Source organism: Pangasianodon hypophthalmus, chromosome 4 (genome assembly GCF_027358585.1).
Source record: "Pangasianodon hypophthalmus isolate fPanHyp1 chromosome 4, fPanHyp1.pri, whole genome shotgun sequence".
Taxonomy (NCBI): domain Eukaryota; kingdom Metazoa; phylum Chordata; class Actinopteri; order Siluriformes; family Pangasiidae; genus Pangasianodon; species Pangasianodon hypophthalmus.
Window position 1 is genome coordinate 11,075,129 of NC_069713.1, and position 122,818 is coordinate 11,197,946.

The 122,818-nt window shown below is 45.2% G+C and overlaps 3 protein-coding genes and 61 non-coding genes across 68 annotated transcripts in view; 30 read left to right on the forward strand and 34 right to left on the reverse strand.

Annotated features, from left to right (window-relative positions):
• shtn2 (shootin 2) overlaps positions 1 to 5,706 on the reverse strand; it is a 10,795-nt gene extending 5,089 nt beyond the window's left edge. The window contains exons 1-9 of the mRNA XM_026936764.3: positions 5,632 to 5,706; positions 4,726 to 4,775; positions 4,580 to 4,640; positions 4,238 to 4,332; positions 3,606 to 3,786; positions 2,243 to 2,340; positions 2,036 to 2,117; positions 1,812 to 1,906; positions 128 to 274 (exon numbers count right to left, since the gene is read on the reverse strand). Of these exons, the coding sequence (XP_026792565.3) occupies positions 128 to 274; positions 1,812 to 1,906; positions 2,036 to 2,117; positions 2,243 to 2,340; positions 3,606 to 3,786; positions 4,238 to 4,332; positions 4,580 to 4,640; positions 4,726 to 4,775; positions 5,632 to 5,665 (843 nt within the window). The 5' untranslated portion in view covers positions 5,666 to 5,706. The remainder of the gene's footprint in view (positions 1 to 127; positions 275 to 1,811; positions 1,907 to 2,035; positions 2,118 to 2,242; positions 2,341 to 3,605; positions 3,787 to 4,237; positions 4,333 to 4,579; positions 4,641 to 4,725; positions 4,776 to 5,631) is intronic.
• A 13,579-nt stretch (positions 5,707 to 19,285) lies between these two features.
• On the reverse strand, positions 19,286 to 37,715 carry vax2 (ventral anterior homeobox 2). The gene is made up of 3 exons (XM_026936795.3): positions 36,685 to 37,715; positions 33,757 to 33,944; positions 19,286 to 22,865 (listed from the first exon to the last, which is right to left on the reverse strand). The coding sequence occupies exons 1-3, from the start codon at positions 36,923 to 36,925 to the stop codon at positions 22,371 to 22,373; spliced, it is 924 nt and encodes a 307-aa protein (XP_026792596.1). The 5' UTR covers positions 36,926 to 37,715; the 3' UTR covers positions 19,286 to 22,370.
• Positions 37,716 to 46,140: 8,425 nt separating this feature from the next.
• On the reverse strand, positions 46,141 to 63,214 carry LOC113540358 (adipose secreted signaling protein). Of its 5 annotated transcripts, none has more exons than XM_026936808.3 (7): positions 62,708 to 62,821; positions 62,398 to 62,480; positions 58,555 to 58,634; positions 56,572 to 56,711; positions 54,067 to 54,205; positions 52,700 to 52,825; positions 46,141 to 50,087 (listed from the first exon to the last, which is right to left on the reverse strand). In XM_026936808.3, exons 3-7 carry the CDS (start codon positions 58,571 to 58,573, stop codon positions 49,987 to 49,989), a joined length of 525 nt encoding a protein of 174 aa, XP_026792609.1. In that variant the 5' UTR covers positions 58,574 to 58,634; positions 62,398 to 62,480; positions 62,708 to 62,821; the 3' UTR covers positions 46,141 to 49,986. The 5 variants fall into 5 exon arrangements, with proteins under 5 accessions (XP_026792609.1, XP_026792610.1, XP_053089457.1 ...); XM_026936809.3 differs by lacking the exon at positions 62,708 to 62,821 and adding an exon at positions 62,583 to 62,702; XM_053233482.1 differs by lacking the exons at positions 62,398 to 62,480; positions 62,708 to 62,821 and adding an exon at positions 63,187 to 63,214.
• A 347-nt stretch (positions 63,215 to 63,561) lies between these two features.
• On the reverse strand, positions 63,562 to 63,635 carry trnan-guu (transfer RNA asparagine (anticodon GUU)). The gene has a single exon. It is a non-coding gene; the product is annotated as a tRNA-Asn (tRNA).
• A 159-nt stretch (positions 63,636 to 63,794) lies between these two features.
• Positions 63,795 to 63,867, forward strand: trnak-cuu (transfer RNA lysine (anticodon CUU)). The gene has a single exon. It is a non-coding gene; the product is annotated as a tRNA-Lys (tRNA).
• Positions 63,868 to 64,795: 928 nt separating this feature from the next.
• trnan-guu (transfer RNA asparagine (anticodon GUU)) lies at positions 64,796 to 64,869 on the reverse strand. Its single transcript has one exon. It is a non-coding gene; the product is annotated as a tRNA-Asn (tRNA).
• Positions 64,870 to 65,028: 159 nt separating this feature from the next.
• Positions 65,029 to 65,101, forward strand: trnak-cuu (transfer RNA lysine (anticodon CUU)). Its single transcript has one exon. It is a non-coding gene; the product is annotated as a tRNA-Lys (tRNA).
• Positions 65,102 to 66,029: 928 nt separating this feature from the next.
• Positions 66,030 to 66,103, reverse strand: trnan-guu (transfer RNA asparagine (anticodon GUU)). Its single transcript has one exon. It is a non-coding gene; the product is annotated as a tRNA-Asn (tRNA).
• Positions 66,104 to 66,262: 159 nt separating this feature from the next.
• Positions 66,263 to 66,335, forward strand: trnak-cuu (transfer RNA lysine (anticodon CUU)). The gene has a single exon. It is a non-coding gene; the product is annotated as a tRNA-Lys (tRNA).
• Positions 66,336 to 67,263: 928 nt separating this feature from the next.
• On the reverse strand, positions 67,264 to 67,337 carry trnan-guu (transfer RNA asparagine (anticodon GUU)). The gene has a single exon. It is a non-coding gene; the product is annotated as a tRNA-Asn (tRNA).
• A 159-nt stretch (positions 67,338 to 67,496) lies between these two features.
• Positions 67,497 to 67,569, forward strand: trnak-cuu (transfer RNA lysine (anticodon CUU)). The gene has a single exon. It is a non-coding gene; the product is annotated as a tRNA-Lys (tRNA).
• A 928-nt stretch (positions 67,570 to 68,497) lies between these two features.
• On the reverse strand, positions 68,498 to 68,571 carry trnan-guu (transfer RNA asparagine (anticodon GUU)). Its single transcript has one exon. It is a non-coding gene; the product is annotated as a tRNA-Asn (tRNA).
• Positions 68,572 to 68,730: 159 nt separating this feature from the next.
• Positions 68,731 to 68,803, forward strand: trnak-cuu (transfer RNA lysine (anticodon CUU)). Its single transcript has one exon. It is a non-coding gene; the product is annotated as a tRNA-Lys (tRNA).
• A 928-nt stretch (positions 68,804 to 69,731) lies between these two features.
• trnan-guu (transfer RNA asparagine (anticodon GUU)) lies at positions 69,732 to 69,805 on the reverse strand. The gene has a single exon. It is a non-coding gene; the product is annotated as a tRNA-Asn (tRNA).
• A 159-nt stretch (positions 69,806 to 69,964) lies between these two features.
• On the forward strand, positions 69,965 to 70,037 carry trnak-cuu (transfer RNA lysine (anticodon CUU)). The gene has a single exon. It is a non-coding gene; the product is annotated as a tRNA-Lys (tRNA).
• Positions 70,038 to 70,965: 928 nt separating this feature from the next.
• trnan-guu (transfer RNA asparagine (anticodon GUU)) lies at positions 70,966 to 71,039 on the reverse strand. Its single transcript has one exon. It is a non-coding gene; the product is annotated as a tRNA-Asn (tRNA).
• A 159-nt stretch (positions 71,040 to 71,198) lies between these two features.
• Positions 71,199 to 71,271, forward strand: trnak-cuu (transfer RNA lysine (anticodon CUU)). The gene has a single exon. It is a non-coding gene; the product is annotated as a tRNA-Lys (tRNA).
• Positions 71,272 to 72,199: 928 nt separating this feature from the next.
• On the reverse strand, positions 72,200 to 72,273 carry trnan-guu (transfer RNA asparagine (anticodon GUU)). Its single transcript has one exon. It is a non-coding gene; the product is annotated as a tRNA-Asn (tRNA).
• A 159-nt stretch (positions 72,274 to 72,432) lies between these two features.
• Positions 72,433 to 72,505, forward strand: trnak-cuu (transfer RNA lysine (anticodon CUU)). The gene has a single exon. It is a non-coding gene; the product is annotated as a tRNA-Lys (tRNA).
• A 928-nt stretch (positions 72,506 to 73,433) lies between these two features.
• Positions 73,434 to 73,507, reverse strand: trnan-guu (transfer RNA asparagine (anticodon GUU)). The gene has a single exon. It is a non-coding gene; the product is annotated as a tRNA-Asn (tRNA).
• A 159-nt stretch (positions 73,508 to 73,666) lies between these two features.
• trnak-cuu (transfer RNA lysine (anticodon CUU)) lies at positions 73,667 to 73,739 on the forward strand. Its single transcript has one exon. It is a non-coding gene; the product is annotated as a tRNA-Lys (tRNA).
• A 928-nt stretch (positions 73,740 to 74,667) lies between these two features.
• On the reverse strand, positions 74,668 to 74,741 carry trnan-guu (transfer RNA asparagine (anticodon GUU)). The gene has a single exon. It is a non-coding gene; the product is annotated as a tRNA-Asn (tRNA).
• A 159-nt stretch (positions 74,742 to 74,900) lies between these two features.
• On the forward strand, positions 74,901 to 74,973 carry trnak-cuu (transfer RNA lysine (anticodon CUU)). The gene has a single exon. It is a non-coding gene; the product is annotated as a tRNA-Lys (tRNA).
• An 840-nt stretch (positions 74,974 to 75,813) lies between these two features.
• Positions 75,814 to 75,887, reverse strand: trnan-guu (transfer RNA asparagine (anticodon GUU)). Its single transcript has one exon. It is a non-coding gene; the product is annotated as a tRNA-Asn (tRNA).
• Positions 75,888 to 76,046: 159 nt separating this feature from the next.
• trnak-cuu (transfer RNA lysine (anticodon CUU)) lies at positions 76,047 to 76,119 on the forward strand. Its single transcript has one exon. It is a non-coding gene; the product is annotated as a tRNA-Lys (tRNA).
• Positions 76,120 to 77,047: 928 nt separating this feature from the next.
• On the reverse strand, positions 77,048 to 77,121 carry trnan-guu (transfer RNA asparagine (anticodon GUU)). Its single transcript has one exon. It is a non-coding gene; the product is annotated as a tRNA-Asn (tRNA).
• Positions 77,122 to 77,280: 159 nt separating this feature from the next.
• Positions 77,281 to 77,353, forward strand: trnak-cuu (transfer RNA lysine (anticodon CUU)). Its single transcript has one exon. It is a non-coding gene; the product is annotated as a tRNA-Lys (tRNA).
• A 928-nt stretch (positions 77,354 to 78,281) lies between these two features.
• trnan-guu (transfer RNA asparagine (anticodon GUU)) lies at positions 78,282 to 78,355 on the reverse strand. Its single transcript has one exon. It is a non-coding gene; the product is annotated as a tRNA-Asn (tRNA).
• Positions 78,356 to 78,514: 159 nt separating this feature from the next.
• Positions 78,515 to 78,587, forward strand: trnak-cuu (transfer RNA lysine (anticodon CUU)). Its single transcript has one exon. It is a non-coding gene; the product is annotated as a tRNA-Lys (tRNA).
• Positions 78,588 to 79,515: 928 nt separating this feature from the next.
• Positions 79,516 to 79,589, reverse strand: trnan-guu (transfer RNA asparagine (anticodon GUU)). The gene has a single exon. It is a non-coding gene; the product is annotated as a tRNA-Asn (tRNA).
• A 159-nt stretch (positions 79,590 to 79,748) lies between these two features.
• trnak-cuu (transfer RNA lysine (anticodon CUU)) lies at positions 79,749 to 79,821 on the forward strand. The gene has a single exon. It is a non-coding gene; the product is annotated as a tRNA-Lys (tRNA).
• A 928-nt stretch (positions 79,822 to 80,749) lies between these two features.
• On the reverse strand, positions 80,750 to 80,823 carry trnan-guu (transfer RNA asparagine (anticodon GUU)). The gene has a single exon. It is a non-coding gene; the product is annotated as a tRNA-Asn (tRNA).
• Positions 80,824 to 80,982: 159 nt separating this feature from the next.
• On the forward strand, positions 80,983 to 81,055 carry trnak-cuu (transfer RNA lysine (anticodon CUU)). Its single transcript has one exon. It is a non-coding gene; the product is annotated as a tRNA-Lys (tRNA).
• Positions 81,056 to 81,983: 928 nt separating this feature from the next.
• Positions 81,984 to 82,057, reverse strand: trnan-guu (transfer RNA asparagine (anticodon GUU)). The gene has a single exon. It is a non-coding gene; the product is annotated as a tRNA-Asn (tRNA).
• Positions 82,058 to 82,216: 159 nt separating this feature from the next.
• trnak-cuu (transfer RNA lysine (anticodon CUU)) lies at positions 82,217 to 82,289 on the forward strand. Its single transcript has one exon. It is a non-coding gene; the product is annotated as a tRNA-Lys (tRNA).
• Positions 82,290 to 83,217: 928 nt separating this feature from the next.
• Positions 83,218 to 83,291, reverse strand: trnan-guu (transfer RNA asparagine (anticodon GUU)). The gene has a single exon. It is a non-coding gene; the product is annotated as a tRNA-Asn (tRNA).
• A 159-nt stretch (positions 83,292 to 83,450) lies between these two features.
• On the forward strand, positions 83,451 to 83,523 carry trnak-cuu (transfer RNA lysine (anticodon CUU)). The gene has a single exon. It is a non-coding gene; the product is annotated as a tRNA-Lys (tRNA).
• Positions 83,524 to 84,451: 928 nt separating this feature from the next.
• trnan-guu (transfer RNA asparagine (anticodon GUU)) lies at positions 84,452 to 84,525 on the reverse strand. The gene has a single exon. It is a non-coding gene; the product is annotated as a tRNA-Asn (tRNA).
• A 159-nt stretch (positions 84,526 to 84,684) lies between these two features.
• Positions 84,685 to 84,757, forward strand: trnak-cuu (transfer RNA lysine (anticodon CUU)). Its single transcript has one exon. It is a non-coding gene; the product is annotated as a tRNA-Lys (tRNA).
• A 909-nt stretch (positions 84,758 to 85,666) lies between these two features.
• trnan-guu (transfer RNA asparagine (anticodon GUU)) lies at positions 85,667 to 85,740 on the reverse strand. Its single transcript has one exon. It is a non-coding gene; the product is annotated as a tRNA-Asn (tRNA).
• Positions 85,741 to 85,899: 159 nt separating this feature from the next.
• On the forward strand, positions 85,900 to 85,972 carry trnak-cuu (transfer RNA lysine (anticodon CUU)). The gene has a single exon. It is a non-coding gene; the product is annotated as a tRNA-Lys (tRNA).
• Positions 85,973 to 86,900: 928 nt separating this feature from the next.
• Positions 86,901 to 86,974, reverse strand: trnan-guu (transfer RNA asparagine (anticodon GUU)). The gene has a single exon. It is a non-coding gene; the product is annotated as a tRNA-Asn (tRNA).
• Positions 86,975 to 87,133: 159 nt separating this feature from the next.
• trnak-cuu (transfer RNA lysine (anticodon CUU)) lies at positions 87,134 to 87,206 on the forward strand. Its single transcript has one exon. It is a non-coding gene; the product is annotated as a tRNA-Lys (tRNA).
• Positions 87,207 to 88,134: 928 nt separating this feature from the next.
• On the reverse strand, positions 88,135 to 88,208 carry trnan-guu (transfer RNA asparagine (anticodon GUU)). Its single transcript has one exon. It is a non-coding gene; the product is annotated as a tRNA-Asn (tRNA).
• Positions 88,209 to 88,367: 159 nt separating this feature from the next.
• trnak-cuu (transfer RNA lysine (anticodon CUU)) lies at positions 88,368 to 88,440 on the forward strand. Its single transcript has one exon. It is a non-coding gene; the product is annotated as a tRNA-Lys (tRNA).
• Positions 88,441 to 89,368: 928 nt separating this feature from the next.
• On the reverse strand, positions 89,369 to 89,442 carry trnan-guu (transfer RNA asparagine (anticodon GUU)). Its single transcript has one exon. It is a non-coding gene; the product is annotated as a tRNA-Asn (tRNA).
• Positions 89,443 to 89,601: 159 nt separating this feature from the next.
• On the forward strand, positions 89,602 to 89,674 carry trnak-cuu (transfer RNA lysine (anticodon CUU)). The gene has a single exon. It is a non-coding gene; the product is annotated as a tRNA-Lys (tRNA).
• Positions 89,675 to 90,602: 928 nt separating this feature from the next.
• Positions 90,603 to 90,676, reverse strand: trnan-guu (transfer RNA asparagine (anticodon GUU)). The gene has a single exon. It is a non-coding gene; the product is annotated as a tRNA-Asn (tRNA).
• Positions 90,677 to 90,835: 159 nt separating this feature from the next.
• On the forward strand, positions 90,836 to 90,908 carry trnak-cuu (transfer RNA lysine (anticodon CUU)). Its single transcript has one exon. It is a non-coding gene; the product is annotated as a tRNA-Lys (tRNA).
• A 928-nt stretch (positions 90,909 to 91,836) lies between these two features.
• trnan-guu (transfer RNA asparagine (anticodon GUU)) lies at positions 91,837 to 91,910 on the reverse strand. The gene has a single exon. It is a non-coding gene; the product is annotated as a tRNA-Asn (tRNA).
• Positions 91,911 to 92,069: 159 nt separating this feature from the next.
• Positions 92,070 to 92,142, forward strand: trnak-cuu (transfer RNA lysine (anticodon CUU)). The gene has a single exon. It is a non-coding gene; the product is annotated as a tRNA-Lys (tRNA).
• Positions 92,143 to 93,070: 928 nt separating this feature from the next.
• Positions 93,071 to 93,144, reverse strand: trnan-guu (transfer RNA asparagine (anticodon GUU)). The gene has a single exon. It is a non-coding gene; the product is annotated as a tRNA-Asn (tRNA).
• A 159-nt stretch (positions 93,145 to 93,303) lies between these two features.
• trnak-cuu (transfer RNA lysine (anticodon CUU)) lies at positions 93,304 to 93,376 on the forward strand. Its single transcript has one exon. It is a non-coding gene; the product is annotated as a tRNA-Lys (tRNA).
• A 928-nt stretch (positions 93,377 to 94,304) lies between these two features.
• On the reverse strand, positions 94,305 to 94,378 carry trnan-guu (transfer RNA asparagine (anticodon GUU)). Its single transcript has one exon. It is a non-coding gene; the product is annotated as a tRNA-Asn (tRNA).
• A 652-nt stretch (positions 94,379 to 95,030) lies between these two features.
• trnan-guu (transfer RNA asparagine (anticodon GUU)) lies at positions 95,031 to 95,104 on the reverse strand. Its single transcript has one exon. It is a non-coding gene; the product is annotated as a tRNA-Asn (tRNA).
• Positions 95,105 to 95,263: 159 nt separating this feature from the next.
• trnak-cuu (transfer RNA lysine (anticodon CUU)) lies at positions 95,264 to 95,336 on the forward strand. Its single transcript has one exon. It is a non-coding gene; the product is annotated as a tRNA-Lys (tRNA).
• Positions 95,337 to 96,176: 840 nt separating this feature from the next.
• Positions 96,177 to 96,250, reverse strand: trnan-guu (transfer RNA asparagine (anticodon GUU)). Its single transcript has one exon. It is a non-coding gene; the product is annotated as a tRNA-Asn (tRNA).
• Positions 96,251 to 96,409: 159 nt separating this feature from the next.
• On the forward strand, positions 96,410 to 96,482 carry trnak-cuu (transfer RNA lysine (anticodon CUU)). Its single transcript has one exon. It is a non-coding gene; the product is annotated as a tRNA-Lys (tRNA).
• A 928-nt stretch (positions 96,483 to 97,410) lies between these two features.
• On the reverse strand, positions 97,411 to 97,484 carry trnan-guu (transfer RNA asparagine (anticodon GUU)). Its single transcript has one exon. It is a non-coding gene; the product is annotated as a tRNA-Asn (tRNA).
• Positions 97,485 to 97,643: 159 nt separating this feature from the next.
• Positions 97,644 to 97,716, forward strand: trnak-cuu (transfer RNA lysine (anticodon CUU)). Its single transcript has one exon. It is a non-coding gene; the product is annotated as a tRNA-Lys (tRNA).
• A 928-nt stretch (positions 97,717 to 98,644) lies between these two features.
• trnan-guu (transfer RNA asparagine (anticodon GUU)) lies at positions 98,645 to 98,718 on the reverse strand. Its single transcript has one exon. It is a non-coding gene; the product is annotated as a tRNA-Asn (tRNA).
• Positions 98,719 to 98,877: 159 nt separating this feature from the next.
• trnak-cuu (transfer RNA lysine (anticodon CUU)) lies at positions 98,878 to 98,950 on the forward strand. Its single transcript has one exon. It is a non-coding gene; the product is annotated as a tRNA-Lys (tRNA).
• A 928-nt stretch (positions 98,951 to 99,878) lies between these two features.
• On the reverse strand, positions 99,879 to 99,952 carry trnan-guu (transfer RNA asparagine (anticodon GUU)). The gene has a single exon. It is a non-coding gene; the product is annotated as a tRNA-Asn (tRNA).
• Positions 99,953 to 100,111: 159 nt separating this feature from the next.
• trnak-cuu (transfer RNA lysine (anticodon CUU)) lies at positions 100,112 to 100,184 on the forward strand. The gene has a single exon. It is a non-coding gene; the product is annotated as a tRNA-Lys (tRNA).
• Positions 100,185 to 122,818: the final 22,634 nt, after the last annotated feature.

Here is a 122,818-nt window from a genome sequence, read left to right on the forward strand (position 1 = left end):
TTTGTGAATTTTTACTTTCATATTATAGTAAATTTAAGGCTTTACTTTTCTACTTTAATCTGAATAAATAATCTGATGCTGTACTTCACTGTACTTTTACCTGTCTCACACACACACATACACACACCTGGTGTTGATGATGCAGTCGTATCTCCTCCAGTGCTTTGCTGAGCTGAGCCACCTGCTGAAGGGCTTGTTGAAGCTGTACATCAACGTCTTCATTTTCTACCAGGGCCAAGCTCTGCCTCTGGCTTTCCTTCTGCTTCACCAGCACCTATACTCATCCGTTCCCAATTAAACAATCCATTAGCTCTTCTAATAATAAATCAAACGTCTCATTAGTATATATGTGCATTCTTCTGTCTATTTAATGTACCTTTTGATTTCAAGGCACAAAAGACTAACAAGAATAATTATTAGGTCAATATCAATCGTAAAAATTCAAAAGATGAATTATGAATAGTTGGTTTTCAGTAGATATCTTCTACCAATTTATGACCCCATCCACAGTCCAGTGTTCAAACCAACTATTGATTTATTGATTGTATGAATGAAGCCAGTAATTATATGGTTTATTTAAACAAAGGAAATTTATCAAAATAAAAAAGTCCCAAAGCATTGAAACATCCCTAGACTCCACCTTCAAAAATTGTATGTCCTTCAATGATTCCTGTCATACAGAGAAAAATAAGGAACCTGAAGAAGACTCTGGAAGTGAATCTGTTTTTGGTTTCAGAGCACAACTTTCACTTCCCTCATGTATGAAGTGCTCTTATTTCACTACATAACCACCAGAGATGCAGAGTTCAATCGGTGACTCTCACACCAACAGCGTCGCAATTAGACCAAAAAAAGCCTGGTTTTGACATGTGAATAGTTGCAGCTCTTTGTATGAAGACAAGCCTGCATTTACTTTCTGTTTGGGTTAGGCCTTCATTAGACTCTTTGTAACAGAAATTCAAATAAGGAAATGAATGTGTTTTGAAAACAGGGTAAAACACATAAATGGACAGGACTAGCAATAAAGAGTCTCATTCAAGCTGTTTAGTGTGTGGTGGGCCATTGAGAGTGAGACTGAGTGGGGTGTAAACAGTAGGGGTCCCTTTCACAGGTGAAATTCCCCCCTGCAAGGCCCTCATTATGCCATCTGCAAATGGTGAACAATGCGGACAAAGGCAACAATGATGGTGGCGGATATAAAGTGTCAGCCAAGGACAGGGGGCTAAAAAGCTTCAGTTTACAAACTGCCATCTTGATGGGTACTAATTATTGCGGAGGGGTGTGTGGGTGAACGCAAGGAAGCGTTCTGTGCTGAGATGCTCACTTAGAGAGAATAAATGCCAGAACAGCTGGCGTTAATAAAAACAAGGTGCAGCTCTCTCTCTCTCTCTCTCTGTGTGTGTGTGTGTGTGTATCCCATTATCCCAATATACACAAAACAAAAGGATTGTTGTTGAAATGGTGGGAAATAGACATCTTGCCTCTTGTCTACTCATACTTAACTGAATAACAGACAACATGCTTTCTGTTCCTAATATACATTTATTGACCAGGGGTACTAATGGTTGGTCTGACCTTTTCCCCCTGACCACCCTTGTGTTTGTCCTACAATAAGTAGAATAAGTAGAGGCAGGTGTAAATACATTTGCATTTCTAAGTGTAAAAAAATCTCACATTATCTCCTCTAAACCCTCTAAAAATGGTTCGTAATATGTATTAACATTTGCCTTAAGGAAAATCATTTCTAAGAGACAAAGAGCAAGCCAGAGATCCAGATATACCCTACTTTGGCAGAACAGGAATGCTACTACCTGGTGCGCAAATGCTTCAGCATGATGCCTAAGCCCTTGCTCCATTTCCAGCTTCTGTGACATCTCTGCAAACTCTTCTGTAACAAGCTGGGACACTACGTTCAGCATTCACACATAAGTACATACAGAGAGAGAGAAGAAGAAGAATTACATAAAAACTTTTATAGCTAAATAAAAAAAGGAAATAAATAAATAAATAAAAGGTGCTATTAGTTACCAATCACCTCTTTTTATTTTGTTCACTGTTCGACTCTGTTTAGTTAATTTCTTCAAAATGGCCTCTTTCTCCTGAACCTCCATTACAAGCTGTTGAGAGTGATGTTAAAAAATGTGGCAAAGTTCTCACGAAAGATTTCACATCCTCATAGAATATAATCCTCCCAAAAGAATAACGTTAGTAATACCACACACTTTCTCAGCATTTTCTGTACCTGTTCTTTCAGTTCTTCCTTTTCTTTTTTCAAGACTTCTACCTGTTCACATAGCTGCATCTTCTCCCCCAAGAGCTGGTCGATAGAGGACTGAAGCTCTGGCAACACAAAGGGTATATAAATATTAATGTATATATTTGTACACATATAAAAATGGTGCTTAAGTAATGAGACAAAAGTTCTACAAGGGATTTGAATTTGCAGCTAAAATGCAATTAATGTAGGAGTCAGTCATCATATCACACAGGTTCCCAACCCCCTGTCCTGCACATTTTAGTGTTTTCACTGCTCTAACACACCCACTTCAACTCAGGAAGGCCTGGTAATTAGCTGATTAGTTGGATCAGATATGTTGAGAGCTGGGAAAACAGTAATATCTGTAGCACAGTGTGTATAAATACATTTGCATTTCTAAGAGTAAGAAATCTCACATTATCTCCACTAAACCCTCTAAAAATGATTGATAATATGTATTAACTCAACATTTGCCTTAAGGAAAATCATTTCTAAGAGACAAAGAGCAAGCCAGAGCCCCAGATATACCCTACTTTGGCAGAACAGCCAAATATACATATATAAAATGCATATACATATATAAAACATACAAAATGAAAACATTTTATTTCATAGTGTTGTTTAATTCTCAAATCTGATTGCTCAGAAGGTTTAAATTATTCAGATTATTGTTGATTAATGTTTGACAGCAGCTCAGACAGTAGATCTGGCTGCAAGTCAAATCACAAGTTTGTATTAATGCACTTGTATTAATACTTTATTGTTTCTATAGTAGCAGCTAATTCACAGGGACTGTTATGGTGGGTGGTGATAATAATTAGACCTTGATTAATCATAAACAGATTGAAAAACATGCTGTTATTTAACAAAGAAAATGTACAATTGTTGATATAGTGAAACTTTCTGTAAGGAGATGTTTATCTAACATTTAAGGAAAGAGTCTATGTATAACTGCCTATACTTTAATAAATACAATTTAATCTTTGGAAAATTGCTGTGGTATAAGCAGTATAAAACATAGGATGTGCTGCTGTTGAAAAATAAACAACTCTGAGGTGGAAACATTATCTCCGCCTCCACTGGGAGACATTGTTGATATTTTCCTATAGCAGCATGCCTCCAAGTGTTTTATTCCTTACTTGAAATATAATATTACTGATATTTTAGAGCATCTTTGCTGGTTTTAAGAATACAAAATAAGTTAACTGTCATGTTTTCAGTGTCACTTTTTATTCTGATTGTTTGTAATTTTGTTAAATTTTGTAAATATCATTCATGCTACATAACCTTAATACACAGTATGTGTGTAACAGTTCTGTGGAGTGTGAATCTGAGGATGGAGGATTACCTCTGATCTGGGCCTGACTTTTGAGAAGAGGTTCTTCTGCCAAATCCACTGACGTGTTAAGGTCAGAAGCAGAGTCATCTTCTAGGTCCAAGTTCAGAGCAGCCAGGTTTTCAGGCAACTCTGGGATCAGGGGCAGGAGAGCCTGACTTTTTCTCTTTAAGGTCTTGTTCTCTTTTGTCACCTGTGAGTTCAAAGGTCATGTGTTTGACTAAGACAACAGTACAGCACTGCAATAGTACTACATTCATTCATAGTTTTTCACTATAATCCTAAATTATCCCATAATTAAATGTGTCAATACTCTGTATATAATAAAGTATATTTTCAATTATTCAATCATCTTCAGTAAGTGCTTACTCCTGGTCAGGGTAGTAGGGGATCCAGAGCCTACCCCAGGAACACTGGGTGTGAGGCAGAAATACACCCTGGATGGAACACCAGTCCACCACAGGACACCATGAGCACAGATTCTCACACCCATTTACACTTATGACAATTTAAATTCACGAGTCCACCTATTGGAATTTTTTGGGAGACCTACATGGGGAGAACATGTGAAACACCACACAGACAGTAACCCAAGCTCAGGATCAAAAGTCCTATCTTCTAACTGGACAGATTGGTGGACCCACCTTTAAGGCAAAGGCCTCAGCATTCTCTCTGCATGAGCGTTCAATCTGAAACTGAATCTCCAGCAAGTTTAGCTCCTTCAGCAGCTGAGCGGATGCTAATGGGAATCCATGCAGGAAAAAGAAGGATTAGTTAAGCAGAGTTAAGAATGTTGAAAGAAGATAGTGTGTCACTTAATGTTAAAAACAATAGCTTCTCTGCATACTATATTCACAAAAGAAGTGTATCAACCTCAGTTCTGGAATGTCAGTAAAAACATCATGCTCTTCATGATATGCCACTATTGTACTGGTATACATAAGGACTACTTGTGTCAAATAATAAGGCTGCCCCAGTCAGCTCACCTTCCTCCATTTGAGAAAGTCTCTGGTTGGCTTCATCTCGTTGCTTCTCCAAAATCTCACACTGCAAAAGTTATTAATAATAGGGTAAATATGACTAAACAAAATACCTAATAATGCAAAAATATGGCAATATTTTATCAAAGAACCTGGATGTCTTCTTCCTCCTCTGAAGAATGGACACTCTCATCCTCAGAGTCTTGGGCAAAATAAATGGTTAAAGGTTAAGGTACTTGGGGGCAGTGTGAGTATGATTAAATATAGATCCATTCAGTGATTGACATTATTATACAGTCAAGGCATGATGTGTACATGCATGGTATTGGACATGCTATCACAATCAATCTATAGCACAATTTCAACAATAACTCATGAGTTAAGGTTATGTGCCAGTTATTACATTGTTGTGAGTTCAAATTCCATGTTTAAGTCACTGTTGGACCTGTAGCAAGGTTGTTAAACTAGGAGTGAATTCTGCCTCACTAGTAAGTGTAAATGAGAAACAGACAACTCCTTCATTGCATGGAGGTTAAGGAAATGAAACCAAAATCCATTTAAATGATTATCTGCAGACCTTCACTGAAGCTTTTGCAACTTTCTTTGCTACAAAAAAAGAATGTTCTCCAATCTGAATCATGAAAATTATTGTGATACATTGTGTATTCATAACTGGTCAATTTTTTAACATCACATGTAGAGATATACGACTTGATCTGAATAAAAAAAGACCTTTGATTTAATTTTCCTGTAATTTAACCAAATGACCTAAGCCTAAGTTGCATTATATGTATCTCTCAAAGTATATACAGTACACACACACACACAAACACACACATACACGTATACATATACATGTGTGTGTGTGTGTGTGTGTGTAAGAAAAGTGTATCAGTGTAAGTCACTCGAGAAATGTGTGTGACAAATACTGTCTTACAGTAACTTACATTCTCACTGTAACTGCTTCTCACTTGTTTTTAATAAAGCATTTATTTACAGTCACATTAGAATCTAAGATATATACATACACATTGCAAAGTAAGATTTGTACATCTTACCTAAATTTTTTAAATCTGTTCCTGAACTCCACATCTTCTTAACAATCCAGAACAATATGAGAACTGATATTGAATTCTGAGTGCTGAACAGGAATTACTTAAAGAGAAAGTTCTAAGACAAAGGAGAATTGAAACTTTATTTCTCACGTACAATGGAGTTTCATCAGCTTATGTCCTTTACTGAAAAAGTGTTCATAGAGATTAGACCAAAGTTAGATTTATTTCCAATAATATAAATAAATAAAAATATATAAATAAAAATACAAAAATCAAAATATGTAAGAAATATAATACAGTTAGACATACAATACAGTTAGACATTTTCCCCTTCAGGATGGTTTGCTGCTAGAAACTTAAAATAAGAGATTCATGCTATATTGTGGTGTCTAGGCCTGCAATTATAACAATGTGAATTTTATTTAATTGTTTGTTTCAAAAACATACTAAAAAACAAATTTTTTTGTTTAGTTTTATACGTGTAGGGCATGGATTATATTAGGCTATATAGCACATCTGAAAGAGGAGATTTGACCTTGTGTGAAGTGTAAAATTTGACTGAGAATGCTATTGGTATCCTAACAGCAATGACATTGTCCTGTGACAGTGACCTGTGAGCAGAAGGCCAACAACTGGGAGGAGCAATGATCATAACTGAAAACTGATGAACACTGTCAGTGCTCAGGCAGAAATTCTTCTTATCAGAAAATGGGAATTGGGATTGAGTGGGTGGCATTTTGCCCCCAGTGTTAAGGCTGGATTAGACATAAGGGCCTCCTAGTGGCCATCGTTACCTCTAATCCATTTCAGCTGGTTGGAGTAGATTAGTTTTATAATAAGAAGAATATCAAATGAATAATCAGCAAAATGAAATGGGTTTGGACAGAGTGAGGAAACCAGAGAACCCCAGCAAAAACCTATGAAAACACAGGGAGAACATATGAAACTCTGAACAGGCAGGAACCCAAGCTCAGGATTGAAACAGGGACCTTGGAGCTGTGAGGCAGGAATGCTACCCACTGCACCACTGTGCCCACTGAGGAATTTGCTTCAAGTAAATAAAGGAAGGCTAATTTCTTATAGTAAGCACTTGTATTTTAGCCTGCCTGGGTAGTTTTCATGACACCTGTCATTAAATATGACCCCCAATATGGAGGTCAATGTAATAGAGCAACTACGGCTGGTCTGTATATTCCTAAATATGTTCTTATATATGTACCTATATAAGTAATTTTACCCTAACCCTAACCCTAACCCATTAGAACAATGCTTAACAGAATGTATCATTTAATGATGAAATAAAGTGTGGATTTTATCTTTACTATTTTCTGGTGCTCAGTGTCCCACGGATCCAATCCTCTGTAGCTGCTGTGAAACAAATAGAAAAAGTAGATAGTTTGTAGGCATTTAGCAAACTGTTAAAGCTGTGTAACCCCGTGGCATCCCCATCTCCCAGGACCACTTTAATGGATACCAGCTCATGGATTCCTGTATTATAGTCCTTACTGCTGTGACAGCTTCACTCCAGTGCCATTTTTGAGGCACCCAGTTTTTCAGTAAATACAGTCACAGGTCAAGCTGCCTAAGGACAAGGGTGCTCGTGAATCAGTCTTTTAAAAGTTTAAAAAGCTGTGTATGCAGGCTCACCCAACTTTTAGGTCTAAGCCTTTCCTTTTAAGAGAGAGGTGATGTGGTCTGCCAGAAAGCTAAAGCTGTGAGTAAATCAGTGTTGAAAAAATGCCCCCAAAATCCCCCAAATTACTGGAGTCATCTTTTAGAATTGTTTGGGCCAGTCAATTACACCCTTTTTCTCTTTGACTCCCTGCACTTCCTCTCTCACTGAGAATGCAACCAATACATAAAATTGTGGTTTTCTTTGGACAATTAGGTAGTTATACAGTACTCCAACCTTGTATGTTTTGGAAAGGCAAAATAGCATATGGAAAAGAAACTGTATAATGGATTATTGTGCTCCATGACTCTCCATAACTTTTTCCGAGAAAAGACCAACACCAAACCTTTGTGCGAGGTTTACTGAGTTTAGTAACAATGACCTCATACATTGCACAAAGAAGAATTGTAGCATCTGTTTCTTTACGCTGTTTATGTATAGTCACTTAGATCACATCATTTGGGTTTCATCTAATGCTCACTATTATTCATAGCTCCTATGGTTGTAATCACAATATTTATTCTGTGGTTATTATAGTTTTATTTCTATGTTCATTCAATTTATTTTATTCAAGTTTTCTCCACTTTTGTACTATTTTAGCTTGCCTCTATATAAATGACAGATACTCAGATCTAACATACAAACTCACATTCATTATTATAACAGTGATACTGTCAGAGCAGTAGTCAAGGTTTAGAATGACTCTCTGGTCTTAGAATGTCTCAGATCATAACTGTGATGTATTGAGATGCATTATAGTAGAAAGAGGAAGAGCAACATATAATGATTCATATAATGATAATGAACATATAATGATGTGAAAGTTTACATGAAAATAGCACGTGGGTTGAAAATTTGAGCAGAAACATTTTAAAATTCCAAAGTGGGTAAAAAAAAAAAGACAATTATTAAAATTAATGTTTTTTTTTTTTTACATTCTCACTTATTCACTTAAAACTAGAATATAAGTTTGTCAGACTTTTTAGACTTTTAAAAAGGTGTATTTTGGAATTTTTGTACTGGTTTTGTTTACAATAACATCATTAGCATCATTACAATAACATCACTAAGACAACATTAAGAAAAGAATTTTCACAAATGAGTGTACAATAAATTGCTTCTTTGAAACATATCTATTGTTCATTGTTTGTGTGTAACATTCAGTTCAAGAATTTTCTGAATGCACTTTTGTTGTAGTGTATGATTTCATAGCTGGATTAGGTAAAGTATGAGCAGGTAATGCAATCTTACTCTAGTCATAAGCATTGACTCATCAAAGTACTATGGATTATTGTGGGGAAATTCCAACTAATATTATTATATTGCATCCTTGTAAAAATTGAGTCAATAAATCACACAAGGTGAAATAAGAATCATGCAACCCAGAGGGCTGTAATGAAGATTAGCCTCATGGTGGCACCATGACTCTGTCAAAAACAACCTGTTGCTTCTGTTCATCACCTTAGACTGCACATATGCACACACTTTGCTTTAGACAGTATGCAGTGGATGTTTCTGTGTTCAGTCCCCTGTGGCAGTGCTATGTAGTAAAGCTGTTACTTTAAAGTTTAATATCATGAGAATAATCAGTGGAATGATTAGTTGCCATTAAAGTAGTAAACTTTCCTGGGCCAATAAGATAAAAAATAAAGATAAATAACTGTTCTTCGGCTTGCACACTGTGGTACAGACGGTCTTTTACTATCGCATATGGATACTGAAAGAGAGGAAGTGATCTAATCTGACACAAAGTGGCACAGACAGCTAGCACAGGAAACCCAGTCCTGCTGAGGACAAAGTGGTACAGTAAACAGACAGCTGTGTAAGAAGACAGATAGAAACTGATAGATATTGAGTTAGAGGATACTGAACAATAACATTCATGTATAATGTCTAACACGCATGTATAGTGTCTCATGTATAAGTCTAGATTTTTAATAGCAGGTCCTAGCAGTGATTTTTCCTGATAATTCCACAGATATCCTAAAAATATATGCCCCAGTACTGCATAGCTGTTTGAACCGAAGGTTCCCAGCTCTGTTTGCTGACCTCCACTCACTGTGCACCCATACACCTGGCCACTGAGGCTCTTTCCCCAATCAATCTGGGACAACCTCTTGCCCTTTTTAAAATCCCCTCTACCTCGCTCTCACTCTCTCTGTTGGGATCCGGAAGACCTGCATTAGTTCTGACATGCAGAAACACTGATTCTGTAAGGGTTGTGACCCCACACAGCAGGTCTTGGCAGGGTTTTAGTCCAACGCAATCACACATCTGCTTGCCCCAGTCCAACACTACCCACTGCGTTCTCTGCTTGCTCTGTTCTGCATTCAGCACCACCCCCCTCTTGCCCCTCTTCATTCCAACCCAGCCTCACCAAGCCAGTAACCAGTTTCAAGTGCTGCTTCAGATGTGCAAAGCAAAATCAGTCCTAATTGGACTACTGCAGGCTTGAAAGATGACCAACAAAATACACAGTCAGTGCATGTCTTTTTCTTTGAGGTTTACACTTTAACATCTGTTTCTTTTTTCCTGTGTTTTCTTAAGAGGACATATATGTTATTGTGTGTTATTCATTCGTGCCTATTTTGTTCATCTAATGAGTTTATTTTGTAGAGTGTAGCCTCCTTTTAGTAGGTGTGAGTTATTTAATGACCCTCTTGGTGACTAGTGAGTGTTTGAATGGTAAAATTTAGAGTAAATATAAAACTGATTCACAAAAACATCTGAAATAATTTAGTGCACCTCCTGACAGAATATGTCAGAGTGTTTGTTCTTTAGATTTGATAAGGAAACAGATCTCTCTCTCTCTCTCTCTCTCTCTCTCTCTCTCACACACACACACACACACACACACGCACATGCACACACCTTTGTCAGACTATCCTTATGAGGACCATAATTATTAATTAATGCCATGCACCTAAATCCAACCCTAACCTTCACCTCAGTTTTGTCTCCTTTAGTTTCTGTATACACACACACACACTCCGCCCCCCCCCCCCCCCCCCCCCATCCCCAAACACCCCCCCACCCCCATCTCAATCCTTTCTGTTTCCACTCTAGCCACCTGCGTTTTCGCAGATGTTGCCAAGTATGGATCATGTGATGTGTGTCCCACTGTCTACCAATCAGAGGACATTGTCGAAAGGTCTGTATGTGGTGTATTTGGAGGGATGTCCTAAAGGAGTTTCCATTGTGGGGTTTTTGTTGAAACAACTGAAATCAGTAATCAATTTACCAATTTTTGCAAAGCAATAGTTTTGACATTATAATCCATATCGTTCATAATCTATAATCAAAGGAAACTTTTGATACATCTGTTATAATCTAAATAATTCTAAATTGTAGTCATATAGTAGTTGGAAGAATGAATCATTATTGCAAGTCAGCATTTCTCTCAGCATTTTTGACACTCGAAACTTTCCCAAAACACCTGTACCTCTTTCCTATGCTCATGAGTAACGGTGCCCCTCCTCAAGGCTGTCATTGCCTGCCAGGCTGTTGCCTTCCTATTGTCCCCTGAACAAAAGGAGCTGCTGCCCTCTCACGGGCTATGTTACAGTCTGTCACATGAGGCAGACACTCTGGATCGGCCACTCTTTATCTTCTGTGGTACATCAGATTACTTCCAATGCCTCTGTCTGCTTGGCACATCCAATTCAATTAGGCCCTATTAGTCCTGCTCCAATCCTACTGCTCACTCTACTCCTCCTTTCTGTTTTCCGATCCATCCCCCTTTTGGCTTCCCCCTTCAACCACCCATTGACTTTACCCATACATCTCCTCTACTCGTCCACTAGGTCACTCCATCAGGCAGGATGGTGGTGCGCATCACTGCTCCCTGGCATAGATTTGGTCCTCATTGTGTGTTGTCCACTCCCTCTCTTCTAACACTATGCTCATTCTCTTTGCAAATGAGAGGCTTTGACAAGTGAGCAGAGAAAGAAGGGAAGAGGACAGAAGGGAGGGAGGGAGAAAGGTAGGGCGGGGCTGCTGGATTGGGTCTTGTTGCATTCCCATGGAGCAAAAAGTTAATGATGGCTCTTTTATGGTGCTGGCAGTTTGTGTGACAAAAAATCACCACAAGTGCCTGTGAGCAGCAACAAAAGAAATCTGGACTGATGAGGGCTTTTCATTATTCTTATTCACTATGAGAGGTTTGTCATTGTATGTTATGTTCACAGTCAACATTTCTGCAAATATCTGTTAAGTTAGTTACAAAAAAAAAATGGGAACAATGTCAGGGCTATTAAAAATGGCCTAATGCGATAAAACAAAAAATGCAATGGATTTTGAATCATTATTACATTTTATTACTGATACAAACATTGTTAGCATTTTTAATATTGGATTTTCTGTCTCTCACACCTTTTCCCTCTTCATTAATAATTATCTCTCATCTTTCATTAATAAAGGTTACTCATATGCCTGTCTTGCCCACTTGGCCTAATCTGGCCTGACAGCTTCATACCATAATTGGTGCTAACACCCAGATGGACGGGACCCTAATTTACTGTTCCTAATAAAGAGAGGTGGCTGAGGGGCGACAGAAAAGGGGAAGGCTTGATTTGTTGGTTATAGATACAGAAGCGGTAAACACCCTAGGCCTCAAGCCTGACAGGCTTGAGCAGGCTTTTGTTCACACATTTGCTCAAAAGAGAGGGTACCCCTACCCTCCCTTCCATTCTGGGCCTTAGTCATATCCATGCAGTCTGGCTCTCTCTCTTACACCACAGTCTCTCTCTCGCTCTCTCGCTCTTTCTCCATCCCTTGCTCTTTTCTCTCTCAGTCAGTTTTTCCACACGTATGTTTGATCTGAATGCTCACACTTATACATGGCTGTGTATAAGTGTTGATGAGCACATGTATCTCTGGAAGCTCATTTCAATTGTGCACATGTGTGTGTGTCTGTGTGTGTGTGTGTGTGTGTGTGTGTGTGCATTAGTGTGTATTAGTGTGCATTAGCGTGAGGCTGGGAGCTTGACCCTCTTGTTAATAATGAGGCTGCAGGTTATGACCCCTGCACTAAATGAGGGACAGGGAAGAAGTCTGAAGTTGAGGTGCTTAGTCATTATTCACATCTATGCACAAAACCGATTCATTTCTGTAAGGCAGTTGGTCCAAATTAGTCTCAGAAACTTAAAAACTTAATTAAAACTTAAAAGCTTAATGCTTAATGAAATAAATTAAGTTTAAATATGTCTGTCTATCCATCCAAATGTATTCAAGGACACCAGGACTAAGAATAAATCAGTGAATATTCGTTTGTTTTGTTTTTCATAAACATACTCATTGCTTTTTGCAGTTAAACAATATCATTGATAAAGGAGCAAGGAAAGATAAAGCATTCAAGGTATTTGAATGATTCAAGTAAAATCTCACTTTAGCTAGTATTGTTTAATTAAAGATATTTAATCACCAGGAACAGGTGAAGTTCCTTATAATCAGATAAAGTAGCTTTTCCTTAATCAAGAATCACATTATGTACATCCATCTAGCTGTATGTCCTAGGGTAATGTGCAATATAAAACATCACTCTGTTGAATGGAAAATCCTTTAACTTTTACACAGCTGAATACTGAGTGATAGCCTGTGTGTGTGTGTGTGTGTGTGTGTGTGTGCGTGTGTGTGTGTGTGTGTGCGCGTGTCCTTGAAAGTTAAGTCTTTCTATGATTGTAAACACTGTTTATATTTTACTGTTTGTGCACATACACACAAATCAACATTGGGTACAAGACACAAAGTCATCATGACCATAAGCTAGACCAGACCACAGAATAACATGCAAGGTACAAACCTCAAGATGATATTTCAGTGTCTATGAGTCACAAATACAGGAGCTCACAGTATTTCTTCCTAGAAAGGAGAAGCACTGGAGTCCACAGGGACATGGAGGCTAATTGATTCTGAACAGAGATGAGGAGAAACAAAACACATTCACAGTTAGTGTGTGGGAGTGCTGGTACATGGCAAAAAAGCAAAAGGCATAAAGACCAAGTTGTCCTTGGGCGGGGGAATGAAATTGGAAGTGAAAATTGGGGTCAATAGGTCTAGCAGTGAGGAGGTGGCTTTAGGTGGGAAATATGCTAGATTTTTATAGAGAATGTCTGGTTACACACTTCATTCAATTTCTCACATCAGAGTTACACTTAAAAGGAAGAGGCAGTCAACACAACATACTGTCATTATAGTAGTGCACAGGGGTCATGACTGAAAAGTTAAATGTTAAAATAAGAAATTAACTGTAAGACATATACAGAGACCACACTGAAGGATGAGGAAATGAAACAATTTAGTATCCTTTATTTCATGGTTTCACTGTTTCATGTTGACAACATTAACAAGGTGAATAAAAACGAAGACTTACTGAAAGACTCAGCCAAGGACATGTATTACCTATTAGATGAAAACATAGAAACAGTATTCTGACCTTCATGTGTAGTTTAAATAGTAATGTCAATAATACAAGGAGCTATAAAAAACATTAATAACAGACCCACAAAAGACTTAAGAAATTGTTCATGCTCCTTCCATATCAGCTGCTCTGTTAATTATATTGCTTTTATGTCACTGGATTTCCTCTTGAAGTCCCCCGAGACACTGGCAGACATGAAATTTATCCTTATTACTTGTGCTATTTAATCTAATCAGACATTTGCCTTTTTTATTCACACAGTGTTTCATATGAAACTTCTTCTAAAAGCATTTTGTATTACACTTGAAATGTATTGGCCATTTCAATTCTAAAACATCGTGGGAAACTGCAGTGAACAAAAGCAAGAGCATCATTAACTTGTGTCATGGTTATAATACAATAATAATATTCATTCTAATTAATTTTACCACATGTACCATAGCTAAAGTATTGCCTATGTAAACAAAGTAATGCTAACCGACAACTATCCTTAACTCTTTAATATTCACTTAAGTGATTTTGTCAAATATTAACAAATGTAGAATTTTTTTAACTGAAAGAAGCTGTTATACAAATAAAGTTAAATACTGCTTAGAAAAAACTATAATAGATCCCTGTTGAAGAAGCAGCATCATGGAATCTGTAGCCCAAAATGAGTGTCTCTGGTCACACTCGGATGATCTTTAACCATGTTGAATTAAAAGCTTCAAATTTATCTCCATAGAGCTTTTATCCAAATGTTGCTCCTGTCTATGCTAGCAAAATTTATGTAGCATAGTCTATGATGTATTGTTTTGTGTATAATAAAATATATTTTATGGTAAATTTTGTGTGTAGATTTATGTAAGAAATAATTATGTGTGTAAATGTATGTAGGAAATGAGTAATCAAAGGTTCTTTCAAATAACTCAACAGAAGAGAAACTTAGCTATTTAAGCTGTTTAGCTTGTTAGGTAATTCATGCATTTATATTGCACAGCTGTTCCCAAATTAACATTGAAGTGGTTCTTGACTGCTTTAAAGCTGCAGTGTTAAGATTGTTTCATAAAAATAATAACTTAGAGGAGAATAAATGCTATAAAACGTAATGTTGCTGAACTGCCCTGTCAAGTTACGCTGTCAAACCTTTATTGGGTATTTGTGTCCAGTGCTGTCAGGTCCAATTTGGAGGAAGTTTTTAACATGTCATCTCATCACAATATGAAAAAAGAATTCTAGCAATGAGCAGAGCCAAAGGTGGCAAACTAGATAGCTAATGCTAACTACATAGTTTAAAGACAAATCAAATTAGACAACAAAATGCACAGATCAAATAACAAATTACATAGAGAACACCAATTGGGTAAGAAAAACACACACACCAGAAGAGCACACAACCAGACATGTATATTGGGCTCCATACTACCTTTTAGTTAGAGAGTTAAAGTTGGCCAGCTTCGTGTACTATGGGCCTCAGAGCTGCACAAAGCACCCCTGAGAGTGAATAGAGTTACACCACAGCCCTGTAAGCATGAAACACTGAGGGAACACCCTGTTTGTCTACAACAAGAGCTTGTGTTTTAGATAGCTAGAAAACATTAGCTGGCAGTACAGTTACACCACAGTTTTTGGTATCAGGACAGTGATCCATAAACAGAGTGCTGCTTGAATAGTCCTCGTATGTGTACTGACTTGTACTGACTGGCAACCTAGATTAATACGGAGAAGTACACAGAAGGATGCAGTAGAATACATGCTATTAAAATATTCATTCATGAGTAATTTACAGTAGCATGTTTCTACCAGAGAGAGCTTCTAACCCCCAAAACCATACATCTTACATAAAGCAGCTTTAAAGCCTTTCTCTTCCACTAATTATTTGGCAAAAACTGAAACATACATTTGTGCATTTGGGATATAATTGTGGAAAGCTACAAAATTCGAGGTTGCACAAACTGTAAAATTGAAGAAGAAGAAGAAGTCTGAGGTAATTGAAGGAGTTGCATCCACAAGTGAATATTTGATATTTTATTCAGAGAATTGTGCAGTATATAGACTATGCAGCACTGTGCAAAAGTCTTAGGCACCCTATTTTTTTAGTACAAACTTTGCTATAGATTTTTCGCTTATGACTTTTACATTATTGAGTCAGTACGAAAACTTTTTAGATTTCCAAACATCCAGAAGAATGTTTGCATGTCAGTTAAGAAAGCAGCATATTACGTAAGGTACCACTTTTAATGGTAAAAAACATACTGAGGGCTGCTGGGTTTTGCTGCAAAATAAGAAGCGAGTGCGACAGTCAAAGTCTCCAGAAGAACTGTGTCTGGTTCTGCAAGATGCTCAGTAACACTTACAGCTCATTTCCTTATAAAACTGCACACACTGTACCTGAGAGTACTTTTTTTTTTTTTAAAACAAAGGGTCATTACACCAAATATTGACTTTGTTTCATTTATTACTGTTTACTGCTCTTTATAGTATTTTTTTAATGTAGAAACATTTAGTTTCATTATTTCTGAAGACATCTTTGCTCTACAGCATTTCTTCACATGTGCCTAAGACTTTTGCACAATGCTGTATATAGATCATAGATCCAAGATATCTTGATGGAGACTGTATCTTAATTACTGCTTAATACTTATAAAACAAAAAAAGGTTTTGATTGATTTTAAATTATTTTTGGAGGAATTATTTAACAAAAACCTATAAATTCCCATTTTTTATTTTAATTTTATTGGTCTCTTTGTCTTTGATTCCCTCTTTAAACTCATTCTGTGATACTTTTGAAAGAACAGTTGTCTAGTCCCCTGTAGAACTGTTTGTCTCTCATTCTCAACCCACACTTCTTTATTTTTCCTTTATGGAAGCCCCCCTAACTAAGAAGATCCTGAGAGGGCATAGAGAAAAAGGAAATAATGCTCTCAGCTTTGTGTGCTTTTCTCTTAAAGTAACACAACACATTTTCATCATCAGGACCTCATTCTACTGTATAAACATAGTGAAAGAGTAGTGAATAGTGAATCAGTGAAAGAGAGAGTGGAGGCTCTTTCTTCACCCTCTGCCTTACATATTCCTCCATGCAGAATGAAAAATTAGAATATAATACATTAATATGTACTGAGTTGGTCTAATAATTGTTACTTTTTTATTTATATACTTTATTACTTTTTTAATACCAAATTTCTAAATTGGTGAATTGTTTGGCTAAAATTGACATAGAAGTGAAACTTTTCTACTATCCCTCTTTTTCTCTCTTCTCTTTACCTTTTTTTGTAGGTATTCAGAGAGGCCTCATTGCTTTTCTACCAGGAATGTTGAATGGTTTCTTAATGGCCAAGTCAGCAGATTGTGTGAAGCATGTCAAAACAAGCAGGCTTAATCGCGCCCTGGCTGAGAAGAGTGGACCATGCTAGGAAGCCGATCAACCCTAGGGGTCAGCCTGCAATTAGTCCCCAAGGGGGCCAAATTTGAACTCAACCCACCAGACTTCCCCCTTGTCCTCTATGTCTCTCTTGCATTAATCCCGTTGGCCTCACAGCTGATCCAATTCCTCTCCCCATTCTGGCTGCCCCAGTGGATGATCTATGGCCCAATGCACCTCACAGTGGGTCACATGATTTGTGCAGGTGTGGAGGGGACCCCCAGCCCCATCACCCCCCCAATTAGCGACCCTAATTAGTGAAGAGGCCTCCTGCAGGGTCACTGAACAGGGACTAGGGAGAGCGGATGGATGAAGAAAAGAGAAGGAGGTAGAAAAAAGGGAGGGAGGGAAGCAGTACAGTGATGCATGGCAAAAGCTGTAGAGGCCAGAACCAGACCTAACACAACAGGCTTAACACTGATTACTTTAACTCAAACAAGCAAAAAGAGAAAATGGAGCATGCAAAAGTTTCTACCTCATTGAAGGTTTAGAATCTTTCTCCTTTCATTAGACTCTGAATATTTCCCTGCTTCAAGGAGTCATGGAAAGGGGAAAGGGTATAAAGGTTTACTCCATTTATTCTTAAAATTTGGGTCATAATTTTACTATAAAACTTAAAATTTAAACCTTGTATATACTATAGGACTTTTTTGTTCAATGATTAATTTCATATTGATTTATGACTGCACATTGTGTTGAAGAATTCCAGCATTTTCTCTCTTAATTTTATTGTAGTTACATGTACAATAAAACATTTCTTAAATAAAGGTGTTGCCCACCTTTATTTGTGGCACAGCTGTTGGGTCCTGCACCCCTATCCTCAGCTGCCCCACATAAATCACCAGGCCACCCATTTAGTGCTCAGTCTCCCCAGCCATCCACTCTGTTAAAGAAAAGACGCCAATCATTTTAATTGGCACCCTGGAGTTGATTGTCTCAGCAAGCTTCAGAAAGAGAGTGTAGCTCCAATAGGAAGGAGGGCACCAAACCATGTGGTTAAACATATTGTGGCCATTTGGACCTGCGCTTTCTTGAAGAATAACCCAGTCGCATTTACAAGGCATAAAAGAATTTTATGTTTCCGCTATAGATCTATCTATAGGCAACGATAGTCTGATAAATAGTTATGTGAATTAAAGTAAAGGTTTTTTCCACAAGTTGTGTTCCTACCTTAGCTGGAAAAGAAGTCTATGTTACATGAATTGTTTGCCCCAATCTGCTGTTAATTAACACATTTTCTGCCAGAAACTATTGCCTATTGCTAGTATTAAGCCTCAAGTTTCATGGAACTTATTATTATTATTATAAAAGTGAAGTTTCCTTCCTGAGACAACAACAATTCTTATTATTATTCTTATTAAATTTGATAGTTTGCTCTTTTTCCGTGGAACCTGACAGATGATGTAAAAAAGAGTTTATAAAAAGAGTGTATAAATTTTATAGCTTTATCAGTTTATAATTTTTTTTTTTTTACTGTTTCTGGGTAAAACATGATTGTACACATTACATATTTCACACATACACACACACACACACACACACACACACACACATACACACACACAGCTTCTCATACACTACTGAGGCCTGCTGCATGTAGTCATGCTGCATGAAACAAATTCTGCAAAAGAATTAAATGACTCTTTTTGCTGACTAGATGGAAGAAACTATAACATTCATGAATTGTGGTAACCTATTGATTTTCTCTTAACACACAAATGTTAAGTGATACTGTCTTATAGAGGACTGAAGAACTGTTCATGATCATATATTATCATATACAGGTAATACGTGGGAAGTGCTGTGGGTAAGTGATGGCTCGGTGGTTAGGATTCTGTGCTAGTAGTTAGAGATGGTGAGTTAAAATCCTAGCATTGCTGGAGAATCACTCTGAAATCACTCTGCCTTTTAGCAAGACACTGAACTGCTCAGCTGTGTCCTTGAGTTGTATGTTTTCTCACTTGTAGGTCATTTTCAGTAAAAATGTCTTTCAAATTAATACAGTGTAAAAAAAAATTAATGATTAACTGATGTCTACTGTATGTTAAATTTAAAGAATCGTAAGAAATGAGACATACTCGAAGATGAATTACATAGACATATATTTATATTCATATGAATAAAAATACATATACATATTATACAATATTTTGGCTTCCACAGCCTGAGCATCAAAATTGCTCCATCACCAAAAACACAAAAAACTTATTCCTTTTAAATAAGTGCAAACTGTTAATGTGACAAACAAATGTAAAGCATTTTATAAAGGCTTTTTTTTATCTTTACTTTTTTCTTTTTTAACTGTATGATGACACCACACCAACATGAAAATACTGTGCAAAGACTCATATGGTATATTTACATATGGTTTGTGTTAACATTTTTTTCAAATTTGTTTGAAAAAAGTTGGTGCCATTTATGTTTCAACATGATTACAGAAAGAATTACTGTCAAGAAATGGTTTATGGCTTGTGTAAGAACAAGAACACTGATTCACACAATCTCGTATCTCAAACATAAAACCAGAAAGAGTTTACATTACAATCAAACTAGTGTGAAAAGTTATATATAAGCCTCTCTTGTACCCCATTACTTTGTTCTTCGACTATACCATACATTTCACAGTGTATTCTTGTTTTAAAGAAATATATTCAAGGTTTAAAAGGAATAAGTAGATGGTTATAGGAGGGTTAGGTGAGGAATTTAGCACTTTACCACTAGTCTCACTTTGTTTCAAGCTCATAATGCTCCTCTCTCTTCCACATACACTTACTCACAACAAATACATGACAATACAAACATAGGAAACTGATTACTATACAATTAATTTTCTGCTTAAAATGCAATATGTTGGGGTATCTGAGTGTCAAATAGACAATCCTTTGCTTGGTAAAAATATTAAATTCAGTAAGACAATTTTGGTAAACATAATCTCCAAGCCTCTAAACTCCTCTGTCAGAGAGTTGTAAGCCAAGCAGAAAAAACAGCAGTACAAATTCGCTATCTGTTTGTGATAGGCATTAAAAAAATCCTAACACAGATTTAATAAAAATTTTATGTGAAATCAAAAAAAAAAGGGGGGGAAACTGCAGTGCTAAACTAAACTTCAAAATTGCGTTAAATATTTAACATGGGAGTCAGTAAATTATTAATACTGATTATTGAAAATAACACTGTTTCACAACAGTATGGAAACTCATATGGTGCACACAGGATAACAGTTGCAAAAAAGGCAATAGCCTCAATAGCTTTACCTCATTTAGGGTCAAAGGGTCAAAGGGTCTCAGACTAAGAGCTCTCATCTTAGAACCCTAAACAAATTATAGCATTTAAAAGGGAAATCCAGTAAAGATAAAAGGTCAACCAACACAGAGTCAGTGTTTGAATCAACAGCAACAATAAAGAAATAGGCTACTCTGGCCATGACAGTTTCTATGGCTCATGGTTGCAATAGTGTGACCATGAGCTTTTGAGAAAAAACAGAAAAAGATTGATTTTTGCCAGCTGTATATGTTCTGAGCCTGCAGCCCAATGAGACATTGCCTGTTTCTGACACTCAAAGATTTCTGATGTCTTAACCTCAGTGAAAGCTCTGGCTTTCCAGCCACACAATATAAGAGATACATGTGACAACTAACACTGAAAATGTCTGGATACTACTTCATTTTAGCCAAGAGTGCACAGAAAAATGTTAAGAAGTAAACATATATGAAAATAAAGTGCTTAGATTTCACGGCAATGAATGAGGTGCTACCTAAGGCATTAAAACCTTAAAGAATATGGAATAAATGGCAAACAGTTTGATGACTCTTCCTGAGGTCTATTCCACTGCTTTATCAGTCACTATAACAATCAGAGTCACGATGCAAGCTCCAGGTTCAGAAACCAATCAAAATGGTGTAAACATCTAAGAAAGCAGTTTCACAATATGTAGTGGAGATACAACAAAACCATGGCTAATCTTAGCCTTAGACTTTCACCGATTTAGGAGAACTGAAGAGACTGAACAGACAATTAAGAGTTGCATTTTGACCCATCAGATTTTACTACAAATGAATGAATAAACACTGCTACCATGCTTTCCATGTGCTTTGTTTATAAACAGATATTGTTTGAGGCTGTGTGCATATGTAAATAAAATGATTTAGATCCTATGTACGTTCAGATAATAAATTATCACTGCACATTACACAATAATGGACAACTAAGACATATAACTTGCAGCCTGATTAACAATCAGAAGTCCTAAGGAGCCCCTAGAGTTGCCTACATTTGGAAACAAGTTGCTAACTAGAACATTGGGAAATAACACTGATGAGACAGTTATCCTTGCAGTATCTAAGATGCTACACAATCATTTGTGTTCATGGTGCAATAATTTTAATATTGATCTTGATTGAACTTGAACTGCTTCCCCATGCTGTGAACATACATACAGAATATGACACCTAATTCATAATTTCCCATTTTCCCCATTTCTTACATTATTGAATTATCAATAATAATAAGCAGCTAATATTTACTAATATATGCTTGAGTGAAGCACTATTTTTAAAATATACAAAACTGGGAAAAGAACTACGCATATTAGAAAGCACAACAATTTGGCATTATTATTGTGTGTGTTTCTCACAAACCCACCCTTACATGCACATCCAATTAACAAGTAAAATAAACATTGATGATAAACTCACCCCTAATTACAATACCAGTTAAGAGCAGCATAAAGAGTACCACAAGGTCCACCATAGTGATATGATCATTCATTTTGTCATTTTTAACACCCATTTGGATACAATATCTGTTATAAAGCAGTATTTGCCTTTCACAATTACATTAGCAATGTTGAATCTTTTATATTACAGACAAAGACTAAGCCTGAGGCTGTCTGTAATGTACACACACACACACACAGGAGAGAATTCAGAAATGAAACAAAACAATGAGCATCTGTAAACAAGATGCCACTTAAACACAGAATGCAGAGGTGGTAAATTAAATTGAGCTCACTCTTCCTGGAAAGCAGAGGCTGCAGCCTTTTTTTCATTATCTTAGTGTGGCAGTAAGGATCAGCACGGCTTGGCAATTTAGGAGTGGAAAGAATCTAAAATGGAGGTGAAAGCTCTCCATATTTGTTTAATTTTGAAAATCAACTCCTTCCTCCTTCACCTTAGCTGAAAAAGAGAGCAGATCGCACCCTTTGGTAAACCTGGGGCATTCCTTAGTGGTCCAGAATGTGATTCAAGTCTTTAGGAAACTGTCTTCTTCCCACCCAAGTCCCCATCTTTCCTCTCTGTCCTTGTATAGGGCTCAAAAGCTGATGATCCACACCCATAGCTAGACGTGAGTTCATGATGAGCACCACTCATCAGTGGAATGGAGAAAAGGGATGGGGGTGCTACCCCAAGCCTTGGTGAGGGCGGCGTAGCACCGAGTGAGGACAAAGATAGGCCAAACGTTCCACCACCGCTGGCCACAATCGCTGGAGGAGTGCCCGTACTGCTTACCCCAGGAGAGGAGGAGGACACAGATGGGCCTCCAAGGAGCGAACCATTGGCCGCATGTGGTGGTGCCAGCAGTGGGTTGGGAGGAGGTGCAGGCACTGACAGCAAGCGCCCCTGCTCAAGCAGACGCAGGATGTTACATGTGGCCAGTGACTCGGAGGTGGATGACGATCGCTTGTCTGAGTCCTTGGACTGATCCTTCTTCTGCTTGGTACGTCGGTTCTGAAACCAGACTTTCACCTGGGGAATATACAAAAAATGATTGAACTCATATAATTAAATAGAAAGCATTCTATGCACATTCAAATGTGCTTAGCAGTTAGTCTAAACCCAGATTTAGCATATAGACCCTTTTATCATAAATCAAGATATATCCAGAGATCTGAGAGTTACCCTGTTTAAAATACTTACATTATTTTGTTGGAATTATTCCCTGTTATTCACAGTATGTCCACCCTAATGTTAAATCTTAAAATTTCAATTCCTTACACTTAATTACACTTAATTCCTTACACAAAATAAATTGATCCTCCTTTGGACAGAGTGTGAAACATTTACAGATGCTCCATCATGCACCCAGTGACTAATTGTATGTGTATCTGAATACATGAGACAGGAAGATCATTAGAAGTGCTAAACTCCTTCCTGCTATTGTTCTCTGTTAATTAATGCTCTGTTGCTTTAATGCATAGTATGTTGCTGCAGCCAACCTTTAAAAGTAGAGAAAAAAATCGGGACAAGTGAAAAATGCATTCAGGCTAGAATGAATTTCAATTTTGCCTCACCCTATTACATCCAGACTTAAAGGAAATGGAGAGAAGGAAGAGCCAGGGGAGTCATGCTATGTTGCATTGACCTCTAATTAAAAATACATTCTGGAGGGAAGTAAAATAAGAATGCTGAATCACGCATATAAATCACTGAACAATTCTAGTCTGAAGAGAAAAGGAACAGCAGACTTCACCACTTGAAAATAAGATCCTTATATACACATAATTAACATGGGAAACAACACAGCAGCATGTGAATCATCATATGTGTGCATTTGTGAGCATGAGTCATGACAAAGGCAACACACACATAATTACATATCTAATATATTTTTTCAGAGGAGCCTGCATTTACGCAGAAGAGTCCAATAAGTCCAGTAAGCCCCTGTGTGCAGAATAAGAAGCTGATCAGACAGCACAGTGGGGATCCACAGAAAAACAAGCAGGCAGGAGAAGTGAGATCATGGCCTCAGCTCAGCCATTAGTGCCTGGATAATGAGATTGCTAGTGATCCCACGGGCATGCTGATGCCACAGTCTTAATCTAAACACAAACATATTCAGTGGGTCTGGAATAGAGGGTATACTGCAGCTCAGAATCTTAAGAGGGGTCTGTGAGAATAAATATATAGACCATTTTCAATTTTGGTGCATACTATGTCCACAGCAAGTCAAACACAAATACTAATCCTGCTCAATAACTCTGTCTGGCCACTCCCCCTGCCTGCCATTCATCTCTAGCAGACTTTGAAGTGGGTGGAACTTAGCCCACATTTGATATCATAGAGCCAGACACAAGAGGAACCATCAGGAAAATGATGAGAGAGACAGCAAGTCTACTCCATCGTACATTTACACTATTGGAATGAAATCCTTTTTAATGAGATCCAGGGTTCAGCCCTGGGGCAGAGATTACAAAAGTGAGATCTGCATGACCTGGATTTCATCTATCACCAGAAACAAACCAGTCTGCTCAGCTCTACGTTTTTGCTATGATGCAGGGTGCATAACCATGAATTCTGTTTGAGCAAGCTATTTAAGTATATTCCAGTAGTATGTACTCCTGTATACCATGATGCAGTTCTAAATACACAAATGCTCTTTAAACTTAGCAACAGCATTGTGTTTTGTATGAAAAGATGAAACAGAACAAAAGTATTAACAGTAAATACAGTAAAAAGAGTGGAACTAAATTCAAACTTTTAGAGTATAATGTTACAGGTCATAAATCATATCTGTCATGCTGTGTGTGTTATGACACATATGTGATGCACAAAATAAGCACTGAATGTATAAACCTGGAGCATTAATCTTTTAGAGTGAAGGGTGAAAATCCACACATTCTGCTGACCGTTCTGTGACCCCATGTAGAGGCCCCTCAACACCTTGCTGTTGTGTGAAACAATGTGATGCATTCTGGTTTTTAGGTGGCTGCTTCCTGACCTTGCAATTGTGTAGAAAATGTAGGTCAGGGAAACACAATACACTGTACTCAAGAACAGGGTACTTCAGATTTTCTACCGTCACTTCACTTAGGTCCCATGACACAGTTGCAAAAATTGTTGCTATATACTAATGATTCAAAAATATTTTTCTTCCAGTACCCATATGCCCATATTTCATGAAGTGCCTGATTCTAAACTCTCTCTCTCTCTCTCTCTCTCTCTCTCTCTCTCTGTCTCTCTTTCCACATATATGCAAATAATAAAGTATGCAAATAAAAGTGAAGATTTTCTGTGGTTAGTCTTAAACTCTGGAACCCTCTCTCCTTTCACGAGAGGTCCACTCCGTCTTTAGCCATTTTTAAATCTTCTCTTAAAACTTATTTTTATTCTTTTTCTAATGATGTAGCACTATTGTTGTCTTTAAATGTGGTTTATAAATAATATTTTAATTGACTTTACTTGAATAAACTCATATACATTTCTATATTACTCTTATGTCACAGAAACTTGCCATTAAACTGTCAAGGATCTTCATCATGCATCCTCACCCCTCTCCTACCCTGCTCAACTTCTCAACCTGATCATGGCCTGATCCTTAGCCCCAGCCCCTGGTATTACTGAGAGGCATGTTAAAGCAGGTTCAGCCAAGGGTCAACTCTGTCTTAACGAAGGGCTGGTAGATATGGCTCGATAAGCTGCCTAAATGCAAAAGCACTTGGACTATTATTAGTGCTGTGCCCCCACACTTACTGATACGGCTTGGCTCTTCAGCTCTGTGGCTTGAGGTGTTGATGTTTAGATAAAGTAATTAGGCTTACAGTGTATGGGCTGTGACTGAGAAGATACCTTTTATGCACTATATGATAAAGTTTGAGACATGCCAATTGAGCCACAGCAACTCCACTGTGCTTCAATAATACAATCTGGTTTAAAATGGCATCAATAGGAGAAAGACCCTAATCTGAAATTAGAGTTCAGTTTAACTGTTCATCTTAAAACAAATGGTTATCATTTTCTAAATGTACACCTTTTTTATTTATCTAAAATGATCTATTTACAACTTAACACTATTTCCAACCACTGAGCCACCACTGCCCAAATGTGGTTATATATGTTGGTGCCCATGAAGCAGGTGAAGATTAAGGTCTTTGCTGTTTGGCAATCCAGGGATTTGAATTCACAGAACTCCAGTTATCAACATTAATCTTTTACTACTGAGATGTCACCAAAAGAGAAAGCCAAATTAACAGCAAAGCGATCTGTAGACACTACCGAAACAGTATAATAGGCAAGTTTATAACGTGCAAAGAGGTCAGTGTGAGTCAGTGTGTCAATCCTGTGTGCTTGGTCTGAATGTAACATGTAAAACACATTCTCAGACATTCCATTGGTGAATGTATCTCCTGGATTAGCAGGTTTCTTTTCTGTCTGATCCAATCAGGTAATGGAATTACACACTGCCTAGAGAGTGACACGACAGGCCTGTACACATGTACTGTGTGAGTACTTTTACTCTGATCCAAGACACGTTTCCTGTAGGATTGGGTATTTCCAGTACAAGGATAAGCATGCCAGGATGAGCCAGAGACTGGGTACACACACCATGTGCACAGCACACTTGAATCTTTGGTTAAAAAAAACCTCATGAATTTGTGCCAGCAATTACATATAACAATTCATTAAACAATGCAATTATATACATATGTTAAATATTAAAAACATAATAGTATGACTTGAAAGCAACTTGGTGGATATCCAGTACTTAAAGGTTTGGAGAATCTACCACATAATAGGGATGTAACCAAATACGAATAACTTATTTGTAATGAATACATAATATGTTCAGAGCAACTACAAGTGCATAAACATAAATGAGGCACACTTTTTTTTTTTTTGTCTGAATGGTTCACAGGGAAAATGGTTGACTCTAGAAATGTGCTTCGGGATTTACTTTCATGTGGGTGCAAGTAATAGATATGAACATGAACATACAGCGTTCATTTGTATATCCTCAGTAACTGCCAGGCTGGGTTCATGATGGTTTAGATTATGCTACTAGTTTGTTTATATTTTGGGAAATAGAGCCAACTAAATTCATTAGAAAATATAGTGTGTAGCTACAAACAAAAAGAATATCTGTGCAAGCAGCATTTAAAAAAAAAGTCCTGCATAGTCCATTTGGGTTTAAATATAAATACAAATACAGATAAGGATATTTGGAGCCTTTAACAGATACAGATATGCATACAGATGCACCTATATACATTGTTACAAAATTCAGGTTTGAATCTCACCCGCATTTGTTGTCTGGAGGTAAAATGACAACATAGAAGACATTTTTATGCACTAACACAGAGGAAATATTAGCATGAAAATCTAAATGATGCTTATTATCCAGATATTTGCTTTAAGAATCACACAATTGCCAAGCATCACCCTTTAAGCCAATTTATCGTTGTATTGCACTAAACTTTGTCCACTTTTTGAATTACAGTGAATTCTAATATATCTCACACAATCTCTCTTTTTAGTTCTCTTTTTGTCTCTAAATTACAAACTGAGCTCTCTTCTCCTTTCCAGACATTACAGCTATATTAGACACTGTCTGGACTGGATAAAGTGAACAAAAGCACACAGCAGAGGCATTCACTCACCAGTTGGATGACGTGTATGGCTAGAGTCTGAGACATGATAAATCATTATATTTGTTCCTTTACATGCAAGGTATTACAACATGATAAGCTTTTATAATATTTACAATTATCATGCCAACAAAATGCCTCCCATAGCATCACAGAACCACTGGTGCTTCTTTTGTCATCTATCTGTATATATCCAATATTTCTCCTTAAGCTAACCAAACAGCAGCCAGGAAATCATTCATTAACTCATTAAATTGCAAAATTACACAAACATGTAGCAATAAAATATCAAGTCAGTCTGTTGAAAAGCCTTGCACCACCGGTACCACCAAGTTAAGTGCTGTAAATTTGCCTTTAACTTTTTTCTAGAATCACCAGTGGTACTCTGACAATTACTCTGAAACAGGAAGAAGGCTTTAGGCTCATAGAGAAAGTGATGTTGTCATCAAGGTGGTTGTGATGGATAAATTCAGAGTTACTGGCCAACCTGTGGTGATGCTATAAACTTTGTCGGACCAGAACACATGCATTCCAGAACCTACAGCTAGTCTCATTATAAAATTTTTATGTAAAGAGCTGTGTGAAGTAGCAAATAACTGTAACAGTGTTAATTCTGACAATGTTTGGGCTATGAGCTTTATTCTGCGTCTATTCTTCACAGCAGTTCTGTTCAACGAATTGACTAATAGACACTCCAATGCTCCTAGTACTCTGTGCCCATGAAGTTGGACGCACATGCAAAGCAAAGGTCAAGCTTCCTCAAATGAGCTTCAAAATATATGCAACTAACAGTAATACATAAATTATTTAAAAATTTAAAATATTGCAGATGGAAAGCACCAACATTTTATCCAAAGCATTCTGTCAAGAACTACAGAAGCAGCAACTGAAGGCAAATAATCTAATAATTGAAATTTACAGGGCCATTGAAGAGTAAAATATATTCTGATCTAAATATTCCAAAAGAGCTGGTAAAAGGTATTGCAGAACCTAATATGATCCCATGATGGCTTCCAATTTCCTGTTTCTATTTGCTCTTGGATCAAACCAGTATCAAACCAGCAATCCTTCAGCACTGGAATCAGCCATGGCTTTATCAAAGCATTCAACAATAAAGACCATGCTTACTTCCATATCTAATAAGTATACACTCATAATATAACAAGGTCCTAAAACTGTTAATAATCCTTTAATATAAATGATAAATATTTTATATATTATAAATATAAATATTTTATAATTTTATATATTATTATATTATCTTTCATATTATATAATTAGATAATCGATTAAGCTGAATCATCAACATTTTTAATCTTACTCTTTAATTAAAGTATTCTTAACTGAACAATGGGAACTTTTACCTATGACAATCACAAGGCTTGCTCCTGAGATGAAATATAAACTACTTGAAACACTCATACCTCACTTACTTGTATGAATCTTATTTAGTTTTGCAACTCCCTATGTCCTACATACCTTATTACAAAATGGAAAATCCGAAGGAAAATAGCAGAGTGTTGAATTCTAGCCCAGAAATTCTGTTATTCCATTGATGAAAAACAGAGAGACATTATCACTGACTGTTACACCCCAACTTTAGATATGCCCATTCTGTGCTACCTGACCATTTAAGCACAGCTCAATTACTGTCAGCATAATAAAATAGCAAATAAATTAGTTTTTTTCAGCATAAAACGCACTTCCTCATAACCTATAATATATTTGCATGTGAAAGGCAGCACAGCTCATAGCCAGCAATAAGATTATTAATGCTCTATGTCTGTTCCACAATATATCCCCAGTACAGCACTGTTGCCTGCTGATCCGGGTTCCCCACTATGTTACACTGGAGCGGGGAGCCACCTGCTGGGGGTGGCAACCCAGGAGTACCCATGTTCTTGAACAGTACCAGGATATTCACTCATCTCTCTCCAGCACAAGTATGTGTGCTGTGCATGTATGATGAGTTGCTTGGGTGGATGGATGAATTCAATGACCTGAATTCAATGAAAACAAACCATGAAAGTACCCTACACAGAATCAGTTTAGCAAAAAAATTGCTTTTCTATTTTGATACCAGCCGTCCAGCGGGAGAAATAAGTACAGAAATAAGATCTTATCACAGTTGTTTCTCTTTTATTGATCATAGATGATACTGATAGCTATGTCTGAGGACGAATTATATTGCTGAATATAAACATACCAATACAGACGTCTATGCTTCATTTTGGTACCGTACTATGCGGTTTTTGTTGGTCTCTGGTATTTCTTTCTTGAGTTTTATACAAGCTTATGAGTGTCAACCTCATTACACAGTTTAGACATTTAGACAATTACATAAAAGTTTTAAGCAAATTTTGCCATACGCCTCTATTACAAGGCACAAAATTCGAGCTCAGTAATGCTCAAGGGCAATGACCGGGCAAAGCCTGGCACATACTCACAGACACCAAGCCAAAACATCGGAGAAAACAGTGACAAAGTTTGACACGTTTTCTTTAGCTAAAGTTTTGGAAAGAAATATATATTGGTGATAGAGAATGCTGATGTGGCAAGTAACGTATTTACCTAAGATCGTGAAATTGAACAAACAAGAGAGAACGAATGTAAATGAAAATGCACTTTGTTCCCTTCAACAAAAATGCGTGTTTACTTTCCGAATCAAATAATCAAAATGAGTGGCACACCCACAGTGTTCACAAATAAAGAGGATTGGTGATGAGGAACAGTTTATGCCACGCGTACATAAATTATTTTTTTATTTAGAAATACTAAATTTATTGGGCCATATCTGTAAAGCATTCTTAAAAAAAAAAAAAAAAAAACTACTCAGAACTCAGTCCCTTCTAGGTTTTTAAGCAACTGATATTTTTCTCTACACTGAGTTGTTGGAAGTGTGCCATGACTAATGAATATAAATTAGGAGGATATTAGCACTTACAGTCTGTCTAAAAACGCACGTATATTTTTAAAAGCCATTTTGATAAAGCTAAAGTGTAATTGCTCTCTACATTTCCTCTGGGCTCATGCTGAGCATTTAAGCAAAAGTAAAAATGTTGGACCACTTTACGAATTTCAAGTGAATTTACAGGAAATGACTTGTAGGAATGCTTCAAGAGAGATTTAAGAGAAAGGAAATATTTCGGGAAAGTGAAGCATAAATTCTACCAAATTATTATACCATAATTTCAGACCAAATTATTTACTAATATTAATAAAGTATGAGTTGGACGCTCCTGATCATTAAGTTCTCATTAAGTTTATGTAGACCTAATTATCTAATATTTAATGTGTAATATTTAGGATTTCATGAATGATTTATTATTATTATTATTATTATTATTATTATTATTAAACGTTTAAAATGTTAAATACATTTAGGCTATTCATATTTAATCCGCGGCGCCTATTTGGAGCGAAGGGCGAGAGTTTTCCCCGAGGCCAGTTCACGTTTCGTGGAGTAATTTTGCATGGCTATAAGTGGAGATGTTTTAAGCTTTTAATTTCCAAGTAGAAATAAGAAACTCTTTTCAAATAGGCTGCTGGGGGAGAATACATTTTGGGCTGTTTTTTGTGTGGTTGGTTGTTTTTTTGTTTGCTTGTTTGTTTGTTTTTTGTTTTGTTTTGTTTTTTGTTTTGTTTGGTTTGGTTTTTTAAGGTTTGAATACGATGCTAAAATTGTTCATGGTGCACTGTCCATTGATGAAAAATATTCTCGTCAACAGTGGAAATAAACTAATAATTTAAAAATCTTTTCAAAACACAAGTAAGACCACCCAGAAAGTATTAAGCCTATTTCAATAACGCCTTTATTGATCATCATTGATAATATTGAGATATTATCTTAAAGCATAAAATTTGGATTTTGCTTTTAGCTTACTTTATAAAAAGAACTATTTTATCCTATGGTCTTTTACCCTAAAAGTGACTCATTTTATGTAGGTGTTTATTTGACTACAATCAGTTGGAGTAGTTAAGGCCTTTTATTTCATTTTTGTATTCAAGGTTATATGGTCCTGTTTTAAATTTCATGTAACATGTCACATATAACTTATTTGAGCCATAAATAACATTTAAACGTCAGCAATCTGTTTCAGCACCGAGGACAGCGACAGTAGCAATTAACGTACGAAACATTCACGAAAAAAGAAAATACAATTCAAGAGTAAGTAATATGTATCTAGATATGAAGAAGTTTGTCTTGAATTGTCTTGTTTCTCTCTAAATATACTTTATTTATTTGTTTGTTTGTTTGTTTACTTGTTTACTTATTTATTTATTTATTTAATGCCGGTCTTTAACAGCGCCATCAGGTGGTAAAGAATTGCATATAGTCGTTATTTCTGCAAATGTACAAATATAAGAGATGTATTTATATTTTTAAACATTGATGTTTATTCTCCTAAATCTTAAGAAGTTGTAAAGCCGCTCAAAAATTGAATGCGCAGTGTGAATGCCTCAATACATATTTATGTGATTTTAGCAAGAATGTGATGCTTCTTTTACTGTGTTACAATCACAATCAGTTATTTGCAGTGAGTCTGACAAAACACATAAAATGTTGACTGTTTATCCATTACACCTCTCATTCTCCTAAAATAACAGGGTCTTTTTGGATATATAAGTTATTTTTACATAAACCGGCGAAGTTACTTTCGATTAGAGTTAGACTGAGTGGGCGGAGTTAACTATCGTATATTTTTAAATTTTACATCAAATCTAGCTTCATCGTTCTCGTACAAATTCATCGTAATCCTACAAATTTGACTTTACAGCTTAAATTTGGTAAGAAATAAAAATAAAATGCGTTTTGACGCAAGGCAAGAAGGGCGTGGACGGCGCCCGGTTACCAAAGACTATTCTGTGTGTGTGTGTGTGTGTGTGTGTGTGTGTGTGTGTGTGTGTTTGCTTGTGTGTTTGTTTTGTTTTGCTGATTGAATGATAAATGTCCTCCACATAACGCCCACTGTGCGAACGCACATTATGAGTATTGTGTAAACGCCAATACCACTCGATGCTGCATTTCCGGACACTCTCACGTACAGCCAGCAGCTCATTCATTAAGACATTATGTTTTGATTACTTTCATTTTTCGTCCTGAACGTTGCTAAAAGGTTGTAATAAAAATCTACAGTTTAAGTCCCGTTTTGGATTTGGCTATATAAGGATCTCTTTGCATGCTTTTGCATATACTGGTGGAAATCCCAAGCTTTATTTTATATGAAGCGATTTTCGACTGAGCTAATTCTAACTATCAGTTACTTTAAATACTATTTACTCAGGTTTCGTGCTTCACGTCTTCCTCTATGTAGTTAAATATTTATATGGATAGTGTCTGCTATTTTTATTTACTGATGCATTGAAAGTACGTCAGTGATCATAAGGCGTGTGTGCTGTCAAATAATAGAGTGCTCCATTTACACTCTCAAAAGTGATTATGGCCTTATATAGCTTTTACATATTGATATAATGTCCATGTTACTACAATAAATTAAGTTCGTTAATCTAGCCTATGTGTTTCTATTTAATGAGTTTAACATAAACATGCCATTATTTACCTATTTACTTTCTGTTGAAAATATTTTACTTGAAAATTCTGCCCTTAATATAAATACATTGCTCTAAGAAATATATTTTTTTTAGTGTATTATGTGATTGATTTCATCATCTATTCAAAACTGATCTTCATGACTGAGATTATATTATTCCAAATAATTAGGTTGTAGTCTAAATCACCAGCACTGATTAAGGCCAATCATGCAAAGGAAAAAGTGGATGGGTGAAAATGTGAATTTTCCTATTCTAATTTTACCGTTTTTTATTTGACTTGCAGAAAATATATGTGAAATTATATATGATCCCTAAGCGCACGAGGTATAACAGGTACAAAAAATAAACAAACACAAAATATGAGATAGCACCCATGGGCTTTAACTGAATCTAGACTTTAATGGGGTGAAACATTATGAGTCATTAGGGCGACATAATTCTATTTTTGTTTTGCCTGTGGTCATTTTTATTTCACTGATTCTTCAATTCATTAAGTTTGAAGAAGAAGAAGAAGAAGAACAACAACAACAACAACAACAACAACAAAGACGAATTAGCAATTATAAAGGCCTACAAGAAGACCATAATCCTCAAACATTTCTTTTATGGCAGTTGAACTGAAACTGTTTTATTTTATTAATACTCTGCAGTCTAATGACGTTTGAAATTTGTAGTTCCTACAGTTTTTGGGATTAAACGGTCGGCTTTGTTTTCTGTCCTACCTGAGTTTCGGAGAGGTTCAGCTGGCGGGCGAGCTCCGTGCGCTCGCGCCCCACCACGTACTGACAGCGCTGGAACTCAAGCTCGAGCCGGTAAAGCTGCTCGGCCGTGAAGGAGGTGCGCGTGCGCTTCGGCCGGTCCAAGTCCAGGCCTTTCGGCAAAACGATCTCACGAATAGTGCCTTTAGCATCTGCGGAGTCAAAATAATACATTTACAGACCATCAGTAATGTGCAGACTAATTTTTCTAACTATTCGTTATAATACTAAAAATAGATTTTAAAAAAACAGAGGGACTGTAAAAGTCAACTCGGAATGATTATTCAGACTATAGGCTAGATTAAAGAACAACTACTACAATTTATTATAATAATAATAATAATAATAATAATAATAATAATAATAATGTGGACGCGTATCTCAAAAGCATATTTCAAATATAGGCTACTCATACGGTATTCGTTTTTTTTTTTGTTTGTTTGTTTGGGGGGTTTTTTTGGCTGCCGATCGACTTCAGAACAAATTTTAGTTGGGTCTACTCTTAATAATAAGGATTGTTTAATAATAATAATAATAATAATAATAATAATAATAATAATAATAATAATAATAATAATGATAATTATTATTATTATCATTATTATTATTATTATTATTATTATTTAAAAAACCAATTAAATATTTAAGATTTATTTACTTAAAGTGTGAATAGAAAATATAAATCACATAACCGGAGTCATCTGTTTTTCAATACACAGAGAAAGATATTAGATTTTTACTTTAACTATTACGGTTTTAGGGTTAGGCTCATAAGTAGCCTTGCCAAACAGTAGAATGTTCTTATCTATTATTTCACTATAGGCATCAATAATATAAGATGGTAAACAAAATGTAAACTATATATTATAATATAAACAATATATGTGTAGTTTCAATTGGGTGCTATATGTTGACCTTAATTTAAAAAAGGCTATATAAATATAGGTAGGATGGATACGAGGAAGATTTTATATGTAAATATATTAACTATTGTATACTGTATATGCATACTTAATCACAAACACACACAAACACACAGAGAGAGAGAGAGAGAGAGAGAGAGAGAATGAAAACATATGTGAAAAAGAAATCTAGGCCCTTGTGCGGTAAAATTGGAATCTGTGGTTCATCAAAATTTCACAATAGAAAAATAATAAATATTAAACCAAAACCAATAACCTATCGTAAACGACACTGTGATGCTTGGGGCTGAAGCTCCACCTCGTTTAACTGTCTCCATGGCAACCACATCAAAATACGCATTTACAATTATTCTGATATCAAAACCACTTCCACCATTTATTGACACATTCGGCAAATTCGGCGTATTGTTCAGTGAGAATTTTTTTAAATTCTATTTGGGGCATTTCAAACACCCAAAATGTTCCTCCTCCCATTAGCACCGGACCTGCTGACCTTTCTGTGACCCTGGCTCTCACGCGCTCGATCTGCAGCTTTAAAAGAGACAGACAGGCAGACAGACAGAGAGAGAGAGAGAGAGAGAGAGAGAGAAAGAGAGAGAGACTAGGGATGGCGGGCATAAAGTTCCTTGTTTTAGAGGAGACTAGACCTAAAAGCTTCCATTTATTTCTGTAAAGCTGCTTTGTGACAATGTCCATTGTTAAAAGCGCTATACAAATAAAATTGAATTGAATTGAATTGAATTGAATTCTATTTTCCGCAGCAATAAGTATAAATAAGCAAGCATCCAGTCGGATCAATCACTACTTCCATTATTGTGTTTAATCTCCCATTGCGTATTAAAGGTGCATTACACTAACCTGTGTTAACTTTCGGTGATAGCCCCAGCAGACATAATAATAATAATAATAATAATAATAATAATAATAATAATAATAATATCCTTAGAAATTTGCAAATAAAACTAACTGGCTTAAAAACCTATATCAGGACTTAGTATTGATACTTTGATTTCATTCATTCACTCAGTCAGTCAGTCAGTCAGTCATGTATATTCTAAGCTAAGGTATATTGAGATGACCTTAAAACGTGGTTAAAAATAAGCCTGAAAACTCGACACAGCGTATTTAGGAGAACATACTAAAGCTAAAATTTCATTAAATTCGTATTTTCTTTTATTTATAAATGTATTGCATATGAATACAATTGTACGTTACTGCTTGTTTGTGCCTGGTAATAGGCTTGCAAATGGAATATTAGTAGCCTATTATTAGCTGTGAGCCTTTGTAAATAAGCCAGTAATAAAAAGCTACCAGTACTGTGGCTTTAGACAGTAATGCTCTAATACTCTATTCTAATATTTTAAATAAATAATAATAATAATAATAATAATAATAATAACTGAGATATTTTTATGTGAAATATAGGGTATCAAACAATTTACAAATTTATCATATGAATAATAGAAAAGAAAAACCCTACATTTTATAAGATGCTAAGTATAGGAATAATAATTTTAAAAAAATTAAAAAGTATAGCCATACATTTCATAAAAAATAATAGCTGCAATTTTAGAAGGCACATTGTGCCATGGCGTTTTATACCTTCCAGACATGCAGAACGAAAAGATTCGTATATTTTTTATCTTATACTTCATTCCACACTTATTTCAATTTACAATTGAACCACATGCCCTAAGTAGGCTAGTTAAAAAAGAACCTACAATATCCTGCTTTAATAGCCTAATAATATAACACTGCTAATAATATTGTTGGTAAAAAAAATATACATTTTCAGAGCAGTGATCATTATCAGCGGTAATGCAGCACTATATCTAGAGAGGCTACTCCTCTGGCTATGGACTATACGGGTGAATTTTTTTTACTGTTTAGCTTCAGATTTTTGGCTCTAAACAATCTTTTTCATTATGCAGTGCGTCTTACTCCTGTCACTGTAACACTGACCCCTCACCTCGGACTAAAATCCTGCGGCAGTAATCAGGGTCCACTCCTAACAGTTTGTCGTGTCCGTCCTCGCTGGAGGAGCTCGTGGTGGACGCAGATGTCCCCGCAGGAGCGTCGCCGGAACTGCGGCTTTCCACTTCCGCCAGAGTTTTAGCGTCTCCACCGCGCTCGCGACGCAGCGAATTGAGTCCACAGTGGTTTCGGTCCTCGGCGACTCCATCGCCCATACTCTTGCCTTGGTCAAACATGTAACAGAGGTGCAGTAGTCTTATTCAAGCTTATTTGTCCGCCGAATCCTGTTACTTCAGCGTGCGATCAGTAATCTCGACTTTCGCTCTCCTTCACTACTTGGTCTAAAATGGGGGAATCCGTCCCCGAAACACATCCAATCAGATTCCAGACAGGGAAAGACAGGTCCTACTGGATCCGTTCGGCATGTTCAGTGTAGGCCAGCCTTCATGGAGTTAAGTGTGGGTCATGAGGAATGAGGGTCATGAGGCGGAGGAAGCCCTATGGACACACCAAAGGACCTTCAGTTATAGGGCAGCTTTCAGCCCCCTAAAAAGTGCATAGCCTGGTGTGTATATATGCAGAGAGTTGGCTAGGTCTGTGACAGAGCCACTGGGAGGTGCTTCGCTGCTTAACCACGGAAGAGTATAGTGAAAAGACGAAGTGCAGACAGCGGTGGTAAATTCCACAAAACACACACAAACTTTCACCTTTTTGCCCGTGGATGTCGTCTGTGCTCCAGTTAATTTACCCTGTTCACCTCTCTCAGCAGTGATGAATTTGGTCTCAGCACAGCCTCTTCGATGTGGGAAAAGATTTCAGCTGAATGAGCGACAGTGAGGAGAATATTTTTATATTAGACTAGATAACTTTTTGCTCTTAATTATAATTGCAACGAATATTAGCCGAATAAAATAATTTCTGAAATAACTTAAAATGTTCCTGGCAGCCATCCACCTGTACGCAGACCATTTGGATATATGTGTCAGGATACATTTTTAAATTGACCATGAGCCGCTACGCAACTTCCTGTCTGTGCAAGAACGAGCCGTTGATTGGTAAACAAAGTGTAGTAGGAGCACGTTTTGGAGGAGAGGGAGGAGTAAACGCGACGGAGATTACCGGTGTTAGCGAGAGGGAAAACCCGGATTAAGCGGTTTGTATAATCCTGTGTCTTTGTGCGATGGTTGTACCAAGATGTTCTGAAAGACTCACAGTTGCATAACCATGTTTTTGAAACGCGTAGTATAGTTGGTTATTTATTTGCTATAATCACTAAAATCTCTGACCGATAGTTTAGGATATTTACGTAGTGGCCTATATGTTGTTCAAAAAGGCAGTGAACGGTACATTTATTTCCACTCACAAATTAAGTGATCCAAAATGAGTTTGAAAGTTAACCCGGTTTAATGGAAGGTGGACATCAATCTGAGTTTAGAAATTGTCTGAAAAGTGTGATTTTGCAATGGACTTCAGACTAAATAATAAAGTTTATATAATTTGTTGAAGAGTTTTTAATCATTTGTACCCCATACTTAATATTTAATGTTTCCCTGACATGTATTTGACGAAATCATATAATAAGTTTACTAGGATATTTTGTCAGACACCTCTGATATCATTTAGTATCATAACGCAGCGCCGCACAAATTATGCTGTTTTTAGTTGCCACGGGTTGATTATTGTTCAGTATTGTGATGTTTTGATGTATAGCTATACACAACCACAGATATAGCAGTATTATACCAAGAGAAAAGTTCATACCAATTCACTATTCTTCTTTATGCGCCATCACAGCACCAGTACAGACCGAGCGCAATGACATAATTACAGTTTTCCCACTTTGCGCGGTGTTTACCACTGAGAGCCGAATTGGCTTATTATTCAATTCAGCTGCTGTGCACAGATTAAACTGTGAATGTAATGAATGGAGCTGTCAGTCAGAAAGCCACAGAGGACTTCCATCAAAGTGACAACACAGTCAAGAGAGGTCTAATTGGCTTCCACTACTCCAACTGGTTCACACAGTCAATCACGCAGTCGCTGTCTATCCCTCTCTCTCATCACTGCCATGAACCAGCTGACATTCAGTTTATACAAACCAGGAACGTAGTTTATCGGCTTGCGCTTTTCTTTACTGGTTCATGCAGCCTACTAGGCACATTAATATATTTCCAGTAAACTGCATAATCTGTCACATTTCTTGTATAGCGCCCACATGCTAAGCTCATCCACATGGCAACCTCATCCTCACTCATCAATGAGTTAGGCTGCGATTCACAGTTTTAAGTGTGTCATGCCTGGAATAGGTCAATAGGTCCATAGCAGAAAGGGATATTATTTTTTTTTATATTAAATCTGTTTGATTTGCATCAGTCAGGAACATTTACATCCCATTCTCCAGCTGTGAGAAAAATCTTGAATCTTTTGTAGCTGCACACTGAAGAATAAGGGAAGTGGTTTTATTATAATATATATTAAAACGAATGGCACACAGGAAATTAAGAGTAGCCTAGGCTACGGCTATCTGAAATTGATACATTTATCGTTACAGTATTACAGCATGCAATAATAAACTTTTCAGAAAGTTTATTCAGACTATTTTAAGGCCTTTTATTCTCTTTTAAAACAAAATACAGCTAATGCGCAGTAATAAATCTTACTTACAAGTCAATAAGTATTCACCTTCGTTCAGTATTGTGCTCTTTGGTTATCACACTGCTAGAATTCAAATATATTAAAACACACCATTCACATCACAGCTTTTATATGTGTATTATTACCAAATTGTGTTGCTAAAAGAAAATAATTAAAACTATGATATAATCTTGGAACTGACATCCACAGCAAGACCTAAATGAAGTTTCATGCAAAATTGGTGTTAATTGTACATTTTAATGAAACTTTACATGTAGTTGTTGTTAAACATTCCTCGGAATAGGAAAGTGCTTCTTAAATAACAATAAATAAATAAATAAATAAATAAATAAATAAATAAATCCTTGAAAAGGCACAAATCAATGTTAGGCACAAAATCCAAGGCACAAAATCCAATTTATTCACTAATCTGTCCTACGAAAGTTATCAGAAGATGTATGAATTCTCCATTCTTACACCATGTCTACAGAAATACCCTCAGATAGTCCAAAGTTACAATTTCCTCATAAAGATAAACTTTACTGCTAATCGAACAGTTATTATTATTATTATTATTATTATTATTATTATTATTATTATTATTATTATTATTATCATTATTAAAGAGGAATAGGCAGCCTACATGGTAAACTGTAGGAAATGAATATTTTGCGAGCATATTCAGGCCCAAAAGGAGGGAATATGGGAGGGAAAGTCAGTTTTCTCTATATTACAATATTATATATGAAGATAATTTTACAACATCACGCCTCAATTATAAAGACAATAGCAGAAAAGAAAAACTTTTAAACACATTAAAAAAGGATATTAAGATGCAAATTCAGTTCAATTCGGCGAGTGGGAGGTTTTTGGTAGGAGTGGGGAGCTAGGTGCTAACCACTGTGCTTCATGCTGTAGCGTGTTTCGCTGTGCACCCTCTGCCGAGATTATTGTCCAAGAGCAGAGTACCCCTTACGCACACGGTCACTTCTGTGTGTATACACTTGTATTTGATCTCTGTGTGTGTGTGTGTGTGTGTATGTATATGTATATATATATATATATACAGTATTTCACATTTCAGGAAATATGCAGTGTTAGCTGAAGTGGTTGAAATGTGAGAGTTTCCCAAAGCAAAACATCACAATGGTTTTGACCTGGCGAATAAATTTACTTTAGGTTGCTAGAGAGTATTACAGCGACAGTTTGTGCCACCACTTTTGTCAGTTTACACCCTTATAAAAATGAGATTACAAAATTAAAGAATTACAAGAATTAAAGTTAGAGAAAACCTAGAGACTGGGGTGTGATAACGATTAACCGATAACGATTAATCTTAGTGAATAACGAGCGTGAAGGACGTACGAGCCGGTTTTGCCAGAAGCCTTCATCATGAGATGAAGTTGTAGGTGTTGTTTTTTTGACTCCGCCCAGCCCGCGTCTGGAGAAAAGCAACACGACTCGATAGTCAAACAATCGGGGGTTAATTTAATATATCAGTGTCAGTGATTTAAACTGCAAAGATAGACGCAGATAGACAGGATTTATTAACGTCGAACGATAGACGTAAGCATAAACAAGAATTTACAATAGAAATTTTAACTGGTTGAAGTTTGTTTGGAAGAAATAGAAAAAAGTTATAGGAATTTTAGGGCACGCAAAAATAGAACACAGCGAGAGAGGAAAATATTATGGGAAATTAGTATTACTATTATAAGCGTTCTTGGAGAAATCCTTGGTTGTTTTTAGAGGTAGGTATAACATGACAGACCTTCAATACCAGTACCAACTGTCTTGCCCAATAAACAAAGAGTGTCAAATGTTATACAACCAAATAAACACTGGGTTACCTATTTTGACCAAAATTTCATAAACTAGGATTTCCTTTACTTTGGTTACACATTTTGTTTTTTACTTTTTTTATTACCATGGTATAATAGTGTGTTTATTATCCAAAACATTTAAAAAGAGAAAAGAAAAAGAAACAAAACAAAATGTCTAACCATTAAATTACATTTCATAATCTCAGTTGTGCTCCCAAGTCCGTGTAAGTCAGAAAATTCTGCCCCTGCCATTTGCCCTTGTCCTCCTGGTCTTCCTCATTAGTAGGTGTGTTATTTTCCCCTCTCTGTTATTCTCCTAAACCTCTCTGGCTTGTTGACGGGACTAAATGTAATTATCAATACGCATATTTGCTATTTTCAATCGCCTATGGGCTATGGGAGAAACTGTTAGTAGCAAATATATGGAGAGCAAATTCATTATCATTCAGTCAACCACTGCTGTTGGCCAAAATAAAAGGAATACTTCCCAGCAACTTCGTCACAATCTCTGTAAAAATGTCACACTTGTTGCTGGGAATTCATATGGCAGCTGTAGATGGGATTTTAGAGGTGTGTGCAGGAATGAGGTGTGCATTGCACAGAATTACTGCATCTCTGAATTCACCAGTGGTGTAGTATTGTCGGGGCAAACTTCTGCAGGTTTCATCTGTACCCAACCAAGTTGGGCCATTATTTTACACCTGTTTATCCTGTTTATCTCTGTGAACATATCTGGGTGACAGCTATACCGCCCTTAAAATAAGTCCTGTCACTCTGATTGCCTCCTGTACCCTAAATCACATCTCTCAGAGATCTATTACTCCTGTACAATTCGTTCAGACTTAATGAATCACATCTCGAGTTGATTTACACCTCCAGTGTCATGTTAGCTACAATACCTACAAAACTACACTGTATTTGGAAAGATAGAGAATATGTGACGGTATTATAGATATTGTTGCGTGCCCATTCATTGTGCACTAAACAGTGAATCAAATAATCAAAGACTCCACTTAGTAAACTCCGTCTCCACTGCTAATGTATAATCATCCAAATATTATTTCATTTTGAGTGATCACCATGTGAGATTAAGTTGTAAGATCGTAATGTGAGCAAACTGGACTACAGACCAAACAACAACAACAACAACAACAATAATAATAATAATAATAATAATAATAACAATTGCAGGATTAACTGGTTCAGGCTAACGGATCAGTGAGGATTTTTGGGTAGATATTAGCGACCTCTGCCTTTTTGAGGTAGAACTGCACGTCAGCTCCAAATAAAGTTGTTAGTGAATAATCACATTGGGTCACAAATGTAATGGTCCTTTTTGGTTCTCTGTGTAATAAAGGCCCAGATATACAGTACTGTGCAAAAGTCTTAAGCACCCTATTTTTTTTTAGTACAAACTTTGTTATAGATGTTTATTTGATGACTTCTACATTATCGAATCGGTACAAAAACATTTTAGAATTCCAAACAGTTTTCCAGGACAAAATTAAATGTTACAGAAAAATGTTTGTATGTCAGTAAAGAAAGCAGCATATTACATAAGAGACCACTTTTCAGACAAAAAAACATAATGAAGGCTGCTGGGTTTTGCTACAATAATAAGAAGCAAGTGTGACAGTCAAAGTCTCCAGAAGAACTGTAGCTGCTTCTGCAAGATGCTCAGTAACACTTACAGCTCATTTCCTTATAAAACTGCACACATTGTACCTGAGACTACCATTTTTTTAATAGCAAAGGGTCATCACTAAATAGTGACTTTGTTTCATTTATTACTGTGTAATGCTCTTAACAGTATTTTTTTTTTTAAAGAAACATTTAATTTCATTATTTTTGAAGTAGAGCCATCTTTGCTCTACTTTTGCACAGTAGCACCGTACTGTGTATATATATATATATATATACACACACACACACACACACACACACACGTATAATGCAATACCTTTACATTTAGGGCCAAAATAACTACAGTTCAGAAAGAACTACACATTCATTCTTAATCTTATGCCTAATGTTTCTGGTCTCGTCACACTGACAATAACAAATTACATTAATCACGTAAATGTTTGCATCCCTGGATGTTACTGTCGGTCGTTTAACGTTTCTATCGTAAAACAGTTGCCAAATAGCTATTAAACATTAGCTACTTAGCTTACATCTCACCTCGGCCTCTTTCACCATTAAAACTGAAGCGTCGCGCGGCTTCTGTGAACAGTAAAGCCCCGCCTTCTTTCATTTGATTAAACAACTTTCTTTTTTTTAAACTTTTTTTTTTTTTTTTTTTACTTTTTGTCGTCCTAACAACATACATAGCGGTGCATAATTGAGTGCAGCAGAGCGGCATCAAAAATATCATATGTTATAGGGGAAAGTTTGGCCGTATCTGATTCCTGAGGGGACGTGTCCCGCTCAGTGTCTGTGCTGGTTACGGCCCTGTGGTCAAGTGGCTGGTGAGGCCTCACTTAGTGTAGTGTGCCAGAGTGGAAAGAATGGGGACTGACTGATAGTGGATTTTCTCTATGTCTATTTGCTATACCAACCAGTTGCTCACCCAGCCCATACACTGAGCAACGATCCTCTTCTCGGGACTCACAGCATGGTGTAAATAGCAATATGAATATTTAAAAAAAAATACATTTAGTTACCTTGAAAAGACAAGAGGCCTTATGAGAATAGCAGAGAGGGGGAACTAACACACCTCCCCCGGAAGAAGAGGTATTGAATAGCAGAACACAGCACTGCCTGAGGAGGAAAGAGGGCGCGACACCAAGCTAGAGTGGGAGCACAAATGGCACGTTCTTAGGTTTTTGTGTTATGTTTTATAAATGTTCTTCATATTTTGGTTAATAAAGAGTATAAATAAACTGTAACAGTAATAAACAAATAAATCAAGAAGACATCCAGGTGCATAAAAACGAACTTGTCAACAGTGTCTCACAAACTAAATGAGTAACCAAACTAATTCTGTGCAATCCAAAAGAGTGTGTGAGCTATTTGTAATTTTTGGCCGAAACAGGCAGCAACATTTTACGTTTCCTTTGTTGATGAGCGATAAAGGTGATACTGATCTTGAAGACCTTTCATGTTGCATGTAGCTATGATATTAAAATTAATTTTCCTCATATTTCGTTTCTCACTAATAAAAATTTATTTTTCAATTAGCACATATAGCATTGTTTTGTAGGAATTGTCGGTGTTTTGACAGTGAGAGCTGTATTTGTTCTATCTCTTCCAGAAGCAAAATACCGTCTATTGATATCACCTATAGAATTTACCATTGGCTCGTGAAGCGAGTGTTTGTCTATTGACTTGTGCTGCTTTTCTCCAGACTGTGGTTGGGGCGCAGTCAACAAAGAAGCATTAGAACTCTGGTAACGAAGGTTTTCGGGGAAACACTCGCTAAACAAGCTCATACGTAATGTATACGTCCTTGGTTTAGTTTGTTTTTATTCAATGGGCAATGTGTATTGTGTAAGTTCTGGTTACAGGTTTTGGTGAGCCCGACACTGAGGACACTCTGTTCAAGGTTCAGCTCTTGGGTCTGTACCGCCTTAAACTGCGGTGTTCCTTGGGACTCCCGATTGTTTCCAGAAATTGAGAGCTGTTTTATGTAGTCTATTTCTTTAAGAGTGTGACCATTATTAGGCCTTTAAAAAGTGATCATTTTAAAATATGACCTAATAATGTTGGTGGAAACCAAAAAAAGCTAACAAAGAGCTTCCACTTAATAGCAGAAATGCTTTCAATTCCATATGTTAATTTCATACTTTTCACTAGAATTTTTCTAACCTGCCTCTCCAAACTATGGGATTGTAGATGTAGGGGAAACAGCCCTGCTGTTAATAGAATAGAAGCAGAAGTGATAAGTAATTATTAAAGCTACTGTTTTTTTTTTTTTTATTAAATTACAGTGTGGCTTGTTAGATTATAGGACCCAGACTAGGATTTCTGCTTGAACAGACCCTTAAAAGCCACACACAAACAAAAAATTATTGGTTACTATAACATTACTTCTATTGTACATTGTCACATACTGCATAATTACATGTTTGTAGACTCAAGGCAAAACATTTATATGAATGCTCACATTCAAACTGCAGCTGAATTGGTTTCAATTTTAATGAGAATTATTTTGACATTGCTGATATTTATACACGACAAGGAATGTGGACAGGTAGCCTATGTCAATGTAAACATTGTCTTTTAGCCTATGCTAGATATGAAAATAAAAACAAATGATGCTGCAGGAAATCAGCAGATACATAAACTCAATGCAATGTAGATGATATGTGTGCCTCAAATTATTGAGCCAGATATCAAATAGGTATACATTTACAAGAAATAGCCTAACTATGCTATAGATAAACCATGTAGCTTAGGAATTCCTCCAACTGAAGAGTTAATGATGTGGATGAAAAACATAAGTAGCTTCTATTTTTTAATATAACATTACCTAAGTGGGAAAATATAAAACAGTAAGTCACACAGAGATCAATAAGGCCCAGTGGATGGGTTGTAAATGCTATAATATTGCTTTTTTGAATATCAGACCTAGGCCAGTTTAATATTTAACTATTGCATAACTTATATTCAATACAAAATTGCTTCTGAAAATGTAAACCTGAGTAAGAGAAAAAAGAATTTCTAAACTTTACAGAATAGTGGAATTATTGCCTCCGTCTACGATGTGAACTTGCAGTAACATTTCTAAACAGTACAGTAAATAGTATTATCTAGGCTGACTTCACTATTTGTCTGAGTATTAGACATCTCATCATAAAGCAATGTCACATTCAATATATTTAAGCAATCATATAATATACATACATCATATAATTATAAAATCGATCATTAGCTTAAAGTTTACATTGAGTGGTTTTTTTTTGTTTGTTTCTGCATTTAAATTTTAGATAAAATAGGTGTTGTCCAGTTCAGCTATTTTGAGAGTCCAGAGATGCAGAGTGCACACTGCCCACTACTGAGGATCCAAAAGGTCAACATTCTTCTTTATTTGATTAAAAAAACAATAACAGTAGACACATTTCAATGACCGCAGGTTTGTATTTACACCAGACCAGATGTTTTTGCAGAACAAATAAAATTTACAGGTACCACCACATTCCAAAAAACATTAACACAAACACACACACTCCAGATTATCTCACTTTGAAGAATAATGTTGCACAAATGACATGCATTCACAGTCAAGAACCTCTGATAACCATTAAAGTAGAGACACTGATTTTAGAAAAAAAAAATTTCACTTTACTATGCATAAGTAAGGCCTCAGACATTTTGCATTAACTGGAGACAAGACAGTTACTGGGCCTTGTGGAAAATTGTAGAAATGAGAGAACAAATGACTTAGGCACTTAGGCTTACTTAAATTAATATAAACCACTAACTTTAAATATAAAAAGTAGTACTAAATTTTATGTAATGAATAAGCCCTTAATGTGTACCAGGTGAAGTACAAGAGGCAGTACTGCCCATTGTTTATAGAATCCTTTTCTACTAAATATAAACAATGTGGAGAAGTTATGTTAAGCAGTTTTACACTGAAATGACCATTTCAATTACGTTGACTAATTACCAAAAAAAAAATAAAGAAAGAAAAGGCAAATATATGTTTACTGTTTTTATGGGACCAGCCTGTGCCCCAATTATGCAATGGTTGTCTATAATGGCTGTTCAGCCACATACCTGTGTTAGCTGTCAAATCCGTAGTCAATAATGCCCCCTACTGGAACTGTAAACAGTAGAGGAAGTGGACTGTTTGTAATAAGTCACACTGAAAAATATAAAATGATCGAAAACTACAAAAATACAACAAAAAAACAAACAAACAAAAAAACATTAGTAAAATGCAGCCTGTTAGCACAGTGACAAGCATGCAAGCAAAACCACAGTGTATTTATGTGTGTATGTGTATGCATATACACTCAGGTCCATAAGTATTTGGACAATGACACAATTTTGGTAATTTTGCCTCTGTACACCACAAAAGTGGATTTGAAGCCTTGTGTAGCCTTTCAGATGTAATTCAAGGGGATTACCAAAAATATTGCATTAACCCTTTAGGAATTACAGCCTTTTTTACATAGCCCCTCCATTTTCACAGGCTCAAAAGTAATTAGATAAATTAACATAATTATCAATATAAGGAATATTTTTAATACTTTGCAAATCCTTTGCAGTCAATGGCTGCCTGAAGTCTAGAACCCATGGACATCACCAAATGCTGAGTTTCCTCCCTTGAGATACTTTGCCAGGTCTTTACTGCAGCCGCCTTCAGGTGTTTCTTGTTTGTGGGTCTTTCTGCCTTCAGTTTTGTCTTCAGTAAGTGAAAAGCATGCTCAACTGGGTTGAGGTCAGGTGACTGACTCAGCCATTTAAGAACACTCCATTTCTTTGCCTTAAGCTCTTGGGTTGCTTTCACGGTATGTTTTGGGTCATTATCCATCTGTACTGTGAAACGCCATCCTATCAGTTTTGAAGCACGTAAACCCTAAAGTTGTCTTTACTTAAACAATCAAGTAATCATGACTAAACATCACTTGAAATGTTGCATTTTTGTACCCATAAATCAAAAATCTAAGCTTGTTTAACTTATTTACCCACAAAAGACATAAACTTAAGATTTCAAGTGTTATGAACTCAAAATCATGATTCGTTAAAATAGCTCACTCTGGTTTTTCTTTGATGTGATTGGCCATGCAAGGAGTTCTGCCTAGCAACAAGAGAACTAATGTACTGATTGGTCGATAAATGAAAAGATGTTCCTCTTCATCTTCTCTGTTGCTGGTACCGTATAGTGACGTTCTAGAGTTCACCATAAGTAGGAGAAATGACTCTATGTGTGTTTACAAAGAAATGGCAATCATGTAGAGTATGTTTTGTAAATAAAGTCACATTTTGCTAAAAAGTGTTAATTTCCCCTACATGTGGAGACTTTTGGGACTCCCTGCATTTAAGTACACTTGAAATGAACACCAAGTTATGTGAACTTAAATATACAATTTAACTGAGTAATACAGTCTTACAAAACTTGTATATTTAAGTGAACTTAAATATACAAGTTTTGGGAGACCACATTACTCAATTAAATTGAGGGAATGAGTTTACTCAATCAATTGAGCACAGTCAATTTGTTATGGTTTTCAGTGTAGCTCTATACACTTCAGAATTCACTCTGCTACTTCTATCAGCAGTCACATCATCAATAAACTCCAGTGACCTAGTTCCCTTGGCTTTGGATCATGAGCCCTTCCTTTCCTTCTCCATACACTTCTCATACCATCATTCTGATACAAGTAAATCTTTGTTTCATCTGTCCAAAGAATCTTGTTCCAGAACTGGGCAGGCTTTTTTTTTTAGATGTTTCTAGCAAAGTCTAATCTGACCTTTCTGTTCTTGAGTGTTACCAGTGGTTTGCATTTTGAGGTGCAAACCTCTAGATGTTGTGAAGGGGTTTTTGCTTGACCAAGGAAAGAATTCTGCGATCATCCGCTTTAGTTGTCTTCCATGATCTTCCAGGCCTTTTAGTGCTGCTGAGCTCGCCAGTGCATTCCTTCTTTTTAAGAATGTACCAAATTATTAATTTGGCCACTCCTAAAGTTTCTGCTATCTCTCTGATATGTCTACTTTTTTTTTTTCAGCCTAATGATGGCCTCCGCCAATTTCATTGACACCTCTTTTGACCACATATTGAGAGTTCTCATGAATAGCTACCAAATGCAAATTCAACACTTGGAATCAACCCCACAGCTTTTATCTACTCCTTAATTTGTCATGAAATACTGAGGAAACAGGCCACACCTGTTCACCATTTGAAACTGCATTTGAGTCAATTGCCCAATTACTTCTGCGCCTGTGAAAATTGGAGGGACTGTGTAAAAAATGGCTGTAATTCCTAAACAGTTAATGCAATATTTCTGTAAAACACCATGAATTAAAACTGAAAGTCTGCACTTCAATCACATCTTGATTGTTTCATTTCAAATCCACTGTGGCGAAGTACAGAGGCAAAATGATGAAAATTGTGTCACTGTCCAAATACTTATGGACCCCACTGAACACACACACGTATATATACACACAAGTGTGTGTGTGTGTGTGTGTGTGTGTGTGTATATATATATATATATATATATATATATATATATATATATATATATATATATATATATTACACACACACACACAGAGACAGTACTGTACTAAAGTATTAGGTATATGCAAAAAACTGCTGTAAAGCAAATATGCTTTCAGAAATGATGAAATTAAACATTTCTTAACAAAACAATTCTATAAAGAGCAGTAAACAGTAATAAACTAAAAAAAAAGACAATATTTGGTGTGATAACCATTTACTTTAGAAAAAAAAGCATCAGTAATCTCATTGTACATTTTGCGCAGTTTTATAAGGAAATTGGCTGGTAAGTTTTACTGAGCATCTTGGAGAATCTGCCACAGACAGCAGTCCTCATTATATTTTTTGTCTGAAAAGTGGTCTGTTACGTAATATGTTGCTTTCTTTACTGGTATACAAACATTCTTCTATAACATTTAATTTTTTTGTTGGAAAAGTAATGTTTGGAAATATAAAATATTTTTGTACTGATTCAGTAATGCAGAACTCATAAAACATCTATAAACATTAAACAAAATTTTTACTAAACAGGGTGCCTAAGACTTTTGCACAGTACTGTAAATATACAGTGTGTGTGTGTGTGTGTGTGTGTGTGTGTGTGTGTGTGTGTGTGTGTTTATTCCAACATTTACACTATCAGTGAGAATATCTGAGAGGAACAGGTCACCAATTAGTCAAATCCTTGCCAATCACTTTGCTCTGAGTCATACTCAAGCTCTGCTCCAACACATCGTACCCCTTCTAATAACATAGGTGTCCCATGATGTCGATCTGAGAAAGAAAGACAAGGCAAAAGATTGCTGTGACTAAATCAGCTCCTCTTGTTCTCTTCAAGACCCATGTGTGTGCAGTACAGCACGGCAACAGTACAGCACAGTAACAATTATATTACAACAGTGATATAATTTTTTATTATAAATATATAGCTGGTTTAGAGCAAATACTTTTTCTGTCTGTCACTATATTTGATGCCGATATTTTAGTGATAGTGTAACAAACACGGACATGTTAAGACAAGTCCAAAGTTTAAATATACAGATGTCAGGGTAATATACAGAAAGGCATTTAAAGGTATTAAAGAGAAAATATGAAAAGGTCAATTATGAATAGAGACAAAACGACAGTTCACCAACTGTGCTGCAACCACACACACAGTTCATTTTCCATGTCGACATTGGTTAACTGCTATTATCACTATAAAATACAATATTCATAAATACTACTAAATTGTGCAAAATAGGGCTGCAATTAAAACCTTTTATTGATTATATTTATTTGTTTTTTCCCCAAAACATGACAAACATCAAATCCTACAACTGTGTTTATATCAATTAGACTGAGTGCTATTTGCCTGTTTTTTTAACAAGTCACTACAAGTCACATGATGACAGAATTTAAGCTAAAAATTTTATCTAAATATTTTGATTCACACCAACTACAACCACAGAAATTTCACACTTCTACAATTTCATATATGTAGGTAAGTTATTAGAACTTTTGATGATTTTGAGATCATCTTTTCAGAACGGGCCTAACTGTAAAGCAACAAAGCGTCATGAAAGAGAAAATGAAAGTGTATGTGAGGTGCAAATTGGACTGAGAATGCTATCAGTATCCTAACATCATTGATAATTCTGACTATTATGTAAATAAATTCATTGTTTAATTAATGTCATTTTTACTGGATTTGGTTGGATTTTTGGTTGTAGTTCTATGGTGTTTGTACATAAACTCCATAGTGTCTCATAGCCAAAATAGAAGCTCTTGTGCAGCCTAAAGATGCATCATGAAAGTTTTTTTTTTTGTGTGCAGTGACCTGTAGAAGCACAATGTTTCTCCTAATTTGTTACAGATGAAACAGTTCAGTCTGTTGTATTTAGTTATTACTTAGAATTTTTGTTTAAGTGGGGTGATAACATCCACAAACCGACCGTACGAAATGGGACAGGACTTGTCATGGCACTTGAGGTCAGGAAAACTCTGTCTCATCCCTGCTGAAGCAAGTTGGTGGACTTTGAATGACAAACCCCTTTTGGATCATTCCACCTACATCAGCACTCCACATTAATTTCTAACCATGAATTATTGAAATAGATCAAAATACTTCAACACAATGTCCAAGAAGAAAACAGTGAGATACGGGATTTGCTATCATGCATTACATGGAGATGGCAGACTTGATTTGTATGAAAGCTTATATCATGTCATTTGTTGTGTAAGCCAAATCATGTTAACCTGTTCTTCCTTGAATTAAGGAGTTTAGAGGAATTACTAAGTGTAATGCGTTGTTGTAATATATTGGAATAATAATTGGAAGTATTGGAGGTGCAAATTAAAAGAAAAATATTCATCAGTATATCTTAAAAGCAACTCAGTTTAGCTCTATGTTTTGGCCTTTTTGTTGGACTTTAATCCTCTTATTCATAATCAAATTGAATGTTTTCTTACTAAGTTGTACTGTTTATTAAACGTCTTGTTTCACTAATCTGACAACTGCTTTTTAAAAATAATTTTTAAAGATTCATTTTTAAAATACTTTAAAAATAAAAGTAGTGTGTTGTTACAGATAGTAAATAAATTCTATCTGGTCTGGGGTACCTTTGAGGCATTTCCATCTGCATTTGCAATTATGGCAGTTGGAGAATGAAGTGCTTGACCTGATTTTTGCTCACCAGCAGGGTGCAGCAGATACCAACTGAAGAAAATAAAAAATCGTACTTCTAGTCTTTGCATTGTTTTAAAAATGATGTTTATGTTTTAAAACCCAAAAGGAGGTTTATATTCAGAAAATAGGTTATATACACTACTGATATCAAAATATAATTTCTCAGTGGACCTATCCTGGTCTTCCCAATGAGGATCATATTAAAATAATTTGTGTATGACAATACTACTTAAAATTTTCTACTTAAAAAGTTGATGTCACACATATTTTGGAGATGCCTGGATCAGTAAGTGCTAATTTTATGGAATATAATCTCTCAAGCTGTAGATCGTATGTCCATGTGTATGAAACTAATAAACTCAGCCCAAGCCAGCATAGTAACTTTGGCTTTAATATGAATAAGTGCAAAACTGCAGGCAAAGCAAGGAACATAATTAATTAAACTATCTGTCTATATATTATAATGTAATACACAATTACAGAAATGGTCAAAAGATCTTCCGACTGATTAATTTCTCAGTCACATCTAATCTGATGTTCATGGAGAATAACTGAAATGTGGTTGCTTTATAGTTTACTGATCTAAGCTTCCAGAAAGACAGGAACTTCTACATTATTTGGATTTAGGGTGGCATTTATATGTGCTGACATTCTTGGTAGATATTCAGCAAGAGTGTTTTTGCTGAGGCTGGCTGTGCTCTGTCAGACTATAACTCACCCATAACACGAGCGTGAACTTTCACCTTCAGGCACACATCCTCTTTGCTTTCACTGAGTATTAGCATCTCCTCACACAGCACACCCTCCTTGTGAGCCACATACTCACACATCACCTTTAAACCTCCTACAAAGAGACAGGGGAGAGGTAATGCTATAATGTGATGACATGAAGGAGTAATGTGGGTGTCAATTAGGGAGTGGAATATAGAGAAGTAGAAATACAAAAAACGGGAATAAAACTGGAAGCTAGTTTTGAGAAAAGCCATGTTAGAAAATCTGAGAGCTTTAAAAAAAGATTTTGTGGTCCGAGGAGACTAAATTTGAGCCATTTGGTCTAACACGAAAGCACATTTGGCACAAATTAAATACAGCCCAACACCCAGGTAACACCATTCCTGTGATCAAGCATGCTGGTGGTAGCATCATGCTCTAGGGTTGCTTTTCAGCAGGAGGAACTGGAAAGGATGGAGCCAAGTAAATTGTTGAGAAGAACCTGTCCCTGTCAGCCGGACATCTGCATTCAGGGCAAATGCAGAACAGAAAAATAAGCCGAAGCACACAGCAAAAACTACAAAGGAATGGCTTGAAAAAAAGAAGAGTTGTTCTTTGGAATGGCCAAGTGAAAGACCCCACTTAAATCCAACTGAAAATCTGTGGTATGACCTGAAAAAAACCAACATCCTCCATTTAATTTGGCAGAGAAAATTTGCATTGTGGAATGGAAGAAAATGCCAAAATCAAAATGTGCAAATCTCATACAGACTCATCAACCACAAATCAAATCTGTAATTGCTGCAAAAGGACAATTCATGCTGAGGGGGTGAATACTTATCAATTAAGCAGTTTTCAGATTTCTTTTTTTATTTTCAAATAATTCTGAAAACATCTAAATAAAATATATAATTTTATTTCTGTAGAGAGTCACGTCAAAAGAAGCAGAAAAAAACTCATTCTGATATGCTTAAATTTGATGTTGCGATACAGCAAAAAAAAAAAAAAAAAGAGAAATAATCATTGGGGGGTGAATATTTTCTGAATCCACTGCAATTTAGTCATAAGTAGTGTGAATTTTAAGCCTGGACTGCACAACAACAAAAAAATTCTGCTGTTTGGCACTTGACTTCGTTTCATGTAAAATGTGTTTGAAGGAGTTTTACTGAACATTCGGTGCCGAATATCTTCTGCATTCTACATGTCACATTCAGAAAGACAAAGAGAGCTATGAGAGCAAAACCAAAGCTAAATTTATAAAAGCTTAAAGAGTTCTGAGCCCATGGCTCAGACCTAAGCAATTTCCTGATGTAGAAGACCCCCAATGTGAGAAATACATATAAAAAAAATCATAAAGAGAAGGTAGGAGCATACCGCTAGGGGCTGCAGTAAGATCTTTAATCTGAAGGTAAGGGTTGGGCACAGGAGCCGGACAAACATCATCCCCAAGCCCTGGAACCTCTGGCAGCGTGAAGACAATTTCATACCTGTGTTGAATCTTCAGGAAGCCCACCTGAAGAGAACACGTAAAGAACAGAGTCACCAACACTGGATGAAAGAATCATTTTCAATATCTCATTACAGTTTCTGTAGTCAAATATAGTATTTTAAGGTTCTGACAAAACAATAAAGCTGGTGTTGATCATTATATGAATAGGGGCTTCTTAGCAAAGCTGGCAGGAAGAGAACATGGAAAGTGAGAAGAAGAGAATCTATTTGGCAATTTGTAAAGAAGAGTGTGTCGTAAGTTCAAATACCAGTGAACTTACGACATTCTGCGCAATAGCCTAAGGTCTTAACGACTGAGCTACTACTATACATCATGAATGTTTTAATTTCATACATAGTTGTGAGGCCACAGTGGATGTCTCTATGCAACATGGGGTACACAAATACACATTTGGGGTATTATGTCAAGCACTTCAGAAAATATAGTGCCACTCACATGACAGCCACAATAAAAAAAAATGTAAAAAAAATAAAAAACACAATAAGAGACAACTCTGTGTGTATATGTGTGAGTGTGGGTGTGGGTATGTAAATGTAAAGTGGGATGTGCCAATAAGAGGACAACGTAGTGTCTATGTATAATTGGAAAGAAAACCAAATTTTATTACCCAAAAAGCTATTATTCTCTCTTAACAAAACACACTTCAGGCAATGTGTGGAGTTCATCGGAAGCAACACTGTCACTGAATCTCAATTCACAGTTTCCAACAAACACAAAGCACTCATTCAAAAACTTGATGTGGAGTGGTATGGTGTTGCCAAAGGCAGCATATCACAGAACATCCACAATGAAAAAAACCACAGCCATGATAATAGTTGGGTTAAGGTAGCAGAGTGAGTGAGTGTACAATGAGGATCAAATAAGCAAGCAGACGGTCTGTAGAGATAATAAGTTTAGTCTCTCCTAAAAGGATCTGGCCTCCAGAACAAATACATGAGCCGAAAGTTAAAAGCAGGGTTCTGTTTTAGCAGTAAGACAGCTGCAGGTCACAAAGTGGTAATGGTGTATGCATGTGTGCACGTGTATGGAAAGGATCTCACTAAATCAAATACTGCCTATGAAAACCTAATATAATCTAAACTAAGCCATTATAAATCACATAGCCACCATGACTGTCAAACTCTGTTTCCCCATTTATATTATACTGATGCTCCAAAAGATGCAGTTATAAAATGATTCAGCTTAATTAGTTTGTTCTAATTCACACAGACCATAGTTAACTACTATTTTTGCGACTTATTAAAATATAATGTATCTGTGATGATAACAATGTTCAGAACTGAACTTGACAAGCTTAGCCATACATGCTATCCTGATTAAATGTTAATGAAAGCCAGCCTGATGTCACCTGCAATAGACTAGTTACTAGCAAACTACTTTCCTTTATCATCAAGAACCCTTGAATTTAGGTTGAACTTTTAAAGCCTTATTTGTTGAGCATAAAAGTCATAAACCATATGCCACTGTTCTCTCATATACCAATTTATATCCCTGCAATGAGCTATATTTATGAGAGCCAACAGAGCAGCAACTGAGTGCTTTTCCAACTTCGACAACACCATACTGACTGATGAAATTCCTCTTGGTCAGATCATTCTTCAACAAGTCATTTCATAATTTTATGTATTTTTTATAGTGACTATTTCATAAGATGCATTAAATTCTCTGAAAGGATAAGTTTACATTTTTCCCAAAAAAATGCTCTAAATTAAATGCAGGTATATATGTTTCAAGGATGCTATCAAATATGAATACAATATTCAGATTGAACAGATAATGAATAGGAGGCGGACTAGTTTTTCTGCCAGAAAGGTTGACAGGGAATCTAGTTGACAATAAACGTTGGGCATCGGGAATGGGATCCTGCAGAACGCAACAAAAAGTTGTGTAGGCAGAAGGTTTTTACTTTCACCAGGGAGCATGCAAGCAAGGAGCAAGCAATGAAGTTTACGAGACAAAGATCATGGTGTTAAAAAACATTTACAGCATTTATTTATGACATGCTGACAGTGCTGCCATTTCTACTGATTTTTTCCAGCATTTGTGTGAGCATAGTTGTAGGATTGTAGGATTGTAAACTCCAGTTTAGGCCATGCCCACTATAGGTTTAAATCCCAATACTGATACAAATATTTGGAACACTGAACAGAGAGTGATTGTGATGTATGTATTTACAAACGTATGCATGTATCCATCTATGTATGTACCGATAAGTATAGTGTCTGTGCATGTGTGGGTTTGTATGTATGTATGTAGGTTAGGTAAGGTTCCACTTTACTGTCATTGTCAGAATACGAGTACAGAGATAAATGTCTGTATGTATGTATGTATGTATGTAAGTAAAGCAGAACCACTGACCCAAAACTCACCTTAACCAAGAAGTTCCCATCAGACTCAGGAATCACCATGACAACAGAGTCGTGCAGCTTCTCATCAAAGTGCACATGGGAGTGAGCAGCAGCAGCAGCATTTGCTTCAGCAAAGCGAATGCCCCCCGCCTTAGAGGAACCTGCAGTAACATATGCATTCATTAACACACAAAAGCAAATCACATTTTCACACAGGAAGTCTCACTTTTCCACCATCTCATACATTCCTTTGAAGTGTTTCTTTCCAAGCCTCTTTATAATACAGACTGCAAGCACACATCAGTCTCATTATAAAGGCAGCAATAAAATTTCTGAAATATTTTATAGTGTTCAGTAAGAAAGAGGCATTTTATAGCCTAATTACCCAAACCTAATCTTGCACCCTGAGTTTTTGAGTAAAATTATCTTAACACCTCCTTTATCAGACTCAGACAGAGTTTGAGATAGCATATACCCAGTTTTGTACACCTTACAACGAACAAAGGAAGCAAGCAAGCACTATGTTCGTCTCTGCAATTTCTAATTAGAGAGGTTACTTAAAAACCTTAACATACAATGTTATGTTACACATGATGTTGAAAACAAAAAATCTAAACTATGATATTAAAAGGCAGTGAAAATTTAAAAATAATAATAATAAAAAAAAATTAAACAGTGTGACTGTACCTACACGCAAATAAAATACCCTTCCTGAATTTAAATAGGTCATCCAATCAACAGGCCTACTAAATAAATTATAAAATTAGGGCTACTAATTTAGCCCTATGTAGCCAACTACTAATCATGACACAGAAAGGCTATACATGGAAAATTTGTGTCCTCAATGCAGAAAGGTCCTAAGTAGAAAGGTCATATTTGTGCTGGTGAAGCCAGGAAGTTTTGGTGTGTTGAAAACAAAGATGACGACTTGTGTCAAGTACAAACTACACAGCACTTAATATTACAGCCTATTCTGTTGTCACAATTTTAGAAGACATTGTGTTTCAGTGTTTAGATAGTGTTGACTCAGAACTTGGCAACTACTACTTTATCAGTTTTCATATACAGTATTTCACCAACTACATTATATGCATTAAATCATAAGCATAATTGGCTATTTCAAGATAACGTATGGCCTGCATATTTAATACGGTGTGTGTTTTAGAACACATTCACTTTGGGCTGATGGTGTTTATGCCTTGTGATCAACAAAACGTTTTTAAAAATTGTGTTGTATTTGAAATATTTAACTTGGATTATAACTTCTGTTAGACTATATTAATGTTTTACCCAGTGCTCCTGATTTTTCAACACAGGGAAGAGTGAGCAGGATAGCATTTCCAGATACATTATGATGTTATAGATTATGCTATTATAATCTTCATATTCAACAAGAAGTGGGGCACTGTAAATCTCAGCTCCAATTTGACTAGAACAGTGACTTTTTGTAACTACAGAGAACGGGCTAAAAATGAGCTCTGTTATCACTGTGTCTGCAGATGTGTAGTAAACCTGCTACACACTCAGGCATGAAGAGTAAGGTAAGTAGTCTTAGGTAGTAAGGTAGTAGGCTAAGAAATATCTTTCCTATCAGGTTATCTGTTTTCATTAGATATTTCTTTTTGACTGGCCATCTTTTTTGAAGGTTTTTTCCTCTCTCTATTTAGGCCTGTTATTTTCCACATTATTTATTTTCTCTTTTGGGGTTGGTAGTTCAGAGGCTCTAAAAAAATCAGCAGCCTTGCCTCAGTCTCATTTCTGTTTTCCTAGCAATCACCATCTGAGTGGTCCTAGTCTCTGGCATTCACTGAGAGACTCACCAGACTTAAAAATGTTAATAAACCAGGCAAGAACTTTAGCTCTATTTTGAGCTGTGTGTTTAGTTGTCTCTCCATCTAATTTGACACACAGTGTCAATCATATAGGCCATCCAAGGCCAGATTACTGTCTCTAAATTGCTAAATCCTGGCAAACAGAGGGGAAAAAAAGATAATGCATACCCACCTTTTTTGGCAGTTGCCATATTTGTGTTTGTTAAGACAGAGAATCAGTCACAGCGTCATGATGATGTACCAACAATAACCCTGTGAGCAAAATGGAATAGAGTGAATAAATGAAAGCAGCAAAAGAAGAAACCATTCAGGGTTCCGAAAGTCTGATTAAACCATGAGGAAATATTGTATTTAAGATTATGCCCTCTTGACAAAGAAAGACCAAACACAAAAGGTCAAATTACATTATCTTTTTTAAACAACGCCTTATATGTTTGGTGATTTACATACATACATTTCCTTTCTCTAATTTCTTTTCTCTGCTGCAAATATTAGACTGATAGGACGAACAAATTTATAATAATCTGTGCCTAGCACATTCAAAGCTTGCACCCACCATGGATTGCTTTCACATTTCATTGCTTTACACAGCTGTGCCAGACATCACAGCAAGACAGACACCCGACAAATAAATTAATACAACAAAACACTTTAAGAGGATTAGATTAGACCAGGAGTTAGTGGTACTCAAGACCTTCACTGTTTCATGGAAATTTCCCTGAGATTGGTAAACAGAAAAGGCAGAACTGGAGGTCATATTGGACAAATTTTCCCGCATACTGTGACCTGAAAAAACTTGGGCTTGGAGCTATGGGAATCATATACCGAAAAAAATCAATAAGCTGTACTGTAATAATTGTTCAGGCCTGAAATGTTCTGCAATTTGCCAGTATCTATATAAGAATAAGCTAAACAAATTAGCTCTTCTGACCTTCAGACTGACAGTTTTATTGCTTTTTATATCCTCTGCTGGGTTTTTATTAGTGACCATGGAAGGCTGAGCAACTGCACTAATTCAGCTGATGACTGTCTGATGCAGCTATATACAGTAGATCATACAAAGGCAAAGGCACACACAATCCTTCATGCATATACTGACACAAACCTTTCTAAAAGACTATCATCATGTGATCTTTTTTTTTCTGTTTTCACCATGATATAGATATTTGAGAACTGCCTGATATCCATATAAATTTTTTTTTTTACTTTAATTACTGAAAAGATTGTTGCTGTGAGGACGTACCATTTTCCTTTATTTTCTTTTAGCAAACAACGTGGGAAATAATTATCCTAACCAAGCCACAAGACAAAACATAAATGTCACATTATAGCACATGCAGTCATGAATTAAACTAAAAAGATTATAAGCAAAAAATGAATGAGGTCAGAGAACGTCACTTGCAGCTGATCCACTGTTTTAGGCTAATATCAGGCAATTACAGTAGATCATTATCCAATCATCACAAATACTATTTTATTTTTATAGTATTTATGCTCATCAAATATAAACTAACTATGCATTAATTTAATTTCAAATATTTTAAAGAGTTTCCTGGAAAGGTTGGGTTTACTTCTTTTCACTTCAAAAAAAAAAAAAAAAAAAAAAAAAAAAAAAAAAAAAAAAAAAAAAAAGTCATTTGGCTTGGGTGCCCAAACTTTTGCATACAACTGTTTGTCCCAACTATGACAAAAAACAATTAACAGTGATTATTGTGCAGCCATATAATACAGCGCCAGAAGGGAACAGAGAGACCCTGTGGTGCTAAAGCAAGCATCTGAGTGACCACACTCCTTTATCTGCCAAAACATCTTACTCATAAATCTCACACAAATTTTCTTGCTTTATTAAAGAGAGAGACAAAGAGAGAGATGTATGTAGACACCTGACCATCACACCTATATGAGCTTGTTGGACATTTCATTCCAAAGACATGGGCATTAATATGGAGTTGTTAATTACAAAAGGCTGCTTGGTGCTTCACACCACTCCAGCTGACACATTGCGCATAGTGATCTTAGGCTTGTGTCCAGCTGCTTTCCCATGGAAACCCACATCTTGAAGCTCCCGACACACAGTTCTTGCACTGCTATTGGTTCCAGAGGCAGTTTGGAATTCCGTCCTGAGTGATGCAACAGAGGATAGGCAATTTTTATATGTTACATGTTTCAGCACTCGGTGGCCCTGCTCTGTGAGTTTGCATGGTCTATTGCTTCATGGCTGAGCTGTTGTTGCTCCTAGACACATCCACTTCAAAATACTAGCACTTACAATTGACTGGGGCAGATCTAGCAGGGCAGAATCTTCATGAACTGACCTGTGACAAAGGTTGCATCTTATGACAGAGCCATGTTTAAAGTCACTGAGTTCTTCAGTATGACCCATTCTACTGCCAGTGTTTACCAATGCCAATTCTACTAAAAATTAATTAAGAAAACTAAAGTTTAGTTGCCAGTTGCATTCCACTAACTTCTGCACTCATAGGTCAGTATTTACTGTAGTGTAGGACTGCGGAAATCCCATAGCTTGTGTGGCAGTGACAGATGTGTGTGACTATAGAGCGATATGAATAGCCTGAATGCCAGATTCCTACCCCAAATAGCCTGTATCTGTTCCAATAATATCTTTAATATCATTCAGAATTTCGTAGTTGCAGCTCCCAGCACAACTGAACCAGGTATCCAATGTTCTTGATTCCTTGGTTAACATTTGAAATGGGAACCACCTTGTGAAAGTCTGTCACTGATAATGTTATTGTCTGTCATCACACTTCTGTAAGTTGCCATGGAAATGGGCATCCACCAAATGCCATAAATGTAAATATAAATGATAAATGTAAATGTAATGATTTTTGCTCTGCTTTTGTTAAAGAAAAAAAAAACAGCCTGACATATTTCCAATAATACTGTCACTCTTATCAGCTACCCCATACTCAAATCAAATAATTTTCTTTCTTGTTCAAAAGTTTTTAGGCTTTATGGTAATCTTTCAGTTTAGTCAGATGCTAATGCAGCTCGAACAGAATGTTAGGTAAGAAAAAGAGTTTAAGACAAGTGCAAAAGAATTTCTTCCTACATATGCTATGCTCTTGACTCCAAAAATGATAAATCATGGGTGATCATCAATTCTTATCATCAAAACATGTAACCCATTTTGAGCACTCATTTTCACTATCCAGTAGAACTCAACTTTTCTGCTTTCCTACTGCCTGTGAACAGGTCTGGCACTGTTTTACAACCAGCTGTCAACACTATAAGGCAAGTGCAAAACCCACTTCAGACCAACATAACCTCCAAGTTACTTCAATACCACAATAAGAGATTAGTTAGGCTAAGCCATGGTTTAATATTTTTTTTATTCGTTGCTAGAAAACCATGCAAATGTAAATCAGTTTCTAAAAATGTTTGAGGAAGTTCATGACAACTGCCAAGGCCTTGACAAAAAGTTTAGGGAAGGAAATGGACATCTTGATGCACAATTTTATCTTTCACCTCAATTCACCATGGCCTTGATTATGCTTGAAGAACTGAGGTGATGTTCATATTACTGTCCATGTTCTGAGTTCTGACTCGCTCTTGTCCACGTGTACTAGAGCTGTGACAGGATATTGTCAAACCTTACTTAACAAACAGTTAACTTTTGTTTTTCCTCTTTCTCAGCAATATTTCCTTGTGCGGTTATAAACATGAAAAGAGAGAGCAGTCAATGGCTACGTATAAATAAGTATATGAATTGATAAATGGCGTATAAAATTAGTGTTCACAACTTTAAAAAGGAAGAAACAACATAACGCAACAACATAATATGAAGAGATTACACGTTTATGTAAATACGGCACATAAATCTTAAAGGGTGCGGTGCGCACACGCACGCGCGCAGACACACACACACACACACAGGGGAAGAAAGGGGAAGAATAGGAAAAAAAGCCCAAAAGCAGAAAAGAAAAATATACAAGCTGGAGCTTTAGAAAAAAGCTGACGGTTGCAAAGAACCCTGGAGCTACAGCACACGCACCTGCTGATGAATAAGAACGTGCAGGAAGGAGAACTCAAAAACATGGCTGATTTTGTCTTTGGAACACAACTGCAACTGCACGCCTATTCAAAATTTACATGTTAGTATAGTGAACAATATATCCATAAATATGATAACTAGGTGGATATTATACTACACATAGGCTACCATGTTCGATTACAAACCTGTGTTTAGGTAGACACAGTTGTATGAAAATTAGCCCGCAGCGGATAGTATGTTTCTGTAACGTTATCTACAACAAGTCGGAAAGATTTTAGACACCGAAATTAAATTCTAACGAGCAACTAACCTTCAATCGTGATTTCTGAAGACGGAAATGACCACTGCTGTTGACTAACAGAACGTAAACTCGACCCGAGAAAAAGGAAAATGTTGCATTTTCGCTATGGGTAGCAGTAAAAATCCCGCCTTCTGCATGGGGATTGGCTAGTATCAATCCAATAGGGAGGAAAAGAAAACGATGAGCCAATGGGGTGACAGAAAGGAGTGATGTGTCATACCCAGGGTCGGAAAAGAAACGAATTACAACTTCCGCAGAATTCAAAGAAATCTTCACACAATTTGAATATAATTCCACGGCTTTCAAATCTGTTTTACCTCTCCAATCTTGACACACAAGGTCGGCTGCCACGTTAATTTCTTTTCATTTGGGCCTGGTAAATCACGTGCACAAAATGGCTTAAAAACGGGTGGTAAGAAAAGTGCGCAGATAACTTAGCGTTTGGGGAGGCCGTGTGCCAGTGCTTTATTCAGAGAGGGCGTGCTCACCTTCTGATTGCCTTCTTCTGACAATTTCAATATGATTCCACAGTTTTGCTTTCAAATCTGCTTCAACTCTCCAATCTCGACACACGAGCTCGGCTGCCAGATTAATTAGGGAGTGATTACTGGGGTTGTTGCGTCAGCTGGTCCGGCGCTTAATCACATGGTCCGGGGTTCGAGACAGCCCCGTGCAGGGGGAGGAGCGTTTTTGGGGGGGCGCCCTGAGAGTGTGCGCTGGTTCAAAAGGCTCTTGCCAAGACGCACCGCCCTTGCAGCAACAGCCGCTCGCTCCTCTGTTGGCCTCCTCGTTCCTCCGTTTGCCTTCCGCTCAAGCTCGTCAGGGGCGTGGTGGTTCTGGGTGTCTAACAAAAGCTGCCGCTGCGTCCCTGGGTGGGCTCGAACCACCAACCTTTCGGTTAACAGCCGAACGCGCTAGCCTATTGCGCCACAGAGACCTGCCCGTGCCGGGCTTGCTGGCTTTCCCGCTCGCCGCTCGGAAAAACCGTGCGTGCCCTGTTGGGCCGAAAACCAGCCGCGGGGTGCCGGGACATGTTTTGTGCCAGGCCCCTGTGCCAGTGCTTTCTTCAGAGAGGGCGTGGGCAGGCAGCCGACGTGCCCGGCTAGCTCAGTCGGTAGAGCATGAGACTCTTAATCTCAGGGTCGTGGGTTCGAGCCCCACGTTGGGCGCGGAGTGTGTTTTGCGGGGGCGCCCCGAGACGGCAAGAGTTCAACGTTGTCCCTGGAGGCCCCCGCCGATTCCGCCCCTGCTCGGTCGGCTTGCGCTCAATCTCAGGTCCCTGGGTTTGAGCCCCGTGCTGGGTGGTGGTGGTGTTGGCTGGTGCCCTGAGACTGCGTGAGTTCGGAACGGTCTTGGTAGGCGCCCTTCCAGCTGGCAGCAACAGCCGTGTGGTCCTCAGTCCAGCGTCCCGTTTTTGCGAGACGTCCACGGTCGTTGGCTCGAACCCCACGATGGGCAGGGAGTTTTTGTTCGAGGTCGTCTCCGGGGGCGCCTTTCCGAGGCGCATCGCCCATCGGGCTGCGGTTCGGCTGGGCTGCTGGCCTCCCTGTTGCGCGTGAGGCGCTTAATCACGGGGTCCTGGGTTCGAGCCAGCCCCATGAAGGGTCAGGAGCGTTATTGCGGGGGGCTCCTTGAGACGGCAAGAGTTCAATGTCGTCCAGCCCCATGGAGAGGGGAGGCGCGTTTTCGCGGGAACCCTCAGCTGCTCGTTCCTCTTTTTGCCTTCTGATTGCCTTCTCCTGACAATTTCAATATGATTCCACAGTTTTGCTTTCAAATCTGCTTCAACTCTCCAATCTCGACACACGAGCTCGGCTGCCAGATTAATTAGGGAGTGATTACTGGGGTTGTTGCGTCAGCTGGTCCGGCGCTTAATCACATGGTCCGGGGTTCGAGACAGCCCCGTGCAGGGGGAGGAGCGTTTTTGGGGGGGCGCCCTGAGAGTGTGCGCTGGTTCAAAAGGCTCTTGCCAAGACGCACCGCCCTTGCAGCAACAGCCGCTCGCTCCTCTGTTGGCCTCCTCGTTCCTCCGTTTGCCTTCCGCTCAAGCTCGTCAGGGGCGTGGTGGTTCTGGGTGTCTAACAAAAGCTGCCGCTGCGTCCCTGGGTGGGCTCGAACCACCAACCTTTCGGTTAACAGCCGAACGCGCTAGCCTATTGCGCCACAGAGACCTGCCCGTGCCGGGCTTGCTGGCTTTCCCGCTCGCCGCTCGGAAAAACCGTGCGTGCCCTGTTGGGCCGAAAACCAGCCGCGGGGTGCCGGGACATGTTTTGTGCCAGGCCCCTGTGCCAGTGCTTTCTTCAGAGAGGGCGTGGGCAGGCAGCCGACGTGCCCGGCTAGCTCAGTCGGTAGAGCATGAGACTCTTAATCTCAGGGTCGTGGGTTCGAGCCCCACGTTGGGCGCGGAGTGTTTTTTGCGGGGGCGCCCCGAGACGGCAAGAGTTCAACGTTGTCCCTGGAGGCCCCCGCCGATTCCGCCCCTGCTCGGTCGGCTTGCGCTCAATCTCAGGTCCCTGGGTTTGAGCCCCGTGCTGGGTGGTGGTGGTGTTGGCTGGTGCCCTGAGACTGCGTGAGTTCGGAACGGTCTTGGTAGGCGCCCTTCCAGCTGGCAGCAACAGCCGTGTGGTCCTCAGTCCAGCGTCCCGTTTTTGCGAGACGTCCACGGTCGTTGGCTCGAACCCCACGATGGGCAGGGAGTTTTTGTTCGAGGTCGTCTCCGGGGGCGCCTTTCCGAGGCGCATCGCCCATCGGGCTGCGGTTCGGCTGGGCTGCTGGCCTCCCTGTTGCGCGTGAGGCGCTTAATCACGGGGTCCTGGGTTCGAGCCAGCCCCATGAAGGGTCAGGAGCGTTATTGCGGGGGGCTCCTTGAGACGGCAAGAGTTCAATGTCGTCCAGCCCCATGGAGAGGGGAGGCGCGTTTTCGCGGGAACCCTCAGCTGCTCGTTCCTCTTTTTGCCTTCTGATTGCCTTCTTCTGACAATTTCAATATGATTCCACAGTTTTGCTTTCAAATCTGCTTCAACTCTCCAATCTCGACACACGAGCTCGGCTGCCAGATTAATTAGGGAGTGATTACTGGGGTTGTTGCGTCAGCTGGTCCGGCGCTTAATCACATGGTCCGGGGTTCGAGACAGCCCCGTGCAGGGGGAGGAGCGTTTTTGGGGGGGCGCCCTGAGAGTGTGCGCTGGTTCAAAAGGCTCTTGCCAAGACGCACCGCCCTTGCAGCAACAGCCGCTCGCTCCTCTGTTGGCCTCCTCGTTCCTCCGTTTGCCTTCCGCTCAAGCTCGTCAGGGGCGTGGTGGTTCTGGGTGTCTAACAAAAGCTGCCGCTGCGTCCCTGGGTGGGCTCGAACCACCAACCTTTCGGTTAACAGCCGAACGCGCTAGCCTATTGCGCCACAGAGACCTGCCCGTGCCGGGCTTGCTGGCTTTCCCGCTCGCCGCTCGGAAAAACCGTGCGTGCCCTGTTGGGCCGAAAACCAGCCGCGGGGTGCCGGGACATGTTTTGTGCCAGGCCCCTGTGCCAGTGCTTTCTTCAGAGAGGGCGTGGGCAGGCAGCCGACGTGCCCGGCTAGCTCAGTCGGTAGAGCATGAGACTCTTAATCTCAGGGTCGTGGGTTCGAGCCCCACGTTGGGCGCGGAGTGTTTTTTGCGGGGGCGCCCCGAGACGGCAAGAGTTCAACGTTGTCCCTGGAGGCCCCCGCCGATTCCGCCCCTGCTCGGTCGGCTTGCGCTCAATCTCAGGTCCCTGGGTTTGAGCCCCGTGCTGGGTGGTGGTGGTGTTGGCTGGTGCCCTGAGACTGCGTGAGTTCGGAACGGTCTTGGTAGGCGCCCTTCCAGCTGGCAGCAACAGCCGTGTGGTCCTCAGTCCAGCGTCCCGTTTTTGCGAGACGTCCACGGTCGTTGGCTCGAACCCCACGATGGGCAGGGAGTTTTTGTTCGAGGTCGTCTCCGGGGGCGCCTTTCCGAGGCGCATCGCCCATCGGGCTGCGGTTCGGCTGGGCTGCTGGCCTCCCTGTTGCGCGTGAGGCGCTTAATCACGGGGTCCTGGGTTCGAGCCAGCCCCATGAAGGGTCAGGAGCGTTATTGCGGGGGGCTCCTTGAGACGGCAAGAGTTCAATGTCGTCCAGCCCCATGGAGAGGGGAGGCGCGTTTTCGCGGGAACCCTCAGCTGCTCGTTCCTCTTTTTGCCTTCTGATTGCCTTCTCCTGACAATTTCAATATGATTCCACAGTTTTGCTTTCAAATCTGCTTCAACTCTCCAATCTCGACACACGAGCTCGGCTGCCAGATTAATTAGGGAGTGATTACTGGGGTTGTTGCGTCAGCTGGTCCGGCGCTTAATCACATGGTCCGGGGTTCGAGACAGCCCCGTGCAGGGGGAGGAGCGTTTTTGGGGGGGCGCCCTGAGAGTGTGCGCTGGTTCAAAAGGCTCTTGCCAAGACGCACCGCCCTTGCAGCAACAGCCGCTCGCTCCTCTGTTGGCCTCCTCGTTCCTCCGTTTGCCTTCCGCTCAAGCTCGTCAGGGGCGTGGTGGTTCTGGGTGTCTAACAAAAGCTGCCGCTGCGTCCCTGGGTGGGCTCGAACCACCAACCTTTCGGTTAACAGCCGAACGCGCTAGCCTATTGCGCCACAGAGACCTGCCCGTGCCGGGCTTGCTGGCTTTCCCGCTCGCCGCTCGGAAAAACCGTGCGTGCCCTGTTGGGCCGAAAACCAGCCGCGGGGTGCCGGGACATGTTTTGTGCCAGGCCCCTGTGCCAGTGCTTTCTTCAGAGAGGGCGTGGGCAGGCAGCCGACGTGCCCGGCTAGCTCAGTCGGTAGAGCATGAGACTCTTAATCTCAGGGTCGTGGGTTCGAGCCCCACGTTGGGCGCGGAGTGTTTTTTGCGGGGGCGCCCCGAGACGGCAAGAGTTCAACGTTGTCCCTGGAGGCCCCCGCCGATTCCGCCCCTGCTCGGTCGGCTTGCGCTCAATCTCAGGTCCCTGGGTTTGAGCCCCGTGCTGGGTGGTGGTGGTGTTGGCTGGTGCCCTGAGACTGCGTGAGTTCGGAACGGTCTTGGTAGGCGCCCTTCCAGCTGGCAGCAACAGCCGTGTGGTCCTCAGTCCAGCGTCCCGTTTTTGCGAGACGTCCACGGTCGTTGGCTCGAACCCCACGATGGGCAGGGAGTTTTTGTTCGAGGTCGTCTCCGGGGGCGCCTTTCCGAGGCGCATCGCCCATCGGGCTGCGGTTCGGCTGGGCTGCTGGCCTCCCTGTTGCGCGTGAGGCGCTTAATCACGGGGTCCTGGGTTCGAGCCAGCCCCATGAAGGGTCAGGAGCGTTATTGCGGGGGGCTCCTTGAGACGGCAAGAGTTCAATGTCGTCCAGCCCCATGGAGAGGGGAGGCGCGTTTTCGCGGGAACCCTCAGCTGCTCGTTCCTCTTTTTGCCTTCTGATTGCCTTCTTCTGACAATTTCAATATGATTCCACAGTTTTGCTTTCAAATCTGCTTCAACTCTCCAATCTCGACACACGAGCTCGGCTGCCAGATTAATTAGGGAGTGATTACTGGGGTTGTTGCGTCAGCTGGTCCGGCGCTTAATCACATGGTCCGGGGTTCGAGACAGCCCCGTGCAGGGGGAGGAGCGTTTTTGGGGGGGCGCCCTGAGAGTGTGCGCTGGTTCAAAAGGCTCTTGCCAAGACGCACCGCCCTTGCAGCAACAGCCGCTCGCTCCTCTGTTGGCCTCCTCGTTCCTCCGTTTGCCTTCCGCTCAAGCTCGTCAGGGGCGTGGTGGTTCTGGGTGTCTAACAAAAGCTGCCGCTGCGTCCCTGGGTGGGCTCGAACCACCAACCTTTCGGTTAACAGCCGAACGCGCTAGCCTATTGCGCCACAGAGACCTGCCCGTGCCGGGCTTGCTGGCTTTCCCGCTCGCCGCTCGGAAAAACCGTGCGTGCCCTGTTGGGCCGAAAACCAGCCGCGGGGTGCCGGGACATGTTTTGTGCCAGGCCCCTGTGCCAGTGCTTTCTTCAGAGAGGGCGTGGGCAGGCAGCCGACGTGCCCGGCTAGCTCAGTCGGTAGAGCATGAGACTCTTAATCTCAGGGTCGTGGGTTCGAGCCCCACGTTGGGCGCGGAGTGTGTTTTGCGGGGGCGCCCCGAGACGGCAAGAGTTCAACGTTGTCCCTGGAGGCCCCCGCCGATTCCGCCCCTGCTCGGTCGGCTTGCGCTCAATCTCAGGTCCCTGGGTTTGAGCCCCGTGCTGGGTGGTGGTGGTGTTGGCTGGTGCCCTGAGACTGCGTGAGTTCGGAACGGTCTTGGTAGGCGCCCTTCCAGCTGGCAGCAACAGCCGTGTGGTCCTCAGTCCAGCGTCCCGTTTTTGCGAGACGTCCACGGTCGTTGGCTCGAACCCCACGATGGGCAGGGAGTTTTTGTTCGAGGTCGTCTCCGGGGGCGCCTTTCCGAGGCGCATCGCCCATCGGGCTGCGGTTCGGCTGGGCTGCTGGCCTCCCTGTTGCGCGTGAGGCGCTTAATCACGGGGTCCTGGGTTCGAGCCAGCCCCATGAAGGGTCAGGAGCGTTATTGCGGGGGGCTCCTTGAGACGGCAAGAGTTCAATGTCGTCCAGCCCCATGGAGAGGGGAGGCGCGTTTTCGCGGGAACCCTCAGCTGCTCGTTCCTCTTTTTGCCTTCTGATTGCCTTCTCCTGACAATTTCAATATGATTCCACAGTTTTGCTTTCAAATCTGCTTCAACTCTCCAATCTCGACACACGAGCTCGGCTGCCAGATTAATTAGGGAGTGATTACTGGGGTTGTTGCGTCAGCTGGTCCGGCGCTTAATCACATGGTCCGGGGTTCGAGACAGCCCCGTGCAGGGGGAGGAGCGTTTTTGGGGGGGCGCCCTGAGAGTGTGCGCTGGTTCAAAAGGCTCTTGCCAAGACGCACCGCCCTTGCAGCAACAGCCGCTCGCTCCTCTGTTGGCCTCCTCGTTCCTCCGTTTGCCTTCCGCTCAAGCTCGTCAGGGGCGTGGTGGTTCTGGGTGTCTAACAAAAGCTGCCGCTGCGTCCCTGGGTGGGCTCGAACCACCAACCTTTCGGTTAACAGCCGAACGCGCTAGCCTATTGCGCCACAGAGACCTGCCCGTGCCGGGCTTGCTGGCTTTCCCGCTCGCCGCTCGGAAAAACCGTGCGTGCCCTGTTGGGCCGAAAACCAGCCGCGGGGTGCCGGGACATGTTTTGTGCCAGGCCCCTGTGCCAGTGCTTTCTTCAGAGAGGGCGTGGGCAGGCAGCCGACGTGCCCGGCTAGCTCAGTCGGTAGAGCATGAGACTCTTAATCTCAGGGTCGTGGGTTCGAGCCCCACGTTGGGCGCGGAGTGTGTTTTGCGGGGGCGCCCCGAGACGGCAAGAGTTCAACGTTGTCCCTGGAGGCCCCCGCCGATTCCGCCCCTGCTCGGTCGGCTTGCGCTCAATCTCAGGTCCCTGGGTTTGAGCCCCGTGCTGGGTGGTGGTGGTGTTGGCTGGTGCCCTGAGACTGCGTGAGTTCGGAACGGTCTTGGTAGGCGCCCTTCCAGCTGGCAGCAACAGCCGTGTGGTCCTCAGTCCAGCGTCCCGTTTTTGCGAGACGTCCACGGTCGTTGGCTCGAACCCCACGATGGGCAGGGAGTTTTTGTTCGAGGTCGTCTCCGGGGGCGCCTTTCCGAGGCGCATCGCCCATCGGGCTGCGGTTCGGCTGGGCTGCTGGCCTCCCTGTTGCGCGTGAGGCGCTTAATCACGGGGTCCTGGGTTCGAGCCAGCCCCATGAAGGGTCAGGAGCGTTATTGCGGGGGGCTCCTTGAGACGGCAAGAGTTCAATGTCGTCCAGCCCCATGGAGAGGGGAGGCGCGTTTTCGCGGGAACCCTCAGCTGCTCGTTCCTCTTTTTGCCTTCTGATTGCCTTCTCCTGACAATTTCAATATGATTCCACAGTTTTGCTTTCAAATCTGCTTCAACTCTCCAATCTCGACACACGAGCTCGGCTGCCAGATTAATTAGGGAGTGATTACTGGGGTTGTTGCGTCAGCTGGTCCGGCGCTTAATCACATGGTCCGGGGTTCGAGACAGCCCCGTGCAGGGGGAGGAGCGTTTTTGGGGGGGCGCCCTGAGAGTGTGCGCTGGTTCAAAAGGCTCTTGCCAAGACGCACCGCCCTTGCAGCAACAGCCGCTCGCTCCTCTGTTGGCCTCCTCGTTCCTCCGTTTGCCTTCCGCTCAAGCTCGTCAGGGGCGTGGTGGTTCTGGGTGTCTAACAAAAGCTGCCGCTGCGTCCCTGGGTGGGCTCGAACCACCAACCTTTCGGTTAACAGCCGAACGCGCTAGCCTATTGCGCCACAGAGACCTGCCCGTGCCGGGCTTGCTGGCTTTCCCGCTCGCCGCTCGGAAAAACCGTGCGTGCCCTGTTGGGCCGAAAACCAGCCGCGGGGTGCCGGGACATGTTTTGTGCCAGGCCCCTGTGCCAGTGCTTTCTTCAGAGAGGGCGTGGGCAGGCAGCCGACGTGCCCGGCTAGCTCAGTCGGTAGAGCATGAGACTCTTAATCTCAGGGTCGTGGGTTCGAGCCCCACGTTGGGCGCGGAGTGTTTTTTGCGGGGGCGCCCCGAGACGGCAAGAGTTCAACGTTGTCCCTGGAGGCCCCCGCCGATTCCGCCCCTGCTCGGTCGGCTTGCGCTCAATCTCAGGTCCCTGGGTTTGAGCCCCGTGCTGGGTGGTGGTGGTGTTGGCTGGTGCCCTGAGACTGCGTGAGTTCGGAACGGTCTTGGTAGGCGCCCTTCCAGCTGGCAGCAACAGCCGTGTGGTCCTCAGTCCAGCGTCCCGTTTTTGCGAGACGTCCACGGTCGTTGGCTCGAACCCCACGATGGGCAGGGAGTTTTTGTTCGAGGTCGTCTCCGGGGGCGCCTTTCCGAGGCGCATCGCCCATCGGGCTGCGGTTCGGCTGGGCTGCTGGCCTCCCTGTTGCGCGTGAGGCGCTTAATCACGGGGTCCTGGGTTCGAGCCAGCCCCATGAAGGGTCAGGAGCGTTATTGCGGGGGGCTCCTTGAGACGGCAAGAGTTCAATGTCGTCCAGCCCCATGGAGAGGGGAGGCGCGTTTTCGCGGGAACCCTCAGCTGCTCGTTCCTCTTTTTGCCTTCTGATTGCCTTCTTCTGACAATTTCAATATGATTCCACAGTTTTGCTTTCAAATCTGCTTCAACTCTCCAATCTCGACACACGAGCTCGGCTGCCAGATTAATTAGGGAGTGATTACTGGGGTTGTTGCGTCAGCTGGTCCGGCGCTTAATCACATGGTCCGGGGTTCGAGACAGCCCCGTGCAGGGGGAGGAGCGTTTTTGGGGGGGCGCCCTGAGAGTGTGCGCTGGTTCAAAAGGCTCTTGCCAAGACGCACCGCCCTTGCAGCAACAGCCGCTCGCTCCTCTGTTGGCCTCCTCGTTCCTCCGTTTGCCTTCCGCTCAAGCTCGTCAGGGGCGTGGTGGTTCTGGGTGTCTAACAAAAGCTGCCGCTGCGTCCCTGGGTGGGCTCGAACCACCAACCTTTCGGTTAACAGCCGAACGCGCTAGCCTATTGCGCCACAGAGACCTGCCCGTGCCGGGCTTGCTGGCTTTCCCGCTCGCCGCTCGGAAAAACCGTGCGTGCCCTGTTGGGCCGAAAACCAGCCGCGGGGTGCCGGGACATGTTTTGTGCCAGGCCCCTGTGCCAGTGCTTTCTTCAGAGAGGGCGTGGGCAGGCAGCCGACGTGCCCGGCTAGCTCAGTCGGTAGAGCATGAGACTCTTAATCTCAGGGTCGTGGGTTCGAGCCCCACGTTGGGCGCGGAGTGTTTTTTGCGGGGGCGCCCCGAGACGGCAAGAGTTCAACGTTGTCCCTGGAGGCCCCCGCCGATTCCGCCCCTGCTCGGTCGGCTTGCGCTCAATCTCAGGTCCCTGGGTTTGAGCCCCGTGCTGGGTGGTGGTGGTGTTGGCTGGTGCCCTGAGACTGCGTGAGTTCGGAACGGTCTTGGTAGGCGCCCTTCCAGCTGGCAGCAACAGCCGTGTGGTCCTCAGTCCAGCGTCCCGTTTTTGCGAGACGTCCACGGTCGTTGGCTCGAACCCCACGATGGGCAGGGAGTTTTTGTTCGAGGTCGTCTCCGGGGGCGCCTTTCCGAGGCGCATCGCCCATCGGGCTGCGGTTCGGCTGGGCTGCTGGCCTCCCTGTTGCGCGTGAGGCGCTTAATCACGGGGTCCTGGGTTCGAGCCAGCCCCATGAAGGGTCAGGAGCGTTATTGCGGGGGGCTCCTTGAGACGGCAAGAGTTCAATGTCGTCCAGCCCCATGGAGAGGGGAGGCGCGTTTTCGCGGGAACCCTCAGCTGCTCGTTCCTCTTTTTGCCTTCTGATTGCCTTCTCCTGACAATTTCAATATGATTCCACAGTTTTGCTTTCAAATCTGCTTCAACTCTCCAATCTCGACACACGAGCTCGGCTGCCAGATTAATTAGGGAGTGATTACTGGGGTTGTTGCGTCAGCTGGTCCGGCGCTTAATCACATGGTCCGGGGTTCGAGACAGCCCCGTGCAGGGGGAGGAGCGTTTTTGGGGGGGCGCCCTGAGAGTGTGCGCTGGTTCAAAAGGCTCTTGCCAAGACGCACCGCCCTTGCAGCAACAGCCGCTCGCTCCTCTGTTGGCCTCCTCGTTCCTCCGTTTGCCTTCCGCTCAAGCTCGTCAGGGGCGTGGTGGTTCTGGGTGTCTAACAAAAGCTGCCGCTGCGTCCCTGGGTGGGCTCGAACCACCAACCTTTCGGTTAACAGCCGAACGCGCTAGCCTATTGCGCCACAGAGACCTGCCCGTGCCGGGCTTGCTGGCTTTCCCGCTCGCCGCTCGGAAAAACCGTGCGTGCCCTGTTGGGCCGAAAACCAGCCGCGGGGTGCCGGGACATGTTTTGTGCCAGGCCCCTGTGCCAGTGCTTTCTTCAGAGAGGGCGTGGGCAGGCAGCCGACGTGCCCGGCTAGCTCAGTCGGTAGAGCATGAGACTCTTAATCTCAGGGTCGTGGGTTCGAGCCCCACGTTGGGCGCGGAGTGTTTTTTGCGGGGGCGCCCCGAGACGGCAAGAGTTCAACGTTGTCCCTGGAGGCCCCCGCCGATTCCGCCCCTGCTCGGTCGGCTTGCGCTCAATCTCAGGTCCCTGGGTTTGAGCCCCGTGCTGGGTGGTGGTGGTGTTGGCTGGTGCCCTGAGACTGCGTGAGTTCGGAACGGTCTTGGTAGGCGCCCTTCCAGCTGGCAGCAACAGCCGTGTGGTCCTCAGTCCAGCGTCCCGTTTTTGCGAGACGTCCACGGTCGTTGGCTCGAACCCCACGATGGGCAGGGAGTTTTTGTTCGAGGTCGTCTCCGGGGGCGCCTTTCCGAGGCGCATCGCCCATCGGGCTGCGGTTCGGCTGGGCTGCTGGCCTCCCTGTTGCGCGTGAGGCGCTTAATCACGGGGTCCTGGGTTCGAGCCAGCCCCATGAAGGGTCAGGAGCGTTATTGCGGGGGGCTCCTTGAGACGGCAAGAGTTCAATGTCGTCCAGCCCCATGGAGAGGGGAGGCGCGTTTTCGCGGGAACCCTCAGCTGCTCGTTCCTCTTTTTGCCTTCTGATTGCCTTCTTCTGACAATTTCAATATGATTCCACAGTTTTGCTTTCAAATCTGCTTCAACTCTCCAATCTCGACACACGAGCTCGGCTGCCAGATTAATTAGGGAGTGATTACTGGGGTTGTTGCGTCAGCTGGTCCGGCGCTTAATCACATGGTCCGGGGTTCGAGACAGCCCCGTGCAGGGGGAGGAGCGTTTTTGGGGGGGCGCCCTGAGAGTGTGCGCTGGTTCAAAAGGCTCTTGCCAAGACGCACCGCCCTTGCAGCAACAGCCGCTCGCTCCTCTGTTGGCCTCCTCGTTCCTCCGTTTGCCTTCCGCTCAAGCTCGTCAGGGGCGTGGTGGTTCTGGGTGTCTAACAAAAGCTGCCGCTGCGTCCCTGGGTGGGCTCGAACCACCAACCTTTCGGTTAACAGCCGAACGCGCTAGCCTATTGCGCCACAGAGACCTGCCCGTGCCGGGCTTGCTGGCTTTCCCGCTCGCCGCTCGGAAAAACCGTGCGTGCCCTGTTGGGCCGAAAACCAGCCGCGGGGTGCCGGGACATGTTTTGTGCCAGGCCCCTGTGCCAGTGCTTTCTTCAGAGAGGGCGTGGGCAGGCAGCCGACGTGCCCGGCTAGCTCAGTCGGTAGAGCATGAGACTCTTAATCTCAGGGTCGTGGGTTCGAGCCCCACGTTGGGCGCGGAGTGTTTTTTGCGGGGGCGCCCCGAGACGGCAAGAGTTCAACGTTGTCCCTGGAGGCCCCCGCCGATTCCGCCCCTGCTCGGTCGGCTTGCGCTCAATCTCAGGTCCCTGGGTTTGAGCCCCGTGCTGGGTGGTGGTGGTGTTGGCTGGTGCCCTGAGACTGCGTGAGTTCGGAACGGTCTTGGTAGGCGCCCTTCCAGCTGGCAGCAACAGCCGTGTGGTCCTCAGTCCAGCGTCCCGTTTTTGCGAGACGTCCACGGTCGTTGGCTCGAACCCCACGATGGGCAGGGAGTTTTTGTTCGAGGTCGTCTCCGGGGGCGCCTTTCCGAGGCGCATCGCCCATCGGGCTGCGGTTCGGCTGGGCTGCTGGCCTCCCTGTTGCGCGTGAGGCGCTTAATCACGGGGTCCTGGGTTCGAGCCAGCCCCATGAAGGGTCAGGAGCGTTATTGCGGGGGGCTCCTTGAGACGGCAAGAGTTCAATGTCGTCCAGCCCCATGGAGAGGGGAGGCGCGTTTTCGCGGGAACCCTCAGCTGCTCGTTCCTCTTTTTGCCTTCTGATTGCCTTCTCCTGACAATTTCAATATGATTCCACAGTTTTGCTTTCAAATCTGCTTCAACTCTCCAATCTCGACACACGAGCTCGGCTGCCAGATTAATTAGGGAGTGATTACTGGGGTTGTTGCGTCAGCTGGTCCGGCGCTTAATCACATGGTCCGGGGTCCGCCCTTGCAGCAACAGCCGCTCGCTCCTCTGTTGGCCTCCTCGTTCCTCCGTTTGCCTTCCGCTCAAGCTCGTCAGGGGCGTGGTGGTTCTGGGTGTCTAACAAAAGCTGCCGCTGCGTCCCTGGGTGGGCTCGAACCACCAACCTTTCGGTTAACAGCCGAACGCGCTAGCCTATTGCGCCACAGAGACCTGCCCGTGCCGGGCTTGCTGGCTTTCCCGCTCGCCGCTCGGAAAAACCGTGCGTGCCCTGTTGGGCCGAAAACCAGCCGCGGGGTGCCGGGACATGTTTTGTGCCAGGCCCCTGTGCCAGTGCTTTCTTCAGAGAGGGCGTGGGCAGGCAGCCGACGTGCCCGGCTAGCTCAGTCGGTAGAGCATGAGACTCTTAATCTCAGGGTCGTGGGTTCGAGCCCCACGTTGGGCGCGGAGTGTTTTTTGCGGGGGCGCCCCGAGACGGCAAGAGTTCAACGTTGTCCCTGGAGGCCCCCGCCGATTCCGCCCCTGCTCGGTCGGCTTGCGCTCAATCTCAGGTCCCTGGGTTTGAGCCCCGTGCTGGGTGGTGGTGGTGTTGGCTGGTGCCCTGAGACTGCGTGAGTTCGGAACGGTCTTGGTAGGCGCCCTTCCAGCTGGCAGCAACAGCCGTGTGGTCCTCAGTCCAGCGTCCCGTTTTTGCGAGACGTCCACGGTCGTTGGCTCGAACCCCACGATGGGCAGGGAGTTTTTGTTCGAGGTCGTCTCCGGGGGCGCCTTTCCGAGGCGCATCGCCCATCGGGCTGCGGTTCGGCTGGGCTGCTGGCCTCCCTGTTGCGCGTGAGGCGCTTAATCACGGGGTCCTGGGTTCGAGCCAGCCCCATGAAGGGTCAGGAGCGTTATTGCGGGGGGCTCCTTGAGACGGCAAGAGTTCAATGTCGTCCAGCCCCATGGAGAGGGGAGGCGCGTTTTCGCGGGAACCCTCAGCTGCTCGTTCCTCTTTTTGCCTTCTGATTGCCTTCTTCTGACAATTTCAATATGATTCCACAGTTTTGCTTTCAAATCTGCTTCAACTCTCCAATCTCGACACACGAGCTCGGCTGCCAGATTAATTAGGGAGTGATTACTGGGGTTGTTGCGTCAGCTGGTCCGGCGCTTAATCACATGGTCCGGGGTTCGAGACAGCCCCGTGCAGGGGGAGGAGCGTTTTTGGGGGGGCGCCCTGAGAGTGTGCGCTGGTTCAAAAGGCTCTTGCCAAGACGCACCGCCCTTGCAGCAACAGCCGCTCGCTCCTCTGTTGGCCTCCTCGTTCCTCCGTTTGCCTTCCGCTCAAGCTCGTCAGGGGCGTGGTGGTTCTGGGTGTCTAACAAAAGCTGCCGCTGCGTCCCTGGGTGGGCTCGAACCACCAACCTTTCGGTTAACAGCCGAACGCGCTAGCCTATTGCGCCACAGAGACCTGCCCGTGCCGGGCTTGCTGGCTTTCCCGCTCGCCGCTCGGAAAAACCGTGCGTGCCCTGTTGGGCCGAAAACCAGCCGCGGGGTGCCGGGACATGTTTTGTGCCAGGCCCCTGTGCCAGTGCTTTCTTCAGAGAGGGCGTGGGCAGGCAGCCGACGTGCCCGGCTAGCTCAGTCGGTAGAGCATGAGACTCTTAATCTCAGGGTCGTGGGTTCGAGCCCCACGTTGGGCGCGGAGTGTTTTTTGCGGGGGCGCCCCGAGACGGCAAGAGTTCAACGTTGTCCCTGGAGGCCCCCGCCGATTCCGCCCCTGCTCGGTCGGCTTGCGCTCAATCTCAGGTCCCTGGGTTTGAGCCCCGTGCTGGGTGGTGGTGGTGTTGGCTGGTGCCCTGAGACTGCGTGAGTTCGGAACGGTCTTGGTAGGCGCCCTTCCAGCTGGCAGCAACAGCCGTGTGGTCCTCAGTCCAGCGTCCCGTTTTTGCGAGACGTCCACGGTCGTTGGCTCGAACCCCACGATGGGCAGGGAGTTTTTGTTCGAGGTCGTCTCCGGGGGCGCCTTTCCGAGGCGCATCGCCCATCGGGCTGCGGTTCGGCTGGGCTGCTGGCCTCCCTGTTGCGCGTGAGGCGCTTAATCACGGGGTCCTGGGTTCGAGCCAGCCCCATGAAGGGTCAGGAGCGTTATTGCGGGGGGCTCCTTGAGACGGCAAGAGTTCAATGTCGTCCAGCCCCATGGAGAGGGGAGGCGCGTTTTCGCGGGAACCCTCAGCTGCTCGTTCCTCTTTTTGCCTTCTGATTGCCTTCTTCTGACAATTTCAATATGATTCCACAGTTTTGCTTTCAAATCTGCTTCAACTCTCCAATCTCGACACACGAGCTCGGCTGCCAGATTAATTAGGGAGTGATTACTGGGGTTGTTGCGTCAGCTGGTCCGGCGCTTAATCACATGGTCCGGGGTTCGAGACAGCCCCGTGCAGGGGGAGGAGCGTTTTTGGGGGGGCGCCCTGAGAGTGTGCGCTGGTTCAAAAGGCTCTTGCCAAGACGCACCGCCCTTGCAGCAACAGCCGCTCGCTCCTCTGTTGGCCTCCTCGTTCCTCCGTTTGCCTTCCGCTCAAGCTCGTCAGGGGCGTGGTGGTTCTGGGTGTCTAACAAAAGCTGCCGCTGCGTCCCTGGGTGGGCTCGAACCACCAACCTTTCGGTTAACAGCCGAACGCGCTAGCCTATTGCGCCACAGAGACCTGCCCGTGCCGGGCTTGCTGGCTTTCCCGCTCGCCGCTCGGAAAAACCGTGCGTGCCCTGTTGGGCCGAAAACCAGCCGCGGGGTGCCGGGACATGTTTTGTGCCAGGCCCCTGTGCCAGTGCTTTCTTCAGAGAGGGCGTGGGCAGGCAGCCGACGTGCCCGGCTAGCTCAGTCGGTAGAGCATGAGACTCTTAATCTCAGGGTCGTGGGTTCGAGCCCCACGTTGGGCGCGGAGTGTTTTTTGCGGGGGCGCCCCGAGACGGCAAGAGTTCAACGTTGTCCCTGGAGGCCCCCGCCGATTCCGCCCCTGCTCGGTCGGCTTGCGCTCAATCTCAGGTCCCTGGGTTTGAGCCCCGTGCTGGGTGGTGGTGGTGTTGGCTGGTGCCCTGAGACTGCGTGAGTTCGGAACGGTCTTGGTAGGCGCCCTTCCAGCTGGCAGCAACAGCCGTGTGGTCCTCAGTCCAGCGTCCCGTTTTTGCGAGACGTCCACGGTCGTTGGCTCGAACCCCACGATGGGCAGGGAGTTTTTGTTCGAGGTCGTCTCCGGGGGCGCCTTTCCGAGGCGCATCGCCCATCGGGCTGCGGTTCGGCTGGGCTGCTGGCCTCCCTGTTGCGCGTGAGGCGCTTAATCACGGGGTCCTGGGTTCGAGCCAGCCCCATGAAGGGTCAGGAGCGTTATTGCGGGGGGCTCCTTGAGACGGCAAGAGTTCAATGTCGTCCAGCCCCATGGAGAGGGGAGGCGCGTTTTCGCGGGAACCCTCAGCTGCTCGTTCCTCTTTTTGCCTTCTGATTGCCTTCTCCTGACAATTTCAATATGATTCCACAGTTTTGCTTTCAAATCTGCTTCAACTCTCCAATCTCGACACACGAGCTCGGCTGCCAGATTAATTAGGGAGTGATTACTGGGGTTGTTGCGTCAGCTGGTCCGGCGCTTAATCACATGGTCCGGGGTTCGAGACAGCCCCGTGCAGGGGGAGGAGCGTTTTTGGGGGGGCGCCCTGAGAGTGTGCGCTGGTTCAAAAGGCTCTTGCCAAGACGCACCGCCCTTGCAGCAACAGCCGCTCGCTCCTCTGTTGGCCTCCTCGTTCCTCCGTTTGCCTTCCGCTCAAGCTCGTCAGGGGCGTGGTGGTTCTGGGTGTCTAACAAAAGCTGCCGCTGCGTCCCTGGGTGGGCTCGAACCACCAACCTTTCGGTTAACAGCCGAACGCGCTAGCCTATTGCGCCACAGAGACCTGCCCGTGCCGGGCTTGCTGGCTTTCCCGCTCGCCGCTCGGAAAAACCGTGCGTGCCCTGTTGGGCCGAAAACCAGCCGCGGGGTGCCGGGACATGTTTTGTGCCAGGCCCCTGTGCCAGTGCTTTCTTCAGAGAGGGCGTGGGCAGGCAGCCGACGTGCCCGGCTAGCTCAGTCGGTAGAGCATGAGACTCTTAATCTCAGGGTCGTGGGTTCGAGCCCCACGTTGGGCGCGGAGTGTTTTTTGCGGGGGCGCCCCGAGACGGCAAGAGTTCAACGTTGTCCCTGGAGGCCCCCGCCGATTCCGCCCCTGCTCGGTCGGCTTGCGCTCAATCTCAGGTCCCTGGGTTTGAGCCCCGTGCTGGGTGGTGGTGGTGTTGGCTGGTGCCCTGAGACTGCGTGAGTTCGGAACGGTCTTGGTAGGCGCCCTTCCAGCTGGCAGCAACAGCCGTGTGGTCCTCAGTCCAGCGTCCCGTTTTTGCGAGACGTCCACGGTCGTTGGCTCGAACCCCACGATGGGCAGGGAGTTTTTGTTCGAGGTCGTCTCCGGGGGCGCCTTTCCGAGGCGCATCGCCCATCGGGCTGCGGTTCGGCTGGGCTGCTGGCCTCCCTGTTGCGCGTGAGGCGCTTAATCACGGGGTCCTGGGTTCGAGCCAGCCCCATGAAGGGTCAGGAGCGTTATTGCGGGGGGCTCCTTGAGACGGCAAGAGTTCAATGTCGTCCAGCCCCATGGAGAGGGGAGGCGCGTTTTCGCGGGAACCCTCAGCTGCTCGTTCCTCTTTTTGCCTTCTGATTGCCTTCTTCTGACAATTTCAATATGATTCCACAGTTTTGCTTTCAAATCTGCTTCAACTCTCCAATCTCGACACACGAGCTCGGCTGCCAGATTAATTAGGGAGTGATTACTGGGGTTGTTGCGTCAGCTGGTCCGGCGCTTAATCACATGGTCCGGGGTTCGAGACAGCCCCGTGCAGGGGGAGGAGCGTTTTTGGGGGGGCGCCCTGAGAGTGTGCGCTGGTTCAAAAGGCTCTTGCCAAGACGCACCGCCCTTGCAGCAACAGCCGCTCGCTCCTCTGTTGGCCTCCTCGTTCCTCCGTTTGCCTTCCGCTCAAGCTCGTCAGGGGCGTGGTGGTTCTGGGTGTCTAACAAAAGCTGCCGCTGCGTCCCTGGGTGGGCTCGAACCACCAACCTTTCGGTTAACAGCCGAACGCGCTAGCCTATTGCGCCACAGAGACCTGCCCGTGCCGGGCTTGCTGGCTTTCCCGCTCGCCGCTCGGAAAAACCGTGCGTGCCCTGTTGGGCCGAAAACCAGCCGCGGGGTGCCGGGACATGTTTTGTGCCAGGCCCCTGTGCCAGTGCTTTCTTCAGAGAGGGCGTGGGCAGGCAGCCGACGTGCCCGGCTAGCTCAGTCGGTAGAGCATGAGACTCTTAATCTCAGGGTCGTGGGTTCGAGCCCCACGTTGGGCGCGGAGTGTTTTTTGCGGGGGCGCCCCGAGACGGCAAGAGTTCAACGTTGTCCCTGGAGGCCCCCGCCGATTCCGCCCCTGCTCGGTCGGCTTGCGCTCAATCTCAGGTCCCTGGGTTTGAGCCCCGTGCTGGGTGGTGGTGGTGTTGGCTGGTGCCCTGAGACTGCGTGAGTTCGGAACGGTCTTGGTAGGCGCCCTTCCAGCTGGCAGCAACAGCCGTGTGGTCCTCAGTCCAGCGTCCCGTTTTTGCGAGACGTCCACGGTCGTTGGCTCGAACCCCACGATGGGCAGGGAGTTTTTGTTCGAGGTCGTCTCCGGGGGCGCCTTTCCGAGGCGCATCGCCCATCGGGCTGCGGTTCGGCTGGGCTGCTGGCCTCCCTGTTGCGCGTGAGGCGCTTAATCACGGGGTCCTGGGTTCGAGCCAGCCCCATGAAGGGTCAGGAGCGTTATTGCGGGGGGCTCCTTGAGACGGCAAGAGTTCAATGTCGTCCAGCCCCATGGAGAGGGGAGGCGCGTTTTCGCGGGAACCCTCAGCTGCTCGTTCCTCTTTTTGCCTTCTGATTGCCTTCTTCTGACAATTTCAATATGATTCCACAGTTTTGCTTTCAAATCTGCTTCAACTCTCCAATCTCGACACACGAGCTCGGCTGCCAGATTAATTAGGGAGTGATTACTGGGGTTGTTGCGTCAGCTGGTCCGGCGCTTAATCACATGGTCCGGGGTTCGAGACAGCCCCGTGCAGGGGGAGGAGCGTTTTTGGGGGGGCGCCCTGAGAGTGTGCGCTGGTTCAAAAGGCTCTTGCCAAGACGCACCGCCCTTGCAGCAACAGCCGCTCGCTCCTCTGTTGGCCTCCTCGTTCCTCCGTTTGCCTTCCGCTCAAGCTCGTCAGGGGCGTGGTGGTTCTGGGTGTCTAACAAAAGCTGCCGCTGCGTCCCTGGGTGGGCTCGAACCACCAACCTTTCGGTTAACAGCCGAACGCGCTAGCCTATTGCGCCACAGAGACCTGCCCGTGCCGGGCTTGCTGGCTTTCCCGCTCGCCGCTCGGAAAAACCGTGCGTGCCCTGTTGGGCCGAAAACCAGCCGCGGGGTGCCGGGACATGTTTTGTGCCAGGCCCCTGTGCCAGTGCTTTCTTCAGAGAGGGCGTGGGCAGGCAGCCGACGTGCCCGGCTAGCTCAGTCGGTAGAGCATGAGACTCTTAATCTCAGGGTCGTGGGTTCGAGCCCCACGTTGGGCGCGGAGTGTTTTTTGCGGGGGCGCCCCGAGACGGCAAGAGTTCAACGTTGTCCCTGGAGGCCCCCGCCGATTCCGCCCCTGCTCGGTCGGCTTGCGCTCAATCTCAGGTCCCTGGGTTTGAGCCCCGTGCTGGGTGGTGGTGGTGTTGGCTGGTGCCCTGAGACTGCGTGAGTTCGGAACGGTCTTGGTAGGCGCCCTTCCAGCTGGCAGCAACAGCCGTGTGGTCCTCAGTCCAGCGTCCCGTTTTTGCGAGACGTCCACGGTCGTTGGCTCGAACCCCACGATGGGCAGGGAGTTTTTGTTCGAGGTCGTCTCCGGGGGCGCCTTTCCGAGGCGCATCGCCCATCGGGCTGCGGTTCGGCTGGGCTGCTGGCCTCCCTGTTGCGCGTGAGGCGCTTAATCACGGGGTCCTGGGTTCGAGCCAGCCCCATGAAGGGTCAGGAGCGTTATTGCGGGGGGCTCCTTGAGACGGCAAGAGTTCAATGTCGTCCAGCCCCATGGAGAGGGGAGGCGCGTTTTCGCGGGAACCCTCAGCTGCTCGTTCCTCTTTTTGCCTTCTGATTGCCTTCTTCTGACAATTTCAATATGATTCCACAGTTTTGCTTTCAAATCTGCTTCAACTCTCCAATCTCGACACACGAGCTCGGCTGCCAGATTAATTAGGGAGTGATTACTGGGGTTGTTGCGTCAGCTGGTCCGGCGCTTAATCACATGGTCCGGGGTTCGAGACAGCCCCGTGCAGGGGGAGGAGCGTTTTTGGGGGGGCGCCCTGAGAGTGTGCGCTGGTTCAAAAGGCTCTTGCCAAGACGCACCGCCCTTGCAGCAACAGCCGCTCGCTCCTCTGTTGGCCTCCTCGTTCCTCCGTTTGCCTTCCGCTCAAGCTCGTCAGGGGCGTGGTGGTTCTGGGTGTCTAACAAAAGCTGCCGCTGCGTCCCTGGGTGGGCTCGAACCACCAACCTTTCGGTTAACAGCCGAACGCGCTAGCCTATTGCGCCACAGAGACCTGCCCGTGCCGGGCTTGCTGGCTTTCCCGCTCGCCGCTCGGAAAAACCGTGCGTGCCCTGTTGGGCCGAAAACCAGCCGCGGGGTGCCGGGACATGTTTTGTGCCAGGCCCCTGTGCCAGTGCTTTCTTCAGAGAGGGCGTGGGCAGGCAGCCGACGTGCCCGGCTAGCTCAGTCGGTAGAGCATGAGACTCTTAATCTCAGGGTCGTGGGTTCGAGCCCCACGTTGGGCGCGGAGTGTTTTTTGCGGGGGCGCCCCGAGACGGCAAGAGTTCAACGTTGTCCCTGGAGGCCCCCGCCGATTCCGCCCCTGCTCGGTCGGCTTGCGCTCAATCTCAGGTCCCTGGGTTTGAGCCCCGTGCTGGGTGGTGGTGGTGTTGGCTGGTGCCCTGAGACTGCGTGAGTTCGGAACGGTCTTGGTAGGCGCCCTTCCAGCTGGCAGCAACAGCCGTGTGGTCCTCAGTCCAGCGTCCCGTTTTTGCGAGACGTCCACGGTCGTTGGCTCGAACCCCACGATGGGCAGGGAGTTTTTGTTCGAGGTCGTCTCCGGGGGCGCCTTTCCGAGGCGCATCGCCCATCGGGCTGCGGTTCGGCTGGGCTGCTGGCCTCCCTGTTGCGCGTGAGGCGCTTAATCACGGGGTCCTGGGTTCGAGCCAGCCCCATGAAGGGTCAGGAGCGTTATTGCGGGGGGCTCCTTGAGACGGCAAGAGTTCAATGTCGTCCAGCCCCATGGAGAGGGGAGGCGCGTTTTCGCGGGAACCCTCAGCTGCTCGTTCCTCTTTTTGCCTTCTGATTGCCTTCTCCTGACAATTTCAATATGATTCCACAGTTTTGCTTTCAAATCTGCTTCAACTCTCCAATCTCGACACACGAGCTCGGCTGCCAGATTAATTAGGGAGTGATTACTGGGGTTGTTGCGTCAGCTGGTCCGGCGCTTAATCACATGGTCCGGGGTTCGAGACAGCCCCGTGCAGGGGGAGGAGCGTTTTTGGGGGGGCGCCCTGAGAGTGTGCGCTGGTTCAAAAGGCTCTTGCCAAGACGCACCGCCCTTGCAGCAACAGCCGCTCGCTCCTCTGTTGGCCTCCTCGTTCCTCCGTTTGCCTTCCGCTCAAGCTCGTCAGGGGCGTGGTGGTTCTGGGTGTCTAACAAAAGCTGCCGCTGCGTCCCTGGGTGGGCTCGAACCACCAACCTTTCGGTTAACAGCCGAACGCGCTAGCCTATTGCGCCACAGAGACCTGCCCGTGCCGGGCTTGCTGGCTTTCCCGCTCGCCGCTCGGAAAAACCGTGCGTGCCCTGTTGGGCCGAAAACCAGCCGCGGGGTGCCGGGACATGTTTTGTGCCAGGCCCCTGTGCCAGTGCTTTCTTCAGAGAGGGCGTGGGCAGGCAGCCGACGTGCCCGGCTAGCTCAGTCGGTAGAGCATGAGACTCTTAATCTCAGGGTCGTGGGTTCGAGCCCCACGTTGGGCGCGGAGTGTTTTTTGCGGGGGCGCCCCGAGACGGCAAGAGTTCAACGTTGTCCCTGGAGGCCCCCGCCGATTCCGCCCCTGCTCGGTCGGCTTGCGCTCAATCTCAGGTCCCTGGGTTTGAGCCCCGTGCTGGGTGGTGGTGGTGTTGGCTGGTGCCCTGAGACTGCGTGAGTTCGGAACGGTCTTGGTAGGCGCCCTTCCAGCTGGCAGCAACAGCCGTGTGGTCCTCAGTCCAGCGTCCCGTTTTTGCGAGACGTCCACGGTCGTTGGCTCGAACCCCACGATGGGCAGGGAGTTTTTGTTCGAGGTCGTCTCCGGGGGCGCCTTTCCGAGGCGCATCGCCCATCGGGCTGCGGTTCGGCTGGGCTGCTGGCCTCCCTGTTGCGCGTGAGGCGCTTAATCACGGGGTCCTGGGTTCGAGCCAGCCCCATGAAGGGTCAGGAGCGTTATTGCGGGGGGCTCCTTGAGACGGCAAGAGTTCAATGTCGTCCAGCCCCATGGAGAGGGGAGGCGCGTTTTCGCGGGAACCCTCAGCTGCTCGTTCCTCTTTTTGCCTTCTGATTGCCTTCTTCTGACAATTTCAATATGATTCCACAGTTTTGCTTTCAAATCTGCTTCAACTCTCCAATCTCGACACACGAGCTCGGCTGCCAGATTAATTAGGGAGTGATTACTGGGGTTGTTGCGTCAGCTGGTCCGGCGCTTAATCACATGGTCCGGGGTTCGAGACAGCCCCGTGCAGGGGGAGGAGCGTTTTTGGGGGGGCGCCCTGAGAGTGTGCGCTGGTTCAAAAGGCTCTTGCCAAGACAGCCGCTCGCTCCTCTGTTGGCCTCCTCGTTCCTCCGTTTGCCTTCCGCTCAAGCTCGTCAGGGGCGTGGTGGTTCTGGGTGTCTAACAAAAGCTGCCGCTGCGTCCCTGGGTGGGCTCGAACCACCAACCTTTCGGTTAACAGCCGAACGCGCTAGCCTATTGCGCCACAGAGACCTGCCCGTGCCGGGCTTGCTGGCTTTCCCGCTCGCCGCTCGGAAAAACCGTGCGTGCCCTGTTGGGCCGAAAACCAGCCGCGGGGTGCCGGGACATGTTTTGTGCCAGGCCCCTTTGCCAGTGCTTTCTTCAGAGAGGGCGTGGGCAGGCAGCCGACGTGCCCGGCTAGCTCAGTCGGTAGAGCATGAGACTCTTAATCTCAGGGTCGTGGGTTCGAGCCCCACGTTGGGCGCGGAGTGTTTTTTGCGGGGGCGCCCCGAGACGGCAAGAGTTCAACGTTGTCCCTGGAGGCCCCCGCCGATTCCGCCCCTGCTCGGTCGGCTTGCGCTCAATCTCAGGTCCCTGGGTTTGAGCCCCGTGCTGGGTGGTGGTGGTGTTGGCTGGTGCCCTGAGACTGCGTGAGTTCGGAACGGTCTTGGTAGGCGCCCTTCCAGCTGGCAGCAACAGCCGTGTGGTCCTCAGTCCAGCGTCCCGTTTTTGCGAGACGTCCACGGTCGTTGGCTCGAACCCCACGATGGGCAGGGAGTTTTTGTTCGAGGTCGTCTCCGGGGGCGCCTTTCCGAGGCGCATCGCCCATCGGGCTGCGGTTCGGCTGGGCTGCTGGCCTCCCTGTTGCGCGTGAGGCGCTTAATCACGGGGTCCTGGGTTCGAGCCAGCCCCATGAAGGGTCAGGAGCGTTATTGCGGGGGGCTCCTTGAGACGGCAAGAGTTCAATGTCGTCCAGCCCCATGGAGAGGGGAGGCGCGTTTTCGCGGGAACCCTCAGCTGCTCGTTCCTCTTTTTGCCTTCTGATTGCCTTCTCCTGACAATTTCAATATGATTCCACAGTTTTGCTTTCAAATCTGCTTCAACTCTCCAATCTCGACACACGAGCTCGGCTGCCAGATTAATTAGGGAGTGATTACTGGGGTTGTTGCGTCAGCTGGTCCGGCGCTTAATCACATGGTCCGGGGTTCGAGACAGCCCCGTGCAGGGGGAGGAGCGTTTTTGGGGGGGCGCCCTGAGAGTGTGCGCTGGTTCAAAAGGCTCTTGCCAAGACGCACCGCCCTTGCAGCAACAGCCGCTCGCTCCTCTGTTGGCCTCCTCGTTCCTCCGTTTGCCTTCCGCTCAAGCTCGTCAGGGGCGTGGTGGTTCTGGGTGTCTAACAAAAGCTGCCGCTGCGTCCCTGGGTGGGCTCGAACCACCAACCTTTCGGTTAACAGCCGAACGCGCTAGCCTATTGCGCCACAGAGACCTGCCCGTGCCGGGCTTGCTGGCTTTCCCGCTCGCCGCTCGGAAAAACCGTGCGTGCCCTGTTGGGCCGAAAACCAGCCGCGGGGTGCCGGGACATGTTTTGTGCCAGGCCCCTGTGCCAGTGCTTTCTTCAGAGAGGGCGTGGGCAGGCAGCCGACGTGCCCGGCTAGCTCAGTCGGTAGAGCATGAGACTCTTAATCTCAGGGTCGTGGGTTCGAGCCCCACGTTGGGCGCGGAGTGTTTTTTGCGGGGGCGCCCCGAGACGGCAAGAGTTCAACGTTGTCCCTGGAGGCCCCCGCCGATTCCGCCCCTGCTCGGTCGGCTTGCGCTCAATCTCAGGTCCCTGGGTTTGAGCCCCGTGCTGGGTGGTGGTGGTGTTGGCTGGTGCCCTGAGACTGCGTGAGTTCGGAACGGTCTTGGTAGGCGCCCTTCCAGCTGGCAGCAACAGCCGTGTGGTCCTCAGTCCAGCGTCCCGTTTTTGCGAGACGTCCACGGTCGTTGGCTCGAACCCCACGATGGGCAGGGAGTTTTTGTTCGAGGTCGTCTCCGGGGGCGCCTTTCCGAGGCGCATCGCCCATCGGGCTGCGGTTCGGCTGGGCTGCTGGCCTCCCTGTTGCGCGTGAGGCGCTTAATCACGGGGTCCTGGGTTCGAGCCAGCCCCATGAAGGGTCAGGAGCGTTATTGCGGGGGGCTCCTTGAGACGGCAAGAGTTCAATGTCGTCCAGCCCCATGGAGAGGGGAGGCGCGTTTTCGCGGGAACCCTCAGCTGCTCGTTCCTCTTTTTGCCTTCTGATTGCCTTCTCCTGACAATTTCAATATGATTCCACAGTTTTGCTTTCAAATCTGCTTCAACTCTCCAATCTCGACACACGAGCTCGGCTGCCAGATTAATTAGGGAGTGATTACTGGGGTTGTTGCGTCAGCTGGTCCGGCGCTTAATCACATGGTCCGGGGTTCGAGACAGCCCCGTGCAGGGGGAGGAGCGTTTTTGGGGGGGCGCCCTGAGAGTGTGCGCTGGTTCAAAAGGCTCTTGCCAAGACGCACCGCCCTTGCAGCAACAGCCGCTCGCTCCTCTGTTGGCCTCCTCGTTCCTCCGTTTGCCTTCCGCTCAAGCTCGTCAGGGGCGTGGTGGTTCTGGGTGTCTAACAAAAGCTGCCGCTGCGTCCCTGGGTGGGCTCGAACCACCAACCTTTCGGTTAACAGCCGAACGCGCTAGCCTATTGCGCCACAGAGACCTGCCCGTGCCGGGCTTGCTGGCTTTCCCGCTCGCCGCTCGGAAAAACCGTGCGTGCCCTGTTGGGCCGAAAACCAGCCGCGGGGTGCCGGGACATGTTTTGTGCCAGGCCCCTGTGCCAGTGCTTTCTTCAGAGAGGGCGTGGGCAGGCAGCCGACGTGCCCGGCTAGCTCAGTCGGTAGAGCATGAGACTCTTAATCTCAGGGTCGTGGGTTCGAGCCCCACGTTGGGCGCGGAGTGTTTTTTGCGGGGGCGCCCCGAGACGGCAAGAGTTCAACGTTGTCCCTGGAGGCCCCCGCCGATTCCGCCCCTGCTCGGTCGGCTTGCGCTCAATCTCAGGTCCCTGGGTTTGAGCCCCGTGCTGGGTGGTGGTGGTGTTGGCTGGTGCCCTGAGACTGCGTGAGTTCGGAACGGTCTTGGTAGGCGCCCTTCCAGCTGGCAGCAACAGCCGTGTGGTCCTCAGTCCAGCGTCCCGTTTTTGCGAGACGTCCACGGTCGTTGGCTCGAACCCCACGATGGGCAGGGAGTTTTTGTTCGAGGTCGTCTCCGGGGGCGCCTTTCCGAGGCGCATCGCCCATCGGGCTGCGGTTCGGCTGGGCTGCTGGCCTCCCTGTTGCGCGTGAGGCGCTTAATCACGGGGTCCTGGGTTCGAGCCAGCCCCATGAAGGGTCAGGAGCGTTATTGCGGGGGGCTCCTTGAGACGGCAAGAGTTCAATGTCGTCCAGCCCCATGGAGAGGGGAGGCGCGTTTTCGCGGGAACCCTCAGCTGCTCGTTCCTCTTTTTGCCTTCTGATTGCCTTCTCCTGACAATTTCAATATGATTCCACAGTTTTGCTTTCAAATCTGCTTCAACTCTCCAATCTCGACACACGAGCTCGGCTGCCAGATTAATTAGGGAGTGATTACTGGGGTTGTTGCGTCAGCTGGTCCGGCGCTTAATCACATGGTCCGGGGTTCGAGACAGCCCCGTGCAGGGGGAGGAGCGTTTTTGGGGGGGCGCCCTGAGAGTGTGCGCTGGTTCAAAAGGCTCTTGCCAAGACGCACCGCCCTTGCAGCAACAGCCGCTCGCTCCTCTGTTGGCCTCCTCGTTCCTCCGTTTGCCTTCCGCTCAAGCTCGTCAGGGGCGTGGTGGTTCTGGGTGTCTAACAAAAGCTGCCGCTGCGTCCCTGGGTGGGCTCGAACCACCAACCTTTCGGTTAACAGCCGAACGCGCTAGCCTATTGCGCCACAGAGACCTGCCCGTGCCGGGCTTGCTGGCTTTCCCGCTCGCCGCTCGGAAAAACCGTGCGTGCCCTGTTGGGCCGAAAACCAGCCGCGGGGTGCCGGGACATGTTTTGTGCCAGGCCCCTGTGCCAGTGCTTTCTTCAGAGAGGGCGTGGGCAGGCAGCCGACGTGCCCGGCTAGCTCAGTCGGTAGAGCATGAGACTCTTAATCTCAGGGTCGTGGGTTCGAGCCCCACGTTGGGCGCGGAGTGTTTTTTGCGGGGGCGCCCCGAGACGGCAAGAGTTCAACGTTGTCCCTGGAGGCCCCCGCCGATTCCGCCCCTGCTCGGTCGGCTTGCGCTCAATCTCAGGTCCCTGGGTTTGAGCCCCGTGCTGGGTGGTGGTGGTGTTGGCTGGTGCCCTGAGACTGCGTGAGTTCGGAACGGTCTTGGTAGGCGCCCTTCCAGCTGGCAGCAACAGCCGTGTGGTCCTCAGTCCAGCGTCCCGTTTTTGCGAGACGTCCACGGTCGTTGGCTCGAACCCCACGATGGGCAGGGAGTTTTTGTTCGAGGTCGTCTCCGGGGGCGCCTTTCCGAGGCGCATCGCCCATCGGGCTGCGGTTCGGCTGGGCTGCTGGCCTCCCTGTTGCGCGTGAGGCGCTTAATCACGGGGTCCTGGGTTCGAGCCAGCCCCATGAAGGGTCAGGAGCGTTATTGCGGGGGGCTCCTTGAGACGGCAAGAGTTCAATGTCGTCCAGCCCCATGGAGAGGGGAGGCGCGTTTTCGCGGGAACCCTCAGCTGCTCGTTCCTCTTTTTGCCTTCTGATTGCCTTCTCCTGACAATTTCAATATGATTCCACAGTTTTGCTTTCAAATCTGCTTCAACTCTCCAATCTCGACACACGAGCTCGGCTGCCAGATTAATTAGGGAGTGATTACTGGGGTTGTTGCGTCAGCTGGTCCGGCGCTTAATCACATGGTCCGGGGTTCGAGACAGCCCCGTGCAGGGGGAGGAGCGTTTTTGGGGGGGCGCCCTGAGAGTGTGCGCTGGTTCAAAAGGCTCTTGCCAAGACGCACCGCCCTTGCAGCAACAGCCGCTCGCTCCTCTGTTGGCCTCCTCGTTCCTCCGTTTGCCTTCCGCTCAAGCTCGTCAGGGGCGTGGTGGTTCTGGGTGTCTAACAAAAGCTGCCGCTGCGTCCCTGGGTGGGCTCGAACCACCAACCTTTCGGTTAACAGCCGAACGCGCTAGCCTATTGCGCCACAGAGACCTGCCCGTGCCGGGCTTGCTGGCTTTCCCGCTCGCCGCTCGGAAAAACCGTGCGTGCCCTGTTGGGCCGAAAACCAGCCGCGGGGTGCCGGGACATGTTTTGTGCCAGGCCCCTGTGCCAGTGCTTTCTTCAGAGAGGGCGTGGGCAGGCAGCCGACGTGCCCGGCTAGCTCAGTCGGTAGAGCATGAGACTCTTAATCTCAGGGTCGTGGGTTCGAGCCCCACGTTGGGCGCGGAGTGTTTTTTGCGGGGGCGCCCCGAGACGGCAAGAGTTCAACGTTGTCCCTGGAGGCCCCCGCCGATTCCGCCCCTGCTCGGTCGGCTTGCGCTCAATCTCAGGTCCCTGGGTTTGAGCCCCGTGCTGGGTGGTGGTGGTGTTGGCTGGTGCCCTGAGACTGCGTGAGTTCGGAACGGTCTTGGTAGGCGCCCTTCCAGCTGGCAGCAACAGCCGTGTGGTCCTCAGTCCAGCGTCCCGTTTTTGCGAGACGTCCACGGTCGTTGGCTCGAACCCCACGATGGGCAGGGAGTTTTTGTTCGAGGTCGTCTCCGGGGGCGCCTTTCCGAGGCGCATCGCCCATCGGGCTGCGGTTCGGCTGGGCTGCTGGCCTCCCTGTTGCGCGTGAGGCGCTTAATCACGGGGTCCTGGGTTCGAGCCAGCCCCATGAAGGGTCAGGAGCGTTATTGCGGGGGGCTCCTTGAGACGGCAAGAGTTCAATGTCGTCCAGCCCCATGGAGAGGGGAGGCGCGTTTTCGCGGGAACCCTCAGCTGCTCGTTCCTCTTTTTGCCTTCTGATTGCCTTCTTCTGACAATTTCAATATGATTCCACAGTTTTGCTTTCAAATCTGCTTCAACTCTCCAATCTCGACACACGAGCTCGGCTGCCAGATTAATTAGGGAGTGATTACTGGGGTTGTTGCGTCAGCTGGTCCGGCGCTTAATCACATGGTCCGGGGTTCGAGACAGCCCCGTGCAGGGGGAGGAGCGTTTTTGGGGGGGCGCCCTGAGAGTGTGCGCTGGTTCAAAAGGCTCTTGCCAAGACGCACCGCCCTTGCAGCAACAGCCGCTCGCTCCTCTGTTGGCCTCCTCGTTCCTCCGTTTGCCTTCCGCTCAAGCTCGTCAGGGGCGTGGTGGTTCTGGGTGTCTAACAAAAGCTGCCGCTGCGTCCCTGGGTGGGCTCGAACCACTAACCTTTCGGTTAACAGCCGAACGCGCTAGCCTATTGCGCCACAGAGACCTGCCCGTGCCGGGCTTGCTGGCTTTCCCGCTCGCCGCTCGGAAAAACCGTGCGTGCCCTGTTGGGCCGAAAACCAGCCGCGGGGTGCCGGGACATGTTTTGTGCCAGGCCCCTGTGCCAGTGCTTTCTTCAGAGAGGGCGTGGGCAGGCAGCCGACGTGCCCGGCTAGCTCAGTCGGTAGAGCATGAGACTCTTAATCTCAGGGTCGTGGGTTCGAGCCCCACGTTGGGCGCGGAGTGTTTTTTGCGGGGGCGCCCCGAGACGGCAAGAGTTCAACGTTGTCCCTGGAGGCCCCCGCCGATTCCGCCCCTGCTCGGTCGGCTTGCGCTCAATCTCAGGTCCCTGGGTTTGAGCCCCGTGCTGGGTGGTGGTGGTGTTGGCTGGTGCCCTGAGACTGCGTGAGTTCGGAACGGTCTTGGTAGGCGCCCTTCCAGCTGGCAGCAACAGCCGTGTGGTCCTCAGTCCAGCGTCCCGTTTTTGCGAGACGTCCACGGTCGTTGGCTCGAACCCCACGATGGGCAGGGAGTTTTTGTTCGAGGTCGTCTCCGGGGGCGCCTTTCCGAGGCGCATCGCCCATCGGGCTGCGGTTCGGCTGGGCTGCTGGCCTCCCTGTTGCGCGTGAGGCGCTTAATCACGGGGTCCTGGGTTCGAGCCAGCCCCATGAAGGGTCAGGAGCGTTATTGCGGGGGGCTCCTTGAGACGGCAAGAGTTCAATGTCGTCCAGCCCCATGGAGAGGGGAGGCGCGTTTTCGCGGGAACCCTCAGCTGCTCGTTCCTCTTTTTGCCTTCTGATTGCCTTCTTCTGACAATTTCAATATGATTCCACAGTTTTGCTTTCAAATCTGCTTCAACTCTCCAATCTCGACACACGAGCTCGGCTGCCAGATTAATTAGGGAGTGATTACTGGGGTTGTTGCGTCAGCTGGTCCGGCGCTTAATCACATGGTCCGGGGTTCGAGACAGCCCCGTGCAGGGGGAGGAGCGTTTTTGGGGGGGCGCCCTGAGAGTGTGCGCTGGTTCAAAAGGCTCTTGCCAAGACGCACCGCCCTTGCAGCAACAGCCGCTCGCTCCTCTGTTGGCCTCCTCGTTCCTCCGTTTGCCTTCCGCTCAAGCTCGTCAGGGGCGTGGTGGTTCTGGGTGTCTAACAAAAGCTGCCGCTGCGTCCCTGGGTGGGCTCGAACCACCAACCTTTCGGTTAACAGCCGAACGCGCTAGCCTATTGCGCCACAGAGACCTGCCCGTGCCGGGCTTGCTGGCTTTCCCGCTCGCCGCTCGGAAAAACCGTGCGTGCCCTGTTGGGCCGAAAACCAGCCGCGGGGTGCCGGGACATGTTTTGTGCCAGGCCCCTGTGCCAGTGCTTTCTTCAGAGAGGGCGTGGGCAGGCAGCCGACGTGCCCGGCTAGCTCAGTCGGTAGAGCATGAGACTCTTAATCTCAGGGTCGTGGGTTCGAGCCCCACGTTGGGCGCGGAGTGTTTTTTGCGGGGGCGCCCCGAGACGGCAAGAGTTCAACGTTGTCCCTGGAGGCCCCCGCCGATTCCGCCCCTGCTCGGTCGGCTTGCGCTCAATCTCAGGTCCCTGGGTTTGAGCCCCGTGCTGGGTGGTGGTGGTGTTGGCTGGTGCCCTGAGACTGCGTGAGTTCGGAACGGTCTTGGTAGGCGCCCTTCCAGCTGGCAGCAACAGCCGTGTGGTCCTCAGTCCAGCGTCCCGTTTTTGCGAGACGTCCACGGTCGTTGGCTCGAACCCCACGATGGGCAGGGAGTTTTTGTTCGAGGTCGTCTCCGGGGGCGCCTTTCCGAGGCGCATCGCCCATCGGGCTGCGGTTCGGCTGGGCTGCTGGCCTCCCTGTTGCGCGTGAGGCGCTTAATCACGGGGTCCTGGGTTCGAGCCAGCCCCATGAAGGGTCAGGAGCGTTATTGCGGGGGGCTCCTTGAGACGGCAAGAGTTCAATGTCGTCCAGCCCCATGGAGAGGGGAGGCGCGTTTTCGCGGGAACCCTCAGCTGCTCGTTCCTCTTTTTGCCTTCTGATTGCCTTCTTCTGACAATTTCAATATGATTCCACAGTTTTGCTTTCAAATCTGCTTCAACTCTCCAATCTCGACACACGAGCTCGGCTGCCAGATTAATTAGGGAGTGATTACTGGGGTTGTTGCGTCAGCTGGTCCGGCGCTTAATCACATGGTCCGGGGTTCGAGACAGCCCCGTGCAGGGGGAGGAGCGTTTTTGGGGGGGCGCCCTGAGAGTGTGCGCTGGTTCAAAAGGCTCTTGCCAAGACGCACCGCCCTTGCAGCAACAGCCGCTCGCTCCTCTGTTGGCCTCCTCGTTCCTCCGTTTGCCTTCCGCTCAAGCTCGTCAGGGGCGTGGTGGTTCTGGGTGTCTAACAAAAGCTGCCGCTGCGTCCCTGGGTGGGCTCGAACCACCAACCTTTCGGTTAACAGCCGAACGCGCTAGCCTATTGCGCCACAGAGACCTGCCCGTGCCGGGCTTGCTGGCTTTCGAGGTCGTCTCCGGGGGCGCCTTTCCGAGGCGCATCGCCCATCGGGCTGCGGTTCGGCTGGGCTGCTGGCCTCCCTGTTGCGCGTGAGGCGCTTAATCACGGGGTCCTGGGTTCGAGCCAGCCCCATGAAGGGTCAGGAGCGTTATTGCGGGGGGCTCCTTGAGACGGCAAGAGTTCAATGTCGTCCAGCCCCATGGAGAGGGGAGGCGCGTTTTCGCGGGAACCCTCAGCTGCTCGTTCCTCTTTTTGCCTTCTGATTGCCTTCTTCTGACAATTTCAATATGATTCCACAGTTTTGCTTTCAAATCTGCTTCAACTCTCCAATCTCGACACACGAGCTCGGCTGCCAGATTAATTAGGGAGTGATTACTGGGGTTGTTGCGTCAGCTGGTCCGGCGCTTAATCACATGGTCCGGGGTTCGAGACAGCCCCGTGCAGGGGGAGGAGCGTTTTTGGGGGGGCGCCCTGAGAGTGTGCGCTGGTTCAAAAGGCTCTTGCCAAGACGCACCGCCCTTGCAGCAACAGCCGCTCGCTCCTCTGTTGGCCTCCTCGTTCCTCCGTTTGCCTTCCGCTCAAGCTCGTCAGGGGCGTGGTGGTTCTGGGTGTCTAACAAAAGCTGCCGCTGCGTCCCTGGGTGGGCTCGAACCACCAACCTTTCGGTTAACAGCCGAACGCGCTAGCCTATTGCGCCACAGAGACCTGCCCGTGCCGGGCTTGCTGGCTTTCCCGCTCGCCGCTCGGAAAAACCGTGCGTGCCCTGTTGGGCCGAAAACCAGCCGCGGGGTGCCGGGACATGTTTTGTGCCAGGCCCCTGTGCCAGTGCTTTCTTCAGAGAGGGCGTGGGCAGGCAGCCGACGTGCCCGGCTAGCTCAGTCGGTAGAGCATGAGACTCTTAATCTCAGGGTCGTGGGTTCGAGCCCCACGTTGGGCGCGGAGTGTTTTTTGCGGGGGCGCCCCGAGACGGCAAGAGTTCAACGTTGTCCCTGGAGGCCCCCGCCGATTCCGCCCCTGCTCGGTCGGCTTGCGCTCAATCTCAGGTCCCTGGGTTTGAGCCCCGTGCTGGGTGGTGGTGGTGTTGGCTGGTGCCCTGAGACTGCGTGAGTTCGGAACGGTCTTGGTAGGCGCCCTTCCAGCTGGCAGCAACAGCCGTGTGGTCCTCAGTCCAGCGTCCCGTTTTTGCGAGACGTCCACGGTCGTTGGCTCGAACCCCACGATGGGCAGGGAGTTTTTGTTCGAGGTCGTCTCCGGGGGCGCCTTTCCGAGGCGCATCGCCCATCGGGCTGCGGTTCGGCTGGGCTGCTGGCCTCCCTGTTGCGCGTGAGGCGCTTAATCACGGGGTCCTGGGTTCGAGCCAGCCCCATGAAGGGTCAGGAGCGTTATTGCGGGGGGCTCCTTGAGACGGCAAGAGTTCAATGTCGTCCAGCCCCATGGAGAGGGGAGGCGCGTTTTCGCGGGAACCCTCAGCTGCTCGTTCCTCTTTTTGCCTTCTGATTGCCTTCTCCTGACAATTTCAATATGATTCCACAGTTTTGCTTTCAAATCTGCTTCAACTCTCCAATCTCGACACACGAGCTCGGCTGCCAGATTAATTAGGGAGTGATTACTGGGGTTGTTGCGTCAGCTGGTCCGGCGCTTAATCACATGGTCCGGGGTCCGCCCTTGCAGCAACAGCCGCTCGCTCCTCTGTTGGCCTCCTCGTTCCTCCGTTTGCCTTCCGCTCAAGCTCGTCAGGGGCGTGGTGGTTCTGGGTGTCTAACAAAAGCTGCCGCTGCGTCCCTGGGTGGGCTCGAACCACCAACCTTTCGGTTAACAGCCGAACGCGCTAGCCTATTGCGCCACAGAGACCTGCCCGTGCCGGGCTTGCTGGCTTTCCCGCTCGCCGCTCGGAAAAACCGTGCGTGCCCTGTTGGGCCGAAAACCAGCCGCGGGGTGCCGGGACATGTTTTGTGCCAGGCCCCTGTGCCAGTGCTTTCTTCAGAGAGGGCGTGGGCAGGCAGCCGACGTGCCCGGCTAGCTCAGTCGGTAGAGCATGAGACTCTTAATCTCAGGGTCGTGGGTTCGAGCCCCACGTTGGGCGCGGAGTGTTTTTTGCGGGGGCGCCCCGAGACGGCAAGAGTTCAACGTTGTCCCTGGAGGCCCCCGCCGATTCCGCCCCTGCTCGGTCGGCTTGCGCTCAATCTCAGGTCCCTGGGTTTGAGCCCCGTGCTGGGTGGTGGTGGTGTTGGCTGGTGCCCTGAGACTGCGTGAGTTCGGAACGGTCTTGGTAGGCGCCCTTCCAGCTGGCAGCAACAGCCGTGTGGTCCTCAGTCCAGCGTCCCGTTTTTGCGAGACGTCCACGGTCGTTGGCTCGAACCCCACGATGGGCAGGGAGTTTTTGTTCGAGGTCGTCTCCGGGGGCGCCTTTCCGAGGCGCATCGCCCATCGGGCTGCGGTTCGGCTGGGCTGCTGGCCTCCCTGTTGCGCGTGAGGCGCTTAATCACGGGGTCCTGGGTTCGAGCCAGCCCCATGAAGGGTCAGGAGCGTTATTGCGGGGGGCTCCTTGAGACGGCAAGAGTTCAATGTCGTCCAGCCCCATGGAGAGGGGAGGCGCGTTTTCGCGGGAACCCTCAGCTGCTCGTTCCTCTTTTTGCCTTCTGATTGCCTTCTCCTGACAATTTCAATATGATTCCACAGTTTTGCTTTCAAATCTGCTTCAACTCTCCAATCTCGACACACGAGCTCGGCTGCCAGATTAATTAGGGAGTGATTACTGGGGTTGTTGCGTCAGCTGGTCCGGCGCTTAATCACATGGTCCGGGGTTCGAGACAGCCCCGTGCAGGGGGAGGAGCGTTTTTGGGGGGGCGCCCTGAGAGTGTGCGCTGGTTCAAAAGGCTCTTGCCAAGACGCACCGCCCTTGCAGCAACAGCCGCTCGCTCCTCTGTTGGCCTCCTCGTTCCTCCGTTTGCCTTCCGCTCAAGCTCGTCAGGGGCGTGGTGGTTCTGGGTGTCTAACAAAAGCTGCCGCTGCGTCCCTGGGTGGGCTCGAACCACCAACCTTTCGGTTAACAGCCGAACGCGCTAGCCTATTGCGCCACAGAGACCTGCCCGTGCCGGGCTTGCTGGCTTTCCCGCTCGCCGCTCGGAAAAACCGTGCGTGCCCTGTTGGGCCGAAAACCAGCCGCGGGGTGCCGGGACATGTTTTGTGCCAGGCCCCTGTGCCAGTGCTTTCTTCAGAGAGGGCGTGGGCAGGCAGCCGACGTGCCCGGCTAGCTCAGTCGGTAGAGCATGAGACACTTAATCTCAGGGTCGTGGGTTCGAGCCCCACGTTGGGCGCGGAGTGTTTTTTGCGGGGGCGCCCCGAGACGGCAAGAGTTCAACGTTGTCCCTGGAGGCCCCCGCCGATTCCGCCCCTGCTCGGTCGGCTTGCGCTCAATCTCAGGTCCCTGGGTTTGAGCCCCGTGCTGGGTGGTGGTGGTGTTGGCTGGTGCCCTGAGACTGCGTGAGTTCGGAACGGTCTTGGTAGGCGCCCTTCCAGCTGGCAGCAACAGCCGTGTGGTCCTCAGTCCAGCGTCCCGTTTTTGCGAGACGTCCACGGTCGTTGGCTCGAACCCCACGATGGGCAGGGAGTTTTTGTTCGAGGTCGTCTCCGGGGGCGCCTTTCCGAGGCGCATCGCCCATCGGGCTGCGGTTCGGCTGGGCTGCTGGCCTCCCTGTTGCGCGTGAGGCGCTTAATCACGGGGTCCTGGGTTCGAGCCAGCCCCATGAAGGGTCAGGAGCGTTATTGCGGGGGGCTCCTTGAGACGGCAAGAGTTCAATGTCGTCCAGCCCCATGGAGAGGGGAGGCGCGTTTTCGCGGGAACCCTCAGCTGCTCGTTCCTCTTTTTGCCTTCTGATTGCCTTCTCCTGACAATTTCAATATGATTCCACAGTTTTGCTTTCAAATCTGCTTCAACTCTCCAATCTCGACACACGAGCTCGGCTGCCAGATTAATTAGGGAGTGATTACTGGGGTTGTTGCGTCAGCTGGTCCGGCGCTTAATCACATGGTCCGGGGTTCGAGACAGCCCCGTGCAGGGGGAGGAGCGTTTTTGGGGGGGCGCCCTGAGAGTGTGCGCTGGTTCAAAAGGCTCTTGCCAAGACGCACCGCCCTTGCAGCAACAGCCGCTCGCTCCTCTGTTGGCCTCCTCGTTCCTCCGTTTGCCTTCCGCTCAAGCTCGTCAGGGGCGTGGTGGTTCTGGGTGTCTAACAAAAGCTGCCGCTGCGTCCCTGGGTGGGCTCGAACCACCAACCTTTCGGTTAACAGCCGAACGCGCTAGCCTATTGCGCCACAGAGACCTGCCCGTGCCGGGCTTGCTGGCTTTCCCGCTCGCCGCTCGGAAAAACCGTGCGTGCCCTGTTGGGCCGAAAACCAGCCGCGGGGTGCCGGGACATGTTTTGTGCCAGGCCCCTGTGCCAGTGCTTTCTTCAGAGAGGGCGTGGGCAGGCAGCCGACGTGCCCGGCTAGCTCAGTCGGTAGAGCATGAGACTCTTAATCTCAGGGTCGTGGGTTCGAGCCCCACGTTGGGCGCGGAGTGTTTTTTGCGGGGGCGCCCCGAGACGGCAAGAGTTCAACGTTGTCCCTGGAGGCCCCCGCCGATTCCGCCCCTGCTCGGTCGGCTTGCGCTCAATCTCAGGTCCCTGGGTTTGAGCCCCGTGCTGGGTGGTGGTGGTGTTGGCTGGTGCCCTGAGACTGCGTGAGTTCGGAACGGTCTTGGTAGGCGCCCTTCCAGCTGGCAGCAACAGCCGTGTGGTCCTCAGTCCAGCGTCCCGTTTTTGCGAGACGTCCACGGTCGTTGGCTCGAACCCCACGATGGGCAGGGAGTTTTTGTTCGAGGTCGTCTCCGGGGGCGCCTTTCCGAGGCGCATCGCCCATCGGGCTGCGGTTCGGCTGGGCTGCTGGCCTCCCTGTTGCGCGTGAGGCGCTTAATCACGGGGTCCTGGGTTCGAGCCAGCCCCATGAAGGGTCAGGAGCGTTATTGCGGGGGGCTCCTTGAGACGGCAAGAGTTCAATGTCGTCCAGCCCCATGGAGAGGGGAGGCGCGTTTTCGCGGGAACCCTCAGCTGCTCGTTCCTCTTTTTGCCTTCTGATTGCCTTCTCCTGACAATTTCAATATGATTCCACAGTTTTGCTTTCAAATCTGCTTCAACTCTCCAATCTCGACACACGAGCTCGGCTGCCAGATTAATTAGGGAGTGATTACTGGGGTTGTTGCGTCAGCTGGTCCGGCGCTTAATCACATGGTCCGGGGTTCGAGACAGCCCCGTGCAGGGGGAGGAGCGTTTTTGGGGGGGCGCCCTGAGAGTGTGCGCTGGTTCAAAAGGCTCTTGCCAAGACGCACCGCCCTTGCAGCAACAGCCGCTCGCTCCTCTGTTGGCCTCCTCGTTCCTCCGTTTGCCTTCCGCTCAAGCTCGTCAGGGGCGTGGTGGTTCTGGGTGTCTAACAAAAGCTGCCGCTGCGTCCCTGGGTGGGCTCGAACCACCAACCTTTCGGTTAACAGCCGAACGCGCTAGCCTATTGCGCCACAGAGACCTGCCCGTGCCGGGCTTGCTGGCTTTCCCGCTCGCCGCTCGGAAAAACCGTGCGTGCCCTGTTGGGCCGAAAACCAGCCGCGGGGTGCCGGGACATGTTTTGTGCCAGGCCCCTGTGCCAGTGCTTTCTTCAGAGAGGGCGTGGGCAGGCAGCCGACGTGCCCGGCTAGCTCAGTCGGTAGAGCATGAGACTCTTAATCTCAGGGTCGTGGGTTCGAGCCCCACGTTGGGCGCGGAGTGTTTTTTGCGGGGGCGCCCCGAGACGGCAAGAGTTCAACGTTGTCCCTGGAGGCCCCCGCCGATTCCGCCCCTGCTCGGTCGGCTTGCGCTCAATCTCAGGTCCCTGGGTTTGAGCCCCGTGCTGGGTGGTGGTGGTGTTGGCTGGTGCCCTGAGACTGCGTGAGTTCGGAACGGTCTTGGTAGGCGCCCTTCCAGCTGGCAGCAACAGCCGTGTGGTCCTCAGTCCAGCGTCCCGTTTTTGCGAGACGTCCACGGTCGTTGGCTCGAACCCCACGATGGGCAGGGAGTTTTTGTTCGAGGTCGTCTCCGGGGGCGCCTTTCCGAGGCGCATCGCCCATCGGGCTGCGGTTCGGCTGGGCTGCTGGCCTCCCTGTTGCGCGTGAGGCGCTTAATCACGGGGTCCTGGGTTCGAGCCAGCCCCATGAAGGGTCAGGAGCGTTATTGCGGGGGGCTCCTTGAGACGGCAAGAGTTCAATGTCGTCCAGCCCCATGGAGAGGGGAGGCGCGTTTTCGCGGGAACCCTCAGCTGCTCGTTCCTCTTTTTGCCTTCTGATTGCCCCCGGATGCCGGATGGTGGTGTTGGCTGGCGCCCTGAGACTGCATCAGTTCAAAAAGGTCTTTGTACACATTTGGCTCATCTTCATCAAGTGTTTCCCTGCACTTTCCTGCTCTAGTGACATGGTGTCTGGGATCATGTGACATGTTGTTTGGCACAGACACAGGTGGCCATAGTTGATTGTTTGAGAACATCAATCCCTCGTGCTACCTGGCTTGCCATCATCCAGCACCTGCCACATTCTCTTGTGCAGACAGGCTCCTGTAAGTTAATGTCTTCTACAAACTGGTTTTGGTCAGAACATACGTGCCTTGCCTTGTTAGGCATCCACACCAGAACAGTGCAAGGCTGGCTGTGGAACGTAATACCACAGCTGCAGCTTGTCACACAGCACTTGCTCTCCATTTGCATTCACCTAGAAGTGTGCTGTGGCCACCCATCTGTGGTTCTCTTGTGGTAGGATCTCATACCATAAAAATAGAAGCTTGAAAGGTCCTGTGCCCTGCCTTCTGAAAATGCAAGCAGGATCAATGTGTGCTTCTTCTTGAGAAAGATTACTCTGAAAATAGAGAAAGAGTAAGACACAGAGTACAAAAAAAAGAACACTAAACAAACAGCCCACTAACATTTTGTTAGAGGAAGGGTGACAATCATTGATCATCACTAAAATGTAAGAGATTGCACATTGTTTTATATATATACACTTCAGTTCACTAAAAAAAATCCAATATCTACCTATGAGATTGGATCTAGGACCGTGGGGTTAACAACCGATGCTGGGCTTGGAGAAGATGGTTCACATTTATGTTGCCATACTCAATACTAATTAATCTGTCAGTAGGATTTTTCTTCATTGATGAGGCCATATTGAAACAGGACTTTGCATAGGTACTGCGTATTGTGCCTAGGCACTGAAATATAATGTATATGTAAAAATAATAGTGATATGATTCTCACTGAGAGTGCAGGAAGCAGCAGAGACTGCTGTAGTTGTGTCAACAGGGGCTGGATTTGAGGAGGAGTTGTAAAATTATTCGATAATAGATTATTTTGTATACATGTTATCTGTGCACACATAACATACATTGGTGAGCAACTGAAGTCTGCTATGGACTTAGCAATTTTAAAATTTAAGTAAATAAAGATATGTAAATATCAAAGTCAACTGTTCAATAAACAAGATGCATAGGCAATTAGAGTAAATTGCACGTACCAGAAAAGACTGATTAAAGAAAAACATGACTGATCTTTACTGAATACAGCAACAAAGTTGATAACTTTGCTGCACACATACCATATGAAAACCACACACACATCCAACTCTCTCCAAACAGCATGGTCTGTACAGGACAATGTCTTTGACATTTTCAGTTTGTAAAATAGAATCCAGTAAATGTATTTTATTTTCTTTAAAGTTTGATGTTAAACAAAAATACAAAAAACACCATGGTAAGACAAGAAAAACTTCAGGCATTACAGCCTCTGTGTATTTACTTTCTGGTATAGATCATGCCACTTTTTTTAATGATGAACTTGTCTTTTCCCTGCACTGGATGGCCAAACTCCAGTGGTGGCAAATGTCTGCAGCCAAGACATCCATTCACTGCCTTCTGAGTCCTGGATTTGGCCATTGTCTGTTACATAAATACTAATATTAACAGTTGCATCATGTGTACTACAGTGAATCATAACTGCATTTTATCAATGTTAATGATGCATGAAATTAAGAACTATATAACTATAAGATTAAAATGAATAAAGTTAATCTTACCACAATGCTGTTGAATTCTCAATTCTGATCGGTCAGTGTTACTTAAATACAGGGTAAAACACAATGATGCCAGTGAAAATGATCAATGGAGTGATTATTTTCTGAAGTTGATTATTTTCCAATAACAGCATGTCCCAATGTGTTTTATTGTTCTTATACTAAAGGAATTTGATAACAACTGCAATTTTGTATTCATTAAAAAATGGTGTTTCAGCACAATATAATCAATATGACAGGGAACATCAATATAAAAATATAACCAGTGCAGTGTCAATCACTGTCCCAGTGCACAGCGCACGAATGGAACCTTCATTATAGAAATCAGTTATACTGGCATTTGGACAGCTGATTCTAATGCACTAGTAGATGACTGCTCATCCTGAACCTTCCCATTTTGCATATAAAGTAAATAGATCAGCGGATGATGCTACAACTGGACCTGGACCTGAAATATCAGATGTGGAATCCTCTACCTAGATTTTAGCTCAGCTTTTAAAACAATTATCCTTGAATAACTAAAAAAAATTCTTGAAAATTAAAGTAGATGAATAAAAAAATTTAAGGAAAGACTATGTCAATATATTTTAGTGGAATTTCCACAAACCCCAGATTTGTTTAAGGATCTAGAATTGTATGAGGAGTTTATTTAAGTAATAGTGTATGTGATTTTGCACTGTACAAATAATGAGCAACTAAAAAAAAAAAAAAAAAGTCATCCCTAGGTGAGCTCAAACCACCAGCCTTTGGGTTAACAGCTAGATGCACTTGAAACATTATTATTAGCCAGGCCTTGAGTTGCTGACTGTGGTTTCGACTCATTTCAATAAGGAAGGGCAGATCAATAATGGATCCTAAATCCTAATATTAGAATATTGTAGCTGTGGGCTTATTTTTCTTATCAAACAGAATGTGACGCTAAAAAAAGAAAATGTTGTAGGACATTACCTCTCTGAAAAGTCCAGCTTGGTCTGCCAAAACATAGGCTGAGCTGGTCAAGCTGGTAGACCAGCTTCTTAAATTTCTAAATTACTTGACTAAATACATGTTTGAGATTTTCTAATTGCGTTACAGTTCTTTAAAACAAACAAACAAACAAATAAATAAAGTGTGTACGTGTAACTTGTGTTTCATTAGTAGCAGTAATTTAGAATAGTTTCCTTTCTATCAGCACTGCTGGCAAAGATGGTCTACCAGCTCGACCTGGGTTTTGGTGGCTGGTCAGACCAAGTTGGAGTTTTGAGCAGGGAATGTTAACTTGCAGTATAGGACCTAATGCTCCTTCCGCCATCACTGCCAGCCGGTGCAAACGAACGAGAGCGAGAGAGTGAACGCACAGTGTAAGTAATGTGGCTTTTTTTTTTTTTAAATTAAACACGACTCTGATTAAACACGACCCAGAGAGGAGTCTCGAATTATATATAAAAAAGAAAAAAAAATTATAATTCAGTGGCATCGTTCATCCCTAGTTTCCAGTCAACACGAGAGCGCGCATTTATCTCAGAAAACAGTCCGGTTTTCTAATCAGGTTCGCACGTGCGGTGGACGAGTCAGTTATAACGCGCGTGGAATGCTCCTGATTAGTAACTAAGCAACGCAGGAAGAACAGACGTTTCGTGTAGTTAAACACAGTGCCGTTTTAATTTTGTTTTAGCAATCTTTACTCACTCTTCAAACATTCCGCAGTCCCTCTCTCCGAAACGAGGTCACAGCACAAGACGTTCACCGAGGTGTCGGAGCTGAAAAACTCGAGAAGCTTATTTCAGGATAAAGGTAACTTCACCTAAAGCTACTTTCCATCGTATCACATTAAAGTAGCCTTCATGTCGCTTATGATATTTATGGTCTGTATTTGTGTCGGTGGAGTTTTGCACGAACTTTATACAGCTAAAGTTATCCCGCTAGCTAACTAGCAACCGTCCTACTTAGCTAGCTGACTAGCTCTTCGTGTCTCTGATCGGTGTTATGAAACAGCGACGTGTGCATGAGATTTGTGAACAAAATACCTTTATTTATATTTATATATAATGTAACGGTGCTTGATTTACAGGGCTACAGGCTTACCTGGCTAACACCACTCTGTTTAGGCCACAGCTGTCAAACTCAAGGCCCGCAGGCCAAACGCTCAAGGTCCGAACAAACTTGGAAAAATAATACTCAAAGGGCTCGATGCACTTGTCACAGAACCTTGAGTGGGATTGATTACAAATCTCGAAAGGTATCACCCAGCGTACAGACCTGTAATTATGTTGGCAAAAGAAGTTGATGGAGCGGGAAGACAGGAGAGATGAGTTTTCTTAGTTCTTATAAGCCGTGTGAGTTCTTAAATCTCTTTCTTAACGTTGTATATTTTTGATAAACAAAATATAAATTTAAATAATAACTTAAATCAGTATAATACGTTGTAATTTAACAGAGCATAGAGTCGAGTAGTTCCTGTTAGCCCCTTTCCCCTAGAAACATCCTGTTTTACTTCCAGAGCCTTGCTGATTTGTGTTAATTGGTAGAACAGCAGATTTTTAGTTTGACACCCTGGTCTGAGCAGCCTTGCTCGCAGTAACCAGCCCGGAAATGTATGCATACTTTTTTGTAGTATCTTCTATCTTTCACATTAGGGCCTTAGAGCTGTGTTTTTGTTGTCTTGCGTCCATCTATCGCTGTTCTCCATACTTGCGAAATAAGTTGACACTACAGTATGTTTACTCGGCGTTTTAAATCATGGCGGGTGAGGGCGTTTTAGTACGCGTTTGGCCAGTCAACATCTACTTACGTCATGGATAGTACCAGTTGTGCTGGTTAGACCTGCTCCGGAGTAGGAGCTAATTAGGTTCTCGAAAAAGGCAGTCCGGTACTAAAATCGCACCCAGTTGCGGAGGTGTGAAAACGCCAAAAAGTGGGTAGTTCCACAATTAGTTCAGGTACTATGAAAAGGTTCCTGCGGTGCGAAAGGCCCTATACACTATATAGCCAAACATTTGTGGACACCTGACCATCACAGCCATATGTGTTCCCTCCCCGATCTGTTGCCACAACGTTGGAAGCACACAATTGTATCGAATATCTCTGTCTGCTGTAGCATTACAATTTCCCTTCACTGAAACTAAGTGGCCCAAACTGTTCCAGCATAATAATGCTCCTGTGCACAAAGTGAGCTCCATGAAGACATGGTTTTCCAAGGTTGGAGTGGAAGAACGTGAATATCCTGCACAGAGCCATGACCTCAACCCCACTGAACACCTTTGGGATGTACTGAAAAACACACTGCACCCCAGGCCTCCTCGTCCAACATCAGTGCCTTACCTCACTGAATGGGCAAATCCCCTCAGCCATACTCGAAAATCTAGTGGAAGGCTTTCCCAGAATAGTGGAGGTTATTATAACACCTTGAATGAGATGTTCAAAAAGCCCACGTGGGTGTGATGGTCAGGTGTCCATAAACTTTTGGCCATGTAGTATATTAGTGTTTTCTCCGCTCCCAAAACACCTCATCCAGTTAACAGCCTTTCCTGAGTTGAAGTGGGTTTGTTGGCGCAGGGTAAACACTGAAATGTGCAGGACAGGCGGTACTACAGGAGGAGTGTTGGGAATCTGTGTTGTAGTAGAAACAAAAGCACAGCCTTTTCTGACATGAGTGAAGTGGGTTTTAAAAATTAAATTAGTATATTTTTGTTCTGTAGTCTTTATTTTACCTAGGTCGAGCTAGGTGTAAGATGAAAGCAGCTACAGTGCATTGGTAAAACATATATTTGGCTAAAATGTGAGTGCATCAAAACGTGAGAGTCATTTGATTTGATTGGGCTTAAGAAGGTTTCTTGGAACCCCTTAGTGCCACTCAGTCTCTGCGGCGCAATCGGCTATTAAACGAAAGGTTGGTGGTTCGATCCCACCCAGGGACGAGCAACTGTTTTGCTTCATGTGAAAAAACTACATTCTTTATTGTTACGGCTGTTTAAAGGATCTATTATTTACAGATCATAGAGAATGTGTGGTGTGTAGAACATAAATGGATGGGTATTGGAAGGTCCTTTGGCAAGACCTTTTTTTTTTATTTTTATTTATTGTTCAGTGCTGCCAAAGTGAAAACCTTTTACAGACTACAACCCCATAGACATTCTATGAAGACCAAGAAATACTGCCCCCCAAAAAACACTGTTTAAAAGCATTTCATGTGGTCACTTTAACATAGTTTGAGTTTGGCAAGACATTCCTTTTTTATTCATTCATGCCCTAAAGTATAAGCCTTTTCTTTACAGACAACCCTACAACCCCCTAGCCCATGAAGACAGTGAAACATTGCCCTCAAAAACAACACACCTCTCCACCAAAAATACCAGTGTTGGTGAAGTAAATTATTAAAGGGGATATCACGATGAAAGTTTTACCATATTACCTAAATATACTGTTTGAATGTCTTGTGGGTATTGTCTCTAGGCCTGGCTAGCTCTGTCTGTAGAGCATGAGACTCTTAATCTCAGGGTCATGGGTTGGAGCCCCACGTTGGGCGCTTCCTTCTTTTTTCTCTCTCAGTCCCTTTCCATTCTTTTGTGCATTCCTATCTTTCAGTTTCTTTCTCTGACAGGATCACAATATAGATATTATATGATAAAAATACCATTTACATACAACATAATATTGAAGATCTCGATGCAACGATTGCCGTTTCACTGGCATCACATGGCTCACGTAAGTGATCACATGACCAAATATCCCAGTGTCTTTAAAGCTGTAAAAGAAACATATTAACCCTCAGGAGTTTTGGGTGTTTTTTGGATCCTGATGCTGTTTTGTCAGGCCCTCACATTTGTTCTTGTTTCAGTTATATTCAACAGATTAATGTCAAAACTTTCATTACACTGTATTCAGCACAAATTGTGCTACAGTAATATGTGAGCAACATGTATATACATATTTGTATTTTTGAGAAAATCACTTGGTTAGTTAAAAAAAAAAAAAAATTAAGGACACTGTGATAGGGCCATAAAACGCATACTAAATATATTTTCACAAGACTTTTGAGTACTAGATTATGTAGACCAGAGTCTTTGTTACATGTTGTGAAAACCATCCTGTTCATTTATTCACATAAAACCTGTGAATGGGTCTATCAGGGTGGAATGCCACTGTGGAAGCTAAAAGAATGAATTTGAGGAGACGTGTGCCCTCCCGGTGTGATGTGCACGTTAAGGTGAGAGTGATGCAGCCACATGCCTTAAAAAACAAAACAAAAAAACAAACAAACTTGTAAACAGTTGTTAGATTCATTGTTGAGGCAGTATTTTACAGTAAACACTGGTCATAAGCTAGCCAAAACTAGGCCAATGAAATAATCAAAACATTCATATTATTTTTAGCATATTATATATCATTTATATCATATTATACAGCATAAAATTTATAAATTTGTTTTGTACGACATTTAGATGTAATGGAAATTTGCCTATATCAAAGACAACATATTTCACTCGAAATACCAGCTGATTTCAGTCTGGTGATATAATTGGGAAATAGCCCAGCTAGTAAAATATGTTCATGATTATCTAAAATAACATGTTAACTAATGAAAGTAAGAATAAATTACTTGCTCATCAGAAATATCCTCCACTGGATTAAGTCACTTTTCAAAATGCCTCCCTTCATCATCTGAGTCGTGCTCTTCTTCTGAGGAAAAAGGTGCACTCTTCTTCACTGTTCAGGACCATCTGGAGAGCTTCCTCATGTGTGTATCATGCCATCATCCAAAAGCGATGAAAAGTATTTGTCACATGCATAACCATACACAGTACCACCATCTGTAGAGCCCTCCTGTCCTGCTGGGTGCTGTTCCCAAACCAGGCTGTGATGCTTTCTGTCAGGATGCTCTCGATAGTGCAGGTGTAAAAGTTCCTTAGCACGTTAGAGGGCAGTCGAAAGTCTCTCAAGCGTCTAAGGTGGTATATATGCTGCCGAGCCTTCTTCACCAGGGTGTTAACACGGCAAGACCATGACAGGACCTGCGCGATGTGAACACCAAGGTACCAGAAACTATCCACTCTATCCACTGGGGTCTCATTGATCGTGAGGGGTTGGTAGCTCCTCTCCTGCTTCGTGCTGAAGTCCACAATCATCTCTTTGGTCTTGCTGACGTTCAGGGGGAGATTGCTGTCCTGGCACCAATGCTCCAAGCTTGTTATCTCCTCCAGGTAGGCTTTCTCGTTGTTGTCGGAGATCAGGCCCACCACAACAGTGTCATCAGCAAACTTAACAATGGTGGTAGAACTGGAAGTGGCTACGCAGCCATATATGAACAGTGAGTACAGCAGGGGGCTCAGAACACAACCCTGTGAGGCTCCAGTGCTGAGAGTGAGGGAGGATGAAACATGTTTGCCCGCCCTCACTGTTTGTGGTCTGTCTGTGAGGAAGTTGGAGATCCACTGACACAGAGACGGTCTCAGCCACAGGTCCTCCAACTTGGTGGTGAGTTTGGAGGGAATTATAGTGTTAAATGCCGAGCTGTAGTCAACAAAGAGCATTTTCACATAATTCCCCTTCCCGGTGTCAAGATGGCTCAGGGTTGTGTGGAGGAGGTATTGTATGGCATCCTCTGTAGAGCGATTGGGACAGTATGCAAACTGTAGTGGGTCCAGTGTATCAGATAATGAAGAACTGATGACGTCTCTGACCAGTCTTTCAAAGCACTTCATCACAACTGAGGTCAGGGCTACTGGGTGATAGTCATTGAGACAGGCAGGCTGGGGTTTCTTCGGGACAGGGACAATAATGGACTGCTTGAAGCATGTGGGGATTGTCGACTGTTCCAGGGAGACGTTGAATATCAGCGCAGGCTTTAAGGACCCGACCTGAAATGCTGTCTGGTCCTTCTGCTTTCCTGGTGTTCACTCTCCTGTAGGCCATTCTAAAATCATGCTCTGAGATGGTGAAAGCTTTATCAGCTCTCTACATTCGAGCTGACCGCTAGCTGCAACCTCGAAAGGAGCATAGAAAGTGTTGAGCTCGTCTGCCAGAGAAGCGTCTGCATTCACTATGGAGGATGGTGTTTTGTAGTCTGTTATTGTTCTCAATCCTTGCCATAGGCTCCTGAAATCACTCTGCTGGAACTGTGACTCTAGTTTCCTTCAGTAGCACTGCTTCGCCTCCTTCACGTTGTAAGATGCAGCCTTGTATCCGTCCATGTTCCCGGGGACGAGCCCCGTGTTGTAGGCAGCGGTGCGAGATTTCGTATAATATAATTATGTAATGTATAATATAATTATTGATTGTATTACAAACCCTCTTTCTATCAAATCTATCTGGAATCGGGAATTATCTGACCTTAATTTATCTGTCGACTGGGAGAAAGTGTGGTCTTACCTTAGCTTAACTTCTAAAAACGTGGCTCATCGTCTTATTCACTTCAAAGTCATTCATAGAGCATACATGACTCCTTACAAAAGATTCAAAATGAAACTACAACCAAATTTTAACTGCCATATATGTAATACTGCATCATAATACTGCAACTTTTCTTCATATGTTTTGGGAGTGTCCTATCGTCATTAAGCTATGAACACATGTAAACCTGTTTTTATCCTCCTTACTACGAATTGATTACTTTGCTAACTCAAGTTTATGTCTTCTTAATGATGATTCCGGTCTCTGTATAAGCTTAATACAAAAGAGAATGTTGTTTGCTGGTTTTACGGCTGTGAAGAAGACAATAATACAGAACTGGTTTACACTGCACATGTGTGGAAAAACATATTGGATCCATAGCCTCCTGAAAATAGTGACTTGTGAATGTACAACAGCATGAATTAATAAGGCCAAACCTAGTACTATTGATGCTTGGCAATGTTTTTCCTTTAACATACTTGATTATGTAAAGGAATGATTTGTTTTGTTTTGGTTTTTTTTTTCTTTTCTTTTTTCCCCCCCTTTCTCTGTCCTTCTTTAAGTTATTGATTGTTGATTGTTTGATTGTTTTGGTTTTTTTTTTTGCTTTGAATGGATGTTATGATGTTACGTTATACGTAAAAGACAATAAAAAGTTGATCACATAAATATTGTAACACCCCCTTGACTGTAAAACATATTTTTCTGATCTGCCCTATTTTTAATGTCATGAGATGATGCCTTTTATCAGGATGTAGTTTGAAAGACTTGTTCTGTAAGATGGTCCCAGGAAAACTTTTACAATTTTTATCACAAGTAAATTTAAAGAATCTTGTATAGCGATGTCATGTTTTATAGAGTTGAAATGTTTGATTTTTTTATAAGCTGAATTTTATAGAAACTTTAATATCTGCATTTGCCATGAAATAGCCATTGAAGCTAGTATGGCAATAATCTTAAATACAAACAAACAAATTCAATCATTATATATAATAATTTAATTATTATTCAATTCAACATGCTGAATATAGCTTTCACACTGCCTGTTATTTCAAAGCTTCATAGACTCTGAAGCTGGCAACAGACCTGCTCCTTGCCAGAAGAATTGGTATGACCTGTTTCAGAGGGTATGTATAGGCAAATGTTCATAGGAAAACAGAGATAAAGCCACACAATGTAATCTATAGGTTGCTTGTGAACAGACACAGTGCTTTTAATGTTACAGATAGATAAATGTCCAGGCCCGTGGACAGACATCCCTTTTTGGTGGAGTACAGAGCTGTTTTTATGGATTCTCTCTTCCCAAGGTAGTGCTCACCAGGTGCGGGTGTGCTAGGGGGTCAGCATCGTTCGAGTCTTTCCACTGCCACCTGCAAAGGCTCGTTTCAGGTTTGTGGCTTTTTGGCATTTCAGTGTTCTGTATTGTATACGGTACAATACAATATGTTCATACTAACACATTCTTAAAAGAATGCAAAGAATTTACTTTGCACATAATATTATGCCTGCTTACAATCTCCATTTTTTATGGCCTTATTTCTTAACAGGAACCAGCGCAAGCACCCTGAATATTCAGCTCTATCTCCTGGAAGGCCTGACCAGGTGGAACCAGGACTGGGTAGCAGCTTCCTTGGCCACCAAGCCATCATGTCTCCTCATCTATGCAGGGGAGGTGGTGCACTGTTTAAAGACAAACAGTCTGAAGGTGTTTGGGAGGAAATACAATCCCAGATTCCAGCCCTCTGGAAAGTACACTGGTAAGACTCTCATTGTGGAGTAAAACATTTAATGACCTCAGGTCCACCATAATTAATTTAATAATCCAAATTCTGTTTTCTTTAAGGGAGCTTAACAGAGTGGACTGCCTACTCGCTCAGATTGGACAGCTGCTTCAAAGGGTGGACCCAGATGCTGAGGCAACAGACCAGCTGCTGGAGGAAGTTAATATGGATGAGCAGGAGGATGAAGGATTTGAGTAGGACCTAACTGATGATCCTACGTTGACCTCATTGCTAAAAGACCTCACAACAGCTGCAGCCAGAATTCACCTTGCTGCTTCCTCCGCCCCGCCAGCTGCCGCGTCCTCCTCCGCCCCGCCAACTGCCGCATCCTCCTCCGTCCAGCCAGCTGTCGCGTCTTCCTCCTCCCTGCCAGCTGCCGCGTCCTCCTCCAACCTGCCAGTCACTTCAAGCACTGATATATCTACAGTTTCTCCTGGTATTAGTGCTCCAGATTCTCCCACTTAAATGACTGAGAAGAATTTGATATGTAAATATCTCAGTATTAGAAAACTCATTGTACAGTAGGTTACCATTTGAACTTTTTGATCCTTTAAGCATTTGAGCCATTGCTTAAAAGCATACTGCCATAAATGCAGACATTTAACGGATATTTTATTCATCACACTGTCTTAGGCTGTGGATGATTGAAATGTGCCAAGGATGGACCAAGTGGACAGCCTGGCAGATTATCTGGGGGAGCTGAGGGATCAAACTGGTCTAACCCTCAGCAGTCAGCAGGTGAGCGGCATTTTTAAAAAGGAATGAAAAGGAGAATAAATAATCTCTTTTATTTAAAACAGTGTGGCTGGTCTGACAAGCAATATTGCATGTAACTCATCCATGTTTGCATGGTTTGTCTTTTGTCTTTTTCAGGTCAGTGAAATTGTGGCCCTCTGGCAGAACCTGCTAGATTTTGACAAGCAGGGGGTGGGTTTGTTGCCAGACACCAGGCACTGTTGTCTGACCACACTGGGGTTTCGTTCTCCTAAAAAGAAGACCGCTTTAACTTCTGTGGTGGAGAGTCTGAAGCGGTGTGTTGGCATCAACAGTTTAACTCGCCCAGTGGCCAGAATGTTGCCGGCTTGTGGAGGCCATTTTCGTCTGAATGCACAGGATCCACAAAAACCCAAGGAGGAAGGTGAAGGGCTCATTGACAAGATGGTCTCTAATCCTGCACAACTACTCCAGGATCCGGCAGCTGATCTTGAACAATGGGGCCATCATACAAAGCACCAGTCTGCAGCTGGTGGAGGTGAATCAAACGACTCTGGTTCAATGGCATAATGAGAGAGTGAGAAGGCAAGACCTGACTCTTTTGTTGGAAGGAATCGATCTGTCACATCTTGTCACACAACACAGTAGGGCAAGCCAGACGTAAGAGGCGCATCATATCCACGTTCTCCCCAGACCTATCTGAGACGGCCAGACCAAAGCGGGCACCCCAGAGACAGCTGCATACTATATGATTAAAAACCCCATTTATCTACAGCCTAATATTGAATATCTCAACGATGCAACTTGTTTGGCATGACATCTTTTTTTTTTTTTTTTTTTAATCAAATCTGATTTTTAAAAAAGTTTCAGCCATTCTTGAGTATAATGTGTGGTTTAAGCCATTCAAGTGTTGTGAGACAGCCTCTCTACATGGTGAAGATTTATGAAATATCCACATTATATCTCCATTCACAAAATTTTCCTCCTGTGGACAATCATGACACCATGACGTGCCATTTCACTGGCATCAAACGGCTCACGTTAGTGATCACATGACCAAATATCCCAGCACCTGTAAAGCTGTAGAAGCAGCATAATAACACACATCATAAGTGATCAGGGTTCATTGGCATTTGATCAAGAATGTTGTTGGTAGCACCAAGCTAAAATTGAAACGCGTGATCTCTTCATAGCATCTTGGTCTCTGGCGCTACCTGTTAACATGATCGTCTGGTGTGGCCGTCCAATCCGCGATAGCCATTTCCATCATTGGTCAGTGTTTACTTTCAACAGGTTTTCCACGAGTCTTTTTTGAAGTGCTAAAAATGTCCAAGCCTCAAAAATCTCACAGGGCCATAGGGAACAAGGAGTGGATGTTCCGTCTGCAGCGGTTTGCCAGCACAGGTGTGTGGCCCTCTGAAGCTGGCAACAGATCTGCTCCTCGCCAGAAGGAGTGGTATGACGTGTTTCAGAGGGTATGTACAGGCAAATGTTCATCTATAGGTTACTTGTCAACTGACACAATGTCTAACGCAGGCCCATGGACAGACATGCCTTTTTGGTGGAGTACAGAGCTGTCTTTGTGGATTCCATCTTCCAAGGTATGTGATTCAGGCTTTTGTTTTGTTTTTGAATAATGACCTGCCTTTGGTCAAGTTTTGACCCTGTTTTGACGACGCCGGTTCAAGTCCCACCTCAGACAATAACTAAATTTTGAAATAAATTTTGAAATTACAACTGAACAGAAACATTGTTGCTGTTAAAATGAATTAATTATTCATCACTACAGTTCACTTCTGTGTAGTTTGATAATGATAATGATATGAATGCTGTCTTTTTACAAAATAATGTCTTTTATTGTATTAATTTTTTTTTTTAAATTCTATTGTAGAGTCACTGGTATATAATCAATGTATTTTTAAAAATAAATAAACAAACACACCAGCTTAAGAATAATATAATACAACACACGCACCATAACAATAAACACAAGTGATCAATTATTATAAAATAGTAAAATATTAAAGCATAAGTATATAAGACTATAAACAAAAAACTATAAGGTAGCTTGGTAGGTATACTATATATAAACTATAAGGTAGCAGTGAAGGCCTGGCAAAGCATCTCCAGGTAGGAAACTCAGAATTTGATGTCCATGGGCTTCAGACTTCAGGTAGTCATTGACTGCAAAGGATTTTCATCCAAGTATTAAAATTATGGTTATATTTACAATTAGGTCACTTTGCCCAAATACCTCTGAGTCCCTGAAAATGGAGGTACTTTGTTGAAAATGGCTGTAATTCCTAAATGGTAAATGCCATATTTTTGTGGAACCTCTCAAAATAAAGCTGAAAGTCTACACTTCGATCACATCTTGATTATTTTATTTCAAATCCATAGTGGTGGTGTATAAAAGCAAAATCACAAAAACTCCATCATTATTCAAATACTTTCAGATTTGAATGTAGGTAGATATAACTATGTAAGGAAATAAAATCTATTTCTTCTTTATGTGCTCCAGCCACTGCTCTTTTGTTAGAGTCTCAGTATTCGGACAGTAAATAGTGCCCTTATACTGGCTATTTCCAGTCTCCGCTGTCCTGTGGTGACCACATTTTTTGCAAGTATTGGCCTCCACTCTTCTTGTATACGCACATGGCTGACGTGGCATTTGTGGTTAGAAGGCTGAAGCTGGAGGAATACTGCCGGGTTGAGGTGGCTGGAGGACTTCAGAAGGTGTAGTGCTGCTGGGCTGAGGAGTGGTAGCGTAGGGTCCAGGGACCACAAACACAGTGTATGTGGGGCTAGGGTGGGGAGCAAGCATGACAAAAGTGCCTGGAGGTCGACGAAGCAAGTCTTTGAGGTGTCCGCTTTGGTCTGGTCGTCTTACGCAGGTCTGGGGGGTACATGGAGGTGATGCGCCTTTTTTGTCTGGCTTGCCCTACCGTGTTGTGTGGCAAGCTGTACATGTGCTCTTGCCCTTGCAATGGTGGTGCAACCGGGCAAGCGCTGGCAGATTGCAGAGACTTGTGCTGGCAGATTGCAGCAACAGAAAGAGGCTCAGACAGATTCATTCCTTGCAACAAGAGTCAGGTCTTGCATTCTCAATCTCTCATTGTGCCGTTGAACCGGAGTCGTCTGATTCACCTCCACCAGCTGCAGATTGGTGCTCTGTATGATGGCCCCATTGTTCAAGATCAGCTGCCGGATCTTGCGGTAGTCGTGCAGGATTAGAGACCATCTTGTCAATGAGCCCTTCACCTTCCTCCTTGGGTTTTTGTGAATCCTGCACAGTCTGAGGAAAATGGCTTCCACAAGCCAGCGACAGTCTGGCCACTGGGCGGGTGAAGCTGTTGATGCCAACATACACCTCTTCAGACTATCCACCCCAGGAGTGAAAACGGTCTTCTTTTTAGGAGACCGAAACCTCCCTGTGGTCAGCCTTTTCTGGTGTCTGGCAGCAAAGACCACCTGCTGCTTGTCAAAATCTAGCAGGTTCTTCCAGAGGGCCACAATTTCGCTGACCTGAAAAAGACAAACCATGCAGACATGGATGAGTTACATGCAATATTGTTTGTCAGACCAGCCATACTGTTTTAAATAAAAGAGATTATTTATTCTCCTTTCTCTTTTAAAAATGCCGCTCACCTGCTGACTGCTGAGGGTTAGACTAGTTTGATCCCTCAGCTCCACCACATAATCTGCCAGGCTGTCCACCCGGTCCATCCCTGGCACATTTCAATCATCCATAGCCAGTGTGTTGAATAAAATATCTGTTAAATGTCTGCATTTATGACAGTAGGTATCTTAGCAATGGCTCAAATGTTTAAAGATAGCTCAAAGGTTCAAATGGTAGCCTATTATTCAATGAGTTTTCTAATACTGAGATATTTACATATCAAATTCTCCTCGGTCACTTGAGTGGGAGAATCTGGAGCACTGATACCAGGTGGAATTGTAGACATATCAGTGCTTGAAGTGGCTGACAGGGCGGAGGAGGATGCGTCAGCTGGCAGGGCGGAGGAAGTAGCAGGGTGAAATTTGGCTGCAGTTGTTTTGAGACCTTCTAGCAATGAGGTCAAGGTAGGATCATCACTTAAGTCCTACTCAAATCCTTCATCCTCCTGCTCATCCACATTAATTTCCTCCAGCAGCTGGTCTGTTGCCTCAGCATCTGGGTCCGCCCTTTGAAGCGGCTGTCCAGTCTGAGCGAGTAGGTAGTCCACTCCGATAAGCTCCCTTAAAGAAAACAGAATTTGGATTATTAAATTAATTATGGTGGACCTGAGGTCATTAAATGTTTTACTCCACAATGAGAGTCTCAGCAGTGTACTTCGAAGGGGCCGGAATCTGGGATTGTTTTTCCTCCCAAACACTTTCAGATCATTTGTATTTATACAGTGCACCACCTCCCTTGTATAGTTGAGTAGAGAGTATGTCTTGGTGGCCAAAGAAGCCGCTACCCAGTCCTGGTTCCACCTGTTCAGGCCTTCCAGGAGATAGAGCTGAAAATTCAGGGTGTATGCGCTGGTTCCTGTTAAGAAATAAGACCATAAAACGGAGATTGTAAGCAGGCATATTATTAAGTGCAGAGTGAATTCTTTGCAAATAAAAATTGTGGTTCTATAGTCCTTTTAATGAATATTTGTATGAATGTATTGTATTGTAATGTATTTGATATACAGAACAGTGAAATGCCAAAAATCCACAAACCTTGAATGAACCTTTGCATGTGGCAGTGGAAAGACTCAAGCGAAGTTGAGCCCCTAGCGCACCTGTACCTGGTGAGCACTATCCCTCCCTTGGTGGTGGTGGTGGCTGTCTTGGTGTAGAGAGACACACCTGGCACGTCCTGGATGCACATCACGTGCCTCTTCTGAATACGCCAAATGTGTTCCATCCTCACCGTGTTCAGCAGAGGGACACCCATATGGTCTCTCCCCTTTCCCTCTTTCAGCTCCTGCACTACGTGGTCAATCAGGCGGACAGTGGTCTCCACTCCACGAGTCCTCCAACGGCAGTACAGGACCTTTAAAATTCACCTGTTCACCAGTTCATCAGTGATGAGAGGCAGCCTTTCGTCCTCCAGCTGTTCTCTCTTTTCCTGATGCGAAAGAGCAATGTTTTCCGGGTCCCACTCAAATATGCATGCTGACAGACGTGCCATGAAGGTTGGGTAGAGGGGATGAGCGTCAGTAGTGCACCCTGTCACCGCATAAAGTGCCAGATGTAGAGCCTGCAGCTTGCTCTGCCCCTTGTCTACACAGCAGCCAGAATCCACATATAGCAGCCACGGAGGAGCCACCCCTGCCTGCTGGTACCTGCTGACCAGGCCTGACACCATGGAGTCCAGACCTGGGCTTTCCTGGGCAGTCAGTTGGGAACAGAGGACAGCCACTTCGCAAGCCCCGGGCATGGCCAGCCAGTTTCTTTATGATCTGAAATCACAAACAATATTCACACCAAGCATTAATAACAATACATTCCATAGTACACACACAACCGCAATGCTAAACAAAAAGTTATGTGTCCAGTTAAAAAGTGTGACGCAACTAACTCCTACCTTTTTTGTTGAATCCATTTTAACGTGGTCCCAAATGTTAACGTGATGCTGGCCTTAATATGATCCAGACAGTTTATGATGTCCTTTCCATAAATGGTCACCAGGAACTCGCCAGTAGGCACTTCAATGGGTTCTGGAGCATCCTCAAAGCAACAGGTCGGAAGCTGGGGCGATCAGCAAAGACAGCGCACTCCTCCACATAGTGTGCCAAGCGGTGAAGACACTCCTCCCCATGGTTCTCCTTTAGTTGTTTGGCCAGTCAGATGGGGTTATTTCCAAGTGTCCTCTCCCTCAACAGGTGTATGACACGAATATCACATGCATACCTTTTAAATACAAAAGGAGATTTGGTTCGATTGCTTATGCTATATCTATATACAAATACCATAAATGTAGTAGTAAATGAAATAAGATTCTGTAACGTATGTAGATTGTGTCTTATTTGTATGTCAAGATCACATGAAAGAGTCTGGTGGGGCAAGTCGAGCTGGTTCAGGACAGTCTGGCTGGTTGAAATGTAATTCAGATGACACACAGTACACCTGAGTGTCTGTCACCATCAGGTAATACCTGTCGATATCCAGCAACTTGCAAGCCCTTTTATGGATGCCATAGCCAGTCAGCTGCTTCCTACAGACAGGACAAATCAGCCTGACCTTCCACAGGTGGTAGGGCATCCACATCAGGAGCCTGTGTGTGAAGAACCGGTCTGGTAATGGAGCCTGGTGGTAGATGAGGGAGGGGACTGGAGGCTCATACCAGAGCTTCAAGTCTGACCGAAGTCTGCCACCGTGAAAGAGTGCAGATGCAATCCACTGCTGATCTTGTAAGGGGATTATCTTCCTCATTTCACGTAGCAGAGAAGAAACAGACCCAGAACCATCATCAGGAGCTGGAGGAGCAGAAGCAGAAATCGGATCTCCCTAAAGGAAACAAAAACAATTCAGACGGAACATTAATAATGCAAGTTTGTTTCTCTATGTAATGTAAACAAATATATGCTGTCTATGTTAAGAAGGTGATGTGGTGGAGAGATGAGAACTCAGACTCTGAAGGACAAGGGCTGGCTCTCATAGACTCTGAAGGAGAAGGGCTGGCTCTCACAGACTCTGAAGGAGAAGGGCTGGCTTTCAAGGTGGACGAAGAAAAAGGGTTGGCTCACGCAGTGGAGGAAGGAAAAGAGCTAGCTTTCAAGGTGGAGGAACGATAAGTTTTGGCTGGCACTCTCGGACAATTGTCCGAGGAGGAGACAATGGGGAGGAGGCCATTGTCTGAGGAGGAGACCATGGGGAGGAGGAGGAGGGCTGTAAGTAAACACATTGCATTTTAGCATAGTAAACATAACCAGACAGTAAACATGCCGTTCTTTTAAAGGTCTTTTAAATGATCTTTTTACAACCTGATGCCTCCTTGGTATGTTTGTTAGGCTTGGCTGCAGCACTGTGGGTTCCTCAAAACCATGGCTTTGTAAACTAACAGTGAGGTGTACAGAAAAATATAAATTTAAAATCATACAGGACAAATGTTTTATTTAAGTGACAACTGACCCCATAATCACACATCTGACTCAATTTCTCACACATCTCTGCTACGATCAAAGAGCAAGTCTAGAGACATAGGTGTGTGTGTGTGTGTGTGTGAGGGGTGGGGTGGGAAGGGATGGGTAGTCTATACAACAATCAGAATAATCTGTTATCATTGATATGTTAAGTTGGGGTCGTCTGGACGTCTGGGCAGAGATCGGGGTGGGGCAGCACCAGACGCGGAGGCAGGCTGATCACTGGTTCCCTAATAAGTGCATTAAAAAGAAACAGGGTCAAAACTTGACCAAAGGCAGGTCCTTATTGAAAAACAAAGCAAAAGCCTAAATACCTTGGGAAGATGGAATCCACAAAGACAGCTCTGTACTCCACCAAAAAGGGATGTCTGTCCACGGGCATGCACTGGACATTTATCTATCTGTAACATTAAAAACACAGTGTCAGTTGACAAGCAACCTATAGATTACATTGTTTGGTTTTATGTCTGTTTTCCTATGAACATTTGTTTATACATACCCCCTGAAACAGGTCATACCGCTTCTCTGGTCTTCTTCTGGAGCAGGTCTGTTGCCAGCTTCGGAGGGCCACACACCTGTGCTGGCAAACCACCGCAGGCGGGACATCCACTCCTGGTCCCCCATGGCCTTGTGAGATTTTTGAGGCTTGGACATTTTTAGCACTTCAAAAAAGACTAGTAGAAAAACTGCTGAAAATAAACACTGACCATATCACACTGCAGTGACTACTACATTGACATGTTTTCTCTTTTAAAGTTGTACAAATTCTACAGTTATCATTTTAAAACAGCCTTGGTTTCGTTCAATTTCCATTTTTATCATCTTAGTTTTTTGTTTGGTCCTTTTTGCCCATCATAGGTTCTGACCAGTGTCTATGAAGCTTTGGGAAAAAAAGGCAGTGTGAAAGCTAAATTCTGCATGTTGAATTGTATAATAATTAAATTATATAATAATTAAACCAATTAAAATGGACAATAAAATGTAAAGAATCAATTTATAATTATCGAACAAAAGGAAACACCTAAATAACATGACAAACATTCCAAAGCTAAACAAAACACACAATTACATGCGTGATCTTAAATACAAAATATAATACTCCAATTTATTAAAATTACACATGTAATTACACATTATAACATTACAAAACTAGCTTATTATAATAAAGACTGCCCAAAGCACACACCTAAACACGCAATATATATATATATATATATTTTGCAAAATTTATTGACAACTCTTACCTGGCTGTTTGAAATCTGTTACCTAGCACTTGGTGAAACGCCATATTTATAGGCGAATGAGACGTCACTTCGGCGCGCCTGATTTGATTGGCGCGTCCATCTTTGATTATCTATTGTGATTCGCGGAAAATGATGGAAATGGCTATCGCTGATTGGAGGGCCAGACCAGACGATCGTGTTAATAGGTAGCGCTTTCTGACTTTCTGTTGTGCCACATGTGCTCTGTTGGGCCGAAAACCAGCTGTGGGGTGCCGGCTCATTTTCTTCAAGTGTTTTTCCTGCACTCCTGCTGTAGTGACATGGCCTCTGGGATAGTGTGGCATGTTGTTGGGCACAGACACGGTTGTCCATAGGTGATTGTTGGAGAACATGAATCAGTGATGCTTCCTGGCTTGCCATATTTAGTACCAGCTGAACACATGCCTCTGGCACAGCTGATACAAACTGAACAAGTGCCTGTGCAATTGATGTGCTTCTTCTGGTTCTGCCAGATTTCCTGGACCTGTTCATAAGAGGAACACTACTTTGGCATCTGCCACAGCAGGCCAACCCTGTTGTGCCAGTTGCTCCCTCTTCACTTTCTGAAGCAGAGTCCTCATCCTCTTCCCATTCAAAAATACACGACGACGGGTGCGGCATAAAAATTGGGTATAGCTGATGTGCATCTGTGGAGCAATCCATTGTCAACCTGCTCATAACATGCCAGATGTCAGGCCTGTTGTGCAGTACGGCCACTCACTGAATCTCGTCTTAGTCACTGAAATTAGTCTTGCCTTCTTGTGTGCAGCATCCGCAAACAATGTAGAGGAGTGGAGCCATGCCAGCAGCTGAAACCTGTCTACTACACTGACAGCCATTAGGTCCAGGCCAGGCCCCTCCTGAGCAGTCAGGACATTAATGAGCACCTGTCCAAACTCATTGCTGACCAGGGTGACCCTGAGCCTGTTTCCTTGGCTATACCAGCCAGCTTTTTGGTGATCTAAAACGTGTGTAGGTAGTGTTTATTATGCATGCATGTTCCTAATATACGTGAGAGAAAGATTAAAACACATCTCATGCATTAATAGATATATATTGAATATATATGAATAAACATTTTTTGTGGAATCCAATTTCAAGATGGATCCATATGTGGTTGTTATTCTGGCCTGGATGGCCTGTGGAGGATGTCTCGGCTATAACCTGTAAGGAGTCACTTGCATGTGGGTAAGGTAAGGATATAGCCGAGGCACAGCAGGGAGCAGACTTTGTTGCTCACTGAAGACCACACAATCTGTGGTATATGGGACCACTTCCTTCAGTCAGTCTTCATTGTGGTTTTTCCCCAGCAATTTGAATGCAATTAGAACATTTATTTTCAAATATTTTTAAACTAACATGCCTTTGTTCTGATAGCAGCTGTAACGAGGAGTCAACAGAATTGGGATCCATTAGCAGCGTTTTAATAAAAGGCAGACACAGTCGTACAGGCGTGGTCGGGCAACAGCGAAACAGGGTAATCAGAGGCAAAACAAAGGCAGAGTGATCAAACAGGCAGATGGTCAGGGCAGGCAGCAAAGAATCAGAAACGAGAAGGAACAGTCCGAGATCAGGGCAGGCAGCAAAGAATCAGAAACGAGAAGAAACAGTCCAAGGTCAAACACAGTAATCCAACAGAGAAGATATAAACGCTCAGAAATGTTAGCCGGGGCAAAACAAGACTTCGCAAAGAGTGAGCGAGAGGCGGAGGCTTAAGTAGTCCCGGTAATAGGCTGCAGGTGAGCTCGTAATCAGTGCTGGGTGCGGGGTGATGGGAAATGTAGTTTCGAGGGGGAAGTCAATACTCGGGTGATGGTGACCTCTGGTGACGATCAGGGGGAACCACAGAGGCCGGATTCGTTACAGCAGCAGTATGTATAGAGTTTATTTACATCTAAGTGAGGATCACCCAGAACTTAGCTCAATGGGCCAAATCCAGTTCATTCAGAATGGTCTGGCGCTAGGATTGATATTTTATCTGATTCTTTGAACAGAAGAGCGTTTTTGCTGCCATATTTTAAAATCCATCAAGATCCAGCACCTGCCGCATTCTCTTG

What these genes read in the sequence shown, in the direction of transcription:
- vax2 (XM_026936795.3), bottom strand. Translation starts at nt 36,925, where the DNA reads ATGTTTGACCAAGGCAAGAGTATGGGCGATGGAGTCGCCGAGGACCGA. An exon ending in CCGCAGGATTTTAGTCCGAG is followed by an intron (nt 33,945 to 36,684) that starts GTGAGGGGTCAG and finishes TTGACTCCGCAG; the next exon opens with ATGCTAAAGGCACTATTCGT. An exon ending in TGAACCTCTCCGAAACTCAG is followed by an intron (nt 22,866 to 33,756) that starts GTAGGACAGAAA and finishes TATATTCCCCAG; the next exon opens with GTGAAAGTCTGGTTTCAGAA.
- LOC113540358 (XM_053233482.1), bottom strand. An exon ending in TCTTACTGCAGCCCCTAGCG is followed by an intron (nt 52,826 to 54,066) that starts GTATGCTCCTAC and finishes GTCTCTTTGTAG; the next exon opens with GAGGTTTAAAGGTGATGTGT. An exon ending in AGTTCACGCTCGTGTTATGG is followed by an intron (nt 50,088 to 52,699) that starts GTGAGTTATAGT and finishes TTTCTTTCTCAG; the next exon opens with ATCGACATCATGGGACACCT.